The sequence below is a fragment of the Vigna umbellata genome, chromosome 7 (genome assembly GCF_029865625.1).
Source record: "Vigna umbellata cultivar VRB3 chromosome 7, Vumbellata_1.0, whole genome shotgun sequence".
In the NCBI taxonomy this organism is placed as follows: Eukaryota; Viridiplantae; Streptophyta; class Magnoliopsida; order Fabales; family Fabaceae; genus Vigna; species Vigna umbellata.
The window spans coordinates 26,256,657-26,400,835 of record NC_142171.1 but is presented as its reverse complement, the minus strand read 5'-3'; the positions used below and the strand labels follow the sequence as shown (position 1 = coordinate 26,400,835).

Sequence of the window (144,179 nt, the reverse complement as noted above, 5' to 3'; positions counted from 1 at the left end):
CATATTAGCTTCAGTGAAAGGCTTAGGTCATATAGACGTTAAAGTAAAACTAGTGTCATTTTATGCCAGAAATGTACTGGGATTATCTTTGTACTATGTTATATATGAATGATATGTATGAATATAGTAATCTTAAGTGGATTTGCCATATTGTATAATGTTAATGTATGTATTTAACTAGGAATTTTTTATGTGATGTCATCCTAACTTTACCAAACACTCAAACTCATATAGAGAATGATGTTTAGGTGATAAGAGTTAAAGAAAGCTTCTTAGTCTAAGAAAGTAGTATGAAATGTATCGTGTCTTATTGATGATATAAGAATTTATCATGTCATATGAATAGAACTTTGTCCAAATGTAATGACTCTATAAAGCACAAGAGTTTAAGACAGGTGGAGGAGTTCATTATAATCTAACTCAATTACATATGTCGAGTCTAGAGTGTATATATGAATTTGAGGGAGATGTATTGATGAGATATTTTAACTTATGATAAATTTCAATTGTCACAAGGTTACCTTGTTTTTTCTGTTTATCATTATGGTTTGTTCTCTTATTATGATTGTATGTTACACAATAACAAAAGATAGTACAAGTTTGGATGGTGAGTAGTAATAAAGTTATTTGATACTATGTTTGACAAATGCTTTAGGCTAGTGCTAAAAAAATTAGATTTATCGACAAACAAAATTTGTCAACAAAGACTTAGTGATGGTAAAAAATTCGACGATAAAATGCTTGTTGATAAATTTTACCAATAGATCAAACAATTCGTTCGTAATTATTAATGACCAAAAATATGTCAATAATTATCTGTCGATAATTACCAATAGAAGAAAATGTCAATAATTATTCGTCGACAAATATCTATTAATAGTTGCTGATAATTTTTTTTTGTTCGTAAAATATATTGTAAATATTGCGATTTGATTTTCTTCTTCCTCCTCTTCCTTTTCTTTTTCCTTTTTTTTTCTTCTTTCTCTTATTCTTCTTCGTGCTCCTCATCCTTTTTCATTGTCATTGGTAGTTATTGTTGTTATTGCCATCACTACTTCCACCACCTTTGGTCCTTCCTTCCTCTCCACTTTTTCCTCTTTTTCTTCTTACTCCCCCTCTTTCATCTCTCATTTTCCTCCTCTTCAGCTTTATTCTCCATGTTCTTTTCTTCTTCTCTCTCACTTATCTTTATTTAATTTATAACACATTTTTCGTTAAATTTAACTGAAAAATTGACACCCAATTTACTCACAAATTTGTTAAAAAATTATGGATGAATTTTCAAAAATTCAATTAATGATAAATTTATTAAAGATTTTAAAAAAATTACAACAATTTATCAACAAATTTTAAAAGAAAAATCATTAGCGACAAATTTTACCACCTTATTAAAGCTAAAACTAAAACTAAATAACACCCGTTTTACTAATAAAAATATTGTTTGCAGTATAAATACATTAATGACAAATTTTACTAAAAGATCTATTACCAATAAAAACAAATATTCGTCCACAATTAAATTCCTAAAATTTGTCGATTAATTCTATTTTAATAATAATTTGTTTCCATCAATAATACTATTTTATTAATAATTATTTTTCCTCAATAAATTTTTATTAATATATATATATATATATATATATATATATATAAATTATAAAATGACTTAATTAGTATTTGATATTACCAATTGGATTGTTACACAAATAGAAGTCATTAATTCATGGTTCAAATTCAGTTTAATAATTTGGATTAAGAAAATTTTTGAAAATCAACATTTAATAAATTATTATGAGAAGAAGGGGAGTAAAACTTTAAAATAATATTTTCTTAACTCGTTATCTTCTGATAACTTTAGCTTATTTCAATCAAACAATCGAAAAATAATTCCTGCTCGATTATATTTTCTTAAAGAAGTAACTACCATATGTAAAACAACTAAAATAACTTCTTTAAATGACTCATAAATTATTTAAATTTCTTCATTTTGGTTCTTTTATCATTTTTTTTATTATAACAGCATGACATGTTATTCGAAGTATGAACTCAACATTCATATCGAACAACATTTTTAGCAATATTACCTTCATCTACAACCATACTTTTTCTTTTAATTATTTTATGTTAGTGCCAATGCACATAGATTTAGATAGTATTTTTGTTCGTTATATTAATGAAAAACAATATAACATACTAAATATAAACTCAAAACTCTCTAAATGCATTAATCAAACTCTCCACCTCACTTTTTTAACGTAAGCATCGTCACAAGATTTATTTCTTTTTAATTTAAGCAAAAAAAGAAATATTTGGAATCTTCAAATCGAGTAGTTTCAATAATTTTAAATTGATTATACCAACAAATATTAGACAAAAATTTCAGTTAATCCAGTAACATTATGAAGAAATAAAATAATCATTTTGTAGAACTTGAAAATATAACGTATTCACAATTTACAATTCCAAAAAAGAAAAAATTGCTTTAATACAAAATTGTCTTATTTACATCGTACTTTTATGTAATGTTATATAAATATTGATTTTTACATCTAAATAATTTGATAATAAAATATTAAATGCTGTCGTGTTTTTGTGTACGCATATCAAATCTAAAATTTTATAATTAGTATAAATAAATAACATTATGATCAATTTATCATTTTGAATAGAATAATCATTCATTCTTTTCAATTTAATAATAATTAATAAAATAAATAACATTAATTGTTAATTTGTCAATTTAAACAATTTATGAAAATATTGTGCTTTAATTTTCAAGTTATCAATAAGGTACATGTCATCCATTGACATCTTGCCTGATTTTACTTTTCTTGAATCATTAAGATACAAATTACCCATCTTCATAATTTTCAATATTTTTTTCTAAATTACATGATATTGGTAAAATGTTATAAAAATGGCTCGTACCAATAATATTTGATTGACGTGATGAGTAAGTATAACTTATGATTAGATGTATTGTGCAACAATGAACACATAGATAGATAAAATAATAATAAAATAAAGATGCATGATACCCGAGAATTTAATTTTTTATTCAGTTCTATGTGTAAGTTGTCCTTGTCTATCACTGTTTTTTAGGACAGTTCAAACTGTTCAAACTATTAGACATAATTAGAGAAATATATGATTAATAATACCAACTATGAGGATTAATTACGGACATGTATAATTAAGTTCTACATTATTTAATAATAATAATACGGTTAATTTGAGTAAAGTTGAATATAAATAATATCTTTAATGAGGTAATTAGTGTAAGTTTTGTTGTTAAAGTGGTGATAACAAATAAATGTTTCTCATTAAAGTAGGAAATAATTCATAGCAATAATATAGATGCATTTCATGTTATTATTTTCTATTAACAGAGTAAACTGTTTATTTTAAATTGATCATTTATAAGAGTTAAAAAGTTTTATTATTTGTGGTTGAGAACTTGCCACCATTTAGCTGAAGGTACAATTTCAAGTACATCTATTTTTTTTATAGTTTTTGCAATATATTTTTATAATATACTTTAACATTTTGTAATTATTTCAAAATTTTATATATTGTATATTGTCTCTATAAAAAAATTATAACAAAAAACCATTAAAAGTGCTAAAAGCAGAAAAAATTTGGAGTAATAGTTACAATGTGATTGAAGGATAAAAGTTTTATACCATTATCATACAAATTTAAAAAATACTTCCTCCTCCAACTCCATTCACATAATTTAAAAATTCACATAATTTAAAAATTAATAAAGTTAAAAACATTAATTCATTCACTTTCTTTAATCTTAATTATCTAAACTCTATTTTCTTTTTCTCTCTTCAATCAGCAGCTTCACCTATCACTTTCATTATTCATCCTTTCATCTCTGGTTTTTTTCTACCAGAAGTGGAGTGAATAAAACTTGAGCTTCAAAATTACTTTACATATACGAAGGTGTTAAAATTTAGTCCATAACATAACATGTTTCATAAAAAAACAAACACAACTTCTGTCATTTACAGGAAAAACATCATTTTTCTAGCATTTTACTAGAATCAGGTTTTTAACTTTTCCTTAGGGTTTTTTTCTTGGTCCCCTCAAGCATATAAAAACTAAACCATCCTAAATAAGTTCCAAAAACAAACCTTTTTCTTTATTTGTATATGTGGTAGCTTCTTTCTCACCACCTTGTTCTTCACAACCACTTTTTCTCTTTCCTGCAAAATCTTGCAGATTCTTCTGCTGCTTTTCATGGTAGAACTGCAATGATTGTGACGTGACATACAACAGTGACCCGTGCTAGTGTATCAAATAATCTCAGAACACAAATCCCCAGCTCAAGAACAAGAACCTATATAACCTATTTTTTAGACCAAGCAGCCTCAATTTTCACAAATATACTTGTTGTGTTACTCTTTGCAAAACCAAACAAAAAATAAAGTGTGTTGTTGTGTATCAATTTCTTATCCAGTCAGAACTCCAATGATTTCTTAGATCACCACTCAACATCACCATATTTTATCATTGTTCATCTAATTAACACACCATAAACTATTAGTATAAAAAAATGTTTTTAACATGCAAGCCTATATCACTGTAAAAACTGTAAACACAATTCAAATCCAAAATTCAAAACTAAACTAAAACAATTTAAAAGTTTAGTTTATAAAATAACATTTACACTTACTGTAAATTCATCTTATGTTCAATTAATGTAAAATTTTCAACATCTTTAAAATTATATATATATTTATATAAAAAAGAAAATAAAATATTAAAGTGTATATTTATATATATATATATATATATATATATATATATGTTTATTTATTTTATGTACAAAAACCAATATATAATATAGATCTATCCTTTTAAAGACAATGAAAAGTCCTACACATGTACATTAAGGAATGGTTGATATATGTATGATTCATTCAACCGAAACCCTAATATTGTAAAAGTTGTAAAATAATTGTATATGAAAAAAAAAAGCAAATGGGTAAGGTTCAAAGCAAGAAAATAGACAAAAGAGATGAGAGAAATAAAACCATGTTTTTTTTTTCCTTTTGAAAATTGTAGACGAAAACTAGAATCCATGGACTGAATTGTATGATACACTAGCATGGATCACAGTTGCACATCACATGAACTTGGAATGAATAGAGAAATTGAAACCAAAAGCCATAGTAAAAAAGAAATGGTGTGAGAGAAAGAGAAGAAGAAGATGATGAAGAAGAAAGGAAGGTTTTGATGAAGAAGATGATGGTTTGATCAATGTTTTGGGGAGTTTTATATCATAAGAAGGGCTTGGGATTTGGTGAACCGACAAACGTACCAATCAAAATTGATTATCTATCTTTGGGTGAGTTCTTAATTTCTACTCGTTAAACATGCAAATTGTACTTGCACCGTTGGATTTGAGACCTGGACACGTGTCGCGCAATCGGAGGCAAGATGCAGGGTATCAGCAAACGCCATTCCCATCCAAGGCGGGGTGCACGTGCTTCAACAAACCCAAATACTTTATTCTTTATTCATTTGTGTTCTGCACAATTCTGTGCTTCTAATTAGGATAGATAAATTGTTTTTACGTGTTAAAATTTATAGTTTAAAAATATTTTTAGTATTTTATATTTAAAATATTTATGGATGTACCTGTTAAGATAATTTTCTTGAATAAAGACTGGGGAATATTTAATAAGACTCCAACTATTTTCTGGATTTTTTTTGGTCTTATAATATAGTTTTATGATATTTTTTGGATTTTTATCATAGCATAGTATCTAATTCATTTGAATTGGCCATTTTACTATAAACTTACTTTAACACTACTAATAGAAAAATTTTCTAAAAGAAAAGTAAAGAAAATTTAAAATTAATGAGTCATTAGTAAATTATAGAAGAAATTATGATATTATTTCTGACTTAAAAGTGTTTCTAGGTCTTTCTTTCCTGTATGTTATTTAAGTTTTGCTTTTCATCTTTAACCTGAACATTTTATTTGTTCATATTTAAGTTTTTAATGATTTTATTACCTAACATTGTCAAAATAAATACACTGACAATTATATTAAATATTAATTTCAATAAAAGTTAATATAAACAATGTAGTTTTTAAATAAATAAAGAAAAACATACTGTGATTTTGAGTTCTGTATCTTAATATTAAGGGTGATGGTTGAATCTGAACAATTTATAAGTAAAACAGCATTTGAACAATTTACAAGTAAAATTAAATTAAAAGTAATATATATCTAATTAAATTTGAACAATTTGAACAATTAAAATTGACTTCATGTGTCTTTGTAACTGATAAAGATACTTATGTTAACTGGCCACAACACAGTCAATATTTTAAAATTAAGCATTATTTAGAATTTTATAAATAATTAAAAATAGTATAAAATAATAATTATTAAAAAAATAAAATTACTAATTAAAGTGACATGTTTTAATTTAAAATTTAATAACTGGGAAAATAGAATTTTAAACATTCATCATACAATAAAAATAAAATTATGTAATAAAAATATAGTAATGATACAATTTATTAATGTAATATACTAATGTGATAAATTATTAAGAAACTTACTAATGTTTATAATTATAATATTTTATAAATAAAGTAATAATAAGTACAATACAATATTTTTTAAAATTTAAATATTAATATAAATTACTTTATGTATATTATATCAATAAATCACTAAATTTTAATAAATTGATTTTAATGAAATATAATTTAAAAAGTTTTATAAATATAAGAAAACATTTTTACTAAATTGTAACTTTTTACAATATATTTTTAACATTTGAAATCCTCACTCCCTTCTATCTACTTGTCTTTTTCTATAACTCATTTCTTGCAAAATCTGATCATACGTCATCGTAGTTAAAGAATTAAGAGATGTTTCCATCCGTAATAAGTTTCTATAGTTTTTTTTTTCTCTTTCCTTATATAATTTTTTTGCAATGAAAATATTAATCCTTTTAAATTCGTTTATCATATATTAAAATTTTGTTATATTTTTTTCAAATAGTTTTACACTTATATTTGAAAAATCTAAAGAAAGAAATTTTAGGTAAAGAAAATATTTATATTTTTTCATGTTAAATTAAATGTGTCCTTTTATATATAATTATAAAACTTTGATTTCTACTCTCTTTTATAAATATTTTTATTTATGTATATTTAACTTGTATTTTGAAATATTATATATTACACGATATTTTTTATTACTTTTTTTGAGGGTGTTAGACGTTTTAAAGTTCTTAGTGAATGAATAGTGTAGGGTATTCTCATAATTTTGGTATGTTACACAAGTAGATATAAATATCAAAATGATTTTCATTTTTCTTTCAATAAAATAAATTATCGTAGTCAAACTCTACTTAAATTTCTCAAAGATATAGTTATCTACTATAATCTTATTATTGTGAAATAATCTTATGACATTTTTTTTATCATTAACGAGTCAATAACTTTTTTTTAAATAATAGATCTAGTTATTTTTAACCGAAAATACCAAAATATTTTCATAGAACAATATAACGTACTGATTAACTCAAGTTTTATTAAATTACAAAACATATTTCGAGTTTATCAATGTTTGGAAGTTTTATTATTTTTATAAAAAAGTAAGTTTAAAATTTTTTATAGGTTTTGTTAAAAATAATCTTTGGTATTATTTTATAAATTAAATTTAAGTATGTTTAATCTTAAATTTAAATTATTATAAAATTTTAATTTAAATATATTAATTTTTAATTAAAATTATGATAAAATAATTTAAGACTATCTTTTAACTTTTTAATACAACTCTGAAAATAAAAGTTAGAAAAATGGTATATTATATATTTGTATCACAGCACGCACAAATTCTCGAGGTGCATTACGGTGCATTATTTTATGCCCACGGGAGCAAGGAACATATTATTTTTTTCAGATGTTTATACAGTTTATATGTTGAATTCACAGCAATGATATTATTAAATTGGCTTTTTTTGGGTCAATGTTACAGAAAGTGGAAAGAGGTAAAAGTTTGTTTAATACTATGTAAATTACTATAGCTTATGCTTTTTTCTTTCAAAAATTATTTCACAAGGTAAATATTTCCTTTCTATCCTAATTTTAATACATCAGTATATCTCAATTTCAATTTTGATTAGTGAAATATATTTTAAAAATATAAGTTTTTTTTTAAAGTATATGTGTTATTGAGTTTGGACGGTCATTTAACATACCGTTCAATTATACATCAAATCAGATAATCAATCAAATTATTCTGATGACAAATCCTTGAATTTAAACGATCACCTAATATACATTAAATAGAATGATCATCCAAACCACTTAGATGATAAGTTGTTGAACTCAGACAGTTAATTACTTAAAAGACAGTTTGATCGTACATCAGACCACACGATTAAGCAAAACACTCCTATATCAAGTCATTGAGTTCAAATAGTCAACTAACAAGCAAAACACTCGTCATTAAGTTTGAATAATCACTTGACAAACCATCTAATTACACATCAATAATCAAACAAATCACCTTGATGACATTAATTAAAGATTGAACAATTAACCTTAATTCTACATCTAAAATATTTAACATCAATAAGTCAAGAACAAATTCATAAAAAAAATCATCACATTATTGTCAATCAAAAGTTTTAAGACAATAAATGTAATAATTCATCATCTCACTTATTTTTAGCAAATGTAAAACTTTTAATTTAGTTTTTTTTTCTTTCGTATTAGAACACTTCATTCTCAAACAAAATAATTTTTGTTATGTAGTAATATTTTAGTAATACTCTTTGTATTATCGTTTTATGGTCAAATACATTCTCTTAAAATAGAAGAGTTACAAATTCTTAAACGTTAGAATTATTCAACTACTCTATATCATTTTCCAGCTGTCACTAAAATAAGTTAAAATGGCATATCATTATTATTTCAGTACAAGACATCAAAGATAATAGACACCAATAAATCATAAATAAATTCACATAAAATATTAAAATATTAATTTTAATCCAAAATTTTAATACATTGATTTATAGTTTTTCTATTTATATATTATTTATTTTATTAATTTTTAATCCATTTTAACTCGTTGAATTCCTATTACTTGTTTAAGAACTCTTCTATATTATCACATTCGTGATGATTCTAGAAGTCATTACCATTATCATAGCTAATGCATATAATTATTATCTACAGTATGTTTTTCTTCTTCTTGTAAACGTCAATTTATTTTCGGGAAGACGAGAAATAGGTTTTCAAAATTGTAAAAAACCTCATTGAAGAAGCTATGTAACATCAATAAAAGTTGGGTTAAATATGTTTTTAGTCCCTAAACTATTGGCGGTTTCTGGTTTTCGTCCCTCTTCCAAAGTAAGGTACAATTTGGTCCTCATTCTTTAGAAAAACGTTCGTTTTAGTCCTCAAAATTTTGTTTTTAGTTCTCGTTTTAGTCCTCAAAACGTTCGTTTTTTCGACTAAAACGAACGTTTTTTAAAGATTGAGGACTAAATTGTACCTTACTTTGGAAGAGGGACGAAAACCAGAAACGGTCAATAGTTTAGGGACTAAAAACATATTTAACCCATAAAAGTTTATATTTTATTTTTTAATTTTTAAAATTGGCACCATCAATTATATTTTTTTTAAGCATTATCATTTGTATTTTTTTTAAGTATTTGAAAAGTTAGACCTGACAGTGCATGAAGACTTGCAGTAGTGTTCGAAGAATCTGTAAAGTTTTCTTTATTGTCAATTGATTTTTGCAAAGAAGTAGGGTTTAAGAGGTGTGAAAAAGCTTCTTCAACAAACTACGTAACATTATCAATTATATTTTTGTATTTTTATAAGCATTATCAATTATATTTTCAAAATTTTCTATTTTTAAACTAATATTAAATGTGACCTTATAAATTAAAGTAGTAAAATATAATAAATCTTTTCCGTCTTCAATAAATACCAATTCAAAATTGGTTGACTAATAATTAAAATAATAATTTTAAATAATTTATAAAATATAATTATTGATTCAAATAATAAAAATTGTAAGAAATTAAAAAAATCACGTTTTAAAATTGATAATGTATTTTAAGTAATGAGACTTGATTATTTTAATATTAAAATTTAAAATATAAATATTACTTTTATAAACAAGTCTCATTGTCTTAAATTACGTTATGGTTCTAAATACTTTTTTTCTAGAATACTTTCATTTTTCTCTATAATTTTTAGTCCTCTTTTCAATTGTTTAAGATTGAAGATTGTTAAGATGATCCTTAAGGAGAACTATCAACTTTCATCATATCAGTTTAGAGTAAATTAATTTTCTGTCTCTTTCTTTGGTCTATTGAATTTTCTTATGCAAGTGAACCATCTACGATCATATATGGTATTTGAGTATTCTTTAAGAGTTTCTACTGAATGGTGTGTCTTGATTGTGTTTGTGTTATTTATAGGGCAGATAGGGTTTGTTTGGTTATCTTTTAAGTAAGGTAAACTAATTACCTTGTTTTAAGATGTTTAAAAAATGTTAGATTGCATGTCTGGTTGGTTTAAGAATGTTTGAATTGTTGATCTTGGTGTTTGAACCGTTGAAAATCTGATTGTGTTAAATGTTTGTGTGTTATTTGCATTGTTTGAATTAATGTTGAATTGAGGAACTTAAGATCTGATCATTTGAGCAAGCTCGTACGTATCCTGATAATGAAAGTTGTTTTTGACCAAAATACTAAGTAGGAAATACCAATTTTGAATATTTGAACAAGTCCTTTTTTTTTTCAAATCACAGTTTTAAGTCTGTTGAAATCTGATGCAGTGTTGAACAATGACAAGTTGGTGTTAAGCAGCCATTCATTATGCAGGCCTAGGAGCAATTTACCTCTAGATTGTTGAGCGCCAAGCTTGTACTGTTGAACATACAAGAATGTGAATGTTTTGGTGTTGAATGATGGCAAACGCCACTTTTTACTACAGGTTTGGAACAATTTAATTTCAGAATGCTGAGTGATAACATCCATTTTCACCTATTTTTGTATATATATATATATATATATATATATATATATATATATATATATATATATATATATATATATATATATATATATATATCATCATGAATAAATTAACTTTTTTCTAGCTTTAATCTTGTTTTATCCTAAAGTTTAATGTGTTTTCATGTTTTCTTGTAATTAGTTGTTTTATGATTGGTTTAACTTTAATATTTGTTTAAGTGTGTGAAATAAGTTAATAGGAAACAATTTTGGTCAAGGAAAATAAGCCAAAACTCAAGAAAGCATGATTGGATAACAAAAGGTGAATTTTAGGTGAATACCCATACTAGGTGCCACAATAGTCGCATTCAGTGTTGTTTACACAATGGGCAAACAAAATTAATTTGGTGAGACTATTCATACAACATTGTTCACTATTCATTCAACATTGCTCACTATTCATTTAATATTGTTCACTATTCATTCGGTATTGTTCACTAATTAAGCTAGCACTAAGATTCTAATTTAGAGATTATGAAAAGTTTGTTTAGAAGTTGAACTCGTATGTTATTAGTGTTGTGCTACTTTTATAAATTTCACTTTTAAAGTAATATTAATAATTGATAATTTTTTTTGTGATTGACTTAAACGAATATAATATGAATAAAGATTCTTAAATATAAATATTTCTTGCATTAAAAGTATTTTTGATAAAAGTTTTAAATAAGTATGTTCTTATGGTAATAAAATGACATTATATAAACATCACGTTGATATTCTTATAGTTGAAAGTATTTTTATTTAAAAGAAATATATCAATATTAATTTATCACATTGATTTCGTTTTGATATTTATTGTTTTCTTGGGACCTCTTAAAAAAGTAAAGTATATGTGACCAACATTATTTTCTCGTCAAAAAGTAGTAACTTCATCATTATATTCCTAGCTTCTACTAAAAGAAGGATCACTCACAATCTTTATTGGAATACATGTGCAAAATCATCTCTAAATTGCTAGCAACGTGACTACAAAATGTAGTGGACAAATATATAATAAAGATTCCTATGAAAACCCAAAATCTTCCTAGGAATAACTAAAATTTTCTTTGTATCCATAACCTTTATTCTTTGTTGTGCTAAGTCAAGATGTACATTGTGTAACTTACACTTATTTTTGTGAATTATATATTGTAAAGTGTCTATAAAAAGTGTAATTAATAAGGTTGAAGAGACTTTGTGTTTGCTTTTAATCAATCAAAGTAGCTTTAAAATAAGAGATTAGAGATTAATAAGATGGGTTATAGGAGTTATATCTTAAGGTTTATAATTATTTTAGATAATAAGTTTATAATTTTGAATCAAAATTATATTTTTTCTAATTTAAAAACATAGAAATGTTATTTTTAGAATGTGAAGAACCAAAATTATAATCATTTCAAATTTTAAGATTAGAAATATAACAAATTAATATTCAATTTTAAAGTTAGAACTATATATTAATAACAATTAAGAGTAAATCGTGCATATAAATTTTTTAACTTCTAAAGTTCCTATCTAGTACACTAAAGTTGTTGATAATTAAAATGGGAATACAAATCCTAAGTTAAATTTATTATCTTAAGATAATAATAATTAGAGATAATGTAATTATTTTTCTTAAATTTGACTTAAGATTCATTTGTGGTTGAATTTTCTTAATAAATTCTTTATAAACAAAAAGAAAATAGATTATGTGAAAATGAGTAAGTTGGAATTTCTTTTTAAGAAAAATATTTTTTTTACATACCTACAATTTTTACGTTTATTTGATATTATTCTTATTTTTTTTAAAATATAAAAAATTATACTTGTATAATTATTTTATTCTGTATGACATGAATATAAAATGTATCATAATACCATTACTTTTTTTTTTCAATAGTAAAGTAAATTGACAATGATTTTTTAAAAGTAAAATAAAAAACATGACGATGTTTTTGAAGACCTGGATAGGATTACCAACACTGTTTAATGTTTTTAAAATCATTAACATGATTAACACATATGTGATTATGCAATGTACTTCATAATTGATGTCTCCTCTTCCTACTTTTAGAATTTTTTATAAAGAAAATATCTAACTTTGTCTGGAGCTTTTGTCTTCCACCAATAATTAGAGTTTAACACAATATAAAGTCTCAATTTAAATTTTATGAATAAAAATATATAATTGAAATATAATATTTCATCAATTATATTCATTTTTTCTATGGAAATAAACAGTGAAAATTAATAATGAATTATTTTCTACAAATAACATTGTTATTTGGTTATTTAAACTTAAAAAATGACATAATGAAAAAGAAGTGGTATAGAATTAGATCACCTATATAATCCATTTTATAGTGAATTAAAAAGTTAACTTAGTATTCTTTTTGACAAAATTTAAGAACATATTTGCAGACTAATTTCCTATTCCTCCTGTAATTTTTAGAATGGGTTTGTTCTTTAGTGGAAATAAACTAAGAGAAGAGGGAAAAAAAAGATAATGAAAAATTGATCGTTTAAATAGAGAAAACAAAGAAGAAAATTTAATGAAAAAAATATAAATTTAACTTTTTTTTCTGTACTGAAAATTAAAAAAAAACATTAAATAATTAATTATGGACACTCATTAACTGAAGTTTATACTTTTTCAAAATAAAATAATAATAATATTAATAATAAATTAAATAATTTTAATAATTTTATATTTTATTTTTGTTCTTTTTATATAACAAAAAAAAAATTTAATTTTTATTTCTTTTTGTTTATTTCTTTTCTGTCTTACTTTTCTCTACTAAGCTAAGTATTATCTTAGGTGTACAACTTTTCATAAATATTGGTATAGTAATAATAATAATAATAATAATTAGGTTGATCACGTCTTTATAATTCATTTTTCGCTTTAATTTACTTATATTTATTAGTTTGAATCTTTCTAGTTTATATACTTCTAACCAGTTTTATATATAAATTACAGATAAAATGTATTAATTATTGTCATTTCATCACATGGACTTCACATGGGGCATGTTAATCACTCCACTAGCTGAAATAAAATATGTCTAGTTGGTTTACTTTTTATTCGTTTTTTAAAATCAGATTGATTATTGATTTTTTTAAGAGATTTGATTATTGAATTATTGAAGGTGATTGAAAATTTAATAATTACTGATATTATTTTATTTTTAAAAATAATCACGTGCAAGTATGCAGACAGTAAAATATAAAAGAAAGAAAATAGATACAATGGATCTAACCCAAACATTACGGTAAAAATTATTTTAAAAAATATAATAAAAGAAAAGTAAGATTTGAAATATTTAAATATGAAATTTACAATGCAAGAAATTTGTGTATTATTGATTGTAACGTCTCAAATAACAAATAATATATTTCATAACCAATATTTAAGTTTTTCACTGAAGTACGTATGTTTATATAAATTGGAATTTATGTATGATTAAAAAATTTTACTACTATTATGTTGTGTTTATCTTGCCTTGGACTGGATTCGCAATCATTTTCTCAGTATAACATACATATTATATAATCATCGCATAAAAATAAATAAGTAAAAGTGTACTAACATACAAAAAATCGTTCATAAAATAGATATAAGACTATTATTATACATGATTTATTTATAATAACAATTATCTCATCTTATGATAATAGTATACTCGATCATCTGGATGAAACATTGATGCGAAATCTTAGAGGATCGTGCTCTTGTGGTGGCTTCTACTGTTCTTAATTTCAAAATCATTGCTAATGTAATACACCATGTAATCCACAAGGTTAGCTCGTTAACACTTATGTCCAAAACTGACACATAGACTAGGACCTCCTACCACTCTCACCACATAACTCATCATTCTCTACTTAAAATTGGATGATTATTAGAGTATCAGGATAACCTCTAACGTTAGGACTCTCACATGAATGTGTACATTAATTAATTACAAACACATAATCTCTTAGCAAGATCTTGACCAATCTCATATCATGTTCATATTCATCAACCAATTCATCATGACATATAAATTCATATCTTATTTCAAAATCAACATAAACTTTTCATATTTCATCATATATTTTCTTAACACTTTCTTAGATATATTGCACAATAAACATAACAACATATGCATAAATTGTTCTAGACATTTAGAAAGATAATTGCAGTTTCCACAAAAACTAAACAATGTATGTTCTTGCATTTAAATTAAGTATAATTGAATGAGTATTGCAACACAAAAAGAATCAATTCAATTGGATCATTGTGGAAAAAGAAATATACTAAACAAACAACAAAGGTCATATGTTATCAACCGCCTAAACTACTGGAATATTACATATAAAATTTTTCTAATTACAACCCTCTAATTAAGATCCGATCGGTCAAACTAAATAAAAATATAACTAAAATACATGGTAAAATTTTCAATTCAATCCAATGATTAATGAAGTGATAATCTTAATTTTACTGAGATGGTTCAGAGACAAAACTAAGGTGATGATCAAGTCCCTCAAAATACGAGACTAATTTCTCTAAGCTCAGACATCCAATTAATAATTTGAGAGGTCAAAGTAATTTAATATGATTTAAGAACCATATATGAAAGTTTCAACTTGATCTAACAGTTAATTCTGTGAAAATTGAGGTTTTATCGAGACAACTTAGAAAGAGAAATAAAGTAGTTATTGACTCCCTTTAAAATGCGAAATTAATTTCTCTAAGCTCAGTCATCTAGTTCATAATCCAAGCGATCAAACTGATTCAATATATCTTATGAAATATATATCAAAATTTTAGGTTGATTGGTTAACTAGGTGAGAATAGAGGTTTTACCAGAGGACTCGGAAGCAGAAATAAAGTGGTTATCAGTTTACTAAAAAATGAGAGATTAATTCCTCTAAGTACAAATCTCAAATTAATAATCTGAACGGTCAAAATGAAGTAATCAGTTTTACGAATCATATGTCAAAATTTCAGCTTAATCTATGGGTAAACGAAATGGAAATGGAAGTTTTACCGAGATAACTCAGAAAATAGAAAACAAAGAAAACATAGTCAAGAAAACCAAAACTCCCACAAGTGGATAAGATAGTTACCCTTATTAAAACCTAGCATGCTCATATCTCGTATATTCAAATTCAGATCCTAAAATATATAATTATCATGCCCAAAGAATAGAAATAGCTCCTCTACCTCTTTTTTCCAAAAAAAAAATTCTTCTTGATCACAAAGTACCTTCCATGTAGTATTCTTTCTATGTTCTTTTCTCTTATGCTTTCACGACATTAGTTGCCTTCAGATTTTATAGGCCAAACCTTCCTGCTTTTTTGCATTTTTTAGTCATCACCACCAAAAGTTGATTGTTTGTGCATGTAGTGAGTGACCAAAACTTTATTTGTTTGTTTTCCTTGAATTATCATCAACATACACACAGTTCTATCTTTTGTAACACGAAAAGTCTTAATATGGGGGCCTTACATATACAGTCTGTCATTAACAACAAAAATTTATCAATAATTTAAATTTATTGAAAAATTGTTGATGGCCAAAAATTTGTCATAAAATGATTGTCAAATTTTATCGATAGTTAACAAAATTCATTGCTAAGAGAATTAATCTACTCTTAACTAGAAACCTATTATAAAGTATTCAAATAACACATAAATTTAGTATAAAGTAGATTTAGATGAGAGAATCACTTTTCTCAACTGCTCCTACTAAGACTGATGATTAAAACACTATACAATTAAGGTATGAAGGATTATATGGAGTATATATAAACTTACACTATTTTGAAATATAATCAGTACAAAGTGTTCCTTGCCACTTTAGTTACTTAAAATATGATTAATTTCTTAAAAGAATGAAGTTCTTATGTGAATTTGGTAAAAAGAATGATGTGTTGTGAAAGGAAATGTTGAAGAAAAAAGATAAGCTTGACGAGTATATGTGTCAAAGCTTTTTATTTAACCTATTTTACATTTATTATCATTACTACTTTACAATTTGTAGAGCTTTTAGTGTACAAAATTTATGACACCATAATTAAGTCGATAAGAAAATGTTAGATTATTTGAGGAAATTGATTTTACAAAAAGAGATATAGTTAAGAAATTTGTCTTTTGAGGAATAGGTGTTGTTGACATTGTTCAAAATCTTTTTCTTAACTCTGTTCAAGACACAAACTAAGACAATGTAAAATCTCATTGATGAAATAATGTAAAAATGATTTTTTTTTCACCTCAAGAATTGATGCCATTAAGGAAATCCACTGGAGAAAGAACAATAATGGCATTTGGAACATTTTGATCTCGAGTTATATCAAATGGATGAAAAGACAATTTTTGTCAATGACAACATTGATGAGACAAATATATATGGTGCAACTTGATTTCATGCATTTTTTTATGTGAGATAAAGTTGATAGCTAAATATTGTTAACACAAAATCGTCTAGAGACTAGATTGTCTAGCTACTTAGGTTTTGAAATTTAACAAAAACAATAAACGAAATATCGTTCTGTATGAAAAGTTATTTTAAACTGCATCTAACAGAAAAATATTTTAGAACATCTTTCATATACAAAATCCAGCTGATAATAATGTTTTATAGACTATACTATCTGATCAACAAAGTTTCTGAACATCATCTAATAAAAGGAAGAGTCTCTCTCATTGAATCATCTAATAGATGATATGGACAATAAACAACATTTTATAAACAACATATAAATGTCTAACCAAACAACGTCTTACAAGCTAGAGTTTTATGAACAGAAGCGTCTTTATCAATCACATTGACAACACTAAAGTTTAAAATGTATTTTATTCAAAACAATATTAATTCAAGCAAGCATCTTATGAAATGTACCATCTAATGAGTGACCACTCGCTGCATATTTCAAACTGCTTCTAATAAAGCATGCAATGTTTTATACCATCTGATGATCATATATGTTGAATATTTTACCAAATGATGCATTTATTAATGAAATGGCAAATGATAAAATGTTTTAAACATGCAATACAGTTTAACGTTTATCAACGTTCAAAATATTTAATGCATGTACGACAAAGTGCTTTGATGCTTGCATAATTGTTATTGATATTGGTGCAAATCACAAAAGTAGAAAAGCTTGATCAGAATCATTGCACCCAAGAAAAAGACGTTGAAAAATATAAAGAACATTTTGTAAATATTTCCCTTGAAGCATTCTGTTATGTCACATCATACAAGTTGAGTTTTGCTACGACTAAACATTGTACCTCTTCAAAGTAGACTTGAGTTTCAATTCTCACCTACAAAGGCTACCTACTCTACATCAAATCAACCTCTCTATACAATGGTCATCTCTCAAGAAAAGTTATAAATAGATAGAAGTTTGAAGAGAAGATAAGAAGAATAATATAGTGAATTTGTGAACGCTCAAACAAGCTTATTGTGCTCATACATCGTCTGAAGCTAAATTTTCTAAGAGTGAAAAACCTTAGCAAAATATCATATTTCTTTGTATTGTTTCTATTCCCTCTATGAGAGTTATCAATTTGTATTTGGTTAACATTGATTGTGTTGTACATTTTGGAAGAGAATTAAAACCTTTGGTGTTTAGTTTAGTTAAGTTAAACTGTCTAGACGAGTTGTCTAGAGTTGAACCATAAGTGGTTATAATACTTGTATACCAAAAGTGATTAAACCTAGACTAGTCGTGTTCACTAAGAGTGATGAGAATACCTATTGTAAACTTGGAGAGGTAAAACTTGTGTAATCTTCTTGAACATAGAGCCCCTTAAAAGTTTTTAAGGAAAAATTTGACATAGCTTAGGTTGAGTAAACTAATATAAAATTTGTACTTTATTTATTTTCTTTTTTTAATGTTTTTCATATAAATCATTCATAAAAAATCAACATCTTATTTAAATTACATATCTTCTACAATCCATTAGATGTATATCTTGTGAAATAATTTTAAAAATACTATTCAAAGTAGGAGTAATTATATTTACTAATTTTCTATATTAATAATATTTTGTTTGCCAACAATAATATCAATTTATTGAAAAAAAACTCAGACATTTCTAACTAAAAAGTGAGATGGAAAATCTTTTGTAACGCATCTTTTGTATTAAACATACAAATGTAATGAGATCGTTCTTGACGTTCTCTTGAATTGTCTAAAAACGATTATATCGAAAAGGTTAGACTTGATATGAGTGTCTTAGAAATTCCTTTGAGAAAAGATAAGTTATACATTAACATAAAGAAGTTTAATGTGTGCTTAGATTTGTATGCATATGTATATTTAGTATGTTACACGAATGCCACTAGTTAATCTCTTTTAGGAAATATGAAATTGGGTTGTAAATTGGACTAAAGATAACCTAAAGTATTTTTCATGAAAGAATTTCATGACTTTTGTCTTGACAGACGCAAGGTGATATTGAACCAACTTTAAGAGAATGTCGTAGAAAATTAAGTTTAATGAAAATTCTTTAAAATGAAGCTTTACGCATAAACTAAACATACCTACCATTTGTCTAACTAAAAGCTTGTAACTTTGAGATATTTATTCTCTTAATTTACCGAGTTATAGTTAAACTAATAATTATGATAGATTAGAAAGAATATTACATATATAATGTACTATCATATTTAAATTTAACTTAATGTACCTTTATAAACTACTATAATATATAATGTTACAAGTGTTCACCGACTCCACAAAACACATCTTCACACATTTATATTTATTTTAAGTCCAAGTCTTTCCTTGTTCACATTTCAACCGATTGGGGATAGTTACCAAATGTATTTCGATGTTTAAGTCAATAATTAATTCGGACGTGTCAGAACAAAGTCTTAAATTCACAATAAATATACCTACCGACCTTTGACATCTATTTATAGGTTTTTATGTGGGCCTAAGATTAACAAGACCTTAATCATGGCCTAAAATCTATTAAACTATGCTTACCCGTAACCTTGATTAATTGTAGTGTTTAAAAATGGTTGGCGCAATGTCATGACTGCTCGGCGTTCTCTGACCGCCCAATTATTAGGTTACTTATACTTGACTCAGTGTTTGACTCATAGCTAGTGAACTGCTTGACCGATCAATCTTCTTTAATGATTCCATCTGCGGTCGATTGCTACCCAACCATTGATCATACGTTATAGATAATAATATAAATACATAATGATGTAATCATTTGTAAACGTTATTATTATTATTATATATATATATATATATATATATATATATATATATATATATATTAATAAATGTATGCCAATATATTATTTTATCATTCAACTATCTCAATTTTATAAATTTAATCATTCCAAGCTTTCTTTTATGCATTTTATCAAAGTTTCTTGCAAATTTCACTAATCTAAGAAATTTGCAAAAGAGTATTGAAAGGTCATAAATTTTTAATGTAAAAAGGTTATAGGACATAGTTTTCCACTGACAAAATGGCACTATTTTTACAAGAAAAATTAAAGAAACGGTGACATTTACAAACAAATTTAAAACTTTCATAGTAAAAACGTAAAATCAACTATTATAACTTTTTATAAAAATTGTATTCATTATCCATTTTAATTTTTGTTAAAATATTTCAGGTCTTGCATATATTATTATAAAATACATTAAAAAATCTCTTTAATTTATTATATTGTAAAATGCACAAATTGAAAATGATTTGCAATGTATTATTATGTGCTTCAATCATTTTTTGGTTCTCACACCACAAAGAATAATCAAGAAGAAAAGGAAGATAATAAAGATATGAAAATTAATAGAAAAGTAAATGGACGTCAGTGTGTATATAAATCAAATAATTATTATCAAGCCCTCTCATCTTTTACCATAAAACTCTTTCTCACATTGTATGGTATATATTTATAATAGTTTTCACAGCTATGTTTTTAGTAGTTTTAATGTTATGTTCAAAGTGATTTAAAAGTAAAAGTTCACTTTTTTTTATGGTAAGATATTATTATTTTTATCAAGATGAGATATCAAATTTAAACATAATATATTGTTAAATCTAATGAAAGATTGTAATATATCACACGTTGTATCTTATCCCAAAGTAACATAAAGTATTGATTGTAATTAAATAAATATGTGTTACTTATATGGTGATATAAAGACTTGTAAATTCGGAAGAACACTTCACAAAATAAATTATGCGGAACAACTATCAATTTAATGCACTCTATTAAAAGTCGAACTCCTTGACTACAAACTAGAAAGATTGAAATTTTGTTATATTCATTATTGAATAAAGAGAAAGTTGAAGTTAGTATATGAGAATATAAATAATGATAAAATGTAAAATGACTTATACATACGATAACTAGTTAAGTTTAGGTTTAATACATGGTTCTTACTTTGGATTTGGTTCAAGTAATCTTATCTTTTAAAAAAGTTTAGTAAGATTCCATATTTCGTTAAAAAATGTTCAATTCAATATTTTCCGCTCACGCTGTTAAAAATATAATGGTGCAAATGCCACCGTGACATCTCATAAGCACGTGACATACATTAATAGGTGGACTTATATAATTTTTTAATTTAAAAAAAATCTCTGCCACGTCATCATCACCATCTCCAGACAAACCATAATTTCTCTCCAAGAAACCCTAGTCGCCGCACCATCCAGCGCCGTCACCGCCATCCTCGCCTGCAGCCGTCCTCTCCAGCGCATCACACGCCACCACCAAAGCTATGCGACTAGAACGCGAGAAACCCTAGGTCTCCACGGTTTGCTTGCAGGTCTGATTGTGGTTGCAGGTGGAGGCAAGTACCGGCGCAATTAGGGGTGGAGAAGAGTAGCGATTCGCGATCTGCAGCAGCTGGCGATTTGGCTGGTGGTTAGTGGTAGACAATTCTGTGGTGGAGATTGGATGACAGTGCTGCTAGCGCGACGACGATTTGGCTGGTGCGAGGGTGAAAATGGTTAAGATTGGTGGTCGCGGCATAGCAAGGGATCGCGTTGGGTGGTGGCGCGAGAACGAAGGTGAGATGCGAAGGTGATGGAGGTGCAACAGAAGGGAGAAGACGCTTTGGTGGTGGCGCATGATGTGTTGGAGAGGACGGCTGCCGGTGAGGATGGCGGTGACGATGTTGGATCGTGCGGCGGCTAGGGTTTCTTGGAGAGAAATTAGGGTTTGTCTGAAGATGATGATGACGACATGACATTTGCACCGTTATGTTTTTAACGGTGTGGGCGGAAAGGACTGGATTGAACATTTTTTAACGAAATATGGGGTCTTACTGAACTTTTTTAAAAGGTATGATTACTTTGAACCAAACCTCTAGTAGGGACCAAATGATGTATTAAACCTTAAGTTTAATATATAAAACTTAACAATTAAATTAATAAAGCATAAAATATATATTTTAGTTTAAAACTTGAAACTTCATATATAAATTTAAAGAATGGGGACCAAGATCTTCTCTAGCTTCCTTTGAACATAAAAATGTTTGCATCCAAACTTCTGTATGCTATCTTTTAAGTTTAAGAAAAAGAAAAGGAGAAAATTTACACTTTATATATGGAATCATTTTACATTTAAAAAAAGAAGAAGAAAAAACAGAATCTTGTAGTTCAAAATTAACTATATGATCTTTCAAGCTAAAGAGACAACATGAGATTACTATTGCTTGAAGTCAAAGCCTAAGCACGAACTCGAATAATAATTATCATTATTCTTTACACATTAGTTAATCTTTCATGAGAAGCAAACACAAACACAAGAGCAACAACTTCTAATGTATGGTAATGATGTTTCTAATGTAAAACTTAATCTAATATTTTAATTGGGTTAAATATTTTTTTCCTCAAACCATTATAAAAAATGGTTTCATTTTTAAGTTAAATTATAAAATATTTAATCTTTACAATTTATGAAAATCATATATAACCTTCTTTCTAATAAATAACATGTAAAGTGTTTTTTATGTGATAAACAAAATTCCATAATGAACTATAATATAATCTTTAAATCTCAAAACATTATTTGTTGAGAAGAATATTTTATATGACTTTACGTAAACGAAATACTTTATAATTTAGATTAAAGAGAAAGATGACTTTTGTAATAATATTTAATCCATTTTTTAATTCATTATATTTTAAGGTATAAATCTAGATTTCTGAAAACAAAATTATGTAATATTTGAAAGTGGACAAGCATCATTCTTATTGTAATGTTATATAAACTTTAAGATACTAAACCATGTATTTTACAAACTAAACTTTACTCCAATATTCCAAACACTATATATAAAAACCCTAATAATTAACATTACAAAGTAATAAGAATGGACCCTTTTCCTTAAACATCTGAATTGATGAGCATGTTAATAATGGAAAGTGCTATAGCAGAAAGCTGAAAGGTATCTTTGTTTCTTTTTGTGAGTGGAGAAATGGCACCATTGTTCTTCTGCTTGAATCCATCTTCACATGTGGTAGAGGCATCGATGATTGAGCTTAGCTTGACGTTGCAATCGGAATAGCGTTTGGCCTTGTAATCTCTAATGGCTTCTCTGAAAGTGGAAATGGAGTCAGAATAGACTTCAAGACAATCATCTAAACATTCTTTGATGAATGGGTCCAAGCTCTTGTTTTTCTCCAAAAGATCATTGATGTGAGCGTTAGTATCCGTCACGTTGTGCCTTGTTATCTTGATGGAGATTAGACCTAGTTCTTCGAGGTTTTTCGCATGTTGGCTCCTATGGTTGGATTCGAATGATGCTACACAGAATTTGTAGCTTATGTTGGGGTCGGTTTTTGAGCAATTCTTGCATGTCTGTTGGATGAGACGGTTGGCAAACCCTAGAGAATGGAATGAACAGAAGATGATTGTGAGAGTGAAGAATAGGGAAGAAGAAGAAGGAAAAGAAAAAGGAAAAGAAGGGTTCATTTTCTTTAGACTTGGGTATGCTTAATTAGGGTTAAAATGTTGCATGCATGGTGATTTATAGATGGGAAAATGGTGAATTTTGCAGTGGTTGGAAAAATGTTCTTAATTTCTTGATTTGTATGTATGGTGGAGAAAGAATGCTTACATGGGAGTGGGAATAAGTTTAAGGTTGTCTTCTAAACAAGAAGGAATTGCAAGCTAAGTTACTTTGGTATTATTAAAGATTGAGTAATTATGGTCGTAAAAGCAAAAAACTTACAACAAGATTTAGGACTTTTATTTTGTTAGGTGAAGATTTTGGAAGGATTCTAGCACAAAAATATTGAAGTGGGATGGAAATAGCTACGCAAACTTTACTCAATTTTCTTCACTTTTTAATTCTATATATATTGCTGATGTGGTGGTGTTTAAGTTAGATAGTGTTATGATTGTTTGTAAACTTTGTCGACATAAATAAAATTTATAAAACTGGAAATACATTAATAAATGTGTTTTAGTGAAGTAATTTAAGAGAATAATGTGTTTATTTGATGAATTTTTAGCCTTTTTTAATAGGTTATTATTTGGACGAGAAATTTATAGATTTTTAAAAGTAATACAAACTACTAAAATAGAAAATTTTAAAATTTATCTAAAAAAAGAGAAAATTGAAATTTTACAACCGGTTATTTCTTTTTGTACATTTATAATAAAGTTTATTTTAAAAAAAAAAAGTTATCAACCAAACATGAAAGAAAAATAAGAATTTTCTACGGTATTTTTTTTTTTTTGGCTATTTAAAAAGAAAATTATATATGTACTGCCATTTAAACTCTTAAAATTTTTATAGATTATATAATATAAAGTTTAGATAAAAGAAAAAGTCAACAATAGAAAAAACAGAGTTGCTTCCTCATACTGAATTGGACCCAGCAAACGCAATATTGGATTTAATAGTTTCTTTTATGGCTTTGCTTTTAGCACCTCTGTATTTCATTTTACACCTCTTACCATTAACCGAGAAGTTTTATGATAATATATTATTATTGATAGTATTTTAGGAAAAAAATTGTTAAGAATTTCAAAAGAATATTTTTATTATTGCACTGTAATATAAAATGTTAAAATAAGTTAAATATCAATGACGAAAATAACCTATTAATACCATTTTGGTTTAAATTTTATAATTTTTTTATGTTTTAATCAATTAAATTAATAAACTAATTTTTTAAGGCCATGTATGTTTTTCAAATGGATTCTTTTCGTGTTCTTAATTAATTATATTTTGCCTAATTTGATTTTAATAGCATTCTAGTTTAGCTTACAATATATTCTAGACACATATTAGTTAACTAGATTTAATCAACGTTTATAAACTCAAAGTTATGACTTTGACACGTATTAAAAGAATTGCATGAAGTCACAATGGTTTTATTCAATTATAAAAAATAACTTGTTATTAATAACTAATCTTGAAAAACTTTTATACTAGTTAAAAAAAGGTTTAATGTCTCGGTAGGTGTAAGACTCATGAAAAATATATATTTTAATAAATAGAAGTAAGTTTTAGCGTTATTATTAGTAATAATAATGAATAGAAAAATATAAATAAGTTTTATTTTAGTTAATTATCCAAAATATTTAATTACGGGTGTGTAAAACGTGTTAAGAAAATTTTAATCCTCGAAAATGCATAAAACAAGATTACATAGTGTTGTTCGCATTATATTGTCAGCAAAACGATAATGGCCTAGTGGTAGGTGCATGTGGAAAGGGTAACTGAGACCCTGTGTTCGATTCCCACTGTTTTCACATTTTTGGTTGGTGAGTATGTGGGTCCCATATCTTGCATGAAAGAGAGAAAATATTGTGGTGCACGTAAAATCTGCAGAGGAGAAGTTTTCTCTTCTTTGGTTTTAGTTTTCTTAACTCCTTCCTTGCATGGTACATGATTAGGAAATGTGATGGTAAGTTTAAATTTTTTTTATGCCTTGGTTACTTAAGGGAAGTTAGAGTTATTTGTTTTCTTCTTTTTTTTCTAAATTGTATTATATACTCTTGGTTGGTATAAGGTTATTTTTGGGGTTACATAAATTTGTAGAAGAAATATTGGCACCTTTGTTTGGTATTATTACTCCTTATTTTCCTTATTGTTTGGTGCATTTTTGGTTGATATGGAATATTAACTCTTTGGCCAAGACTTTTGGGTATCTTGAGAGGGTTCATTTGTCTCATTAGTCATCCTAAAGTACTCATTCTAGCCTTTAAAAGCACCTTTGCACACATGAAAGTGGGGGGGAGAAAGAACATATTTTTATTATCATAAGTGAAGTGAGAGTGAGAAGTAGAAGACTAGAGGAACAAGAGTGGAGGAGTTTTAACATCAAAGAACCCATTGGAAGATTCTCTACATTTAAGAGGTAAGGGGGGGCTACTTTTCTTTGTTTATATTTGATGGGAATAAGTGTCTGCATGTAAGGGGGAGTGACCATGAAAAATGTTAGTTGTTGTAGGTAAGGGGTATATCTATGGAGTATGATAGCATGAGGTAATGGTGTTAGTTTCATCTTTAAAATGCATGGGTATACATTTTATGAAGAGTTGGGGTATACTGTGCATGTGTATAACTTTGATATTGGGTTGGGGTATACTTTGATATATGTTTTATTTGGGGTATAGCTTAATATATATGTTGCATGGGGTATAACTTTGATATGTTTAATGCATGGGGTATAACTTTATTAAATGTTTTGCATGTGTATAGCTTTATATTGGGTATAAGTTTTATGAAGGGTTGGGGTACACTTTATATATATATGTTTTGTAAGGGAAGCTAATCCTTCTTGTATATGATTTTTATCTATGTTATAATAATGAATATGAGTTATGAGTATGTTAAAATTTTGGTAATAGTAGTTATCTATTCACTTATATAAATTTAGTTTTCATGATTATAATTTTCTTATTTTCAAGTTAGTATGGTAAAAATTTTATTTTAATTATTTTGACCGTTGGATTTAGCTAAAATTTTAATATATGAATCCTAAAACCCATTTCTTCACTTTGACCGTTGGGATTTGTAATTAGAAGTCTGTACTTAGAGAAATAAATCCTGCATGTTTGAGTAAATTAATTACCCCTGTAGATCTGTTACTGAGTCATCTCGGTAAAATATATATTACGACTTATTTGACCGTTAGATCAACTTGAAAATTTTATATATGATTCCTAAGATATATTAATACACTTTGACCGATCGGATTATAAATTGAAAGTCTATGTTTGGAGAAAATAATTTTTAAGTTTTGAAAAATCTGATGAACACTATATTTCTGTTCTTAAGTTATTATGGTAAAAAAATTTCATATATATTTTATTTACCGTTAGATTGAGCCCAAAATTTAGTATGTAATTCATAAGACATATTAAGTCATTTTGACCGTTCAGATTTGTAATTAAATGTCTGTGCTTAGGGAAATTAGTGTCGCAATGTGAGTATAATTGAAAACCACTTAAAATTCTGCACTTGAGTTACCTCGGTAAAACCTCAATATCTATCTAGTTAACCGTTGGATCAACCTGAAATTTTAATATGTAGTTTATAACAAATAGTGAATTATTGTGACCAATCAGATTTGAAATCGGAGTTACAGATTTAGAGATATTAATTTCGTATCTTCTCAGGGATCTTAATATTGCTTAATTTCTATTTTTTTGATATCTATATTAAATTTCGGTGTTAATATTATATGCTGTTGTTTTAAATCTGTAAATAAGAAATTTGTTAAAAACTAGTTGAGGAACGCTTTGGCTAAGGAAAGATTTGGTACTTAAGTTGTCCATTGTGACGCACCTCTCTTTCCTGGAAGTCTACTCGACAAGTTTTTAACTTAAATCCTATTGAACAGATTATGTACTGTTAAATTATTTTGTAATATATCTTGTTGGAATATATTCAGTCTGTATGATTTCTGAAATAATTGGATTTTATTAGATTTGAATTTATGCATCTGAATATGATTATGAATTATAATGATGTGATTTATGTAGAAAGTATGTGAATATATGTGATATAGTTAATTTGTATGACTCTTGGGATGGATGGTGTTTGATGCATATTGGTGTATGCATTCTAATCTGTTAATGATGCATATTGGTGTATGCATTGATGCATATTGGTGTATGCATTCTGATTTGGTGTTTGATGCATATTGGTGTATGCATGATGCATATTGGTGTATGCATTCTGATTTGGTGTTGGATGCATATTGGTGTATGCATGATGCATATTGGTGTATGCATGATGCATATTGGTGTATGCATGATGCATATTGGTGTATGCATGATGCATATTGGTGTATGCATTCTGATTTGGTGTTTGATATATATTGATGCATGCAATGTGGTTTAGTGTGTAACTCATATTTGTTTATGTAATTTGATCTAGTAAAGTGAGTATAGTATGGTTTGGTATCGGGGTATGGTTATTGTATTGAATTGTTAGCTCACCCTTGCTTGTGTGTGCATGTGAATGCGATGATCGTATAATGCGTGATGTTATACGGGAGTAGATGTTATTACAGATGCGATGGCTGACGCTTTTGAACATGCATAAAGGTCGAAAGAGAGATGGGATAGAAGACTTGGGATTGTGATTTTAGTGTTTTAAAAATTTATTTCGATCCTGACTATGTGGACATTTTATTTTCGGAAGAATCGATTGTAATAAATAATGTACTATTTTCTGTCTATGTTGAAGTTTAAAATTTCAAAATTTCTACATTTATTTTTGTACGGAAAATTTTAGTCGATGTAGCGCCAAAAATTCGGGGTGTTACAGTAGGTCCCTATTTTTGGCGTATAGGTTCCTTTTCTTTTCGGCGTCTCAATTGGGTCCTTTTTTGTGTAAAATTAAAGCAATTAGGGGTCTGCCGTCAAATTAAACAAACGGCCGTTAAGTTTGGGTTTGGTGGCATGATGACTGTATTGATTAATCACACGTGACATTAAAAAAACGAGTATGAATTGATTTTTTTATTAAAAAATGGATTGCACAGATGTTAAATCATGTAACTTAAGGACAAACTGGAAAAAAAAATTATGTGCAGCTGCAACTGAGAAATCGAAATCAGATTGGGGAAAAAAATTGGACTCCAAATTAGGGTTCGTGGGAGAGAAAAAGAAACCCCAATAATTCCCCAATTCAAGCCCTTCAAAGAAATTTCCAAATCCAATTTCATAACCTAACCCCAAAATTGCAACAGTTGAATTCCAAATCATTTTACAATCTGCAGAAAGGGAATCAAAAACCACCACCCCCAATTCGCGGGCCACACGCGAAAACAGAGAACTCAAAAACCCCAGATGAAAACCCTTGCCACGAAACGCAGAATAGGGCTGCTTCTTCCCAATTAACCTAACCTGCTCCAAAAGTCCGGACTCAATGTGGACATTTTCCAGCACGTTAGCAATCAAGTTAAAAGTTGTCTCCTGCCTCTCCAAGAACTCCACAGACTCTTCCTCGAAGGAAATAACTTGCTGGGTAGACGAGATTGGTCCAAGATTACCATCATTTAAACCCAAATTCAAGCACTGGACCTATAAACATGGTGGGGGCCGTTCACCACTCCTCTCGAGGACGTCGTACTACCATCTTCCGCAGGCTTAGAAGCCACACTGCTCGAGGAACCAAAGTATTCTCATTCCCGGGACTATCATTGTAATTGGTCAGGGGTTGGTGGTTTACACTGATGGGCGAGCTCTGAGACGATGAATTTTCCGCAATGAGCAGTTCCCTCGGAGTGCATGCAACAGAAATAGTATGCGAGGAGAATTGATCAATTAAACAAGTCACCAATCTGTTGGCATCGGACGACGAAATTGGGATATAGTTCTGCGACACACCGGCCAAGAAAGCCCTAGCAATGCTGGAGCGAGGTTCGCCGATCGCGGAAATGATTACTTCGCCGGCGAAGGTAGTGAGCTCCTCGGCAAAATCCAGCGACGCTTGCGCGGCCTTGGAGACGTAGCCGGTGAAATCGACGAAAAAAGAGGTCACGGAATCGGCGTTAAAAGGGTGCGGCCAGAAGGACTGAGTGAAGGAATTGGGAACGGAGCGTAGAAACTCGACTATGTACATTTAATTTTTTAATTCAAAAATTAAAAAAATATAATTGACACACGTTTTTAATGCCACGTAAATTAAAACTACACCGTCAGCATGCCACGTAATACTCTCCTTAACGGCGTTTGTTCAATTTGACGGCAGACCCCTAATTGCTCCAATTTTACAAAAATAAGGATCCAATTGAGACGCCGAAAAGAAAAGGGACCTATTTGAGATTCACGCCGAAAATAGGGACCTACCGAGACATTAAACCTTAAAAAAAAATTATACCAATTTTCGAACAAATATAAAAAAGTAGAGAATATAAAAAATATTTGACTTTTTATATTGGTTCTAAAATAGGTATAAAAAATCTCACTCTTTACAAAAAGGCTCACTTTTATATTGGTTAGGCTCAGAGAAATATATTTCTAGAGAGCTTAACTAACCCCTTTCATAATTATATATTTATATATGTGAAGGTGAATAGAATAGGAAGACTAAAAGACAAAAAAACTCTCTCCTTTAGGGATAAAGGTTATCTAACACTAAACCTCTTAACTTAAACTTTTTATATGGATTTATAAGCTATTTACACACTTCCTCTCAAATTAGAGCATACAGTTTGTTTGATCCAACAAACTCAATACATATTTATTTTGTCAACAACTTCTCACGAACAAAATGACAATCAATTTCTACATGTTTAGTTCTCTCACTGTATTTGATGCAATGTGGAGAGCAACATCCCTATCGAATGCTCCGTTTGTGTAGAATGACGTTCCTTACTTGCCCCTGTGTTATCCTCCTGCACAGTTTTCAGGGTGTTATCCTTGAGCTTGGTTCCCGCAGGCTGTTCCACCCTTGTTGGAACAAAATGTTGAGCGATATGCTTCAACCAAGTGGTCACGTTCTCGGCCTTAGCTACGTCCTCGACCCTCAAGGCCGTCAGTTCTCCTTCATACTTGTTTCGGTTGGATTGGTCTGAGGGTCGGTCGTCTTTTCTTGCTCTGCTCTCTTTTGATCTTCAATCCTCTCCGAGAACACGATCCACTCCAATGGGTTGTTGACCTGCAGAAGACACTCCGACGCTCAAGTGAGACATGTTTCATAAAGAGGTCTATATTTGTTTGGAATAGAAAAAGATATATGTACCTGGATACCAATTGTATATTTATAGGACTTGTGACAGCCAAGTCTATTGATTAACCATTAGAGCAGTATATTTTTGGGCAATATAACTTGCCAATCACTCATAAATACCGTATATTCGTCCTTAATGTGGCCATTAAACGTATTAATTGGTCTTTTGATGATATTTACCTTTCTTGATTAGTTTGTCTATCAATCGGTCGGTTGCTAGGTATAGCACAATACTGTTGTTGCATCTTCAACATCCATTGTTGCAACGCTTTGATCATCTTGGTCGAGTCTTCTGTATTAATGTGTTTTGTGGTCACCATTGAGTTTTCTTCAAGATCATCAGGCCCCACGGTGGAAGCCAAAATGTTTCGGGTGTGGGGTCTAGGATCACAATCAAGACACTCCACGTCACATTTTTCTCTAGACCTCTTAACGCCATTTTTCACAGTCCTGGTTACAAAATTCTCTTAAGTCCTTAATGCTCATTCCCCAAGCCGTGCGGGGGTACTTGCCAAAGGTACTCTGAGGCTCAAGTGAGTGATATGATTGTTCGATTAACATAATAGTAAAATCTTAAATTCACAGTAAATGTCATCATCTATCTCTTTAATTGAGACTCATATTTATAGATTTGGAGATAAACTTATAATTAGCTTAAGTTTAATTATGGTCTAATAACTACTAAACACACTTTATCTATAAGTTTGATTATTAGAGATCATTAAGCATTTAGATGACTAGTCGACTATTCAACTCATCAATCGGTTACTAAAGTAGTAGAGTTAGAATGTTTTGACGTTCCCCAACCGTAATACTCCATACGACTGTATAGGTAAAAGCTGATCAAACGGACATACGATACATTAGTAAAATCCTAAAACATAAAAGAAAGATGTTTTTAATAAATTAAAATTTACAATAAAAATAATAATTTTGACTAAACTTAAAATCATAATTCAACTTAGTTATTGAAATTTTAGTTTAATTATTAATATTTGAGTTTAATGAACATAATGTTATAATTTTTTTTATTAATAAATAAAAATGACTGTCGCTATAATTTTAAAAAAAAATTATAATAAAATTTATGATTCCATACATTGTATATTGTTTTCTTATTTCACATATATTGTAACACATTTTTTATATATAATAATATTATTGAAAATTTATTCTAATTTTCACATTAAATAAAAAAATATCTAAGAAAGTATAAATTTATTATTTTAAATTTTAGATTGAAAATACTATCAAAATCTATGTGAAAGAGACTAGTTAAAAATTAGTGAACCCTCTAAAATGTTTACTTATTAAAATAGTCGTACTATAGTCATAAATATATCACTACTTTCATTTATTATAAATATAGATATTATTATATATCAAGTGACTTACTAAAAAAATTTAAAATAAAATCAGATTTAGTCTTTAAATATCCAGAAATTATAAAAAAAACTCCTACATTACTTTGACGAATAAAACTTAAAAGTAAAAAAAAGAAAAGAAAATAAAGGACTTTTACAATTTGAACTTCATTTGAAAATGGAAAAGATGAAAAAACAAGTGGATAAGTAGTAGTGAGGTTAAACCTCTGAAACCCAACACAAAACCACGCAACAGAAGAACCTAAGCACTCACTCACAATCGTCAATGGCGAGGCTTAAGACGGGCATTGATTCGGCGTTCTGGGACCTCAACGTGGCCTCGCCGCAGTGCCACGACGGCTGGGCCAAGTCCGTTCCCGGAGAACCTTTTCCGGTAGAAGCCTCCGTCGCCAGCAAAGTGCTCCGCCCCCAGCAATTCTCCTTCCTCCGAGACGAGCTCCCTTTTCCCATTGTCGCTCCCTTGCTCTCTCCCACTTCCCCCAAGGATTTGGGCTCCTTCGGTCTCCAAGCCCTTCTCCTCAAACTCTCCTCTTCTCGCTGGTACCTAACTTTTTCACTCTCAAAATACTTGCTTTCGCTACCCTTTTGTTCTCTTTTGTTATTTTGACAGTTCTTGTGATTTGGTTGATGTTTATGGCAAATGGGGTCTCCAGCTTTTGAGAATTGGGAATTTTGATATTTATTTTGTTTTCAAGTGCAGAGATTTTTTTTTTCAATTATTAGGAAAATGATAGCAACCCACCCTTTTAACTTTCTTTTTTTCTTACTATTGTTTGAAAGGAAATGTTTGGATGATTTTTTCGCGTTAAAAGTTTTAATACAGAAAAATTAGAATTAGCTTATGTATAAATAGGTTTGTAGAATTTGTTTTATTTAACTTCTCCAAATGTTTATTTTTAACTTGTGCTAGATTTAGCGCATGAAACTTTATTTCATATTTTTCTTATTTTTTCTTTACTAGAAGGGTTTATGGAAAATTTTTTATGGATAAATCCTTTTTGGAATACAATTTTTAGCAATTATCACTTTTCGTATAATGCGATTTTGTAGCTTTTAGTAAATTTTAATGGTTGAGTGTGATAGAGAGTATGATACTAATGCTTTTTTCTTTTGTTATTAGGAATAGTTTTTTTTAGACTAGAAGACATTCTTTTTATGATGCCAAAGACAGGTACCCGGTGGTATCCTGCATTAGAGGTAACCCTGGTTGAGTTTGTTAGGACTTTAGTTAGTTACAAAGCTCTGTCTCGGAGTATTTAAGCTGGAATAATCCTGGAGCAACTGAATTTTTTTGAACAGTTTTTGTTTGAAGGAAAAGATTCTTTGTAATATTGGATGTTTTTATTGTGTCCTTCTAAAGGAAGGAGTGTTTTTCTAACATTATTATTAGAAGAAGAAATGTTTGAAAATTCTAGAAATTAATGCATGGTCACCTATGTGCAAGGTTGTGAATTGTGGCTTGATATTTTGGAAAACTATGAATAAAAGCGGCTGGTGTAACCACAATTATCGTCAATGACACTCCACTAACCTTGATGCATGCTTGAAATTTTTTATGTGGACAGTTGTTTAAAACCTTGGCTATGTGGAGATGGGAGGGAAAGTATAGATGTATAGATATGATAGGTATATACAACGAAGAAATGTCCATTGATCATTGCTCAAAATATTAAAATAATTGTTAATTTCTTCTAGAAAAGAAGAAAAAACACATGAAAAATCTTTTTGTTATTTTCTCCATTGTTAGCATGTATTTGATTTGGTTGAATGTGGGGGCGGATGGATTGGGAAATCCCACATCGTATGTCTCATATGGTGGGTTTGGCTTATGTATGAGTTGGTCATTTCACTTAATGTCAATTGATTTTGAATTGAATTTGATATGATATCTGAACTTATATCTTATCTTGGTAAATCGTCTATTCAAAAAAATAGGTTTACTTGTTTTGGCAGACATTTGTGGAGAGGATTGTTGGGAAGTCTCACATCGCCTTCCTTAATTCTTGAGATGCAAGTTGTTAGGAAGTCTCAAATTGCCTACCTTAATTCTTGAGTTGGAACTTATATATAAGTTGGGCCAAGCTTAATGTCAATTGAATTTAAGATGAATTCTGATTAGAGGTGCCTGCATTAAATTTTGGGTCATGTGAACCTCCAATAGTCATTTATGTTCTTGTTTCTTTTTTCCGTATCCAATTTCTCATTTTTTTTCCTTTTCTATTTAGTGATTGTGACTCATGCAATTTGGTTAGCAATTGAAATCTTATGGGACCATTTTTGTTTTTCAAGGGTTTTTTGGCACAGGTGAAAGAAAGCCCATTATATTCTCCTTAAAAACAAGTGTATGTTTGTGTGTGTGTTATGATAAGAAGCCAAGCTCAGCCTTTAGTCAAGTGCATTTTTTGGGCTAATTGTGCTTTGCGTTGAATACTGGGACAAAGGGGGTTTCAAGCATTTTGAAAGGGTAATTTTTCCTTTACTAGGATATACTTTTCAGTTATTTCCAGGAACTGGAGAGAGCTATTTGTTTCTGCTTGTTCGTTTTGAAGTGCAGGTTAGTTTTTGTTGAATAGGACAAAATGAGTAAGAGGCCAAACATCTCTTTTCAGTCAAAAGAAGAAACAGAAAATGCTATTTGTATTATGTATATATCTTGAAGAAAGTGGCTAGGGGGATGTCTTGTTTAATCATCTTTCATTCAAATATTCAATCCCCAATTTGTTGAAGATGTATTGAGAGTGGTTGCTTGTCATTTTCGAGTGGTAAAGGTGTAGCATAGAACCAGCATATGCATAATATAAAACATAAAGGTAATTTCATTGTACTTACTTGGATTGCATGATTTTAGAGCCACTGAGTGTAAACGGTTGATTTTAGTACCTACTTATTTTGTGTTTCTTTTCATTATAATTTTCTGATAAATGTGAGTAACATAAAACAGTAACTAAGCATATATGTTCACTCTTTATTGAGTTTTCAAAATGTTCTAGAGTTTCACCCTATACAGCACCTTAGCTATAGTTCTTTGTTAGTAGAATATTATCAGAGGCAAAAAGGACAGCCAAAACTATCTGCAGACAGTTTGTATACATTATGAACTGATTATATATTTATATGTAACGTTTAAAATTTCAACTTTTCAATATTCTTATATAACTCAATTATGATCAATACAGGTGGCTTACAATGACCGGACAGTTTCGTCCCAGGAAGCTGATTGTTGGTGTTAAAAATGAGATTTCTAAGGCTGAAGATTTTGATCTCTCCACGGTCAAGGATGTTGCAAAGCATTTCGTTGACAAGGCACTTTTTTCGCTTGGGTTAACATTTCAGTATGCTTTTTCTCCTTCAACATCCGTATTGTTTGGTTTAGAGGGCCATGGTGAGAAAGCAAAATTGCGCAGCAAAGTGATGGTTTATCATAAGGCATGGATTTAACCACTTGTTATAATTTTTTATTTTTATTTTCTTCTGTGAAAAGATTTTCCTGTTTGAATCAAGTTTGAGATTACATTCAGTCAAACTGAACATTTTAATGGACCTCATTCATTCACATTTATATAAGCATATTCCTCATTTCAATGTTGCTCTGTTATCGTGCCATGTTTTTCTTTTGTCTATAATGAAATATCTGAAACACAAGATCTCTTGCAGCTTCCTGATCATGATCTTACATTAGAAGCAGCATGGCCTCAATTGTTTCTTGACCACAAAGGAAAATATTGGGATGTCCCTGAGTCTTTATCTGTTGATTTGTCATCCCTTTTGTCTGAATCTGGAATCCGTTGGCGTGTTGGGTTACATAAAAATGGTGGTAATCCCCAGCAAGTGAATGCAACAGATGGTAAGCCGCCATTATCTCTGCTACCAGGGTTATCTCTGAAGAGTGCCGTGAGTTATGAGAAGATTAAATACTTCTGGAGAGATAAAGGCACCGTGGAACAAGGGAATGAAGATGTGGTTCCATATGATGTGCGTCTTAACGAACCTCACTCAGCTGTGTTTGGAGTGATTGGTAATTTTCTAGACTGTTTGAGATGAGAATAAGTATTAAAGTATGTTTTATGTTGTGTTGTGTTTTTACACATTTCTTCATAATTGCTCAAGCATTCAACTTCTTTATCATTTTGATGAAATTAAATAGCTTGTGTAGAAGAGAAGAAAGGAATACTGGCACTACAGTGAATTTATATTACAAGTGTGTTTTGATGTGCTGCAAAATGCAAAGCATTGAAAAATATAATGGAATGCAAAAGTTACTCCTCAGAGATCATTTTAAGATCCTCTAAATGTTGTCAAGATTTCTGAGGTATTTTCTAACAAATTTATTGTACAAACAAAATTCAAATATGTTAATAACGAGAGCTTTGCTTGCTTAAGTTGCAGATTCTGTTTGAATAAACAGTTTTCGTATATGGATATGAATGCAATCAATGAATTCCATGTTGGATGACATAAATTTCTCTCGATCAATTGTTTTCCCTTTGAACATATTTTGCCATTTTGTGGATGAGGATGTTAGCTGTGTAGACAAGTTTTGGCAATTTTATTATGCATGAATTGTTTTGCTATCGGTTCATAAACATTGTAGGTGGCACCTTTACTTTGAATGGAAGGAGCTTTTCTAGCACTAATTCAACAGAAGATTTAGGGGTGTCAACAAGCAAGAGATTTCAATTTTTTGGTGATGTGTTTGGCTCAGTTGGTTACTCCTTTCAGCGTGGAAAATTCACAAAAAAATATGGGGACTTGACCAGAGTAGATGCTCGTCTGGATATTTCTTCAGCTTCAGCATCTGCAAAGAAGATTCTGAATGGTTCCAGGGCTGATGTTGGTGAACAACTACCAGCTTTGCCCAGGCTAAATTTAATCTTTCAACAACAGGTGAATTTTTTTCTCTGCTGATAAAAGCAAACTATCTTCCTGTGTATGTTGTTAGGTTGGATGTCTTTGTATCAAGAACAAGTTTTAACTGCAATGCATGTTTGTTTAATGTCTGAATAAAGTTCTCCTTAAAGAGATAAAAGGAAGAAAAAGTTGAATTCACTTTTTTATAATCTAAAATTAATGTATACATAAACTAATTAAAAAGGCTCTTTTATATAATTTGCTTAAATTTTTACTTTTAACTTGTGCATCACCTAATTTTAGCTCATGATATAGCTTATTTTTGGCTTAAATGCTTACTTTGTCCTCATGTTAAGAGGTGAATTTCTGTTTAGTATCCGGTTTTAAAAATGAAGACGTTGAGTTCCTATGCTTACGTTTGGTCTGAGTATATCAGGATCTGAGTATTTCAGTATTTTGGACTGAGTAGGTTCAGCAACTATTATATTCCAGATCAGCAGCATACTGTACCTGATAACCTTATAACTGTGATAAAGATATATGTAGGAAAATAAAATAAAGTTGTTTATCTGTCCACTTGTAGGTTGCAGGGCCAGTTGTTTTCCGAGCAGATTCCCGAATTGCACTGGAAAATGGTTTGGCGATAGAGGATTTCATTTGCAGCCTGAGTTACTCCTTGAAGTCATTTGAGTCTGGAAAGGTTGTTGCTTGGTATTCTCCAAAAAGGAAAGAGGGAATGGTTGAGTTGCGAATGTATGAGTTTTAGAAGATTGAAGCTTCCATTCATGCATTCTTCAAAGATACACCTTTCAATCCAAGAACCCCAACATGGTTGCTCTAAAAGTTGCATTTCGATTACATTACATGTTGCATGCATCATATGATCTGTTGAAACTCAGCACCATTGATTTTGTAATGCCAAAAGGGTTTAGTTGTGTAACATTTTCTGCATAAGCCTAGTACATTTCACATTCAAATTCTAAAGAGAATCAAAATGCTGGAGTTTAAATGAATTTGTCTTAAAAGCTCTATAAGTTGAGATCTTTTTGAAGCTGGTGAAACTGACAAAATGATTGAAAGAAACAATATAAAACCAGTAAGAACTGGTTTAAACTGATATTTTTCAATCTTAAGAATGAAACATTCTAAAGACAAATAAAACATGTAAGTTTAAATTGGTACAAATGATAAAGTTATTGAATTACACAATGTATGCTTACATAATTGAAGCAGATGAAAAAACGTATGAAATAAAGGTTTAATAAAAATGATAGCTTACATATAAATTAAAGGTTTAATGTCTCGACAGGTCCTTATTTTTGGCGTCTCAATTGGATCTTTATTTTTGTAAAATTGAAGCAATTAGGGGTCTCCCGTCAAATTGAACAAACGCCGTTAAGGAAAGTATTACGTGGCATGCTGACAGTGTAGTTTTAATTTACGTGGCATTAAAAACGTGTGTCAATTATATTTTTTTAATTTTTGAATTAAAAAATTAAATTCCTTCACTTAGTCCTTCTGGCCGCACCCTTTCAACGTCGATTCCGTGACCTCTTTTTTCGTCGATTTCACCGGCTACGTCTCCAAGGCCGCGCAAGTGTCGCTGGATTTTGCCGAGGAGCTCACTGCCTTCGCTGGCGAAGTAATCATTTCCGCGATCGGCGAACCTCGCTCCAGCATTGCTAGGGCTTTCTTGGCCGGTGTGTCGCAGAACTATATCCCAATTTCGTCGTCCGATGCCAACAGATTGGTCCAATGCTGATCTATTGGCTTTGAATTTGGGTTTAAATGATGGTAATCTTGGACCAATCTCGTCTACCCAGCAAGTTATTTCCTTCGAGGAAGAGTCTGTGGAGTTCTTGGAGAGACAGGAGACATCTTTTAACTTGATTGCTCACATGCTGAAAAATGTCCACATTGAGTCCGGACTTTTGGAGCAGGTTAGGTTAATTGGGAAGAAGCAACCCTATTCTGCGTTTCGTGGCAAGGGTTTTCATTTGGGGTTTTTGAGTTCTCTGTTTTCGTGTGTGCCTCGCGAATTGGGGGTGGTAGTTTTTGATTCCCTTTCTGCAGATTGTAAAATGATTTGGAATTCAACTATTGCAATTTTGGGGTTAGGTTATGAAATTGGATTTGGAAATTTCTTTGAAGGGCTTGAATTGGGAAATTATTGGGGTTTCTTTTTCTCTCCCACGAACCCTAATTTGGAGTCCAATTTTTTTCCCCAATCTGATTTTGATTTCTTAGTTGCAGCTGCACATAATTTTTTTTCCCAGTTTGTCCTTAAGTTACATGATTTAACATCTGTGCAATCCATTTTTTAATAAAAAAATCAATTCATACTCGTTTTTTTAATGTCACGTGTGATTAATCAATACAGTCATCATGCCACCAAACCCAAACTTAACGGCCGTTTGTTCAATTTGACGGCAGACCCCTAATTGTTATAATTTTACACAAAAAAGGACCCAATTGAGACGCCGAAAATAAGGACCTACCGAGACATTAAACCTAAATTAAATAAAAAGCACCAATAAACTAGTGAATTACAAAATCTAGTAAAAAAAAATCGGTGCATAATTAAATATAAATTAAATGTATAACAAAATAAAAATTATATTTAAAATAAATACAAAATTAATAAAAACACACATAATTTCATTAAAATTAATATAAAAGAACTTAATCTCACTTTTTCTTATCTTATTAATTAGACTGACACAATAAAATTAGAATTAGAAATATTTTAAAAAATTGAAATTTCGTAAATATCTTTCGTTCCAATTTTTCTTCTCATATCCTACGTCTCTTCATCTTTTCCTAACACACACACACACACATATTTCATATTTTTTTCTAATAATAACACATCTTTAAAACTACTTAATTTATTTTTCTATATTCATATTTTATCTAAATAAGATAGAAATTTAATCATAAGAGTTATTTAAAATAAGAATAAAGTAAAAACTCAAATTATTTAAAAATAAGCATGCTATAGTTTTTTCCCTCACACTCAAGGCACCTTGGAAGACTTCAAGTTGTCTTTAAACATATTGCCACACATCCCATATAATCAAATTTAAATTTACCTTTTGATTTATGATTTTAAATTTTTTTTACTCTAAAATATTAAATAAAATAAAATAATTTATATAATTTGAAATATTAATTTTATATTATAAAATGTATATTCAAAATATAAAATTTATATTTTAGAATGTATAATCCAAATAAAAAAAATCAGAAGGTATAATCCAAAATAATAAATTTGTATTAAAAAATATAAGAATTTAGAATATAAAAGAAATAATTACATTTCAAATTGGTGTGGTACCGTGATAAGTGATAAAAGAAGTTTAAGGTTTTTCCTAACATTGTAGGGGCGCGGTTAATAATTATGAGGGTGCAGGAAGCAATAGCTGACAACCAAATATCACTTTAACCTAGTCTCTTCATGCTTAACATTTCAGTTTTTTTTATCTCTCTCTCTCTCTCTACTCTACATTTGGAAAAGCAACTCTAACAAAGCCAAAAATCCCTTCTCTCTACTTCAAACCATTCTTAATAAATTCCTAAAAACCCTTTAATCTATTTGAAATCATACATACATCAACCTCAAGCTTAACACTGAATTTTTTATTCTGTATTCTAAATTACACATTCCAGAATATAAATTTTGTATTTCATATTCACATTCTGAAATACAAAATATTGATATTTAATGTTTTAGATTATATAATCCCAAATATTTTGAATACAATGATATCAAGAATGATTACAAAAATTAGTTTTACATTTGTTGCATCCAGTGAAAAAATAGGCCAGAATATGATCAACAGATAGATTCACTTACCTATAAACTACAAAACTAATGTAATCCATAAAGACAAAACAAGGTAAAAAGGCATGAATTTTGGTTTTGTTACTTGTGAAACTATCTTCATGTTAATTTCATGATATTCAAGACTTATTCAAACATGAATCATGTTATGTAGTTTCTATGCAAGTGTTTTCAAAGGACAGTGATGATACAAATTTGAGATATAGGACTAAACTGAAACTTTTAAAAAGAAAAAGACCAAGAATGAAATTTAGTAAAAGAAAAAAAAATAGAGAACATGAGCATGTTTTAGCCTACAAATCATAAACAGATAATGTAACTTTAACAAGGGTAGAACAGAAATGTATGATTAGAGTTTTGATTCAGAAACTACATAAGGAAAGCAACAGGTTATTATAACAGAAAAGGAATATAACATTTTAAGACCAATTAAGAGAAAGGGTTTATTCAAATGAAAATACATTTGTCAAAGATATTATCAAAAAATAGTGTTTCATGCAGTGGCCAAACCCTACTCAACCACAGCCAACAAGTCACTTGCTTTGCAGAAGCAGTGCTTTGCATCAGTCCCCAAATCCACCTGATAAATTATGATGACAAAAGCATTTAATTAGTAATAATGGCATTAAAATAACTAATGCTGTCAATTGTAATGAGCTAAGTTGTAATTACAACTTAGAATATCATTAGATAGATAAACACTAAGTATACTTTAAAGCAAAAAATTTGAAGTCCCCCTTACCTCATAAGCACTCATGTCAGTGAATAGTACCTGCAAAAGACAAATCAGAGTTAACATTTATAACAAAAAGTTGGAGTTGATTTTCAATGCTGTATGAGATGATATTTATAATGAGAATTTAAATTACAATGATACCCTAAAGTTAGTACTTTTTTCAACAAGGACTTCTCTTATCAGGGGATGTATGTGTAATGTAAACTGAGATGGCAATGTAATGATTTTAGAACAGAGAAAAGGTTTGTGCAGAATTTTAAAGAAAATGGAGGCTCAATGTAATTTGAGAAAACTGAATACTTTACTCTATTTTTTATTATTGTTTTGTCTTTTGCCAATTTCTATTTCACCTCCTTTGCAGTAATTAAACTTGTACCTTTGTTCCAGCCTTTAGTTCTCCAGCCTCAGCACCAACATTTAGGATCTGAAATAAATATGAAAGAAAATTACCACATATTATATCAAATTACCCATGAAAACATTTGCAGAACCAAAGTACTAAATGTATCTATGTCTGCTTACTTCTCCCACGAGATATCGCTCAAATTTCACGGCTGACTTGGGCAGCAAAACTCCCCCAGCTGTTTTCTACACGAAAAACACATATTCAGAAATCAGCTATGCATCATGGAAAAAAAGTACTGTGTCAGCTGCAGAATAAGTTATTCTAATCTAAGCATATAACAAACTTTTGCAAACCGGTATCCTAAATTACATCAAATTAGTTCATAATGCAACAGATGAAGCCACCAACTAGTTATAATACTACATCAGGTGTTATTTGACCATCACTTTCTCTGTCATTCTACCAATTGGGTAAAAACAATGATAAAACAATGATATGAAGTCAATAGATAACTAGAAATTCAACAGATGGTGGAAGAAACACTGTCAACAAATAGAGACCAACAAAAAATTCAATCAATTGTAACAAACAGATTGCCATGCTAATGCTATGTCTGCGTGCGTGACTAATACAACAGAACCTTAAATACCTCAAAAATTAACACATTCAAGAACACTTAGAAAAAGCTCCTGAACTATAAAGTTCGAGATCAGAACTAATACTTCTCAACAACATGCACTGCATCATACCACTACATTTACATATCTTTAATAGGCTTTAGAACACATTCTATACCTTCTACTTACATAATTCCTTAATATTATGCATTTGGATTAAGACTGCAACTTATAATGGTTCATTTAAATAGCAATTACCTACCCTGGACAGCATCATTGGGTCTCACTATAGGGTGACATGGGCGTTTTTGTTTTTACCAACACAATACAAAACCAAGCTCAGGACATTGCCTGAAGAAACCTCAGAATAATTTTTAATGCATTTGTTTCACTTGTACACAAGTGGCACCAACTTGGAGGTAGTTGTTGTGATTGTAGTTGCTATTGAAATACAGTGACCAAAATTTTTATTTCATAGCAAAATCTAAATAGATTTCTCAAAATCACATCAAACTGCAAGTTACCCAAATAGAGAACCCGCAAACTTGTCCAACATTTCAGATAAGGTATAGTTGGAATATGATACACTAAAAGATTAAGAATAAACAACACCCCATGTAAAAATATTTGGTTTCATGGATAAGAGCATAGCATACCTCTGATAGCTCTTCCAAACGAATAAGAACTCTGTCAGCCTGAGGCACAACCTGCATCCCAAAATCATAACTTAGAAGAAAAAATTTGAACTTTCAGAAATTTAAAATAAGGGAAAAGGGGGGAATTAGTGGGATGGTGTAGGCTACAAAAATAAAACCAATTCCGAAAACCCTCTTAAAGAAAAAGGAAAGAACCTTAGTGGGTTCCCATTTTTTGGCAATTGCATTGATCTTCAGAGTGCTCCTCTGCGAAACTGCATTCGACCCATATAAGAAAAGGTTAAGAATTTCAGTACGAGGTTGAATTTGGAAAACAAAATTGAAAGATGCATACATGAGGGCCTCTTGTTAGAGAAAGAAATGGCACTGGTTTTGTGTAGGAAAGGAGTTGGCAGGGTGAGAAACGTTGATGCCATGGATAAGAGAGAAGAAACGTTGTAGCAAAGAATGGAGTAAGGAAACCAGGTTAAACCCTCTTAGGTTTATCTGTTCGGTGGCTAAAGACCAAGGAAAAGACAAAATGAGTGCCCCAAAAATCTGTAGAAATTTGAGAAAGTACTAGAACTTGTTAGAAGGAAACTTCTATCATAGAATATTTCACATTCTGAATAATTTTTTTAATTTTGAACAAAATAATTAGCGTTTTATTTTGAGATAGGTATAACAGAAAATTAAGAATTAAGACCGAGAAAAGGGATAAAAAAAATTACAAATCGATTGAAATAAGACATATTTATATCTATATATAAAAGAATTATTTTTGTATAACTTTTTTTTATGATATTTTTTAAATAATCGTTTTTTTAAACTAAAATAATTATATTTTTAATTACATTCTTTAAATAATCGTTAATTTAAATTTAGTTATTTTTTAAATTAAAATAATTATTTTATAATCAACTTTTACTTAAAGTTAGTTATTTTTTAAATTAAATAAATTATCTACAATAAAATAACACATATACGCGTATGTATTTCTACTAGGAAATAAAGTTAAAAGAAACTAATTAGTTTTTATTAAAAAAATAAAATTTATTTACCTATATTATTAATAAAGGGAATTTATATTTTTTACTTTTTAATAATGATTTTTTAAATTTAAATGACTGTTTATAATAAAAAAATAATTTTTAATTTTAATTTTAATTTATAAATAATAAATTTTTTAAATTCATATAATTTTTATAATTAAAAAACCATTTACATAATAAAAATAAAATTCAATTATTATATTTACTATTTTTAGAAAACATCTTTTATAGTTTGTTAGTATTTTTTTATGTTAATGATTAAAAATTATTTTATAGCTTAATAAAAATTTTAGTGTAGCAAAAAAATTGGGCATACAAGCGGTACATCCACATATGTGTATTCACTTTTTATATGATAAAAAATAATAAAATTAAAATTAAAAAAGTAAATGTAAATAATTTTATAATAAAAGATAATTTTTGTTTAATTTGTAGGTAATATTTTTATTATAGATAATTATTTTAGTTCAAAAAAAGTCAAATAAAAAAATTAAATTTAAAAAAAATTACTTAAAAAGATAAAATTAGTAAGATAATTATTTTAATTTTTTAAAGATATTTATTAGAGATAAAATTGGAAAACAAATGTTTATTATGAACTTTTTTTATGCAAGGAGGTATCAATTATATATTGAAAATGAAATATAAAATTATAATGTTATCATTGTATTTTATTTTTTTTACATTTTCTAAAAGAATTTTTATAACTATTATTAAAATATGATTGTATCATTAATATATATATATATATATATATATATATATATATTAACTTTTTATGTATATTTTATGATTAGTTTTATAAATTTAAAATAATAAAATATTTTAATATTAATTTAGTTTTTGTTTTTGTTAGGTTTTGTACATAGTGTTCGGTCTTAGGTAGCGTTCGGTCTTGATAGTGCTCGGTCTTAGGTAGCGTTCGGTCTCTCAAGTAGCGTTCGGTCGTAGTAGCATTCGGTCTCTCTTAGTGGGCGGTCCTAAATAGTGTTCGGCCACTTCTTCAGTCTTACCTTTTATGGACCGTTTAGTCCTGTCATTTGAGAAGTGAGATATCATTCGGTCTCCACCATTCACAAGGTGTTCGGTCTTACTCATTATGTGTTGATGTTTTCCATTCGGCCTATATTCCTATTTATTGCAGTATGCTATTTTACTTAATTGTTCTAGTTGCTTTAAGGGCTTATGTGTGCATTATCATGTTGGTGTGTTAAAGTGAAAAGTATCAGTATTGGACGTAATTCCATGATCCTCAAGGGGGGATGCATGGTGGTGCCCTTAGTGTTTAGAATGATTTGCATGGTAACTCAGTCTTGGGGGTTATCCTGAAACTACAATGGTCAATCATTCTCAAGTAGAGGGGATTGAATCATGTCGTGAGTAGTAGCAGGAAGTCCTAGTCTTGGGTGCTTCCAGTATGGCCCAAGGTGAGTGATAACGGACTAACCTCGTGAGTATGGTAGGGTGAAACCCATTGGCAATGACTTTGCAAAGCAGTAGAGGCCACCACGAGTGCATGACCCATCATAGCTCGACAATCATTCTAAGTCCCGGACGAGTCAAGTTTAAGTGCAACAAGTCATGTGGGTGTAGTGTACTATATCTGTCTTTGGTTGCATATTGTTTGTGATTGCTATAACATGATTTTTATATCTAGCTTACCCTTGCTTGTGTGTTTGTGTTTGTTTGGGTATGTTTTTCTTTTGCAATTATCATCCACTTGGATGTGAGCAGAGGCGGATGAGGTGCCTCTGGAGCAGGCTTTGGAGGAAGACGATGTTGCTGCTTAGTCTCCTTAGGATTCTCTTAGTATTTCTTGTATTTTGAATTACTATTTAGTTGTCGAGGATTTCCCTGTGATTCCTATCCTTTTGAAATACTCTATTTGCGTTTAAGTTTTAAATCATGTCTCATTGTGGGATGACTGTAAGCTTAACTACCTTATTTACAGTTTACTCTAACTGTCCTCTTTTATACAAATGTGGACTCACTATATTATATGCTTCTATATAATCTGGGATGTTACATAAATAATAATAATAATAATAATAATGATAATAATAATAATAATAATATAATATAATAATAATATTATTAATAATAAGGTCATATTATTTTAAAAGTAATTGTATTTATTATTTTTGTTCGTGTAAAAATAGTAATATGGTGAAAAAAACAAAAGATCCTCGTTGGACTATACAATTTCATAATAAAACAAACTTGAAATATACATTAATTTTTGTTTTAATGGTTTTGTTTTTTTAGTTAATTAGGAATGAGAATAGTTTTAACTTAATTATTTTATGATTATGAATAATGGTATGATTATGAAAATTGATTAAATCATAAATTTGCATAAAAAAGACTAACACTGGAAAAATAATTATAATTTAAAAAATGAATAGTGTGGTTTCACCTGGAATGGATGACGTGTCTTGCCGAAGACATCCATCTTTTATCATTTCATTAAAAGTATAATCATTAATTGCATACACAAATCATAAAAAAGTGATAGGCACATAGAATATGCATAGAGTTAAAGTTATTTATGCATATTTAACTAATGGGCTTGATTGAGACAAATTTTATCATGTGTAGACATAATTAAAACTTTTTTAAACAGTAGGATCAACTTGACACACTGCAGCGAAACTAGAAACAAAGAAAGTAATTAAACCTTGCTTTTAACAAGACTGTTTAAATAATTAACGTCATTAACGTGGTTGAACAATCGGTTGTGCAGCGGAGTTAAAACGAATTTTATTGTTAAGAGCAGAAAAGCGTGTTCGGTTAATAAAATGATTCCTTTAATTTTCTTATAAAACTTTTATTGAACAGTTGATGTGCTTAAAGTTTAAAGAGTGTAGGGAAGAGAAAAATCACACAAATGATTTTTATCCTAGTTCGAATCAATAGATTCTACGTCCAGTTGTTAATCACTATAAAGAGCAATCAAACAGGAAATTAAAACCAAGAAAAACAACATAAATTCCAAAAACAGGGCGCTCAACGAGCTATACTTCTTGTCCAATGGATTTCTTCTTAAATAATCGGTTATTTCACCTAATAATCGATTATTCTAGAGAGATTTTAGACAAAGATGAATTTCTTACTAAAATAATTGATTATCAAGTAAGATAATTGATTATTCCAGTCAGTTTTCAACTTTGATTTTTCTGATTTGGTTGCATCGTGTGGACCTCCAGGAAATTCACCAATTTCCTTTTCACCAACATTTCGATCCTTCTGCTCTTGAACATGATGCTTCTATTCAATAATGTTATTATCTTACTCATGAATAAAAGTTTCTTCTCATCTTCTTTAAACTTATGCGATAGGTCCTCCCCTCCTTTTCCTTTGAGAAGAATTTTCTCTTCGATAAGATGATACACCTCGTGTTCTAGTCATATTTGCAAAAACACAATAATCTTCAACAACAACAAAATAAATATTAAATACAAATTTAAAATAAATATTTGAAATAAAATGAATACAAATTAATACAACAAAATAATCTTGATGAACATAATCTTAAAAAACAACAACAAAATAAATAAATAAACACCATAAATTAATACAAATTTAAAAATAAAAATTATTTCAAATTTGTTCAATGGATTTTTAAAACCGTGAAGACCTTAAGACCTTCAACGGTTTTCAAAACCCGTTAAAAGTTGAAGGTTTCAACTATTTTCGAAAATCGTCGAAGGCCTCAATGATTTTTAAAGCTCGTTCTCAACTATTTTTCTCCACACCAGTTTTTCCATATCAATGCACAAACCAAACCAACATAATTCAAAGTCTATAACTAAGCAAAAACATAAACAAACACCTTAGCTTTCCTTCTTTGTTTTGAAAGAGAATTTGTTGTGCAAAGGGTGTTGTGATGGTATGTGATCCTATGAAACTTGGGGTGGTGGAGTGGCAAAAGAAGAACAAAAATAAAGAAGAGAAGAGAAAAAGAAAAACAAAAGAAAGGGGCCACTACTAGGTTAGACAAATAACAGCAAGAGAAGAAGTGGAAAGGATTTTAAAATAAAAAGTGAAAACAATTACCTAAACTAAAAATTCATTTTACAAATTTCAAGTTCTGCTCTTATTAAAAACACCAAATGACATTAAAAATTCGAAATACAGGAAACTAAATTTTGAACGTAATAAAAACCGTCTATGAATATAACGCATAGTATGTCATTTCTGAAATTAAAAACGTTTTCTGTGTCATTAATGAAAAAAAAAATCGTAATTCGTCATCCCTATTGATGGAACAAGGTTTATTTCTTAAGACAATGTTGAAGGCGTTGTCGTCTTACAATGGGAGAAATAGCGTACAGAAAAGAGACATATCTTTGACTGTGTTCCAAATTATCCATGTCTAATCACACCTCACTCATTTATTTATTTATTAGTCCAAATAGTATTTTCCACAATAGTTTGAGAATTTTAAAATGATATTTTTGTTAAATATGCTTTTGCACTGTATGAAGAAGATCCTTGTAAAATCATAAAGAATTTGGTGATCAGTTCCATGATGAGTTTGGTAGTGTGGCGGCGAGCAGTTGAGAAGAGTTAATGGCTGTCGTTGTAAAAAAATTATTAATTTATAAAACTAATTTAAATAAGCAACCTAATTAAATTAATAAAATAAACTAACAATATTATCAAACATATATATTTTTTAAAATATTAAAAATCATAAAAAATTGTGTAATACAAATTTTATTCTTCACCCCTCTTGCCCAATAGTCGATTTTCTTTTTCAAAATTTACAAGTTAATGACATTATTCTTTTAACAAAGGCTCATTTATTTAGGTTTTGCATGATTTGCAAACACATGTCCATATATATATGTATATAACAAAGATAAAAAATAAATAAAATATTTGAGAAAGAGAATTTCAAAGTGAATGAGGTAGGTGATCAAAGCACAAAACCTAGTCAATAGATCCAAAATAGGTGTAAAAGGTATGAAGTATGATAACTTTTGAGTTGCTTGTGCACCCCAACCAAAGCTAGGAATATAAACAAAACACGACATAGAAGATAGTATTGGATTCTCGTTTATGTCTAAGTCAACCTTGTATTACGTTTACATGCTACGTATGCACTCACTCTTCATTGTTTTTCCTTCAAAAAATTGCTTAATTTCAATGATTTAACCCTACAAAATCGTGTGAATGGTGTCATCACTTCTATTTTTTATATTTCAATTTAATTTATATTATTAGACATATGAATATCTAATAATTATAGATAGATTTTGATGTTTTTATTTCTTTTATTATCTTTCTCATACAAGTATTTGGATAAAAGGTATCGTTTGATGTAGGAATTTTTTTTTTAACACATTCCCACAACGTGTTATTAGATTATTTAACATAAATAATTATTGTTTTATCATTTGTATGACTAATGGAATTATGTAGGTCTTCTTTTCACTATGCCAAACATTTGCTAAAATTAAATTTATGAAATTTAGATAAAAACAAGTTCTTGTAAACATAAAGTCTTATGAAATTCATTTATAATCTCTGCTTTATTTTGTGATTACCATAAAATATTATACACACACATTGTTTAATAAAACTTTGCTTCGTTAATCTAATACACGTTGGTGTTTGGATCTTATCTTTTTATGGGTATTGATTTATTTTCTACCAAGTTTTGTGAGTGAGAGTAAGAGAAAGCAAATCTTGGTATACAACTTTCATGGATCAGATTCAGAGTTCAACTTTTTCTAAAACTTAACTGTTTTGCATTTGGGATATAAGCTACCTAGGTTTGCCGTTTCTTCAAGCAATCACAGATTCCTAGACAATCCATAAAGAAAGAAAAAGAACACAACTAGGGTTTCACAAACGGGTTTTGGAACATCAAATATAACTAAAACAAATTTTAATCTTAGATCTATATAATTTTTAACTAACGATCAAAATCAGTAAATACTACTTTGTTTTTCTACATAATCCTTATGGAAGATCTTGTTTCACTGTATCTTTAATTTTTGTTTCTTCACATTCACCTTTTATTCACTATAAACTTGATGAATTCAACATATTTGAACCATTTAATAGAAACAATTATAGAAACAATTACAAATTTAAAAAGTAAATACTAATTTATCTGTATAAAAAAAATTCAAGATATAACATCAACAAAATTAAATCCAATCACATTGTGTCTGATATTGTCTGATATTATTCTCAATCTGACATCTTTCGACATCTTAAGACAATAAGTTAATATTAAGTTCAATTACATTGTGATATTATTCTCAATCCGATATCTTAAAACAATAAATTAATAGATTTTTATAATTATACGGTATTTTAATTTTTTATTTTTATCTAATATAAAACTTAAATTCACGATTTTGAACACAATATATACTATTTTTATGAGAAAAAAAAAGAAACAAGTGAAGAATGATGTAGATGGCATGAGAGAAAGGTGTGGATGATGATGAAGATGGTGCATATATGTAATCATTAATAAGTTGTTTCCTTTTATTTATCAACATTAATATACGTAGCTAAAGGCTTTAAAACTGAGGCAGAAGTAGGACCTTTTTCCATTAAAAGGGTTGGTAATCTACAATAAATGACCTATCACTCATTCTCACTCCATATTCTACCTTTTCCTCTTATTTATTTGGCTTTCTCTCTCTCAAACCCTAACATTTTTACTCACATCATCACTATAATTAGGTAATAGTAATAAAGACCAGTGAATCATTCTTCCAACCAAATTCTCACAAATATGACATCAATAAGGCACATTCCTACAAAATCCAAACAAGCACTTCATCTGAACAAATTAACCTTCTATATCAGACTTTTCATTCCCTTTTTCACACTGCAGACACTCTTCCTATCACTCCACAGATATATGTTTTTTTTTTATTAACAACATCCACCTATTTACTCATGATCAAAATATGAATAGCTATTTTTAGTTGGACTTTTTTCTTTATATAATGTTATTTTTTTTCTATTATATAAAGAGATCAAATTCAGTATCATCTGAATCAACTGATTGCTAAAAAAAATCAGGAGGATGATCTAGCTAACTAGTTTCTCTAGAACATTAGTTATAACGTTAAAAAAAAAGAAAAATCTAGTAAAATCTATACAAGAATACATTAAAATAATATAGGTGAATTAATTTTTATGCATTCTAATAAAAAGTATATAGTAAAATTGAAAGAAGCCCAATACATTCATATACTTTTGTATAAGAAAAATAATTTATCTATAATTCTACGTTACATTTTTCTTTTTCACCTGCTACTGAAAATGAAGTTGCCAAAATGCCTCCTAAACTATTAACTGGCTTTTAATTGAATTAAACTTCTTCATGGTTCTAAATGTTTTTAAAACAATTAGAATAAGACATTAAACTGTTATTTAAAGAAGAAAACCCCTAACAGTTTATTACACTTAACTGTAGTATTAATCTCTACAGAGAAGAAAACCGTGTTCTGAATGGAAACTACACAAATCAACCACTTTGATGAGTAATTGTTGCACCTTATATATAAAATATCATATGCATGCAAACATGATATGATCACATCATACATAATACATAGCTCCATCCAAAATATACAAATTAGCTACATTGATGCATGGTGAAAATCATTTGCAACTTTTCATTTCTCATGGTTGATATGATCATGATGGTGAATATATGTTTCTAAAAGGACTCGATGATGAAAATTTTATGTTCAAATCATGCTATCTACAGGGATTCATGTATATATATAGTTACATTAACTTTATTGCAATGCCCAAAACAAATCAAAGAAGGGGAATATTGAAATGGAAGGGAAATGAGGAAGGAATATTTGGAATGATTTTAAGAAAAAATTAATCAAAATTAAAAATATAGTATCTCCTAACTGTTCATCTTATTTACCAAATCATACCCCTGAAAGCCATCGGAACATTTCGCTTATCTCTTCACCAATTCGGTTTCCTTCCAAGTCGTATTCCGCCGCCACCACTGGAACGACGTCGCTTCGCCGACTACTCCCGCCACCGCTGAAGAACCTTCCGGAGCTTCGAAAAGACGCTGTTCTTGACGAGATAGAAGCAGAAAACCTATCCATGTAGTCCTTAAGCCAGCTCCTGACGCCGGCGACCTCGCTGGCCAGACTCGCCTCGTTGTGAGTGGACGGGGTCTGAGTCTCGTTGGCCACAAACTCCTTCGCATCGTCCTCGCTCCTCCGGCGGGCGTGGCTGAAAGCAACCTCAGACTCATCATCTACCAAATAATCAAACGAACCAATGGAATAGGACCGGGACCGTGAATCTCCGCGAGCGGCGGTGGCCGCGGCGCCTTCGGCGCCACGGCGGCTGATATTGCCTAACTCGAGGCGGAAGCTGTCGCTGCTGCCGGCGGTGGAGGACGGCGGGCGGAGGATTTTGGCCATGTCGGATTCCGCGGCGGCTATGGGAGAGCGGCAGAGCGGACACGAAAGGTTGGACTGGAGCCAGGTGTCGATGCACTCGGCGTGGAAGGCGTGGCAGCAGAGAGGGAGGAGGCGGAGGAGGTCGTGGTGGTGGAACTTGGAGAGGCAGACCGCGCAGTCGGCGGCGGCGGAGGAAGAGCGGCGCGTGACGGAGGAGAACGTGAATAGCGGCAGCGTGTCGATGACTGAGGCGGCGACAGCGGCGGAGGACGAGGAGAGCACAATCTCCGGCGAGATGCGGCGGCTGGAGGAGAATATCGGCGCGGCGGAGGCGGATGCGGAGGGCGCGGCGGAGGAGGAGGAGAAGCGGCGGAGGCAGCGGCGATTGAGGTGGCGGAGGAGGAAGCAGAGCGCGAGAGAAACAATAACGGTGACGGCGAGGACCGTGACGATGATGAGAATGCTGGGACTGAGGCTCTGTAAAGGAGACGAACGGTGCGGGGACGGCGGCGTTAGGGAACTCGAAGCGACGGTCGGGAACGCGTTGTCTGTGTCTGATCCGACGACGTTTAGCGTTAACGGTGGCGGCGAAGCCATTTGGTGTGTTTGGTTGAGTGTTAAGAGCGATTGAAAGAGAGTGTTTGTTTGCGCTGTGCATGAAAAAATGGAAGTGTTAATGGTCGCTGATGTGTATTGGTGAGAGTGTTTGATGAATGGTCACGTGAGATACACGTGAGGAATTGAATGTTGAAGAGTGAATGTGAATGAAATTGGATGAGAGGAGTAAATGCTTTGGGAAGAGTTTATATATATATTCCTTTTCTAAAAAGAACTTTTAGAGAAATTAGACAACCTTAATTAATGAATTAAATGCTGTCTTTGGTGTAAGTTGAAATTAATTTTAATGCCCATTATTATTAAGAGTGTTACAATAAACACAAACTTAATTTCCTTTAGAAAAAATTAACCTTTGTAAGGTTTTTTTAGTAGCCTTAATTAATGAAGAAGGGAGGAATTTTCTTTGTGGAATGGAAAGTCAAAGAGGAATGGAAAAAAGGTTAAGTTAAGATAATCCCAATCATTATATGTGTTTCCTATAAAAGATAAGTAATTTACAAAAAACTTGTTGCATGAAGAATACTCTTTGAAGCCACATAAATTAATGTTGAACCCTACTTATATAAAGTTTTGTATGATTAAAGAGAATGAGCCAGGTGTTAAGAAACGTGCAAACCCAAGAAACAAGGCAACAGATACATTCCATTATGCTTATATAATGCAACCATAACTTCTCACTACCTTCATATTTTAATTTCAGAATATAATATATCTACAACTTTTCTTCTTCAATCTTGTAGTTTTCACGTCAATTATAAATTAGATTAATTTATAATATATAATTCAAAATTTTATTTTACAAATTCATTCTGAGATTTATAAATAGTAACAATTATTTAAATCTTATTTTAATAAAATTTATGATTTATTAAGTTTCTCTAGTTTTTATATTTAAACATGAAAAAAGTTATGTAGATGAACTTATATATAAAAATATATATAAACTTTATCTTCAAGACAATTTTAAGAATTGAAAGTCTACTTCTTACTACTTTTCCTTCTTAATAAATCTACAACTTTATAAACTTGTTGAAACGTTGAATTTTTTTAATCTTCAGTATTATTTATAAGCTTGAATATATATATATATATATATATATATATATATATATATATATATATATATATATATATATATATATATATATATATATATATATCAACATCAATTTTAATATACTAGAGGGATAAGACTCAAAACTCGATAGAGAATTTAACTCATTAATAATAATAAATGTGTTGTGAGACTTGTAGAATATAAATATTAAATCATTCTTGTTTTTTTTATCCTTAACTAAAGTATTTGTTTTAATTTAAATATTTTTTAATGAAATATAAAATATAAACTATGAATGGGATCATGTTAACTATATATAGCAACAATTTTAAATGTGAAATGTTGAAACCAAGCGAATTAGGGTTTTTTTGCTTGATATGATTACTATAGAAAGTTTAATTAGATAAGTGTTGGATGGAATATACTATTGAGGTTGTCTTGTGCTCTACATCATGAGCGCGTGCATGATTATTTGATTAATATGCGGAAATCTCGCATGCTGTGTATAAACTATAATAGATTAATTCTCTTTGAAACAACAGGTTTTGTTCCCACTAACATGCTTCCAAGATTTTAATTTTTGCAGAGACACAGACATCATTATTTTAATGCAATGCTTCTTCTTGCATTGTGATGGTTCAATCAAGATGTGGAGCAAGTTGGGGCATTGATTCATCATTATACTACAAAGTACCAATTTTATTACATGTTGTTACTAAGGTTTTGTCGTTTCAATTTGTTTATTATTCTTTTTATTAGCAGTTGTTACTGCATAACTTCCTCTTAGTTTGTGGGGGCAGTTCTCAAACGGATTAATCTGTTTTTTCAGTGTATTTAGCTGTGTTACCATTGCCCTTTACCTGTTATTTATTTATATATATATATATATATATATATATATATATATATATATATATATATATATATATTTCTAAGAAGGTACATGATGAGCTTCGCAAGTGCCTGATTCAAAAATCGAGAGTGAGTGAATCATAAAAGAAATCCTAAAAATTCTCACTACTAATTTTGTGAGATGTCTACTCCCGAATTTGTACAATATTTCCAAATTTGATGATCATTATGATTTTTGGTGAATAACTATGCAAAATTTCCATAAAAGCAAAGAATTGTGAAGTCTAATGGAGGAAGGTGTTCTTACACATGTGATTGGGACAGGACTTGGTGGAGAGGCTCAAAAGAAAGTTGTGGAAGAATCGAAACTCGAATATTTGCTGAGTAAAATTTCTATTTCAATCTAACAAGAGAAATATTAGAGACTATCCTCTGTCAAGAGCACATCATGGCCAATTTGGAATTCAATGCGGCATAAGTATTAGGATTCTACAAGAGTGAAATGTGCACAACTTTAAGCAATGTAGAAAGAATTTGAATTACTCACTATGAAAAACGAGGAAAATGGGGACAATTTTAGGGTTCATACTATGATTGTGGTAAGAAAAATGAAGTCTAATGGATAAGTGATGGAACAAAGCACGATGGTTAGAAAAATATTGAGATCTCTAACTCCTGAATTCAACTTGTTTATGCTATAGAGGAATCAAATGATATTAGTGTTCTCACCATTGACGAGTTGCACGGGAGTTTATTGGTGCATGAGCAACAAATGCTCGAGGTACAGGCAAAAGAACAAGTGTTGAAGGCTACTCACGAGGAAACCAATAATAGATAGGAGTGACCTAACAAAGGCAGAAACCATGGTGAATTTAGAAGTTGCGAAAGAGGAAGAGAAAGACAACCCTTCAACAAAGTCATCATCAAGTGTTTCAATTGTCATAAGCTCGGACATTTCTAGTATGAATGCCTTGATTGGGAGAAGAAGGCCAATTATGCTAAGATTGATGATGAAGAAAAAATTCTTCTTTTGGCACATGAGGAGCAATCAGTGCACGTACGAGGGTGAAAGATTGTATTTTGATTCTAGTTGTAGCAACCATATGATAGGAAACAAGACATGGTTCTTGAAAGAAGAATGTTCTAGGACAGTAAAGCTTGAAAATGATACAAATTAGTGAATTAAGAGCTTTAAAGTTTATGAGATATTCTGTGTTTCTGCTCGTCTTTCCATCTACTTCTAGCCAAGGGCTCCTTCTCTTCATCAAGGGGTATATAGTAACCATTCTTAACCACATCCCACATATTGATGTGATAGGATCAAAAGAATGTTATCATCTTTTGTTAACAATAATCAAACTTTTCCCCCTTGAATAGATGATGGTGATTTATAACATAATCCTCGTTTTTCATAGCTTCTAGGATCCTTTTCTCGAGTCTATAAATAGGGGGGGTTTGAATAGTGTTTCAAATATTTTTCAAATAACAACGTTTAATAACTATTGCGAGTGTTAGACAAACTGCAGTAATTATTAAATGTTTGTGTTTTTAAGCAAGTGTTTAGGAAACCATTTTGAACAAGAAAACAATAACATAAGTGTTTTTATACTAATTCACTCAAACTAAGTTACATTTTGTCTCTCTTAAGACCTTTTAAAGGGTTCCACTAATCTTTATCAAAGGCTACAAAATGAGTATAAACCACTCATAGTATATAAGTATTATCAACCACTTCTGGTTCCTCTAGTCAACCTGACTTGTTTGAATTTAATCACTCTTGGTATCAATCCTAGACAACTGTCTAGAATGTTTAACTCAACTGAGTTAAATAATGTAAATATTTTAATTCATTTCTGAATATACAAACACAATCAGTGTTTGATTACAAGTAGAGAATCAAATAACTCTTAAAGAGAGGATGAATTAAATACAATGAAATTTGATAACTTGAAAGACTTTTTCTTGTTCTAAGAATCGACTTAAACGATGTAAGCTTTTAGAGAGAATAACATCGTAACGATTTCAATGATTGAAAAAGTTCTTCTATTCTCTTCACTTAGTCCTTCTTATATAATTTTCTTTTGAAAGATTATCGTTACTCAGAGAGCATTGACCACTTGAGAATAGAGGACTTCTTGTACAAAGATTTGTACTTTTCTGCATCTTGGGAAGAGCAACATTATTTTAGTAGTGAGAGCTTGTATGACTACAGGATATAAAGATTTAAGGAAACACTCCAAGATTGTCTTCCTATTTCTTAATGTCTTTCTAATCCATGTGCAAAGCTTTTTTTGTAAATCTTTGTGGTTGTCATTATCTGCATAAATAAAGATAGAAAAAGTAAAGCAAACAAAGGTATATGTTCAGACATTTAATGTTTTTTTTTACGTTAAGAGAGCGTTTAAGCATGATTCATAATATAAACATTTAGCGTGAGTATGTGTTTTTTAAAGTAGTGCCATAATTGATGAATTACACTACACTCATTACTTCTTTTTTTTAGACGTGCTTTTGTCAAATGTTGTTTATCATTTTTATATTGACACTTCATTGTTTATCTTACTAGGTTTAATAAGATGTTCTAATAAGCACTTTTCTTAGACACTATACTTCATTAAACGATTTCATTAAGTGTTATATGTTAAACTTCAAAACTCAACTTATTTTAACCTTACTAATTTAAATTAATATAATTATACTTTTATTTTTACCTTTTAAATGACTATTAATCTAAATTTAATTATTTTATAAATTAAAATTATTAATTTATTATTTTATCTTTTTTAATAACCACATTTCTAAAATTTTAAAAAATATTTATGATAAATAACTATTCAATAATAAAAATTTATATATAAATTACTTTTTTATAATTATTTTTAATAAAAAATTATTTTATAATTTAATAAAAAATTTCTGGAATAGAAAAACCTGAACATTCTTCTTCCACTAGTTATTTAGAAAGATTATTGTTTCAAATTAATTTAACTAATTTTCGTTCAATTTAAAATATTTATTTCGGCCTAACATAATACCAAATAAAATATGTCAAATATTCAATTATTTAATTTGTGATTTTTTCTAGAATAATTAAAGATAAACAAGTCAAAGATTTATATATTCATTTAATATGTGCGTATTCTATTGATGTAAAATAAATTTTATAACAATAATAATAAAAATAAAAGAATTTATATTAATAAAAAAATATTTGAATATTGAATTTTTAAAAATTTTTAATTTAATCTTAATCTTAACATTTTTTTAATCGTTACTTTCACACGTTCTAAAATCTTAGATAAATTAACAAGTGTACTCAAAATTCAATCCATTATAACAACTTTTTTATTAATAATTTCGTTTTTTTTATGAGAAGTGTATTTTAGGTAAATCAACATTACTCTTCGTGTATGGCTTAGCATATATACAAAGAAAAGACCTCTTAATTCATTTTAATCAAACAATTAATATTAGTTTAGACACTTGCTTGATTAAATTTAAAAGAAAACGGTAAAAAATAACAGCTTAATCAATTAAAATTAAACATTAATGAATTTAGGTTAATGTAAATTGAAACAATGTTTCATTTTTGTATTAATTGATTAAGTATGGAATTAAGAAACATAACAATGAGGCCAAATTCACATTATCATTCCCGGTGAATTGTGTTATCTTGTTTGATTTTGTTAGGTAGGCTGCTGAAATCTCATTAGTAGGACCTTTCAAAAACTAAATCATGCTCTCCAAGACGTACCCATAACAAACATTAAACATAAACCAAATCAATGGAAAATATAAACATCTATAAGTACAATGAATAAAATAAGGCACAAGGAAAGAAAACATACAACAGTTTTTTTTCTTCTTTTTCTAGTTTTTTCTGCAGATTTGCTTGCTTTTGTGGTTGATTCAGTTCTCTACATTGTTGGAGATTTTTCCAAGCATAGTTTTAGCTACAAAATAATGGGATTAGTGATGAATTTACATCAATGCAACCTAAAATGCATTTATTTATAAAACAAGACAAAAGAAGATGATTAAGCAAAGTTAAGAGCTAGAAAAGAGTTGATTTTGCTATTAAAATTATGTTTAGATAATGGTAAGAATTAACATTATCAGTTAGCAAAATCCCCGTTCGGTGCAATATCAACACCACTCAGTGCCATATGAATTAAAATGCGAAAGTGGCTCTATGTCAAACCATCACTCAACCCCATTTCACACCACTAAATGTCAGTGCTACAGGACTAAGTGGAACGCCACTTTTGAGTTCTAGCTTGTTATCCTCCACCAAAAAAGCTTCATGTTCACTTATTTTACACTTATAAATAAGGATATTAGAGGTAAAACAAGCATAAAACAACTAAAATATAAAACAATACAAAATACACTAAACTTGAGAATACAACAAGATTAAAGTTAGGAAAAAGTTAATTTATTAATGACAATAAACACACAAAAATAGGTAAAAATGGACGTTAGCAATCAATTACTTTAGAATCGATAAAAGGACAAATTAAGCATTAAATCGATTAATTTTTTAAATAATCGATTAATACAGACTGGTTTGAATTTTTGGGTTTTAGAAAAAATATTTTAATCGATTAGGTCACTAATATAATTGATTAATATTGATAGTACTTAGTTTTTCTTTAAATCTTGTGTCTTCTTTCATTTTTTTTTAATATTTTGACATTCTAAAATCAATAGAACGATAGTGAGAGAGATTTGAGTGTCTTAACATTGCAGAAAACATTTTTATTCAAGAAGATTAAAAATTAAAGGTTTTTTCTCTTTGTTATAGGTTTTTATATCTTCATATATATGCTATATTTCTTGTATATTTCCTTTGTAATTCCATTTTTTTTATTTTAATTCACCTTTGTGGTGATTGTGTGAAGTATCACCTATTCTTGTATTTCTTGAAAGAGTTTTTTAGGATTTTGATTGTGTTTAGAGTATATGATCATATAGATGTTTTTGTAATTTGACTCTATTGATGTCTAGTGATATTTCTAGCTTAAGTTGCTAGAAAAAATGGATGTAGATTTGTTATAATTGAACTAGTATTAAAACCCTTGTGTTTTGCCTTTTTTTCTTGATTCAAAACTCCTTATTTTCTTTCTTTGTGATTGATTTAGACCTTAATAATGCCTCTCACACTTATCACCTTCATCATCTTTTTTAAGTTTTAAAATACCCAAGGATTCATATTCTTCTCTCTCACGCGATAAACCCCGAAGCGTACAGGTGTCCCCACTGTAAGCCTTCATCCAACCATTGCTCCTACTCTAGTGTGTAAAGGTTTCCTTCTCCTTCCCTAGCCTCGCAAACCTCGTCGATCTCGCCAACCTTGCCGACCCCACCAACTTCGCTAACCTTATTAACCTCACTGACTTCGCCAATTTTACCAGCATCGCCAATTTCGTTAACCTTGCCAATCTCACCGACCTCATCGACCTTGCCAACCACGCCGATCTTGCCTGTTTTTCCAATCTTGCCAACCTCGTCAACCTTGTATGCCTTGCCCGCCATGTCGGTCCTATCGACCTCACCAACCTTATCGGTCTCGCTTACCTTATATGCCTTGTTGTCCTTAATGAATTTTATATATTTATTACTTTCAAAAACTTAGCATATTATCAATCTTGATCTTTATAAAATATTTCTAAAAAATACATCAGTAAATATGTATATATTCATCCCATCCTTATACCTAATTAAAAAAATAAAATATTACTAATATCCCCAGTACAAGAATTTCATATATAAATAGAATCGAGTATAGTATTCACGAAACAAGTTCATTTATCTAACTATTTTCTTATAATTATGTAAGATTTTTTATTTTATGATCACATTGTTATGGTTTTATTATAGTTTTATCCAATATTTTTATAGTTATGATATACCTTGAAAAAAAAGTGTTAGAAACTACCAAATTATCATAATTTGTGTTCTTCACCACATATATAATTAATAAAACTTCGGTTTTGTAAACAAGTTGAAACAACCCTAAAGTGTTTTTGTATATAATATTGTTTTTCTTGCAGACAAAAAAAATAATGAAGATGACCGTTTATGAATAGTATTAGTAGTAGATTCTATAATTGAATGCCTTCATTAAAAGCAAACGGTGTTCTAAGTTTGATATCGATGAGACCATATAAAATAATAATAGTAATAATAAATTAATGCTGGCCAAGTAATAACTGCTTATGCGGTTTACGACAGTATGCATAAATTGTGCTTGCTACAAATTATTCAAGTCAGAGGAGAATATTTTAGACTTAATATTTAATATTTTAGACTTACTTTTAACTATAATTAAGGAATAACATGAAATAATATCAAAGACATGATATATAGGTTAAGGATGCTTTTAATTTCTAATTTTTTTTATATAAATCAAATTTTATTTTTTTCATAAACTTTGATATATTTTAATTTCCAAAACGAAAAGATGTAGTCTTCTTAATTTAACTAGGTCAATTATTTTACATATCAAACTGCGTTTTATGCTCGTGTTTATATATTCTAATAAAAATGTTAACTTGTAATGTTGTTTAATAAATAAAAAATATAATATTAGTGGATAAAAAAGTTTAAAGACTAAAACATTAAAATTTAAGACACAAACAAATTTTAATTTTTCATCCAAAATTTAGAAATTATATATATATATATATGAGATTAAAAGTTAGTATTTCCTTAAGAATATTATTAGGATAATTAATTGAAAATATTATTATAGACAAATTATGTCTAAGTTGACATTTAATTTATTATTCTTATATATATAACAATTTTCTAATTTAATAAGATTTATAACATATTATGCTGGTAATTATATTTATTATAATGTAATATGATGTAATATTTTTTATAATATATTATAATAGTATTTAATTCAAGAATAAAAATAATATGTACATATACTATGATAATACAATATTTATTTAATATTATTCTCCCACCACACTAAATACAACATTTAAAAGTAACGTGGTTTAGTTTTCCAATGAAAGATATACATAAATATAATATTAAAATGTAGAATTTCCAAATCTATAATATAACTTGTGCAACACTTATTATTTATTCTCAAAACTGATTTTATACTTTTATTAAAATAGCTTTGTAATCCATAAATGTTTTTCACCTTGAAATTAACAAAAGCACTAATTGCGTCATATTTGATTTTCTTTTTCTATTGTAATTTGTTATATTAAATTAGAGTACGATATTATGATTATAATCCAATAAAGTTTTACCATTGTAAATATTAAACACAAATTTTCATCTAAACGCAAAAATGTCATAATGTGGGAAACTTTATTTTCTCAAACGACCTTTTCATTTTTCTAATTGATCCAAACAGGGCATATGCGCATTGGATACTCATCACATTTTTTGACTAAGATATGTACTGACTTATCATTCATTTATTATACACAAGTGGTTGGGTACACTACATTGAAAAATTATATTCATTTTTATAAAAATATTGTTATAATATTTGACTTTTTTTTTTAATATTTGGATAAATATTTTATTAAGATTTGTTGTATTAATAATGATAAAAGTTATTTTTAGAGCAATCTAATTTTCAATGTCTTTGGTAATTTTTTTAAACTTTATCAGAATTTCTACATTCACTATACTACAAATTTACATAGAAATGTTTAGATAAATTATCAGCAAAATCAATTAAGAAATTTTTAGTTTTGATAATTCTTGTTTTTATTTTCGTTCCAGTTTGTAACTTCTCATCCTCGTATAGGAATATTTTTTATAACTTTTCACTTTGTTTTAATTATACATCTCTTCATTTTTTTTTCAAATATTTTTCTCGTAATATGCAGAGTCTACAAGGATCTTATAAACTCAGTAAGACATTATTTTTACTTAGTAAGCTATTTGATCCATTAAAATTCAACTCCTTCACCGAAGAAAGATATCTCTCATTTTTTTCACATTTATTTTATAATAAAATCTTTCAGTAAAGGTATATCAACTTATATCTGAAAAATTAGAGCTGTCAAAACGGGTCACCCGGCCTGACCTGACCCACCACGGGTTGGTCACTTAGTGAGCCAACCCAACTCATTTATTAGCCAACCAGAAAAATTCGAACCCGGTTCGACCCATCATCACAGGTTAGTGAGTAAACGGGTTGACTCACTAGCTCACTTAATTACAATTTTTTTAAATAAAAAAAAATTACAAACTTTCTATAATACAAATCTAAGCAAATTTCACTCTCAAATTTTACTCCCAACATAAGTGTTTAATTAATTTTGAAAATAAGAAACTTAAATAACTTTTTCAAGCAAAAACAAAATAATAAATATTTTTTTATAAAATTAAAATTAAATTTTAATAAAATAAAATTATGTAGATGGGTTGGTGGGTCAACCCGGTCCACCACGGGTTAAACCCGCATGAGCCGGGTTTAAACGAACCGGGTTGAAATCTAACCCGCATAAAAAAAATACAATTTTTTATAACCCAACCAGGCAATAAACATAAATTTTTTAATAAATACAAGACTTATAATGATATTGGAGATACTGAAAATACTGAAAAAAAAAACGAATTGGCTTTAAAACGTTATTCCCAACAATCGGATTTTCGAAGAGACATAATAAAAGGATCTATCCGTGCTCAAAGACGGAAAACAGTTACTTGGAAATTTTTTCAAAAAAGGGTTTATAACCCAACCAGGCTCAAACCCGTGGTGGGCCGGGTTGGCTCGCGGATTGTGACCCATTTTGACAGCTCTAGAAAAAATAATGAATTGCATAATGTAAAATATTCTTAGATTATACAATTTAAAAAACATTTTTAGATATTATACCATTCAAAGTATAGGAAACTGAAGAAAAGCAATTCAAGAGGTCAAGTGAAGATCTAGCATTACTGTAAACTGATCACAAAAGTGTAAACAGCAAAAAAGACACAAGAGAGATGAAAAAGATGTTAAAAAGTGCAACAGTCCTTGTGTGTCCTCCACTGCATGGAGTACTGCTTCCACTATAACAGCCCTTCTTTTGCTGGATTCCTGCACCACGATTTTCAAGCACAAACGTGGAGTTTGTCTGTCCATTGCTGAACAAAACACACCAAAAGAAAGGCCCTTTATGGAGTCCAACAAGGCCAACTCCAACTTCAGTGTGTGTTTTGTTCTTCAGAACAGACACAGAGTTCTTATCTTTTATGAGAACTTGGGAGAATGCTTGTGATGGCTCAAGATACTCTCTTTGGCAACCAACAATGTGACCAGTTATGGTGCCAAATGTAGGGAGCTCTACGCCACAGTTGGGAGCAAACACTTCAGTGAAATCGTCTTCAGGAGGCTTGCAGTTTACAGCATTGTTATCACTGCAGTTTCCTTTGCATAATTCAACGTATTGTAAGGCCATGCACCCTAAACCAGGGCTGTCATTCAAGTGAGGAAGCTTCTGATCTGTTCGGTTCTTGTTTATGATGTCAACTATGTCACTGGCAGGGTTTCCTGTGAGAGAAAACATCAAGCTCATTTTTAGATGGATGTGCATGTGCATGAAAGGTCATGTTCATCTTGGCTAGAGTGATTTTTCATAAACAATACCAATGCCACACGAGTCAAACCTAGACAAGAAAATGACACCACTCTGATCCAAAAGCTTAATACAATGAGTTTATGAGTATTCTTCCTTATAAGATATTCAACTTTTTCATCTCTATCCAATAGGACTTAGACTGATGTAGAGATTATATGTTTACTTGGGAGATACAACACTAATGAAACCAACATGAGTCAAACCTACACAAGAGAATGACACTAACTCTAATCCAAAACCTTGATTTTCTTATCAGGTGTTAAACTTTTTCATCTCTACTTAATATAAAACTTAGATTCACTTGAATTTCCAACAAGATTTGCACCAAACAAAGAATATGTTACAAAACCTAGGTTTTATTAGTGTTGGGTATGAACAACAATAACAAAAAACACAAGGAAAAGAACAAGAAGAAAACAACTATATTGCAGTGGAAGGTTCTATACATAGAGTTCGTTCACAGAATTCAACATATAAAACTAAGAAATGGAATAACAAAAAACTGCAAAGAGTGTTAAATCCAAACACCATTCAATGTATATGGTAGATTATTTACCTAAACTTCATAGTACTAGATGTTTTCTAGTAGACGGTCTTCTATTCTCTTCATTAGACTATTATGATTTGAGAGCCAATCATTATAGTTAGCACTGAAGCATTGAGAAAATGATGCATAGATCCTTCATGTCCTTGTTCAAGTAAACCTTACCTGTACTGTGCTCAACCTACAGACCTATTCACTTTTTCAGGGTAGATTTTCTTTTTGTCAGTAGGAACTGAACACAGACAGTTTTCACCCTACTCAACCAACTATATTAGACTCCTTGACTTCTTCGAAAAGATATAAACACCATAGTTCTACTAAAAACCATAGATTGATACATATGCTTCTCTGTGGAATTGAATTCTCTACTGCAAAATACTTCTGATAAGCCTAACAGGCAAAAAGATATATATGATTATGGCCTATTGAGTACTTCCTAACAAAAATGGAATGTTATCAATCATCAGTATCAAGACCAAGTACACAATGTGAACTAGGAGTTGACTTTTAAAATAATTGTTAAAAGATCTTCATTGTTTCCTAATGATGATCATAACTTTACAGGTTACAAACAAGTAGATACATTCACATTATAACTCAAGTACTTCAATTTTTTACAATGTCTTCTTATTCATGTTTGGTATACAATTTATTTATAAGAATACTTAAATTACTATAAAAACTTTGAAACCCTTACAAGATGTTCTGTAAGTTTCACTTCCATATTGATCACATTTAATATTTTGTAGTATTTTTTAATCCTCAACTTGATTGCAGTGTGATCTTTTGAGAAAACTAGCTCTTCTATGAAAAAAGTTCACAAACACCAACATACTAGAACAAAAGTTAACAGGTTCATATTATATTCTGGCTGCATTAGAAGTCTAATTTTAACATTATTGAAAGAGGCCTATAGATCAACAAAAGTAATGCAGAATGTTTCATTTGGCCTTTAATCTTTGCTATTATCCATAAGACATAAAATTGACAGAAGTTTGTCCTCTTACAAGATTTATTAACCTCAAAACCTGAACCATATTCACATTTTCCACTAAATATATTTCACAAAATAAGCTCTTATAAAAACCAATATATTTGACTAAATTTCAATTTGTGATGCTCAGACTGATGCAGATTTTTCCAACCAATGTATAAAAGCTCTGATTATTAAGTTGATAATATCCAAACAGAACTCCAAAATATTTTAATGTTTTACAGTGATTTCTGTGAAGACAAGCTATAAATACCATGAAACAAACTTTTTCTAAAATTAATGAAGAATTCTCAGAACATGTGAAACAAAGGTGTAAGGTACAGGAATAAGCTGCACTCCATGCCAAATCATCTACCATATTTCTATAGTCATAACATCACCGATCATAATTAATATAGCATATCAAAGAAACCAATGTCACCTTTAACCAATCTATAAGTTCAGCAATGTACTGTTGAATGATTCAGTAATTAGGAGTGCACTAAACAGATTAACGGGACTACTATAAAACTAAACTGATCTTTCAAAATGATTCAACAAAACTGAACAGTAAAATTGTTTAAAGAAATTGAACTATCAGCTCTCACTCTAAATTCCCTTTTTTTCCCACTAATTTCAAATTTGTAGTGCAAATCCTTAAGAAAATTTCAGACAGTTATTATATAGGAAACCTTCAATGAAACCTTATAAAAAGAATGTGCAGGAATCAGAGATCCAGAACAAGATGGAAACTTTCAAAGCCAAAGACAAAAGCACGTTTGAACTTATATTAAGGAGAGCTTCTGGAATACTCATTACACCACACCAACCATTTCAACAGTACAAGTATCTAACACCCCAACACACAATAACAGAACAACCTTGCAGAATGACAAAAAATAGAGAAAAAAGAAACATTCATAGATGAAAGGCAACATTTGTTACTTACTAGTCATGCCCACAATGTCCTTGTAACCAAATAACAGACACAATGCTCATAAACACACCAAATGCCAAAACAAACACACAAAAAGAGAGAAAAAGAATACAGCTTTACTTACCATGGATGTGATGGGAGAGAACAAGAGCTGGAAAAAGAAGACAACAAGAGAAACAACAAAAGAAATGCAACACCCAACAACTGGGGTTGTTCGTCATATGCAATGCCGATGTGAACCAAAAAAAAAATGGATTTTGCTACGGCAGTAGTGTGAAACAAAGTGAGTAGAGAAAAGGGTAACTCGAGTTGAGGGAAAAGTTGATGAATTGGCCTAAATGGAGGAGATAGGGAAGAAAGGGCTGGTGATGGGTTTACACTTTGCACTGCCAAAAGGACACAGAGTGGTCCCATGTAGCCGTTATCTCCTCTGTCATTGAATGTTTTTTCCTCAAAATGCTACCCATTTTCAACATGGGACCCATGATTCATAGAGAACTGTGATTTTGGAGACAAAGATGATTTAGTGATTTTTAATTTTGTTTAATCTTATTTACAGATCACAGCAGCACTATCTTTCCAAAACATTAATAACCTTGTTAATGGTTTCTTTTGATATATCCTGTGAGCTGAATTTGTTGAAAATTATGGTAACAAATTTCTTGGTATTTCTTCTTCAAGACATTATCTTAATATAACATAATGTCTTAGAAAACTAGCTGTCTAAAAATGTTAGAAATTTCATTATATTTCTTCTTTAATAGATCTTTTAAGTTTTACATTTTCATATAACCTTAAATATCATTCAATATATCTATCGATTTGAAATTTTACTCCTTCCAATCATAATTAATAGGTATCTTTATCTGATAAAAGCTTTTTTTTTTTTTTATTTAAGTTCATATTTCAAGACTTATAAGATATACTTTTCACATATTATCAAAATATTTATTTCTCTCCAACTTTCACAAATAATTAGAATGAATTATTGTCTGACATATAATAGGTGAACCATTCATCATAATAAAAGCCATTATTAATACCATTTTAAATAATATATTAATTTATTAAACATCAAAATTAGCATTTCTTTTAACAATAATGATAATATATTATAAAATATGGCACAAGAGGTATCAAAACGTTTTTACCACTAAAATAATGCATAAACTTCAAACGATTGTTATATTTAAATTTCACTAATTCAAATACTAGATAGCATGATAGAAAAACAAAAGAAAATGGCTTATCGTACTAAAAAATATATCATAATATGTATTGATTTTACTTATGCTGTTATTGATGTCGTTACTATTTGTAAACATAGAACTTTTACTTGTATTTTTATAGATGAATTAATAATGAATTTTAAATTAAAATGAAGTTTTAGATACTTTGAATACTTGGTTTGTATTATTACGAGAAAACAAAATCAGTGCAATGATTTTCAGAACAAATTATAATTCTAAAAGAATTATTTAAAAATTATTTAAATAATTCAGAACAAATTATTTAAAAATTCTAAAAGAAGATTTCTGAAATAAAGTTAGGAATAAAATTTTCACTCTCTACAGTAATACTCTGGTTTTTTTTTCATAATATAAATAAATATATTTTTTCTACTCCAACCTCTTTTTGATTTTGACCGTGAAAGTACTGCAGAGATAAAGGGAAATCCTATTTGTGAAGTATGGGGTGAGTTTGATTGTATTTAATGCTCTTAAAATATTTTTTAATAAATTAAAAAAAATAATTTTTTTAAATAAGTAATTCCATGTATTTCTTGTAAAATCCCGTTTACTTCTTAAATAACATTATTTTTCTAATTCTTATCTAAGAAATACTTATTTTAAATTTAACCAAGCTTACTTATAATTAATACATCACACCAGAAAAGGAAAGTAAGAGTTGTGTAAAAGAAATGTAGAATATTTTAAATTCCATTTTTACACACAAATTAGAGAAATTGATTTCCATATTTTGTGAAAGTTAGACTACTTTTGTTTTTTATAGATTTGGAGAAGTGAATTTAAGTGAAAAAAAAAGTAAAAAAAAAGAGTTGTTTGGATTAAAATATTCGCCACAATATACTATTTGAGTAAATTTAAAATCCAAATTTACTATTTGAATGAAAAAATGGCACACATACACAACTTATTTTTTATATGACTTAGATTCATACTTAGAATTCTAACCATTTTTTCTTTCAAGTCTAGGAAAACATTCCCAACCACTCACGAATATAATGCTAATGAAATCTGAGTCTAACCAGATAAAAAATTGACAACATACTATACCAAAAATCTTAAGAAAATTGATTAATGGATCTTCACCTTTATATAATATTTTTCTTTTTCATTTCTATCCATGTGAAATTTAGACTCAAACTTAAAATTCTAACACTGCGGTCATAAAGTCATATCAGATTCAGCAATCATGTTTATTTATGCTAACTTATTCTGTTTGTGATACATTTCATAGTTCAAATCTTATAAGGTGTAGTTTCTGATTCATTTTCCTAGTTCAAACTTGTAAGGTGCAAGAGCACTGGTACCATCAAGTCCTTTTGCAACATAGAAGGCGTCATACTCAGCAAATGTAGTTTCCCTATATTTGGGAGGATTGTCTTCGTTTAACAGTTCCTTTATAGGTCCAAAAGGCTTTGAGGATGCTTCAACACTTGGGCTGAAAAAGCATGCAACAGATATCCTTGGACCAACATGATTTGAAAGCACTCTGTGTTCAGCACTCTTCAATCTATCATTTGTTATAAGCTACAATTCAAACACAAACAATGAACAACATGTTTACATCCAATAACAAGGCTCATACACATAACAGATAGAAACACTCAAGTCTTTGTATCAACTAGGAGGGAACAAGAACATGGATCATATGAATAGTTCAGACTCTATCATTCAATTGTAACCAGAAAATGACAAAAACTCAAACTGTATCATACCTGGTATTCCTCCCACAAAACGTTGGAATATTGCTATTGTTGTTTAGAGGTTAGATCATTGAGAAGTGTAAGTTATGCAGAAGTAGCCAATTTACTCATACAATAAGGAACACTACAGTAGACACTGGACTCACAAAAGTTCTGACTTATTAACCACCTATCACAAGCAACCTCATGTACATATTGGTAAAAGTATGAGTTGTTGGGAATCCAAATGAGTCTAAGTTTTATATTGGATAAAATAGAGACGACAGTTTATAGGGAAAAAAACTCATAAACTCGTTGTTTTAAATTTTTGGTTATAGTGGTGTCCATCCCTTATATGAATTAAGTTCAAGTCTTATTGTTATTGAATTTCTCATAAGTTCAAGTCTTATTGTTATTGAATTTCTCTAGTGAACCTCTCTCGAAGGCCCTTTAGTAGCATGATCCATGATAGGTAAAAGTTGCAGGAAATAAAGAAGAAACAGGAGGATAACAGAAAACTTGCCTGCAAAAGGTCTCCAATATTAACCACCAAAGCACCAGGTACAGGGTTTATATCAATCCACTTGTCATTGCATCTTATTTGGAGACCACCAATATGATCCTGGAGAAGGATTGTGAAGAAATCATTGTCAGAATGCATGTTGGTTCCCATGGTCAAATCTGGTTCAGGACATGCAGGATAATAATGGCAAAGACCAAACACTCTCCCAGCACATCCAATATCTTTGAGATAGTTTGGACTCAGATCCAAAGCTTCTGAAAACAACTCAAGCAGTAAAATACCAAGCTTCATTATGTATTTACTGTAATCCAGCAGTATGTCTCTGCAAGAACATGCAATCAATCAGAAGGGTGGAATTTCAGTTTTGGAACTTTTCAAATTGTCTCAGTTTCTACAGTAGTTTAAGTTTTAAAACTTCATCCTTTAACTTCCATGCCATATTATGCAGAAATGAACACATATCACAAATTAACTAAAAAATATGCTTTGTCAAAGTCTAACTCAACCTCAGAAAACCAATTTATAAGATAAAGTTTGCATTTCCTAATATACTTTAAATTGGTCTTATTACTAGTCATTGTCATTGTTAGACTTCCAACATGGATGGGAAAGATAATAGATAACATTCAACAAGGAATAGTGACTACAAGAACTATGGCTAGAGCTAAAGAGAAGGATAGGATCAACTAGTCATGAAGAATTTCACTGTTCTTTCCTTTCGTTCATCAATGACATGTTTTCTTTCTTGCTTTTCATGTGGGATGAAACCCTTTTTGGAAATCTTTGAAGATTAAAACCCCTTTTATGAGATTCATCAACAGGGGATACCCTGCCCTCTATATCAAGATTAGCACATTACAGGATATTAAGACAGCATGTTATTTCAAGTTTTGGCATTATCCACAATCAGCATCTAACTTTGATCAATTCCACCACCTCTGTTTGATTCACTTGATAAGCACTGGTAGAAATTTGATTCCTGTGTATCCATATAGATTACAATATGCAAAGCCAGATACGTTTCTAGATTTGACAATAAATACTTCTCTGCATAGCATGCCAGAACTATACTTTTCCCACCCAACCAAAATTGACAACATTGCCAAATTCGATAAGAGACATAATAGCTAAAAAAAGGTATTTTATCAAGATTTACAATCCAATTTATGATCAACAAACATATAAACATAAGTCTCCAAATCTGTGTACTTTAACTACAATGAAACTCATTTTTCTTTCTGAACTCAGTACTTCAGACAACTAAGAATCATGTCATATCATGTTAGTTTAACTGAAATTTTTTGAAGGAACACATGATTGATACACATACATACCTGCATACTGCAGGAATTTCTTCTGGTTTGGGGACATCAGGGTACAACAAACACTTAAAAGTGTCCCTCCAATTGAGTGCTGGCTGTGAGCCATATAGATCAAAATTGCTGTTATAGAAAAAGGGTTTTGTTCTATCTCGTGAATAGAATTCCCTTTTGTGTTCAGCATCAAGTTCATGAAACCTTTTGACCCCATTTTGCATCTCCTCAAGAACACTCACAGGGATGTCATGATTGATCACCTGAAAGAAACCCCATGTTTGAGATGCTTCCTTTACTATGCCAACAAGCCCTTGGCGTTTGCTTGCATCCTTGTGAATATCTGCAAGGTCTATGACTGGAATAACATGGCTTGTGTCGGTTAAATTTGAGACCTTCTTCTCAGATTTCTGAGGAGGATGACGGAATATGCTAGGAACCTTCTTGTAACCTGCATCAACAAGCCCTTTGACACCAGCTTTTGTTTCATCAAATGCTTTTCTTTCACTCAGAACATAACCAAAGTCTGATTCACTTGCTGTTCCCATTTTTCTGTTGTAGTGTGAAATTGGAACTAGCAGAGTGAGTGAATGAACCAGGAAAGAACTAAGCAACAGTATGAAACAGCTAAGGCTTGAAGATGAGCTTGAAAGGAAGTCAATAATGGAGGAAACTATGACAAGATAATGGTTCCAAACTTCACAATCTTCTCACGCTTTGACATTAAAAAAATGAAACTTCTGGGATGTATTTATTGTTCTTATGTCAATAGCCTTTAGTTTATAGTTTTTCTTTATCTTTTACTTTACAAGTTGTTTGATATAGAAGAGAAAAGAGACTTTTACATAAAACCATAACCATGAACAAAAATTTTCACACTATCAAACACATTGAAATAGTTCATATCTTATCTAATTAAATCAATTTTCACCTAACAATTACATTTCTCATGTTGGTGTGCATATGTTTATTTTATTTTTTAATTACATTAGTATTATGTTGGACTCTTTTACCCTTACAATGACTTTCTTTATATAGGGTTTAAGTGTAATATTTAAAAATAAAATAAAAGATGCATGTGTAATATAGAAAAAGGTGTTAACATAATTTTTTAAAACATAAGAGAGATTAGTGTGTAAGATTTAAAAGAAAAATAAAAAAATTGGAATGTAAGTGTAACTCCAAATTTTTTTGGAAAATGACACTTGAACAACCATTTTTGACAACATTTAGACACGCGCACACGTGTCAAAATCTGAGTGGTCCATTTTCATTTAATTTTTCCAACTGGACCACTCAGATTTTGACACGTGTGCGCGTGTCTAAATGTTGTCAAAAATAGTTGTTCAAGTATCATTTTCCAATTTTTTTTAAAGAGGTGAGGGAAGGATAATGTATATAGATGGGAGAAATCAGGCTTATGATTGTGATCCAAAATAGGACAATGGTGGACCTTTCTGGTCACATCAGAACTCTTATTTTATATTTTCTATTCTTTTGTTTTATATATTTCTCACATTTGGATGTGTCAATTAAAATTATATTTTTATATTTGTTTCTCAAATTTTCCTAATTAATGTTTTATATTTGTTTTCTAGGGCTACTTAATAGTTTATCATTAACTTATCACATTTTTTAATATGTTAATCTTTTAACTTGTTAATGTTGCTCAATTTAGAATATTAGGAAGGTAAAATATTGTCACCTGATCGCTTAATTTGATGTGTTAGTTATCGATATTAAAAGTTGAAGAAAAAAATGGTGTATTTGTAATATCTCAAAATTTTTATATTGTAATTTAATTAGATTTTAAATCACATAATTATTAAATAATTTAAATATGTTCTTAGATGACAAATGGTGAAGCGAGGTTGAGTTTTTGAAAAACTGATTTAATTATTTCTTATTTGTAACTACTTAAATGGAAATGACTTTATATTTGTAACTCGCTTTTAGGTGATTAATGATATAATTGTGTCATTTTATGATTTATTTTAACATCCCAAAAATTTAAAACTTAAACAAAATTATTTATATGAAGCAGAGAAATTTGATATCAAACTTCTTATTTCACGTCTTAGCTATGTGGTTTCGTAGCACCTGTTAACCACTAATATTCTCTTAAGTTCGTACCATTAAAATTATTATAGTAAAAGAAAAAACAAACAAACAAACAGACAACACAAAAGTAAGGGTAAGGTGATATCAAAATAAACAAACACTGGATATCAGAATTCATTATACACAAAGTTCATACCAAATTAAACAAACATCCTAGGCATACCATGAACCTAGACCTGACCATCCGGATAAGGTATGAATGTCGAGTTATGACGGGTCATGCACTTGTGGTGGCCTCTACCTTGTAGAGTCATTGTCAATGAGTTTCATCCTACACACTCACAAGGTTAATTTGTATCGCGTCTTACTAGAAGCACCTAGACTAAGACCTTATACTACTCTTACTACATGTATCAGTCTTCTTTAATTGAGAATAAATGATCATTAGAGTGTCAGGACAACCCTTAAAATTGAGCTCCCTACATTCATACCAACAACTCTTTGATACAACCATTAAGAATTCTCCTTATAACTTTTATAACCTCAATTTCATATCATTGTACATTCCAAACCATACCACTAAGCAATAATTAAACCATCATACCATTTAAGACCATGTACATAAGAGAAATTAAATTAAAACATCCAAAATTACCTAAAACCACTCGCCTAGTGCAGAAATAAGGTGACCAACAAGCCAACCCACTTGCCCAATGAGAGAAGAGACAATGACCTCGACAAGCCCAACAAGCTGGCTCGCCTAGCCTTTGAAACTCACTACTAAAGCACTCAATTACTCGCCCAGCCACTCTGCATAATTTTGTAGAACACTAATTTTACAGAATTTGCACCCTCTCAACCTAACTTGACCTATCTTAAACACTCATACCAACTTCTACCACTTCCATCTGGTGTTCTAAGCCACAATTGACCTATCCAAGAATATGTACCCCAACTTCAACCATGTTTAAACTCCTTTTTACAATGAAAATCTAACTCGGGACAACTAAACCTCCATTTCATAGACCTTAAATCATTTCTACGTTTCTAATGCATACCTTAGCAACTTAGGGGTATGAACAAGTCTCAAATGACTCAAAGACAATCCCCAAACACTCTACTTTGTCTCAAACCTTCCAAATCAAAATCTCACTCTCAAACTCCTAAATTGAGCTTAAAACTCAGTTTCGGCATTTCATATATCAGAACTCATTTTCAAATTTGTATGAACTAATCAAAACTATAAACTGAAGCTATCACAAGTAAAATCATGACAAATAGAAAAACCACAAGAACGTGGCTAGCACGGATTTGTATACACTATCACCCATAAAATAAAGAAAAAGTTGTCATTCTGTCAATCCTTACTATGTATATTAGTAGTGGTGTTACAATACTAGTAGTAGTGAATGGTGTTATAATGAGTAGTGTATAATGATTATTTATTTGTGATTTTTTATTTTGATAGCTAATTATTATTTTTGGTTGAATTTTTTTTACGACTCCTTGAAACCCCTATTTTAGGGACAAAAAACCCCAAGAGTCCTTATTTTTGGTTTGTATGAAGTTTAAAAATCATTTCGAAAGTCAGTTGTTACAGACCTTTAAACGATCATAACTTTTACTCCACTTGACAGATTTTGTATTATTATATATCGATTTGGGGTAGAAAAAGATTTTCAAAGTCGTGAAAATCGCGTAGCAAACTTTTCCTTATATATATATTTTTTTAAAAGGTCATTTTCTATTTTTTGTCAATTTATTTTGTGTGTTTTCTGTTTTTTTTAACTTTGCAAGAATATTTCAGATAAACTTTGAATTTTGATCTAAACTTTTTTGTGGGGGGTTTTTCATGATTTTTTGGTGCTTTGAACAAATTTTTAGGTCATTTGGAGTTCTTTTCAATATACTCTTAGTTTTACCCTATGTTTGGATATATATGGTGTATAACCAATATAACATACAACAAACAATTTCAACAATACCAATATAAAAAAATGTAAGTTCATAAAAAAATCTAAAACTAACCTTGAATGTTGGCTCGCTTTCGAAATAAAGCACTACTACTAGTGAGGGGGAAAGGAGAACATGCCTCTGGTGGTCGTTGTGGTGGAACTTCAATGGACAATATGGCAACCAAGGTAAGGTAAATGACACAAAAATTGACCTTTGTTCTTCCTTACACTCGTGAACAAAGCAGTTCGTTTCCTTGAAAGTGGTGGAGTTTGGATTCATGTTCAGGATGTCAATGCTAAACGAAAAGGCGATATCAATTGATAAAAACCAAAGAAATATCCAAACAAAGGCTACAATAACACTTTCGTTAAGGGAAATTACACAAAAACTTACTTTTGTTCTTCCTCGCACTTGTGAACGAAGTTCCTAATTCAAGTAAAAGAGAAATCGCAATAGTGTGATGACGCTACTTTTAAAAAATAATTACAATGTATATGATGTTGAAAAACTCGAAACTCGACGTCTTATATTTCTTTAACGTTTGAAACTATGACATTTGACGTTATACATGAATACATTTTCACTTCCGCTTCGAATATTTTCATAAAATTTACTCAACATGTTTCGATGTCTAATTACTTTATGACATCATAAAAGTATAAACTCTGACCTTGAAATTAAATATTTATATTTAAAATAATCGAATTTTATTATTTATAAACATTATTACTTCTAAAATAAATTTTTTTAAGTTTTTATATTAAACATAATTCAACTATACGCATTTTTAATATACAGATTTTTTAATCTAATTATTTTGTATAACAAGAAATTATTTTAAATAAATATACCTTTAGTATATAAATGATGTTATAATTAAAAGGAGCAATAAATAAATACTTTTGAATATATGAAAAAGAAATTTACATTTAATATAACCAGTTTATTGTGATATAATACTACTAAGTTGTAGAATATTCAAAAAATTTAAAGGAGACTAAAAAGCTTAAAGAAATTCTAAATTTCTTTCTAAAAGAATAAAAGAACAGCAAATAAACTGTCAATTATATTTCGAAGTTCTAAAAGTCTGTCACATTTATCTTAAAATTAATAAAGTTCAGAAAATAGTTTATGAAATTAAATATTATCAATATAACAAAAATTTAAATTAACATAAATTAACAAACATAATTATTAAAATATAAATTACTAATTAATTTAATCTCAAAATTGAAATTATAAAAACAAACCGATCCCTAATTCTATTCGCAAACCAAATATAATCACACATTTAAAATAAAAAATGTAAATAAAGAAACATTTTAAAGTTAGAGTCTAACTATATTCCTTTATCATGCATTAATTAATTACAATAACTATTTTTTCATTTTATTAATTTCAGTTATCAGTTTGCCATACTGTTATAATTTAAATTCTTAAGAGCACATTTAGAAGAATTTTCGAAAAGCACGAAGCAAAAATACAAATATAAATTAATTCATATAATTTTTTTCACATCGATAAATTAAATTTGAGTAATGTATAAATAAAATAAAAAAATTTTGGACTACACGATGCAGCGTTGCAACGTGCTAATGGGTCGGAAAGATTAGTAAGAAAGGAAAAAGGCAGAAACGCGAATTTGGCTAAGAATCTGAAAACGCGAGGCTTTGATTCGCGAGATGTATCAGTGGCGGAAGTTCGAGTTTTTCGAGGAAAAGTACGGCGCCAAGTGCACGGTTCCCGAGGGCGACGGCGGAGACGACGTCATCCGGGAGAAGAAGATCGAGTGCTGCTCCAGCGGTAGGGGCAAAGTCGTCACCGGCTTCGACGACGGCGTCGTTTGCTTTTTCGATCGAGGCTTAAAGTTCAACTACGCTTTCCAACCTCACTCCTCTAACGTTCTCTTTCTTCAGCAACTCAAGGTTAGAGAGGAATTATTGTTGCGGTTTTCTGCAATTGCTCTCTTTTTTTTTTAATTGCGTCTGATGATATTATTGCAAGTTTTTAGAATTTTAATTGTGAAGATCGGTGAGAGAATTCGAGAGTTTAGTGAAGTGTTTTTTTTTTTTTTTGTTTTTGAAGGATTAAGGAAGGTATTTTGCGATTTGAATGTTTTGTTCGGAGAAGTAGGAGCTTAATTACGCTTTGATTCTTGAATTGAAGTTCAGTTATTTTTCTAATTGTTGGAATTAAGTAGCAGTAGTGCAACCTCACTTTTCTTCCATTGTATTTGCTCAAAAGAACATTGTTCGGTGAGATTGTTGATGGAATTTTCTAGGACTGTGCTTTCAATTGTGTCTGAGTGCTGGTTGTTTCGGTGGAGGAATTTTCTAGAATCCTATTTTTAGTTGTGGGGATTGGTGATAAGAGTTACCTGGCCTAGCAGCAAGGTTTTAAATTGAAGTTGTGATCGTGGGGGATCCCGCTTGATTTGGGAAGTTGTGGAGAAATTTGGCCGCATGCAATTGCAGTTGCCGATGACTCCAAAAACCTTAACACAGCAGCTGAAAACTGCAGTTGTGCGGTGACTCCAAAAATTCTGATGCTGTGGTTGTTACCATTTTTTAAAACATTGCTTAGTAGTATAGTGTGTTTATTTATTTATTTAATTTTTTGTGTGTATGAAGGATTGGACATTGGTGAAGGGCTTTTTTTTAAGAGCATGTTTTGATGTTTGTTTGTAATAACGCGAACTGACATTCACACATTCCAAAGCATGAAATGTAGAAGAAAAAATTTCTGTCATTTGTGTTGAACTTAGTTTTGGTTAGTTTAATTTCAACTGATAAGATAACCAAACGCATGTTTTGTTGGGTTGTCTAGGGTTGTGCTTTGATTCTTGATTGAAGTTAAAAGAGGTGTGTTTTGTGTGTTGATTAACCAGCAACGCAATCTTCTGGTAACAATTGGGGAGGATGAACAGCTTACTCCCCAGAAAACAGCTTTATGCCTCAAGGTTTTTGACCTTGACAAGATGCAACCTGAGAGTTCGAGCATGACAAGTCCTGAATGTGTTGGGATATTGCGGATATTCACTAATCAGTTTCCAGAGGCAAAGGTAACGAATGAATGGCGTGCTTGTTACTATTCTTTTTTGTGATTAATGATAATAAAACTGGTTAGTATAGTAATTTAGTTTTGTTGTCTTTGTCCCACATTTTGATGGTTTGAAACTATGGTGTACTGCAGATTACATCTTTTTTGGTTTTAGAAGAAGTGCCACCCATACTGCTCATAGCTATTGGTTTGGACAATGGTTCTATTTACTGCATCAAAGGAGACATTGCACGGGAGCGTATCACGCGTTTTAAGCTTCAGGTTGAAAACAACCAATCGGACAAAACTCTTTCTGCTGTAACTGGACTTGGGTTTAAGGTGGATGGTCAATCACTACAGTTATTTGCTGTGACTCCAAGTTCAGTGAGTTTGTTTTCGTTGCATAATCAACCACCGAGAAGGCAAACCCTTGATCAGATTGGATGTGGTGTAAACAGTGTTGCTATGAGTGAACGCTCTGTATGATGTCTTTGTTCATTGTTCTCATAATTTTTATAAATTGGCATAATTATATTCTTTGTAAATGCTGAATGTCTCTATTTGTTAATATGAATAGGAGTTGATAATTGGTCGACCAGAGGCAGTATATTTTTATGAAGTTGATGGGCGTGGTCCTTGTTGGGCTTTTGAGGGAGAGAAGAAATTGCTCGGATGGTTCCGTGGATACCTTTTGTGTGTTATTGCAGATCAAAGAACAGGAAAGCATACTTTCAACATCTATGATCTGAAGAATCGATTAATAGCCCACAGCGCATTGGTTAAAGAAGTTTCTCATTTGCTTTATGAATGGGGTAACATCATACTCATAATGAATGACAAATCAGCTTTATGTATTGGAGAAAAGGATATGGAAAGCAAGTTAGACATGTTATTCAAGAAAAACCTATATACTGTAGCAATAAATCTTGTACAGACTCAACAAGCAGATGCTGCGGCTACTGCTGAAGTGCTAAGGAAATATGGGGATCATCTATATAGCAAGCAAGACTATGATGAATCAATGGCCCAGTACATACTTACTATTGGTCACCTTGAACCTTCTTATGTTATACAGAAGTTTTTGGATGCTCAAAGAATCTACAACCTCACAAATTACTTAGAAAAGCTACATGAGAAGGGTCTTGCTTCTAAAGATCACACCACACTTCTATTAAACTGTTACACCAAATTGAAAGACGTTGAAAAGTTAAATCTATTTATTAAAAGTGATGACAGCATTGGGGAACTTAAATTTGACGTAGAAACAGCAATCAGGGTTTGCCGTGCTGCCAATTACCATGAGCATGCAATGTATGTTGCAAAGAAGGCAGGGAGGCATGAGTGGTACTTGAAGATCTTGCTTGAAGATCTGGGTAGCTATGAAGAAGCCTTGGAATACATTTCAAGCCTTGAATCAAGTCAGGCAGGGATGACAATAAAAGAGTATGGGAAGATTCTGATTGAGCACAAGCCAGTGGAGACTATTCAGATCCTCATAAGGCTTTGCACTGAAGATGGTGACCGAGGACGCTCAAATGGAATGTATATGTCTATGTTGCCATCTCCTGTTGATTTTCTTAGCATTTTCATTCATCATCCTCAGTCCCTTATGGATTTTCTAGAGAAATATACAAATAAGGTTAACGACTCACCTGCTCAAGTTGAGATTCATAATACCCTTTTAGAGTTGTATATATCCAATGAATTGAACTTTCCTTCAATGTCGCAAGTTAATGATGGTGGAAATTATCTTAATGGAGTATCAGCAAAAACTATGAGTGCTCAGTCTAACGGAAACACTGCTAATCACAAAAGTTCTGCACAGGGAAAGGACCTTCTTGAAAGGCATAAAAAGGGTTTACACTTGCTTAAGAGTGCATGGCCTCCGGAGACAGAGCACCCACTATATGATGTTGATTTAGCAATTATACTATGTGAAATGAATGCATTCAAAGATGGACTTTTGTATTTATATGAAAAGATGAAACTCTATAAAGAAGTGATTGCATGCTATATGCAAGCACATGATCATGAGGGGTTAATTGCATGCTGCAAAAGGCTGGGGGATTCAGTTAAAGGAGGGGACTCATCTCTTTGGGCCGATGTACTTAAATATTTTGGTGAGCTTGGAGAAGATTGTTCTAAAGAAGTAAAAGAAGTTCTGACTTATATTGAGAGGGATGATATTTTGCCCCCAATAATTGTGCTTCAAACTCTCTCCCGAAATCCATGCCTCACACTTTCTGTGATTAAAGATTACATTGCTCGAAAGCTTGAGCGGGAATCAAAGATGATAGAGGAGGACCGACAAGCTATTGAGAAATATCAGGTTGGCTGTTAGTTTTTTTTATTTGTTTTAATTATTTGATGGTTTATAAGTTGTGTCCATCCTTTGTGTACACGACACAAACTCCTGTAAATTTACATTCCTTTTGTTTTCTAATGGTATAAACAATTTAAACAAAAGTAAGATGCATTCTGGAAAATAGATACTTAGCAGATAATGGTTTTTAAATGTAAGAAGTTTAAAATTTAACAAAATAGAAAACACAGAAAGCTCAGGTTTTTTTTTGTTTTTTTTTTCTCTTTTTCACTAAAAATTACTCACATATACATGTAACATATCTATGAAGAAGTGGTTAATTTTTTAGAGATTTTATCCAAAGAACAAGCTACTTTTTTGTTTGGTACCAATCACCAAGGATGACTTTTTGTTCTAAAAGATGATTAAAATCACAAAGTAGCTTTTCAAAATTATAAAATATCTGAACTCCTTTAGATTCTAGTTATTTTTCAAAGGCTTTAACAAACTCAATTTACATTTTTCAAAATAGAATTGATTTTTATACAAAAGAAGAATACAGATGAGTTCTTTTTTTATTGATGAGAAATCATTTTGTAATGTAATATAATTTAATTCATGGTGAAATATTTCTCAAATAGTCATGTATGAAGATAAAATTCTGTACTCTAGAGGTTAGTCTCACCTATCTGATGGGAAAAGAGAGAAAAAAAATAGTGAGATGAAATCCTTCTTTGCCTCAAGAGAATGTAATAATATTCTTTTTTAATTATTATTCTTTCTGTAAACTATATGGAAGTATTCTATGAAGAGTCTGTTCAGGAAATTGAACAGTATGTGTTTTGGTTTCTATTGTTCTTGAAATCATTCCTTCATAATTAAATATGAACTAGCACCTGAAAACTTTAGCAGAAATTGAAGACATCGAAATCTGTCACGGATGAAGATCCAAGTAACTATTGAACTGTTATGAATGAAAAACTCTTCTTGAAGTTTAAAGCATTAACAGTTGGGTGATTATGATTATTCAATGTGAAGCAGACACCCATTTTCTGTTATATATTTTAGTTAGCATCTTCATGTCATAACAGAATATGCCACTTGTTTTTAAGTCATTTGACTTGAATTTTCATCACCTAGAATGCTTTTCCGTATAAAGATTTAGTGTATTGTGATGATAAATGGTGAACACAAATGATGATTTTGTTAAAAAAATATTTGAATATAACGAAATTTATTTTATTTAGGAATTTTTCTCAGATGCTCCTATTTACATAGATAAAATTTCCATTGCCTCATGAGTCTGGTGATGTTCTTTGTTGATTGTCATTCTGTATTTAGTAAGGAAGGATTAACATCGAAGTATTTCTGTGCAGGAAGATACACTCTCAATGAGGAAAGAGATTCAAGATCTTAGAACAAATGCTAGAATTTTTCAGCTTAGCAAGTGCACTGCATGCACCTTCACCCTTGATCTGCCTGCTGTGCACTTCATGTGCATGCACTCATTCCACCTGCGCTGCCTTGGCGATAATGAAAAAGAATGCCCTGAGTGTGCTCCTGAGTATAGGTCTGTCTTGGAAATTAAAAGAAATTTAGAGCAAAATTCTAAGGATCAGGACAGATTTTTCCACCAGGTGAAGAGCTCTAAAGATGGGTTTTCCGTCATTGCCGAATATTTTGGGAAAGGGATCATCAGCAAAATAAGTAATGGATCCACTTCTGGACCCAGATCCGGAACTGCATCATCCTCTAGTGGTTTCTAAGGCTTGAGATTTCTGCCACTTGCTTTTCAGCAGTCCTTCATTTAACATAAAAATAGCTGGGCTCTGGATTTGGGATGAAATTTGGTTATTTTTTGGGTTTCAGATTTCTTAATTGCTGCGTGTTGTCTGGTGTCCAAGGTTGATATTTTCCATAATGCGCTGAATGCTGTAAATTTTAACCAGGAGTGGTTCATCCCTGAATGGTCTTGCTCTTTTGCGGTAGTACTGAACTTTTTGGGAGGATTTGAAGCACATTTTCATTTCAGCTTCTACTTGATGGAGATACAGCCCACTTATTTAAGGTAATGTGAGATTTACTAGGTATGAATTCAGGTGATACTTTTCTTTTTCTTATTTTTCAGTGTAAAATTATGCCGGAATATAATCATGGAAATGAGATTTTTATTTTGATTGTTTTAATTTTTTTGAATGCCATAGTAACAATATGAATTGTCTGCTTTAGCCTCCTGCCATTGATTTCTTAGATTTGATTTTCTATTTGTTGTTCTCTGCTGTATTAAGAATTCCACTTATTTTGTATTTCTTTATACTATCACTGGTCTTTACACTCCTGTTACACATGACCAAATACATGTTACTTCTAAATTCTGATTTGGTTCACCCCAGAGTATATAATTGGGTTACACATCTAGAAAATGATGAAGTTCTAGCTCTATCTGATCTTGGATGTTTAAAGTTAAATCCATTATTAATTTTTCTTTTTTCCCTCTTGCTTTGAGTGCTCTTATTGATGCCGTGTCTCGGGTTCAGAAACTCAGTTCAGACCATTAAATTTTAACTTTTACAGTAAATTTTCAATTTTCCTTTAAATCTGGCTTTGGGCACAGGAGAAATCTCATCTAATCTTTGACAATTATAAATCTTAGTATTTCGATTTGAACACATTAGAATTATTCATCTATTCACTTATTATCGATACATTAAAATAATATAGTTATTTTTTTTTCTCTTTTTTTTTCTAACCAAATAATAATAATAAAAAAAAGAGTCTTTCACTGATATACCTTCATCCAAAATTAGAGAAAATATTGTCATCAGATACTCTAATGGAGATAGAGGTGTTACTGCATTAGTATCCACATTTCTTATGATTATAAAAAACGGTTAATGCAATTAAAATAAATAAATTATTATAACATTTATCATAATAATAAAAAACAATTATCATGTAAATATTGTGAAATTTATAGAATACATATTATATAATATTAATGTAATGTTATATTATACAAAGACAAGATAAAGTTTTTTTTTCTTTTTTTCTTATAGATATTTCACTTCCCAACATATGTAAATGTTATCCTATTTTTTTTTCTTTTCAGAGATGATAAATAAATAAAAATTCTGATTTTGTTTTCATTTCCATCTCGTAATAAATTATTAAGATATTCTTAATTTATTTGTTGTTTTGTTTTTAAATATATAATTATAATTTTTTACTATTTTGTATTAAAAAAACAAAATATACGTTCTTTCAGCATTAAATTTATATTTTTGGGGATTTATAGTTTTTAAGTTATTTAATAAATTTGTTAATGAGTTTTTAGCTTTTATTTGGAGAACAAATAGTAAAACCTGCATACGGTGACCATCTCGAGTTATCCTCTCCCAGCAAAAATCCATTTTCTCTTAAATTTTAAATTATATATTTTTAAATTAAATATTTTCTAAGTTGTTAAACTATAACATCAAATTGGATTTTATCTTTATCTTATAACTTAAATATAGTATAGTCTCAAATTTTAAAAATAAATAAATTTGGTCTCATCCTCGAATGATATTAAAAGTTGATTGACATGACAAATTGTGTTGTTAAATGTCTTCACGTGTGTATCTATATAGTGACATATGAACATCACATCGACACGTTTTTATAGTATTGTTTGCTTTTGGAACTTGAAATTAGATTCTGAGATTGAAAAAGAAATATATATTTAAATTAATCTTAACATAATTTTGTGTGACTATTTAGTATATACAAAGAAATATATTAATAAATGTAAATATGTATACAAAAGTTTTGCCTTTTTCTTTATCATAAAAAACAACGAATAGTACCACAGCAACAAATAGAAAAGAATGACCTTTAACTTTTTGTGCGTTGAGCCGTAACTAATAATTGTGACTGGGAAGGACTCAACAGACGTTTTAAACTCCAGCCATTGGGTTTTAATATTGGATAATGAATGAAAATATATTAAATTTGTTGAAAATTATTTTGAAACTTAAGTTTATAGATATAATATTAGTATATTTGAAAATTGTCTTTTAAAATTTGAAAATTTTCTTAAGAGTTTTTTCATGAAAAATATCTTAAAGAATAAAAGAAGAGAATCACTTACTTCAACTCATAAAAAATATAAAACAATTAAAATATCAGAATAAGGATAATAAAAAAACATAACTTTATGTATTTTGATTATAAATTAATTTTTTTTAACAGATGCTTTTAATAAATAGTAACAGAAAAATACAGGAAAAACTGTCCAAATTGATGTGCCAAACTTCAAAATAAATTTTCCTTTCTATCAAACCTTTTTAGCCGTCCTTCTATCCCTACTCAACCAAACAAGGCATAGTTTCACTAAAAAAACAAGACAAAATGGTTAGCTATAAATATATTGTCAAAGCAACCTTTGTCTCTAAGGTTGGCGTGTTATATAAATATTTTAAATACTTTTTTTTATCAATTATTTTTATTCAATCGCCTCTTTATATTTAATAAGAATACTATACTTTTATTTTGTTTCTTTAAAAGTTAAAAATAAAATAAAATTCATAAATGACAAAATTAAAAACTATGTATTATTTTTATACCAAAACTTATCATATTAGTAAAATCTTAAAATGTTATTAGTTTGGTTTCTATCACATTCTTAATTTGATCTTTTGTTCCGTCGAACACATTCTTAATTAGTTTTCTTTATGTATAACGTATTTTTAATTCGATGATTACCTCAATTTTACACGCATAAAAACTAATTTAATAATGTTTTTATGTGGGAAGACTAATTAAAAAAATGAGTCACGTTTATCTAAAAAATTAAAAGTATATTAAAAGTTACGTTATAACTCCTAATAAAAGTAGCATTATCCATCATTTTGAAACTTCTAAGCACGTGCTCTGTCTAGTAGCATTTTCTTATCATTCCTATTAGTGGATCAAATTTCTTCAACTAAAACACGTGTTCTTTTAATTTTAAATTTTATTCTAGTAATATAATTATCTAGCTATAAATTTTATCATAATAATATAATAATTTAAATATATCAAATATCTACATCTATTATTTAAATATGTACAATCTTAAAAATCACTTTCTAATATATTTAAAAATTTATTTCAATAAAATTGGTTGGTTTTATAAGATTGCATACTCTCTTTTCAATAGTCTTCAAATAAAGTGAAAGTGCCATTCTTTAATAAAGTTCACCATTTTCAATTAGTTACACTACACCATCCTTGGTTTTCAAACTATGAGCATGTGCTTGATAACTTGTTGACACTTTTATTATTAGTTGACATTTATTGTATATCTATTTATTTATTTATGTGATTTAAAATTAAATAAATAATAAATAAATAAATATCTTTTTTCAAAACTATTAACATTTTCTTTATAAATAATTAAAATATTAAGTCATTATTCCATCCAATTAATTTATAATTTATATGAATGACAACGATTTCATTATCTTATCTCATCTTTAGGTAAAATTCATTCTTTTTTTATTATAGAAAAAAAATATTGTGAAGTATTAAGATATTAGAAAGATATAACTTTTTCTTCAATATCAAATATAAAATATAATTATGTAAATCAAATAAGATTATCAATTAATAATTAAACATGCATATTAAACTTAAATTACAAAATTAATTAAATTTTCTTTATATTATACTAGTGAAAAAACACGAGTTTATCCTCTTTTATTTTATGATTATAAATTATTCCAATTGTTATTAAAATAAAATATTAATAAATTTATAAAAATAACTATTAAAAAATAAAAATTAATAATATAATTAATGAAATGATTTATATCAATAAAGATAAAATTAATAGTAAAATATGTATTATGAAGTGGTTACTAAAAACAAACTTCTATATATAAGTATAAATAATAAATAAAATATTTTAGAAATATACAAGATATCAGAAATGGAGACCGATTTAGAAATTTAAACCAGAATAGACATAGTGAAATTATATTCATTGATAAAGTGTTAGTCAATATTAAACAACATTTCTCTTACCTAGTTACTTCGTCAAGAATAAGAAAAACTTGTTTTTTCTTTCTAGTCTACATAGCATACACCATTTTCTTTGAATATTGTTCTTGTAGCAATAATTTCAGTGATTTATTCGAATCTTTCTTCTGCAAACGATCGAATATAAAACCAAAAGCAAGGGTTCAATTCCTCCAAGTTGTATCTGTTAAAAGTTGTGAAGTTGGTGACAGATATCATCCGATGGATAAAAGGGTTAACATAGCAGTAGTTCCTGGTCCTGGCTTCAGCCACTTGGTCCCAATTCTTCAATTTTCAAAGAGGCTTCTTCAGCTTCATCCAAACTTTCATGTCACATGTCTAATTCCCTCATTTGGGTCTCCCTCAAGTGCCTCAAAATTCGTTCTTGAAACTCTCCCACCAAACATCGAATCCATTTTTCTTGAACCAGTCAAACCAGAGGACCTACCACAAGGGGTTGCCATAGAAACTCAAATTCAGTTCACAGTGACTCTCTCACTTCCTTCCATACACCAGGCCTTGAAGAGCATAACTTCAAAGACCCCTTTTGTGGCCTTGGTGGCTGATTCTTTTGCCTTTGAAGCATTAGATTTTGCTGAGGAGTTCAACCTGTTGTCCTATATTTACTTCCCTTCAGCTGCAACAACACTGTCTTGGTACTTGTATGTGCTCAAATTAGACAAGGAGACTTCTTGTGAGTACAGAGACTTGCCTGAGCCTGTTAAGATACCTGGCTGTGTACCTATTCATGGCAGGGATCTCAATAACCAAGCTCAAGACAGGTCTAGTCAGGTTTACAAACTCTTCCTTCAGCGCGCTCAGCGGTTCTGTTCTGTTGATGGGATTTTCATCAATAGCTTCTTTGAAATTGAAACAGGTCCTATAAGAGCATTGAAAGAGGAGGGAAGAGGGTACCCTCAGGTGTTTCCTGTTGGACCAATTGTTCAAACTGGTGATGATGCTAAAGGGTTGGAGTGTCTCACATGGTTGGACAAACAAGAAGATGGTTCGGTTTTGTATGTTTCTTTTGGGAGTGGTGGAACACTCACACAAGAACAAGTGAATGAGCTGGCTTATGGTTTGGAATTGAGTAATCACAAGTTCTTGTGGGTTGTGAGAGAACCGAGTAGTTTAGCCTTTGATGCATATCTCAGAGCACAAAGAAGTGTTGATCCTTTGCATTTTTTGCCAGATGGGTTTTTGGAGAGAACCAAAGAGCAAGGTATGGTTGTTCCTTCATGGGCACCCCAGATTCAAGTCCTTGCTCACAGTTCAATTGGAGGGTTTTTGACTCACTGTGGTTGGAATTCAATCCTTGAGAGTGTGATGAATGGTGTGCCACTCATCACATGGCCACTGTTTGCAGAGCAGAGAATGAATGCAGTTGTGTTGAGTGAGGGTCTGAAAGTTGGAGTGAGGCCAAGAGTGAGTGAAAATGGGTTGGTGGAAAGGGAGGAAATTGTGAAGGTGATAAAGTGTTTGATGGAAGAAGAAGAAGGTGGGAAAATGCACAAAAGAATGGAGGAATTAAAAGAAGCTGCTAATAATGCACTAAAAGCAGATGGGTCCTCTACAAAGACACTTTCTGAGTTGGTAAAAAAATGGGAAAGTTTGGTTTAGGAAAACAAGTTTTATCCATTGCTTTTGCAGGGATCTTAGCTTTTGCTTTTCCTGATTCTGCTTTCTAATAAGTGCTAATCATTCTGTGCTATGGCAGCAATGAATATTACATGTAAAATTCTGATGTTGAATGCCATCATCCTCATGGTTATTTGCTCTAATAATAATCTGCTATAGTAGCATGCTCCTGTGGAGTTTCATTATACTGTTGATTTGAGTCTTCAATATATGAACATTTTACTGGATTTGCTTACTAATGTGTTTGATGGTACAATAGGGGACCAGTGATGGTCACAATATAATTGAATTTGGTTGCAAGTGATTCTGCAGATTGCAGTTTATGTAGGGACAAATTTTACAGTTTTGCAGTGTCGTGATTTATACTGTTTCTGGCTGGCTAAGACATTCCAAAATTATGAAATAAAATTAAAATAATTTACATTGATTATTCCTAATCATAAAAGTTAACCATGTTATTCAAGATAAACCTATATGCATTTGCAATTACTCTTGTATAGACTCAACAAGCAGATGCCGCTGTTAGTGCTGAAGTGCTAAGGAAACATCGGGATCATCCATTTAGCAAGCAAGACTACGATGAAGCAATGGCAAACTTGAATCTTATTATGTTATACAGAACTTTTTTGATGCTACAGAAAGCCTACAACCTCACAAATTACTTAAAAAAGCTACATGAGAAGCGTCTTGATTCTTTAGAGTTGTATATATCCAATGAATTGAACTTTTCTTATGATGGTGCAAATTACTTTAGTGGAAAATACAGTTCCAAAGGCACAAAAAGAGTTTACACTTGTTTAAGAGTGCATGGCTCTAGAGACAGAACATCCACTGTATGATGCTGATTTAGCGATTATACTATGTGAAATGAATGCATTCAGAGTTGTGTTTTTGTATTTATATGAAAAGATGAAACTGTATAAAGAAGTGAGTGTGCGCTATGTGCAGGCACATGATCATGACAGGTTCATTGCATGCTGCAAAAGACTGTTTTCCTTTTTCTTTGTGCAAAATTATAGAAAATATTTATCATAATGAAGAATGGGATGTTAAACGAGTAAATATAAAAGATTTATGCCCTCGTTATGTTAGAATTTCCAGTAAAAATGAGAAAGTGAAACAATATATTGGTAGAAGTCTCACGTTGACTAGAAATAAGATCAATTTATAATATATATGTGGATGCAAATTTTATATTACGAGTTAATTTTTTGAAATTGAGTTAAGTTTAAAGTGTAACATAAAGTAAAAACTTATTATTCCATTGTATTATTGTTGTATCTTTCAGAGTAAACTTTCTCTTCTTTTATAAACCTTACCTATAAAAGGTCTTTTTGGAAATAGAAAATATTATGCATTTAGATTCCTAAAACAATTCATAGCTTTACATCTGAGTCTTTCTGTTAATGGAATTATCAACACATGCATGCTCATGTTGTTAGAAAAATAAACAAAAACAGAACAACATACGTCTTTAAACCAAAATTATAACATTAACTATATTGACTATTAAAATTAACTTATTAATTAGATGTTAGAACCTAAAGTATCTCATTATATATTTAATACATAACACTTTGTTGTGTTGAAAAAAATATTAAAACATATACGTGGAGACTTGAATATTAAGATTGTAATAAGACGTGACTAGAGTCACGATATAATAATGAAAGTCTTAAAAGAAAATACAATATTTATCATTATAATTTATTAAGGAAAATAACTTTGAAATAAAATTTGGATTTGAGAGGCATGGAAAAGTATATTATAATCTTTATGTCAAGACATTTTACTTTCATTAAATATAAAAAAGTAATGTAACTTTAAAATATTCGTTTTACCTCTTAAATCAGACAAAATTAAACTATTCATTAATTATTTGATTTTCAAAAATAGAAAATATGTATTCAAGTCTGATAAATACTGATCTCGTATGTATTTTTATTTGTACAATTCTTTTGTTTAAAAATAATTTTGTGAAAGTTAACATAGCATATATATATATATATATATATATATATATATATATATATATATATATATATATAATTAAAAACAGATGTGTTACGCATCTATGTGTTGTTTTTTTATAATAACAAAAAATAATAAAATTATGATAATAAAAAAATATAAAAATAATTTTTACGATTATAGATAATTTTATTTATTTAATTTTGAAATAGTTAAATTTTAAAAATCATTAAATTTGAATTAAGGTCAAATAAAAGTGAAAAAAAATATGAAGATCAAAAAGAAAAATCATCTTTATATAATAGTATAGAAATATAAATAACTAATGAAAACGAATTATTGCGCATGTGTGTTGATTTTTTTTATGATAATACAAAATAATAAAGTTATTATTATAATTATAAAATTAAGTATAAATAATTTTTATAATTTTATCATAAGTTTTTTTTCTTTAAGTAATTTTTCAATTAAAAAAACACTTAAGTTTAAAAAATAGTAAAAAGAAACAATTAAATTTAAATAAAGCACTTAAAAATAATATTGATAAAATATTTATTTTAATTAAAAAAATATTTAAAAGATAAAATTATTTTTTTCTCTAGTTTTATATTATGCAAAGTTACATTGAGTAGAGTTCATTTAGATTACAAGTTCAAGTTCTTTGTGATTAACACGATTTCCTAAAATATTTAGCAACATGTTTACTAGCTACATTTAGTAAAGGTAATATAACCAGTTTTAGTCAATATCCAATTTAACTGATTTTAGAAAATAAATGAAAAATCTAAAATATTGAAAAGAAAAGACAATGCTTATTTGTTTTCTTATTATAGACTATTTAGACACTAATTTCTTGATAGTTAAAATCTAGATAGGTAATGTTAGAAACCAAATTAAGTTTTAATTTATAAATTATAACAGAAACTATTTTAAATATTAATATTTTTTTAATATATAAATTAATATCTAAATCTATTACCATACTAATTACTTATCTTTTGTCCTAAAATTAGTTTTTGTTTAATGATTTCTTGTAGTTACAAAATTCAAATAGACTAAATTCTCAAACAATACTATAAAGTAAGAATGAATTAGCCAAGTAATATTGTGTTGAAAATTTTTTGTGAGCAATGAGGGCAATGATAGGAGCATAGGATATCATATAGAAATGGATCTATCAAATGAGATAGACTCGATATGTCGGGTTATTTGGGACATGCATGATGTAGAAAACAAAAGGAGACGACAATGATTATACAAAGTTCTTGGGAGAAACCATTGTCGTATACGAGCTTTTCTATATTCTCCATGTGACACCAAAACCAAAAGGAAACAAACTAATATAATCAGTACCATGAGAAACGTCTCAATTCTATAGCTGTAAATTAGCTATTAGTTTTTGTTGTAGAAAACAAAAGGTGAGATTAATGCTTAGCATAGTCTCATATATCTTGAATTCGTTGTATAAGCTCACTCTAGGGCACTCACAATCTGCATGCATGGCGAAAGCAACACACATAGCAGTGATTCCCAGTGTAGGGTTCAGCCATTTCGCCCCCATTATCAACTTCTCAAAGCTTCTCGTGGACCTTCACCCTCACATTCACCTAACATGCATCATTCCGATACTGGGCTCTCTCCCAGATGCTGCAAAACCCATTCTCCAAACCCTTCCACCGAGAATCTCCACCGTTTTTCTTCCACCGGTGAGCCACCGTGACCTTCCTCAGGGGGTTCCCGTGGTGCTGCAGATCCAGCTCGCCATGAATCTCTCCATGCCCTCCATCCACCACACGCTGAGCTCCATCACTTCCAACAACCCTCACGTGGCCATGGTGGTCGACACCTTCGCATATGGGGCACTGGATTTTGCTCAAGAGTTCAACATGTTGTCCTACGTTTACTTCCCCTCTGCTGCAACCACTCTCTGCACGCACTTCTACTTGCCCACGCTCCACAAGGAAACGTTCTGCGAGTACAGAGACCTGCCCCACCCCATCACAGTACCGGGGTGTGTGCCCTTTCATGGCAGGGATCTCTATGCTCAAGCACAGGATCGAAAGAGCCAGTTCTACAAAATGTCTCTTAAACGCTACGAATCCTACCGTTTTCTTGATGGAATCTTCATCAACAGCTTTTTGGAATTGGAGACAGGTATATAACTCCAATCTTTCACTGTATTCTCTTCTCATTACTCTATACCAAAACGGTCAATTGCAAACTATTTCTGATTTTTTTTACTGGAAAAAACAGGTCCGATCAGAGCATTCAAAGATGAGGAAAGGGGTTACCCTCCTCTGTACCCTGTTGGACCAATTGTTCAAACAGGGACAGCTACAGCTGGTTGTACAACAACGTTGGAGTGCCTGACATGGTTGGACAAGCAACAAGACGGTTCGGTTTTGTATGTTTGTTTTGGGAGTGGTGGAACACTCTCACAAGAGCAAACGAACGAGCTGGCACATGGTTTGGAATTGAGCAAGCACAAATTCTTGTGGGTTGTGAGAGCACCAAGCGATGAGGCCAATGCAGGTTATCTCGGTGGAGAAAAAGATGCAGACCCATCAGAGTTCTTGCCAAGTGGGTTCTTGGAGAGGACCAAAGAGCAAGGTATGGTTGTTCCTTCATGGGCACCCCAGATTGAAATCCTGGGCCATGGTTCAGTTGGAGGGTTTTTGACTCACTGTGGGTGGAATTCAACGCTGGAGAGTGTGGTGCATGGTGTGCCACTCATCACCTGGCCACTGTTTGCGGAGCAGAGAATGAATGCTGTTGTGATGAGTGAGGGTGCGAAAGTGGGAGTGAGGCCACGAGAGAGTGAAAATGGGTTGGTGGAAAGAGTAGAAATTGTGAAGGTGATAAAGTGTTTGATGGAAGAAGAAGAAGGAAGGGAAATGAGGAAGAGAATGAAGGAGTTGAAAGAAGCTGCTGCTAATGCTCTCAAAGAAGATGGAGCTTCTACCACTAACCTTTCTCAGGTGGCACACAGGTGGAAAATGTTGCCACATGAAAGAACTTGAGTTTCATTTCAATGGTTTGCTCACAATTTCTGCATTATTGAATAAATTAAATATTGTAATCTTACTTTTATTCTAAATATCTTAGTTTTCATATTTAAAAATAATCATAATTAAATACCTAAATTGGTCTATGAAGATAATAAATCTTAGTTTTTAGGCTTAAATGCTTACTTCGTCCTCATGGTGAATTTCTATTTAGTACCCAGTTTTAAAAATGAAGACATTGGGTTCCTATGTTATGAAAAATGTATGAATAAGGTAATGTCCGTTAAATTGATAGCAACAGCGTTAAGTCCATGCTGTGGCCGTACTTTTTCTCTTCTCTCTTCTGTTGTCCAGTTTTTTCTATCTCTTGTTAAGCTTTTTCTTTGATGATTTGTTGAACTTGTTTTTTCTTTGTGGACCTTATTCATATATTTTTCATAACATCGGGATCCAATGTCTTTATTTTTAAAACCAGGTACTAAACAAAAATTCACTTCTTAACATCGGAACGAAATAAACATTTAAGCCTAGTTTTTATGATTCTTGATTAAAGGTTTTATATAAATTAGAATCATAGAAATTTTTGAAGGGCTTATTTAAATGAAATTTTCAAGAACTTATTTTAATCAAAGACCTATCAGTAATCCACTTTTGAAGATTAATATGGATATTTATTCTTTAGAAATGTTATTACAAAAGTCGAGTGTGTATCCTTTATATATTATTTTAAGGGTTTTTTAAACACTTTCAACTTTGAGGTAATCATACTTTGCTGAGTACTTATTCTCTTTAAGTTGGATAGAGATTATGTCTACGTAACACACTTGGATATCAAAATGACTCTAGTATCTCAACAAATAATAAATGTTAATTAATAAATATAATTAATATACTTCATAATTATTTATAATTTTACTTAAATACACCTAGATCCATTGGCCTAACCTGTACTTTCCGAATTTAAACGCTTATAAATTATCACAATCAACCATGAACCATTGTGATTAAATATCTTGTATAATGTTGTTTTGATCGAATAAAGATAAACTAAATACGTCTTTAGTAATCTGACAGGTATTCGGATAGAAAAATAAAATTTTATAATTACAAATAAAAATAAGTAAAATAATATATAAAGTTATTAGGCTGTAATGTCGTTTCTAAAAGAAATAAGATAAGAAAAAGGGGAATCCTAAAAGAAATAAGACAAGAAAAAATAAATGAGTGAAAAACTACAATATAGTTATGAAATCTATAGATAATATTATAATTTTAAAAATAAAGTAAAATAAAATTCAAAGAAAGCACAATTTTTAACTTTATTTTCTTGTTTATTAATAACTTGAGTGATGGAAGTTAGTAAAAGTATTAAAATAAGAGTTTTTATATGGCGAAAACTATAATTAAGTGATATATTGATTGGGATTTTTCCTGTCATTTAAATTTACATATTAAAACATAAAAAATTGCTTGGACTGATTATTGTCACTTGTTTTAGAATGTGTATTTTTTTTTTCAGTTTTAGATTTGTACATTTTTTTATTTTACTTTTACACTCCATCTATTTAGGATGATAAGTGTGAAAAAAAAGTAAAAAATAAAGTGATAAAGAAAAAACATATGACAAAAGTTGAAATAATTTTATATATATATAATTTTTTATAAATATAAAAAAATATTATTTATAAAGATATTAAATTATAAGATTATATGGTTTATTAATGTTTATGTTTTTATTTAACATAAAAAATTTGTAAAATAAAATATGGCTCAAAAATCAATCAAAAGAAGAGTGAATTGGTTGAATAAAAAACTTCTTGAAATTAAATGTTTTTTCTTAAGAACTGATGTTGAAGAGGATAAAAATTGGTTATACTTTAAAGAAGAAAAACCAATATAATATAGTTAAGATAAAAAGAAAAGGAAACATATATATTTTTTATATGATTTCAATTCAATATAAATATGTGTCTAGTTTAGTTCAAATAATCTAGACTGTTTCATTATATTATTGATTTATTTGTTATAGGATACAATTAACAAACGAAAACTTATAACCTTCTTAAAAATTCCTATAATAATACAACACAGGTGTATACAATCAAAATAAAATTTATAAAGATAGGAAGATGTTATTTGAAGTGACACATATCACAAGAATAACAATATAAAATTTATAGAATTTTTTATCAGACTTAGGATGACGAATGAATTTATCTCCAGTATAGTTTGAATTTGTACCATTCCAATATATAGTATAAACCATTAAGTCCAAGACAGATAATTCAAAAACTAGAATATACAATTACAAGTGTTTTAAAATTTCTTAAACAAATATAAGATTTGTCCATAACTTTTTAAGAAAAATAAATATAAGATTTATCCATAACTTTTTTATGCACAATAGATTTAAGCTTAGTCCTTCAAAAAGAAATTTAAACAACAGAACTAATAGTATGAGACTACTCAACTACATTATTGTCGTCCTTCAAAGGAAACTCAATTTTTGGAGGCAACTCAATTTTTGCTTTTTCATCTGATCACATCTATAAAGGTAATAAATGTAAAAAAAAGCAAACTCAAAAAAGCACAAACAAAAGAAAGGATATGAAAATGTACAAAAAGCATTTTTCATAAAGCTATTAAACAAACCACATTTACAAGTCAAGTAAAATCATACCGTTTTAAAACACAAGTCACGTTAAAAGAGATTCTTCTAAACTCAATTATCTAGATAAATATTAATTTTGAACTATAAAGAAGTTTTAACACTTATTATAGATAATCTTCAGCCACAAGGTTAATCTAATACTAGTCATTAGAACTTCAAAAAGATCTTTTAACCAAGACCTCCTGCCACTTTCAACACCTAATTCATCCTCCTTTATATGAGTGTGAATGACCAATAGAGTATCACAATAACTTCCTAATTGATTCCCTACTTTAATGCACACTCTAAGAAACATATTTCACAATGATTTTCTCTTGAAAACCCTATCATCCTCATAGTCTATATCTCCTCATATTCTAAACATTCATATTATCATTCATCTTTGACACAACTTAATTTGCTCTAAGAACTCAAAAACCTCAAAACAACCTCAGATGTATAAGTTCTATCTACCTCTAAGAACAACACAAACATGATCAAAATATGTCATTAGAATTACTGATCAACAAAGAATCATATAAGTGACTCCAAAGACACATGCAAACAAGGTAGGTCCACATACAAAAATAAAACAAATTGAACCTAAAAGAGATTCATAAAATAAACTTACTCAAATTGAGAAATTCACCGATTGATTTTGAAGAGCTTGGTAGCATGAGTAGTCCTATTATCTTAGTTCTTTAAGGAGACAAACCAGGAATGAGACAACTCAAAGAGAAGTGAGAGAACTTAAAAAAAATGATTTCTAGAAAGATAATGAATTTTAAAGTAATGAAATGCATTTATGAAATTTCTATTTATACTTAAACATTTTTATTATTAAAATAATCGAGTCTCATTATTTTAAACACATTATATATTCTAAAATGTTATTTTATAGATTCTTACAGAATTTGTTTCTGACGAAAAATCCCTATATTGACTGGATATGGGATATTGGTAGTATCTGATATTTTTCAATTAGCTATGAGATGATGATGGGTATATACATATTCTTCTCGTCTTTGTTTCCATACCTCTTCCTCATCCTTGTCCCTATTTAAATTACTAAAACTAATAGTTAGTAAATAACCTAAAGAACTTTATATATATATATATATATATATATATATATATATATGGTTTGTTAACGTGCGTATGCCTTTTTTTCAATTGGTACATTTTAGCAATGTGTACCGGGTTTTAATAGACAAAAATACCCTTATATATCATGAATTCTAAGTTTTAAGGTTAAGAGTATTTTAATAATTTTCATTATCAAAATTAAAAAAAAAACCCCAAACCCTTACTCACCTCTCTCATTCCTCTCAACCATTTCTCTTTTATCTCTCTCACTCCAACATTTTCTTTATCATCCCTACCGTGACTTAATTTAAAAATAAAATTAAATAATAATAAGAATGGAAAATATATAACACAGTCCTCCAATCAAAAATCAACTTCAACCTCATCAATTATTTTGTTATTAAAGTGGAAAACAAAAAAAATTGCGATGTCGCGGGTTGTTGTGTGGGTGAGAGAGAGTATGGAGATGAGAGAGAAACAAATTGGATAAATGAGGAAGGTGGATTAGGGTTAAGCAAGTGTTTTTGATTTTTTCAATTGGGACTATAGTAGGAATGACAGAGAAAAGATTGGAGTGAGAGAGAGGAAAGAGAAATGGTTAAGAGGAATGAGAAAGGTGAGTAAGGGTTTGGAGGGTTTCTTTTTTTTTTTTTAGTTTTGATAATGAAAATTATTAAAATACCCTTAACCTTAAAATTTAGAGTCCATGATATATAAAGATATTTTTGTCTACTAAAACTCGATACACATTGCTAAAATGTACCAACTGAAAAACAGGCGTACGCGCGTTAACAAACCTCATATATATATATATATATATATATATATATATATATATATATATATATATATATATATATATATAATATATGCTAAAATTTTATCGTGCAATATTGATTACCTTCTTATCTCTTTGTGCCAAGAGGTCAAGCTTTTTATGACCGACCTATGTAGGTGAGATGATCACAAAAAAAAAAGATAAGATAATATCTTATCTCTTGGCACAAAGAGATAAGAAGGTAATCAATATTGCACGATAAAATTTTAGCATATATATATATATATATATATATATATATAAAATGGTATTTTGATCTCTAAATCTTTTTTACTCTCATTTGACGATACCATTTACTACTTTTTCCCTTTTTTTATAAATATAAACATTTATTTTTTTATGAACATTTTACTCTTACCTAAGTGAAAAATGGTGTCAAACGACCATTTTCTAAATTGGAGAAAGAAAAGAAAAAAGAGAACAGAAGAGGAAAAAAAAGAAGAAAAAAAAACAGAGAAAGAGAAGGGTTAAAAGGATAAACAAATCATATTTTTAAAACTACTTAAGGTAAAGAAAGCATATATTTATCCTCTTATCTTTTATTTTCATTTATGTATTATATTCATATTTTATTTATATATTTGTTTTAAATGAGCTATCCTTATCCTTATTTTTATTTATCTATATTTACTAAATTATGCATTGATATTGTTTATTTATTTATATTTCATATTCTTTATTTACTTATATTTACCTCTAGGTGTTTTTTTATTTAGTTACATTTATTTCTAGCATTGGTATTGATTATGTAGCTATGTTTAGGTTTAATATATATTTTGGTCCTTTTAGGTGTGTTCAAATTGGTCCTTTTCTCAAAAATCCACAAATGTTCCATATTTTGTAAAAAATGGTTCAAAAATTGAGGTGTCAATTTTAAAAATAAAACTTAATGACGTGGATTATCATAGGTGAAGTGTTGGAGAGCAACTCTGCAACTACGACCCTCTCTTTCCCAACCCCAACCCTCTCATCATCGTCATCAGTGGTCCCAGCTGCGTCGGCAAAGACACCCTTATCGAGCACTACGACCTCCACTTTGTTGTCACTGCCACATCGCGCCCTCGCTGCCCCACCGAAGTCGACGACAAGGACTACATCTTCGTCTCGAAGGAGGAGTTTCTCGGGATGGTGGAGCGGGAGGAGTTGCTCGAGTACGCCCTCGTTCTTAGGGTCGAAATTCAGGGCGCCATCACGCGAGAGAGGAGAAGAAGCATTTAAAGAATTTTGATTATGTTATGGTGAATGCGAAGTGGAAGCTGGGCAGTGAAGTTGATGAGTCTATTATTGATGCCGAGAAAGCTAGGGTTTCACACTTAGATAAAGGGCTAAGGGTAAATGAACTAGGAAGAATCTCTCTGAAATGTTTTCTTTGACTGATTTCATAAATTGTTCACTATGGAAGATTGGTCATTGGTGTTTTTGAGGGAACTACTGTTCGCTTTCTGCAACCTCAATCTTGGAATGTTCATTCTTTCATAAACTTGTTTGTTCATTGATGCAGTTTGTGTTCAGAATTGAATAATAATATGGTATAATCCCAAGTGCAAAACTTCACTGTCCCCAATTTTTCTCATCAAAACCCCACTGCCTTCTTTGCCATAATTCAATTTGCATCTTCAACGAGCCACAAACTCAATTTCAACATCAATTTCAGCAAATTCTTCAATCCCAAATCGCGAATTGATTTTAACCTAAAGTTAATGAAGGAGAAGTTGTGACTGAGGCTGCAATGTGGCTCGAGGGTTATAGTGATTGTAGAAGAAGGATAAGTGCGATGAAGCTTCTAGTTTTGAGTGAGAAGGGGACTGCTGTAACATCCCAATATCTCACACTGGATAATTCATAATTTATATATTGTAACATTACATTTACGGTAATATCCCGTAATCTCACACTTATAAATTCATAGTTAATATATGTCTACACATGTTTTAAACTCAAATTTCAATTATAAACTCATAAATATAATTCGAATTCTTCTAACTTATTCTTCTGTCTCTCTCTTCATTGGCACTGGATCAGACGACATTCCTTCATCTGCTCCCGTATAACGAATTATACGATCATCGCACATACCCAAACAAAACAAACACAAACAAGTAGGGTGAGCTAACATGCAACAAATCATTTATAAAACATGTATAATTACCTTGATATAAACATCATATAATAATTATGTTCGACACCCTCATACCACAATTCCTATTAGACACTCGTCTCACAATACCCAATAGACACCACAATACCCAATAAACACTCATCCGGATGATACGTTGATGAGCGGTCACGGGAGGTTATGCACTTGTAATGACTTCTACTTCTTTTTACAAATACACTTTCAAAATACTTCATACCATTCACAAGGTTAATCCCCTCACTATGTCCAAAACCGGCACATAGACCAGGACCTCCTGCTCCTCTCACCACATAATTCATCCCTCTCTACTTGAGACTAGATGATTATTAGAGTATCAGGATAACCTCCAACTACGGGACCCTCAACATCAACATATACACAAATACCATAATATTACTGAATCTCTCCACGAGACTCATGCCATACTCATTTTCCTCAACTCACATTATACCCCTACAACATCTCCCCATAATACTCATAACATGTTCAGATGCATAAATTCAAATGCAATATAATAAAATACAATCATCGCATAAATCACACAAACTCAATATATTGCATAATAATTTAACAGTACTCAATCTGTTCAATAGGATTTAAGTTAAAAACTTGTCGAGTAGACTTCCAGGAAAGAGAGGTGCGTCACAATGGACAACTTAATTACCAAGTCTTTCCTTAGTCAAAGTGTTCCTCAACTAGTTTTTAACAAATTTCTTATTTACAGATTCAAAACAACAGCATATAATATTAACACTGAATTTCAATATAGATTAACATACAGTAAGCATTAACCATATTCACACAGAATTTCAATATATGAATAGTAATAAAATAATACTAAATCATAATATAAAAGCATAGAACTATTAAATCATAAAAAAAAACATAGAAAGGTTAGCTCCCCTACCTCTATTCCAGACGTCTCTTGCTCTGAATTTATTTCTCCGAAACCTTTCAGAACCTCTACCCTTCTTTCAACTAAAAATTTCTCTCTAACTTTCTCTCACTTGATTTCTCTTCTCTTGGTGTAGAATACCCTTCCCTCCCATGGCTATTTATAGTAAAAAAAAAATTTACTATTCATTAATATTTTAATATTATTTATTATTTTAATATTATTTAAAAAATAATATTTTAATCATTTACTCACCAATTCTGATCCTAGTTTCTTCCATATTAAGAAATCCTAATTTCTTCCATGCTAAGGAATCCTAATGCTGAAAATTTATTTTTACTATTCACTTTTTACTATTTACTATTTACTTTTTACTATTCAATTTAAAAAATTTTACTAAATAAGTTACCAAAAATTTGAACCTCTCCTTCTAAAATTACTAAAATTTTATATCCAAAATTTACATTTTTTCTATCCATTAAAATTATTATTACTAATAAAATACTAAAATTTACTACTATAAATATTTTCTTTTTCATGGGTCTTACAACTGCCACGTGGTAGTCCCTCATTGGTTGAGTTTGCCATGCAATGACTAACTGGATAGGTCATTCAGTTTTGGCCATGGGAGCAACTCTGTCGTTAGCGTTTTTAACGCCGTAAGAAAAAGGAACCAACTTGAACCGTTTTTTACAAAATATGGGACGTTTGTGAATTTTTGAGAAAAGAAGGACCAATTTGAACACACCTAACAAACCGAAGGACCAACATAGGTATTAAACCTTATATTTACATAAGTTACATATTGGTCATGTTTATTTACTTATATTTTTCTCTAGGCGTTACTATTGTTTATTTATTCATATTTATTCATATTTACTTCTACTTACATATTCATCCTATTTATTTATTTTATTGTATTGTCTGATTTCAAATAATTATTATTTTATTTATTTATGGAAAATACATATAATGATTATAATTATGGTGAAACATTGAAATTTATGATAAATAAATATTTGATTATTTTAGTTCGACGTAAAATGTTAGAAGTCTCACGTCGACTAGAGATAAGACTAGTTTATAATATATAAATGGGTGCAAACGTTTGATGGATGTTAGATCAGTTGGATGATTTGGATGTTAGAACATCATTATGTTACATTGTTATATGTTATTAATATAAATACATGTTCTATGCATTGATGGATGTTCTATGGATTAATGGATGTTGTATGGATATTGATCATATGATTGCATCTTTGAGATGCACATTATGCAGGTCTGTATGTGCTTGAAAACTGTTATGCAGGTCTGTTTATATTGTTGGTTTCATAAGAAATACAATTGTCTTTTACATTTTCCTCCAACTTACCGAAGGCTTTTGCCCTTCGGTAAATACCCACTTTTGGTAATTACCGAAGGCCTTTGCCCTTCAGAAATTACCGAAGGCTTCTGACCTTCGGTATTTACCGAAGGCTTCCGCCCTTCGAAAATTACCGAGGGCTCCTGGCCTTCGGTATTTACCGAAGGGCAAAAGCCCTCGGTAATTGTTAGCGACAAGGGATTTACCGAGGGCTTTGTGGCCGTCGATAAGCCGTCTGTAATAATCTCTTACCGACGGTTTTGGGCTGTTTTCGAGGACTTCTGGCCTTCGGTAATGCCCTTCTTTTTTGTAGTGAACTTTACTTTACAAGCCGGTTTTGTGGAGTTGAATTAAACTTAAAGCCCATTTTCTAACATGGTATCAGAGTCATGGTTGGAACCTATCCTATAACAATTAGTTGGGTGTTGCTCCCTCCACCACCACCCATTGCTCCCTCCACCACCTCATTCCTATTTTACCCCTCATTTCACCTCTTTATTCCTATTTTATCCTTAGTAAAATTTTATTTTTAGGATTCATATTTTATAACTTTTACTCACTGTAATCCTTTACATGAATGCATGACGGCAAACACATTCTTCTTCCTCTCTTTCAATTTATCCTCTCATTATTTCATTGTGATATTCTTTGTCTTGAACGTTTCATTTCTTCAGGAATTGATCCATCAATGTCAAAGGTCGGTGGGGCTGGTGAAGGTGGAGTGCAGAGCAACTTCATCGTCCAGATACGTAATAAACCCTAAAATAAACCTTAAAATAAACATGAAAATCTTAAATGAATGCGGATGTCAACATCTTTTAAGCTAAAACGGATATCAACATCCGTTTTGCCTTAAACGGATGTTAACATCCGCTAACGGATGTGAGCATCCGTTTAACGTTTTCATGATTATTTTAAGTTTTTCTTTATTAGTTTATTATTTTGTTATATTAATCCAACCCAATTACGCAGTTTCGTCCTACCGCGTCTCCTTAAATACGACCACCCTGCGTTTCTTCCCTTTCTCCCTCCTTCCTTTCTCCCTCCCAAGTTTCAGACCAAGCTTTCTGATCTTACCTCTTCCGATTCTCTGTTAGGAAATGCATTCCCCGCGTTTGACTATGATTTCACGCCGTGGGATGGGCTAGATTTTTTGCTTTCAACCCTACTAGCCTCAACCTCGTCACCTCCAGTTCCGCTTCGGACGACCCCCAAACAACGCCTGTCGACCAAAATCCGCCCTCGAACCAGTCTGACTGGGTTGTGTCCCTCATGGAGGAGCAAAAACGCATGAGAATGATATCGAACATGGATTGGGCACGAAGGTCACACATGCGTAAACAGACACACCTAGAGAACTTACAAAACCAAATGAACCTGTTTTGGGTTGAAAACCGGGAACTGAAAAACGGGTTTCAGTTTCTCCTTCACCATTGTAACCGTCTACGAACCGAAAACAAGTGGCTTCGGTCCAAACAAACCATGCTCCGCCAAAAACTGGCCGACATAAATCAAATTTTCCTCTTCCGACAATTGCAACCATTTTCCACTGCAAGACTGTGCAATATTGCCATGGCAGAATAAACCTCTGATCAACATTAACCACATAAACTACTTATCACAATTTGGCGTTTTTTAAGTAACTAAAAACAGTAACTTGTCTTAATTTATTTTCTGTGTAAAATATTTAGAGTAGCTAAAGGTGAAGTAGGGTAGGTGAGAGTGTGGTGAGAATGTGGAATGAAAGAAACTGAGACTGGGAGAGTTAGGGGTGCGCTGCGGAAAGAGAGAAGGAGAGTTGGAAATGGTAGAAATTTAGGATTTACAGTAATTAAAATAAGTTTAAAAGGTAAAAAAAGGGTTTTTTTGTAATTAAAAAATATTTGCAGAAGGTTGAGGAGGTGGTGGAGAAGGTTGGGGAGGTGGAGGGAGCAACACCCCAATCAGTTTTGTGAGATTGAGTCAGGCTTAAAGCCCACTTTCTAACCTAAAAGCTTGGGATTTAAATGAATGAATTATTATTTAAGATGACATGTTTTTAAGGTTATTCAAGTGAAACTCATTTATGCGGATGACTAATCCCTTACAAAATTTATTTAAATCTTTTATAAAATATGATGAACTTTTTACTTTTAGCAATAAGTTAATTTTTAATTAGAAGATATTTATTATTCATATCATTCGTTATCTTTAATTTAACAAAAGATATTATATTAACTTATTTTAAAAAGTAGACTAAATTAACAACGTTTTAAATGAAATTTAAAATATTATTACAATAATAAGAAGAAAAAACTATCAAACTTATAATAAAATAAGTAATAAAAATAATAAATTAAAATATCAATAATAACATAAATATTTAATTTTTTTATACTTTTACTTATATAATTCGGTTCAAAATAATTTCACTTCTCACTTTTTTTTCCACACTTTTAGTGTTTATTTTCTAATCCAAATAAAACATTATTTTTGTTTCGATCTTGTCAATGTAGTATTGTTGCCTGTGTATAAAATTTATGATTTCATCGACATCATTTTTAATATTTGTATTTTCATCTTGAAAATCAGATTAGACTACTTGCTAAACACAAAGTTAGTAATTCAGTCTTCATTTATTTAAACAATACAATTATTTAACAAAAAAATTAATAAGATGTTATTTTAATTTTTTCTTTAAAATGTAAAGTTTTTTTTTTCAATTCTTAAAAAATTGTGAGTTGTATTGAAGGAAAAGTTTTGGTAGAAAGGCAACACACATATCTGACATTGAAAGCAACAAAAGACCCCAAAAGCTAACATATGCCTAATAAATCCTAAACCATTCAAAATAGAAATACAGCCAAGCACGTTATGTCTTCTATTTATCTTATGATTAAGCTAAAAATGTGTTAGTTCAACTTGACTAACTTATTACGGGTTGATAGATTTTAAAAATGTTTTATTTTTTCAATTTATTTTATATATTTATTGTAGTACCATCAAAGTTGATTCACTTGACTTATTATTTATAACAGTACCATCAAAGTTTTAACTTGTTTTTATCAAATATTATTATAAAAATAATAATTGAAAATTAAAGTGTCAATCATACATTTAAACTATCCAAGCATTATTGAACAACATAATATTTAGAAAGAGTAATTTATCAACCTACATAATTAAAAGTAATAAATAATTTTAATTTAATTCAAACCAATTTAACTTTCATGAATGGAGTTCAATTTGATCCTCACATATGATGTTGTTGAGCGTGAAAGGTATATTAAAAATTTCTCAACATCTATATTTAGAATCAAACATATCTGATAGAAATAGAAATAAGAAAAGGATCACTAAATCTGTTGTGTAATTACTTATATAGAAGTTACCACTTTACCAAATTTAAATTTTTGTTCAAACAGAAAAGATATGAAATTTGTGTTCAATTATTTGGTTGGTACAGTACTAACCTCACTGGGTAAATGATACGTAGCTTTCAGTGGTAGTGCTAGCTTTTCCACATGAAAATAAATTCAATTAGGCATAACAAAGTAGTTCATAGATAATTTTTAGTATAACATTCAATTTCAGATTTCATCCTAGGAAAAATAAATATATGTGAAAAAAATATCTGTTAAATAAGTAACTTAGATAATCTAAAAAAACTTCACACATGAGTGTTTCTTCTTTAACATATTATATTTTATATGATTAAAATTTGTATTGTAATACATGTAGTAAACAATATTTAATTATATCTTAATTTTGTATAATATATAAAATTATACAAAATAAAAAATAATGGAGCATGCATTTATATATTTCTGTTAACAAAAGAATATAAGACGATTTAATAAAATAATATGAACACACTTAGATAGTTAATAGGTTAATAAATCTTCAATTTGGTTTCGTAAAAATATGAAACACTTTCAATTTAATCATTAAAAAAACACAAAAATATGATTTCGTATACATATATATAATATAAACTAACTTATAAATTAAATATTTTTATGTTTGTCTACCTAACACATGTTTTCTTAACATTTTATAATTTCATTGTTTTTCAAATTCTTTGTTTTCTATTTTTGGTTTATTTTTATTTTCTTAATAATAAATTGGATACTTACTATTTCGGTTATAACTCTTTTTTAGATATTATTTTGGATTGATGTTACGTTGGACTTTATGTAAAGTCCCGGCAACTCACAGGGACCGCTGACTGCCCCCACAGACCACCACCAGACTTTCCAGTGTGCTTTGTCCTCAGAAAACTTCCCAGAAGGTCACCCATCCCAGAATTACTCCAGGCTAAGCACGCTTAACCATGGAGTTCTTATGAGTCAGGCTACCGAAAAGTAAATGCATTTTGGTGATATGAGTAGTCAAATCAATTCCTTTAAGCTATCCTTCAACTGTATAGTCCCATACCTATACAGTCTCCAAATCCCTCTCATTCCGGTGTATGTTCGATTCATCCATGTACCCCTTCCACCCGAAGCTGCCAGGAGCCGCTCCTTGTCTGTGCCCCCTGCACCATGCCTCTTGCACCGGCGTCACTCCCCGCCCTCGTCAGTGCCCGGATGTCACACTTTACACTTCTATGTTCGCATTTTGAATATATAATTTGCTAGATTTAAACTCTTGTGTTATTTTTTATAATTTTTAGAAATTGAGACAACTTCGTTAAGAAATTGTAAAGAAGAATATGTGGCTTGTTCTCCCACATATGATAGAATGTATCTCATAGCAGTATAGATATGTCTCTGGTCGAATATATGTCAGACTATTAAGTTAATATGTACTTGATGCATCGATCTATTCTATTATTACAATATTACATAAGACATTTAATTACAATGATCTATGATTAACTACGATAAGTGAGAAACTAACATGTATTTGAACCAATAATCTCATCACATAGGTTAAAGCTTATAAACATGAAATATAAATAACACATCTTATCAAATATGTTAATGACATTCATTAATCACTATATTTATTGCTTACACACTAAGCGATAGTGTTTTCTACATACACGACCTTTATCTAATTCAAGAAAAACAATGTTCAAGAGAAAGACAGGTATCCTATAGACTGAAAGTTAAAAATATTTAAATAATCTTTGGAAGTTTTATTATAAGATACATATTTGACTCTGTAAAAATATTTTATTAACTTTTTTAGAACCCAAATTACACTCAAATTGGCTTCAATATTCATACGTTATAGAAGATTTTTGTGCAACAAAAGTAGAACGTTTTTGCATTATCAAAAGATTATTTCACAAATTCAAGATCAACTCAAAGTTAGAAGATTTTCATTTTGATTTTATTTTTGAATCTGTGATCGGTTTACAATTTCTGAAATTTCTTTACAACACTTTACTGTTACTAAAAAAATATATATGTGATTTAAAATTTTGCAATTTTACAGCAAATTTATATTCTTTGTACTTTAATTTTTTTTTCTTTTTTGATCTTTTTTTCACTAATCGATCAACTTATTTATTCACTTTTCAATAAAAAGTTAACAATGAATCGGATGAGATTGGAGAAAGAAGACAAATTAATCAATAAGTTGAAAACAAAAGAACAAAAGTAATATCCACATTATATCTATCTTGATAACATTAAACGATACTATATATAAACCAAAATGAACGTTATTCTAAACACTAAAAAAAACAAATTATTTTTAGTAAATATCTAGTTTATAACATTTAAATTTACTTAATTAAACCTTTTTAAGTAATAAAATAGTTTTTGATCTTCTATCATTTTAAAGTGTTTGAGAAAAAAAGAATCTAATTGGTGGATCCTCATAAAGCAGATCTTACTAGTGTTCACTGCTTATGATTGCCATCATGCAGAATGCAGTGAGCCCAATGTCTAAATAATTGACATCCTTAATTTGAAAGAAGACAATGTTGATTTTTGCAACAAGGGTTTGCATCCCCATGACAACATTTTCCACAGATCATCACACTTCATCCAACGGTGGAAATTGTCGTCGCATGAATAACGTGGTCGTCTCTTTTTTCTTGTCTCCATTGATGAAGGTTTTTCTGTATACCTTAAAAGACTGAAACCTTGGACTCGGTTGGCCAAAAGATCAGTTCTTCCACTTTCCTTTCAATGGAAGACTCGTGGGAAAATTGGATTTCTTCTTTGGTAATCACCCACCAATAAAAAACACTTTTTTTCTTCTATCAATGTGATTATCGTCACATCTTAATCTCAACTTTTTCTATGTTATCTTTATCTTCTTTTGACTCTTTCTGTTTGGTTTTTTCACACTGTTTTGTTTTCTGTCATAGGAAATGGCCGAAGACAACTCCACTGATCATTCTCACATCAATGAAGATAACTTCCTCACTGGGATTGTTCTTGAACCACTAGATTTCTCATTTCTTAACTCTTCTACCACCACCACCATGCTCTCATATGATGATAATCATGATAATAGTAACAGTAACAATGTTTTTTCCATGGAAAGTAGCTATGAAAATGCAAACTTTGATGAGAGGCATGGGAAAATGCTCAAGAGTAATAGCTCAAGCTCCATCATTTCTCATGATGTGGCTAACAACAATGCTTCTTCTTCTTCTTCAGCACCATCCTCATCCACCTTCATCTTGTCCTTTGAAAACTCAACCATGGAACCTTCTCATCATAGACCTAATAATGATCATGGTAGTTGCCCTAGGATTGCCCTATGTTCTTCACTTTTGAGCTCAGAGAATGATCATCTCAGCACACCAAAGGCCAAACAAGGTGCCAAGAAGTATAGAAGCTCATCTGAGATTCAAGATCACATCATGGCTGAGAGAAAAAGGAGACAGGAACTCACTGAAAGGTTCATAGCACTTTCTGCCACCATACCTGGATTGAAGAAGGTTACTTTTCTACTCAATTCAATGATCTTCTTCATAGATTTTGTTCTTTGTTTCTTTACAAGTTTTCTCACTTTTCAACACTTCAATGTGTTTGGAAATCCAAACATAAATCTAGTCTCACTCAGAAATAATAAGAAAGCTAAATAACATAACGATCATAACACATAAAATCATTGTTTTCTCTTCTAATTAATAAGCCCATAACAATGTGCTCAATTCACATTCAATTTAGTATCCTTAAAATTTGCTTTCAACAATAAAATTTCTACATGATTTGAACATGTTGTATTAGGATGAAGACAATGATCAGACAGCTGAAGAAAAAGCAGATTCTTTGTCTGATTATTACTGAAATTTATTCCCTTTAAGAAGTACTGCTACATCTTACAGGAGTAGCATTTAATGTGTCTATATACACAAAGAATATTTTCATTTCGTGTGCCAGAAAATAAGATTATAATAAATTTTATATAATAACGTAATATATGTTAAAAAAAGTATTGATGACATTTTTCTAAAGAAGGTTTGTAGTGTTGATAAAAGACAATGAACTATGAATGATAAAAGTGCATGCGTGAAGAGGACCCATTCCATGGTTCCATGGCATAGTTTTGAACTTCAAAAAATAGAAAGTGCATTGCATAGTATGGTAGAAAGAGAAGTTGTAATGAAACAGCTTTCTTTGCAGAGAAAGCAGGCCACTGTAGCAGAAAGACAAAGCTGTTTTCCTTAGTTTTACAGCACTTTTTGGACTACTTTTTCACCTTTTTCAGCAAAGCTTTCTGCACTGTTATTTCACTTTTCTTTTTCTTCCTTTATTCTAAGAATTAATCTCTCATATTTCATCATTAATTGTGGATTAAGTTTCTCAAATATGTATTTTATTACTATTTCATGTTTCCGTTGTATTAATTAAATCTGATTATCATTGTTATATGCTGTCAAAAGTTTCATTATTATTTGAATTTAGCACTTTGACATATTCAGAGATTAAAACTATATAACTAAAATATTTAAAAAATTAATTAAGGTATATAAAATTTAATCAATAATATAGTCCAAACCTACTAAGCTTGCGACATTACAATACCTGCAGAACAATACAATTAATTACATGCTATAATTTTCTTTAGCTATCAGATTCTTCTGCCTATTGTCTAAAGTAAAAATATTATTTTAAGTACATCATATTATCAAGGATAAAAAGAGTTATGCTATGTCTTGTTTAGGATTTAGTAGAGGGTGAGCCTGGAAAGAAAGAGCATGAATTTAATTGAAATTCTTTGATAAAAAAGAAAAAAAAATGATTGAGTATAATTAGTATATTTTATTTGTAGGTTAAATACGTTTTTCAATTTTCAATTATTATAAAAAAAAATTATAAATCATTTTGATCAACTTATGTAAAATACATTCTAACAAATGATACGTAAAGTATTCTTTATGTAATAAATGAAGTTTCACTTATAATATAATCTCCAGACACTCTTTATTAAAATTAATATTTTATATAACTTTCATAAAATTCAAGATGAAATAATTTATAATTTAGTTTACAAAGAAAAGAAATATATTATAAAGTAATGTCTAAGTGAGACCTTAATTTGTAATTTTGATTTGATGAATGTTTTGATGTGTCTATCTTTGATATACATAATTTGTTGCATCTTATAATACAGAAAAGAGAAAATATATGTTTAAATTATACATAACTTGACTTGTAAAGATGAATTTATAGACAGACAAGGCCTATATACTAAGGGAAGCAATGATATACATGAAAGAACTTCAAGAGAGAGTGATAGAGCTAGAAAAGCAGAACAAGAGGAAGAGAAGTACAGAATCAAGAATATTGATAAAGAAATATTCGCAAAGAGAAGAAGAAAGATCAACTCATGCACTTCCTCATGTTGAAGCAAGAGTGTTGGAAAAGGAGGTTCTCATTGGAATCCATTGCCACAAACAAAAGGACATTGTGCTCAAAATCATGGCTTTGCTCCAAAATCATCATCTTTCTCTTGCTAGCAGCAGTGTCTTGCCCTTTGGAACTTCCACTCTTAAAGTCACAATCATTGCCCAGGTGATTACAAATTTCATTTTTTAAAAAGTTTGAATAAATTTAATAAAGTTCATAAGAAAAACAACATTCACAAACCTTAAACTTAAGGTTTTGTGTTAAAATTGATGTGTGTTTTATATGAATAACTCTAAACTTTAGAGTAAAATTAAAATTTTTTTTTATATGAAACTTTAATATATTTTAATCTTGGAGTGAATTGATATAATATTTTAATCTAATTATGTTAAACTTTTTATGTTTCAAACATATTTTTGAGTTCATATTTAACGAGATGTATCATATTGTAAACAACTTAAATACTAATAAAAAAATTTAAAATAATTGACTTAAAAGAACTATATTCATTTATTATTAAAATTTGAAGACTAAAATATATCAAAGTTTTAGATTTAAACGAATTCTAATTTTACTTAAAAATTTAGAGATTAAAATCATATTTTCATCCATTTTTATTCATAATTTCTTAAGGTGAAACCTTGAATAAGTTTAACTAGAATGTGCATCATACGTTGTTAAATTCCCTTAGATAACATGATAGTTTGTCACTGTGATGCTGTTATGTTATTGATTAACATTGTTACTTCACTGTCTATTTAGAGAAAATTGAGAATGAATTACTATGAAGAAAAGTTAAAGAAAAATATTGGTATGAGAATATGTATTGTCCATGCAGAGATAATAGTTTTACTTTCTGAGTTAATTTTCTTTGGTTTTGTTGCAGATGGACGAACAATACTGCATGACAGTGAATAATCTTGTAAAAAGCCTGAGACAAGCTCTCTTGAAAATCACATGACATTAATGCTCCTAAGAGTGTAAGATATAATCTGCAAGTGTTTATGGGTGTGAGGTTTGCAGAATTTTAGTTTTGGCTTCTTAAATTTCAATAAGAGAAAATTATGAGAATTTATCCGTGATGTATGCAGAGGTATTATTAAGTAAAATGAACATTAATTGTTTCAAATTTAATTATGTGAAGATAATATTTTCAAGATTAATTAATGATATTGTTCATTGTAAAATTTGGAGATTGATTATTTTCTTTAAAGACATTTCAAAAGAATCATAAGAAAGAAAAACGTGTTTAAATTATTTTTTAGTTTGACTTGTATATTTAGTTAGATTTAATGAATGTATTTAAAAAAAATATTTTTTTTATATGAATTTATATTGAAAGATAAAAAAAATACAAGAAAACAGTATAATATAATAAAAATACGTTTAATATCTTTATTTGGAATGGAAAATGATTACGAGGGTGATGAATGGATTGGTGGTGAATTATAATACAAAAGTTGTAAAGAAAGCACACTCAGACAAAGGATGATGTTTTAGTAGTTTTTGTATACACTTAGTTTTCTTACCATATTGAGGTGGTCACTTCAGAAAAAAATGAACAAAATTTAGATGTTGATAAAAAAAAGAATCAAATTAAACAAAATTTACAAAAAAATTGAAAATATATTTAACACTAAAAAATTGAGTTTCGCATTGAATAAAATGGACAAAAGTAAAAACAAAAAATATGATATTAAGTCAAAAAAATAAGAGCAATAGAAAAAATCTAAATTAATAGTGTGTTTATCTTGTAATACTAATATTTTATCTTTTATATTTTTAGGTTTTACAAATAAGACAGGGTTATTTTTATAATGATTGTTAATGAATTCGTAATGGTCGTCAGAGACCTTATTTTTACATTATGTTATGTGATTTATCTTAATGAATTGAAATTATATATATATATATATATATATATATATATATATATATATATATATATATATATTTAACTTTTGTAAAATATATATGTATTATAGGTTTAATTTAAAATTAAATGTAGCTAATGTTGGAGAAATAATAGAGTAAACAAAATGAGTTAACAGTGTGAATCGTTCTCTTTTTAATGAATGAGTATTTTGTTATTATTATGCTATTTTATTGGTCCATATGTATTTAAATAGTTACAAGGCTTACCATATTTAAAAATATAATTAAAAAAATAAAAAATATGAAAGATGGAAAAAATTCGTTATCTATATATGGTTGATACATAGTTTTTATAATTATGGAATAATTTTCATAATATATACACTATTATCAATTAAAATCATAAACAAGTTTTCAAACTGGTTAATTCCCATAAATATATCATCATGAATTACTTGTAATTTTATTTAAATTAAATAAAACGATTCTAAGTTGTAATATTTTGTATTAAATAACACATGAATATCTAGAATTTAGATTTCACACAAGGGGCGATTATTAATACATTATGGTGAAAACATGCTCGAATTTTATTTTCTAAGTTAAAAGATTCTCATTATTTTTACAATAAATATTTGAGACTCTCTAGAATAAATTTTACATATATAAAATAAGTTAAAATTATATATATATATATATATATATATATAATTTTTTTTTTCATTTTCCGACCACCATGATCTTCCAAAACTCTTGTGTAACATGAAACCCGTGTGAGTTGGGAACATGGACTTACCATGCTACTATTATTGTACACAACAAAAATGAAAATTCCACTACAAAATAAATGCATGAATAAAAAAGGAAAATTGAAAACAAAGACAGTTTTCTGTTCACTCAAACAAAGGAAAAATATAACCATATTCTCTTATTCCTTCTTGTTTTTCTCATGATCAACCCAAATTGCAGAGAAAGACTGTGCTCTTACTTAACATTTCTACCATTTCCTGTGCTCTAAAAGCTGTAAGTTCACACACACACACAACACACACACACACACACACACACACACATATATATATATATATATATATATATATATATATATATATATGTGTGTGTGTGTATATATATATATATATATATATATATATATATTTCTTTTTCAAACTGTGGTTTGTATGAACTCCAAAAGTATGAATGAAAGGAATAGTGGGTAGGGAAATACTGTGAGATTTTTCTTTGTGTGCGAAAGAATAGAAGCTGTTTGTGCAAATCCATGTGCGATGCTTGAGGACAAGAATGTGGAATGTAAAAGGTGGTATTTGGGTGGTTGGTTTTATTTTGATTTTACTTTGATGATTTTGTGGATTGTGAGTATTTTTGTTTTAGTCTTTTGGTTTGTGGGAATACCTTGATTTAAAAAAAAGGGGTGGGGGATTGTTTGGCTAAGTTGTGATTACTTCACCTCTTCTTATATTATATATGGAAAAAAAGAAGGAATGTAACAGTCTCTGGTTTCATTTTGTACTCCTTTGTGCATTGTTTTCTTACCTTAATATTTTGATGTTGGTTTAGGTCCACATATTGACTTCATAACTAAAGTGGTACTGCACATGGATGATTTTCAGTTGGAGTGTTTGACATGTTTAGTTGTTGGTAATAATAATGAGTATATGATTGAAAGTAAGGCTGTGTGCAATCTGTATTGTCTTAAGACATTAAAACCTTGATTGCTGATGAAAGAAAAAGGAAAACATGAACATGGGTGAAAAGTAGCATGAGGTGGAGATAATGGGACACTGAAAAGGTTTTACCTGGGACATGTCACAATGATGCAGGACAATATACTAGTGGAGTTATAAGTTTAGTTTTTCTTTTTGTCTGATTCTCTTCTATCCTGCATTCCAGCTTTTTAAAATCATGCCAAGTGCAATCGTACAATTTTATAATGACTTGTTCACACAGATGAATTGTGTTTACACATTTAAAAGCTATAAATTGAATATTTTATTCTGAATGATGTGTTATTTTATATGTTCTTAGTTTACTGTCTCTGTGTCATATTTTAAGTATGTCAATCTAGGTTATGCCCTTATAAAGTGATGGACTGCTAAAACTTATATGTTTTCTGTTACACACTTTTTCTAACATAGCTTTGGACATCTAATGGCATCATCGGATGAAGAGGGTGAAATTATCCCAGTTGTTACTAGTTATTGGTTTGAAAATGAAAAGGAGGATTTTGTGTCACTTTGTAGTTTGACATTGTTGTTTAGCATTAGTGAGACCGAATGTGACTTGGGAGAAAAAGTATTTTTGCGTGGCACAACCGATGATAGCCTGCAGAAAATTTACAAACAGATCACAGGATGGAGATTTGAACTTACCTATGAGCAGCCCGAGATTTCAGTGCTTTCAAAGGACAGAAATTGGATAACACTCCAAAGACCAAGGGAGTGTTTTGAAAGTACAATTAGGACAATCTTGGTCACTGTATATTTTTTACATTTTCTAAGAAGGAATCCAGAGGAATCTCAACTATCTATTTGGGACAAACTGAAGAAGGCCTTTAGGTGTGGATTTTCTTTTGTCCTTTGTACATTTGTGATCTGACACATTCCATTCAATTAATTAATGCTATGAATGTTTTGAAGCGCATTTGATATCATACCATCTGTGAATGATATTCTAAATCATGTGAGTTTGATGAGAGAAGCTGTTAAAAGGGACAAAGATTTAGCAAAATCAAAGGTACGAAGTCCTGCATTGTTTTGATAAAATTAGAATACATTATAAGAAATACATCTATTCCATATGCATGCACTAGATGTCTGTATAAACTATGCAGTTGATAGAAGCAACTGATATGCGTCCCTCTGTATTTCTAAAGTTTTTAGTCATTGTATTTGTCCCACGTAATTGAGATTTTATGTTTTTAGTCATTGTATTTATCCCACGTAATTGAGATTTTATGTTTTATTGTCTGAAAATGTAACTGGTACGATATTTTTCATTGCTGGTAGCAATGTCTGCACCAGATAGCTGCAGTTTTAAAAACATCTAATAGATTCACAACAATTTTGATGATACCTACAAAAATCTAAAATTCTTCCCATAGAATGACAGACTTATAGTTTAGTAGCACTGTATTGTTTTGGGTTTTCATTAGCCTTTGTGTGAAGTGATTACCATTTATTTGAAAGGCATAATAGAAGGTTGTTTTGGTTCTAGTGCTGCCAAGTTAACTCCTTTGATTTTGTGCAATCCCAGGTTTGTTTATAAGCTTGGATTCACATGAATATGAATGATTTACCATCTAATTCATTTATCTTCTAAAGTACTGTGTTGAATTACATCTTATACTACTTTTTGAGCTATGTGTCCACGTTCAATACGAATACATTATTCGATGTTTAGCTTGCACAATGTATCTTTGAATTCCTTTGTAAATGATATTTATCACAAATCTTTATTTATTTTAATGGACAGTACCTGCGTGATTTAATGGAAAAGGGATGTTCAAATGAAGACTTCCATGAGTACAATGTAAAATTTGACCTTTTTTTACTTTTTATCTGTATTTGATCTTTGCAGTTCTTTCCTTTTCCATGTTAAGTTGTTTAATTAGCAGGATGTTCATCCTACAATGCAACCAAAATTTATTGTGGACTCAGGATGAGGAGAATGTACAATCTGATGAACTGAATCTCGTTGGAGAGCAAAATATTGGATATGATACTGTTTGTTCAATATGTGATAATGGTGGTGAAATACTTCCGTATGTCTTTGTCATATAACCATAAATAACTTATTAATTAAGCCTTTTTGAACTTTTACTTACATATTATATTTTTTCTGTTTTAATGATCAGTTGTGAAGGAAGTTGTTTGAGATCCTTCCATGCAACTAAGGAGGCTGGTATAGATGCATTTTGTGAATCTCTTGGCTACACCACTGCTCAAGTTAAGGTAAGTATATAGTGTTTTCCATCCGCTGTTACTATGTTTGAACAGTAAGGGAAATAAAAGAGCAATGATGCACCGATAGGATACATATTTCGGATACGACATGTGTTTGATACGCCAATACATGTATTTTGAAAATAATAGAATACGATATATATGTATATTGAAAAATGTACAAAAATTCTTAAAAACATAATAAATATATATGATTACAATTGTGTAAACCCAAATCAAATGTATTAGACGTTTCAACATAAAAATTTATAAATTATTATCATCATAAAAGTATTATTGGTTTATGTTTTAGATACTTTATTGATAAGTATTGGTAAGGTAAAGTATCCTAAAGTATCGAATACATATATTTGTCGGATATGGATATGTGATACAAATTGAAGTATTGGTGTATCTTAGCAAAAGAGTAATGAAAAAAATAGGAGGGAAGGAGAATAAAGAGGAGACAATTCTCCTCACTCTTCTATAAGAGAGAAAATTCTGTTACTCTCCAATTTTGGACAGAACTGAGTATAAATAAATTATTCTCTGAAAATAATTACCAAACTAATGAGAATGAGTATTTTTTATTAGCATATTCAATCCACACAATGTGATGATGAATATCTTTCTTTTTCATACCTTTTCCTCACATTTCATTTCCCACCTGTCTCCTTCCCATTTCATAATAAACTCCTTAACTCATGGCAGCATTATTTTTCAATAAAACTTCAACTGTTGCTTGATAGAACCAAATCATAACTTTGCAGGCCTTTCCAAACTTTTACTGTCAAAATTGTAAATATAAGCAGCATCAGTGCTTTGCATGTGGCAAATTGGGTTCATCTGATGTATCATCTAAAGCTGAGGTATAATTCAGATGCATTTTAGCTTTTGTATACATTGGATCCTGTCTTTCTCTACCTCAGGTAACATTTCATTCGAATAACATCCAGTGATGCATGTCGTCAGTTTTTCTTTCTGTAGGTTTTCTTTTTCTGATTAGTTAGTGTCCGGAAGCTATTCATCTTTATTTTGGGCAGTAGTAATAAAGTATGATATTGAAAGTTTTAGAACATTTGTTTGGTTTTCAAGCCTATCCTTATTGGAACATTGGGATGTATATTCTCTTCATATTCCTCTGTGGTTGAATGATTAGTTTCCCACTTGCTCATATGGAGTGGTGAGCTCCTTGAATTAATAATCACTATTAAAATGCTTAATCTGATTAAGGATTGTGTGGTGTTCAGGCTCAGAGATTATCTGATGGCTTGGTCAAATCGCAACCTTGTCTAATGAGGACCATCTGATAGCTAAATCTAGAGGAAACATTTTATCTTATATTAGTTTGATGTGGATCATATCTTTTGAGAGTTCTTAATCTGTAAATTCTAAAGAGAACTGTATGTAGAGGAGAGTGCAGGGTTGAAATACTTGTATTCAGAGAGAAGAAAGGTGTGTGAACACTCTGTTTGTAGAAGAGAGTGAGAGAAGAGAAAGAAAGAGAATCAATAGTGAAATAGAGTGTGTGTGAAGCTTGGTGTTTGCTGGGTTTCTCTTTGATGTAGAAGGGGTAAGAACCAAGGGGTTACCTGTTATATGTTAGTGTGTATTGTTGTTTCATAGTGAAGCTACGTTCTCTCCTAGACGTAGACTACAATGGTTGAACAATGTAAACCTTGTTCTTCCTTTGTTACTATGTTACATTGTTTTTCTGTGTTTTTGTGCTGTGTGTTTTGTACATTCTTGCTTTGTTTTGGTTCAAGTGTTGTCTTAGTGTATCACCTTCGGTCTTTTTACAACCAACAATTTGTTCATGTTCCTTAAGGATATTTTTTTCTTTTGTAGTTTGGAGTGCAATTTTGTTTTAAATGCTGAAATTAATTTACCTGCTTTTTGGCTTATAAAATTTGTAAAGTGCACAAAAACTATCATGTTTGTTTCTTCTTAGGTATTTCCTTGTGTTACTGCAAATTGCGGTCACTACTACCATCCTGACTGTGTAGCAAGGCTTCTCTCCCATGGCATTGACACCGAACAAGAGGAAATGGGAAAGAAAGTTGCCTTTGGCAAAGCATTTGTCTGTCCTCTTCATACATGCTCTTTATGCAAAAAGGGTGAAGTTAAAAATGTTCATCATTTGCAGTTAGCAATATGTAGACGCTGTCCTAAAGCTTACCACAGAAAATGTTTACCCAAGTGGGTTTTTTTGTTTTTTCACTTTTCCTTTTCATTAATTATTTATGGTTACAGGTATTCATGTCAACAGTATTACTATGTTTATGTTTTATTTGTTGAAATGAAAACGTGCTATATGCTATTATTCCTTCTTGGTGCATGCTCATGCCTACATCTATATGTCTCATTGTTTCTATTTCTTTCTTCAGGGAAATTTCCTTCACACTTGATTATGATAAGGGCATTGAGCAGAGGGCTTGGGATGGTTTACTTGATCATCGAATTTTGATATATTGCATGTAAGTTGTAACTGTTTAAATGATTGGATATTAAAAACAGCGTTTTGATTATAGATGTATCCTTATTCTTTATGATAGGAACTTGGAATTAGAAGTAGAAATTAGGATAAACCAACCTCCTTTCTGGCCTAGCACAAGTAGCTCTCTGTTGAGATTGATTTCAGAAAGAAAAAGCAGGAAGATAAAAAAATAACCAGGGAAATTTAGATAAGGTTGCACAGACCTTTACATTTCATATTTCTCACCTGTCAGTTAGTCATATTATTCCCAATGTAGTAATCATATGAGGCCTAAAACTTGTTCTCAACCAATTCTTGCTTAGGAACCATGAGATGGATAGCAAACTTGGGACTCCTGCAAGAGACCATTTGGTATTTCCTGATATAAAAGTCAAAAGGAAGGTATTAAATTACAAATTATTTGACAAAGGAAAGGATACTATAAATTTGGGTAAAAGTTTTGAAGATCTTCCTCCAAACTGGGTGGCAAAGCAGAGTGTTAGCTTTCGAGAAGGGGATGTTGCCAAAGATGTGGAAAAAATATGTTGCAAGAAAGATACACTTTTCTCTAGTGCATCAATCAAGTTTGATTGGTATAGAAAATATTTGAAGGTAAAAAATATGCCTGTGTCAAATCATTCCTCTCCAAGTCTTTCAAAAAAGATACCTTTAAAGGGTGCTAACTTGTCATGTAATTCAAGATTATGTGAAGCTAAATCTCTGCAGAAAAATTTGGTCTGTGGAAGAATTGAAAAAACTGGCTTTGAGAAGCCTCTGGTAAACAAAATCCGAACATCTCTTGACTTTGATAATGCTGAAATGGAAAACAGGTACTTTATGTGCATTGTTATATGTTAGTGTTTTTTCTTGGATTAATTGAAGAAAAAAGGTTGATATTTAAGTTCAGGTGTTTACATTTATTCATCACTGTCTATGCAGTGTATTGTCTTTAGTGAAAGAATCCATGTCTACATGTAATGAGCAAGAATTCATTAAGAACCATCAAGCCTTCTCTTCAACATCAGGTTTAACCGAAACTGATTTTCATAAGAACCTTACTCAAGGGAAAGTAGAAGGGTCAATTAAGGTTTATCTTATTTTTCCCTCTTGAATGTAGCATTCAGTATTGATGTTAAATAGAATCTGAGCATATTAAGATAAAGTGGCATATTAATTAATTATTAGTGTTCTAGTTAAAGGATCTCTGGATTTCTTGCAGGCTGTTCAAACAGCTTTGCAGAGTTTAGAAGAAGGATGTAGTATTGAAGAAGCAAAAGCTATTTGTGACCCAGGGGTGCTCCATCAGCTTTTCATTTGGCAGGTTGAAATACCTTTTCAACATTGTTGTTCAAGATGTTATATCAAAACATTCATGTGTCTTAACCCTTTCCCTAAAATTTAATCAATATTCGTGTCATTTGCTCTGCACTTGCAACTGATGCAAACACTGTTTAGTGGCAATGCAATACTGAGTTTGCTTATACTTGTATTGGTTTGTGTTGTGTTTTATAAAAACTTCTGCTATCGTGGAAAAACATATCTATATCTGAATGACTGTTATTTGAAGGAAACATGAAATATATTGAGTCAATTTTTCTGAGTATTAATTCACTTGCAGAAGCAGCTCAAGGTCTACCTTGCACCTTTTCTTCACGGCATGCGATATACTTCCTTTGGTCGCCATTTCACTAAAATAGACAAACTGAAGGAGGTAAATACATTATTAGATTCTTTTGAAGTATAAGTTGCCAAAAAGGAGAACATTTATGGCATCTGTTTGGTTCTTTTCCTTTAGTTATGAAGGAAATTCCTCATTAACTGTTATATTAGTTTGTGTGTGCTTGTGCTTGTGCACATTTCATCCCATTTCTTGTCTTGTGTCTGGACTTGTTTTGTTGTTTTCCACATTTAAACTAACCTATAAGGGTTACAGATTAGCCAATACTACCATATAGTTATTGTATAATGTTGGAGTATAGTATATAAGATCTTGTTGGAATAAACTTAAATTTAGGAGTTATTGTGAGTGGTAGTGTTTAATGTAGTAGGAGAGCAAGCGTCAGGAAGTTAGCATGTTGTGTTTTTACATTTATGGTCATTATATTGCTGTGTTTTGTAATAATTGGAGACATTATGGCATGGAGATGAAAGGCCAAATGTTTGTCCTTTAAATTGTAAGGTCTACGTGGAATGAAAACACACACTGGTATATTCAGAAAAGTAGAATTGAGTGTCATTTTCCTAACAAATCTCACCTTACAAATCAGTTTTGTGAAATTAAGTTTGACTTAAATTTCACTTTCTAAAGTATAAGAATGTTATTGCTCATCTTTTTGAAAACAACTATGAGAACTTCACTTGTATCTAAATAACAAATCACTAAATTATATGCCTAAATTCTGAACTAGGCTGTTTTAGTGTCAGGGATAACTAATTGTAAGTAATGATTTTGTGAATTAAAATGCTACAAACAACTTAAATGTTGAACTTTCCTTTGTTTTACTTTTCAATGGTCTAATTAGTAAAGCTGATGTAAGAACACTCCCTAGTGCAGGTTGTTAATAGGCTTCATTGGTACGTTCAGAATGGAGACACGGTATGTGGTTAAGTAATTGTCCTTCATGCTTTTTTATATTTTGGTTATACATACCTTGACAGGAACCTTGAATAGAAAATAAGAGAAAAAATAAAGATTTTATTTTTTAATGGTAGAATGAAGAAAGGGAACTCTCCCTAGGATCTACCTTCACAATTAATTTTTCCTTTTTCCCTTCCCTGTTGGTACAAGACAGATTGTCCTCTATGCTACACTGTACAATGTAAAAGCCATGTTTATTTTCCTCATTTTACAGAAAAATTAATTTTAACTGAAGAGGATATGATCACATAAAATTTTATTCTTGTGCTCTGTATTGATCTAAAATGCAACCAAAAAAATAAATAAAAATCAAAAACTAAAGTCTAAATGATAAGAATAAGTTCTGTATCTAAACAAGCATTCTAAATGTTTAAGACAGTTAATAAATTCCTAAAAACTAAATTATCCATTTTCAAACAACAGATATTTAAGGTTATTTTCAACAAGTTAATTTTCCACGTCTACTACTTTAACCGACCAAATATTCCAACTAACAAGCTAATGATTGGTGTGTTTTGAGATGTAGTACATAGTGATCCCTAACATCAGTTTTTAAAAAACAAAAAGAAAAACTAACTTTAAACACAATGGCCCTAACATACCTTATATTCATTTTTTTTTTGTTAGTGTGTTATCGATATTAATTAATTAAAGTATATGTCACAATCTTGGAATATGTGTTGATATCGGAGTCCACAACCTGTTATTTTCTGTCAATTCAAATGGGGGCTTTGGATTTTTAGTTATTCGAGTGTGTTTACTTGCAAATCCTTTATTTTCTAGCGTGTTCATTTTATTTGGAATGTGGCAATAAGATTAGTACAGGTGATTTATTGCACATTTATGTATCTTCTTCTGCTCTTTCTCCTGAGATGAATGCTCTATTTAGTGGAAATTCAGAAATACTAGGTTCTTCCTTTTTGTATTGTGAGCGTTTGATGTGTCCTACTGCAAGTATGAGGATTTGCAAACATTTGAAGAAAAACAGGGAGGTGACAGTTTTCTGGCAATGAGTGTTTTACAATACATGAATAGATGATAGACAATATTTCATGAAATTAGCCATTTGACAGGAATAAATAGTCTTGACAAGCACATTCAATAGTCAGGCTTTAGTCCATCAAGAGAAACTTTTGCTGAGATTTGCATATACGTTGTTGCATACTATTACTGATGCTATGTTGCTGATCATGATGCTGTCTGAAGCATATATAAATTAATTGGATCCTTTCTGGTGGGTAATGTGAATATATCAGGCCATGTAACTTCCTATGTTTTTGGAACAAATTATGGGAATCAAAATTTTCTAGCATTCAATTTTTATGGAACTTCTCAAGCAGATAAAATTTCAGAGATGATAAATTCATGAGTGAATGATAACTGCTGACAGTTTCTACTGGATTTAGCCGTTGTGTTGACTAACTTTCTCAATCCATGGTTATGTGTAATCCTTGCCAGGTTTTGGACTTCTGTTGTGGTTCTAATGACTTCAGTTGTCTAATGAAATCAAAGCTTGAACAGATGGGGAAGTCATGTTCATTCAAGAACTATGATTTATTCCAACCCAAGGTAAGTCTTTATGTGGCTCAAATGAAGGCATGCATGGCATAGCTTTTTCTTCAGTTTTTATTTTCCTCCTGCTTCAAATTTAAAACTGCAATGTAATAAAGATTTGTTTCTTCCTTTTCCCTGTTGCAAATGCCTTTTATTGCTAATGAAATCCTGCTGCTTGTAGAATGATTTCAACTTTGAAAAGAGAGATTGGATGAGTGTCAATGCAGAAGAATTACCCAACGGTTCTAAACTTGTAAGAATCTAAAAAACTTCTACTTCATAATTCATGAATACTTCCATGTTTAATATCTTCATTACTATTTTTTCCTTTCACCTGTTGATATTTTACCAGATCATAGGGCTGAATCCTCCTTTTGGGGTGAAGGGTTGTCTTGCTAACAAATTTATTAACAAAGCATTGACTTTCAATCCAAAACTTCTTATTCTAATTGTACCAAAAGTAACTAAAAGGTCAGTGTTTGTTTCATTTCATACCCTTTTTCTTTCATGCAATAAGAACAATACTCAGTTATCTACTATGTTTCCAGACTTGACAAAAGGAAAGGTGGATATGATTTAATTTGGGAGAGTGATGAGATGTTTACAGGAAAGGTGAGTTAGCAAAAGTTCAGATATTTCAACCCCAACACTGTGTAATCAGGGACAACTCAAGAAATGAAGCATTTTTATCATAATTTTATTTAAAATTTACATTTCGAGTTTTTTTTTTTAGGCCTAAAGCAATTAGTATTAAAAACAAATTGAGGCTTTTTTTCTTACTAGCTTGGAGCCTTGAGCCGATCCTTTATGGTATACTGTATATAACCAAAACAAGGGACATGTAAATTAGCTTATCTTCTGCATTATGTTCATTCTTACAGTCATTTTATCTTCCTGGTTCTGTTGATGTACGAGACAAGCAATTGGAAGACTGGAACTTGAAGCCACCACCTCTCTACCTTTGGAGTCACCCTGATTGGACCAGTTTTCACAGGAAAATTGCTCAAGAACATGGCCACATGAAGGAGGAATATGATGTGCATGTGAAGAATTATCTTATGGAGGAGAATCATGACTGTTACCAGGACTATTCTGGATTACATAAACATGGGGATGTTTTGAGCATATTTGATGATATTCCATGTGATGATGATGATGGTGCAGATGAGGAAGTTGCAACATGCAATGCTCAGGGTCAGGTGAAGGGATCACTGTTTTCTGATTGTGGAGGAGAAATGGAATTGGAGAATAGGTTACCCTTTGATGAAGCTGAGGAAATGTGCATTGATATGGAGTTATCAACTCCCTAGAAATATGAAATGGCTACACAGATACAAAATGAAGAAATTAGGTCTTCTTTAAAGTAGTAAGTTTGAGATGAATGAAACTGTTAAATGGAATTTAGTAGTAGGATTGGTTATGATGTGTTCTTATTACATTGTGGACCCTATAAACATAACTTTACTTCAAATTCACAATCTTCAAATTAAATGATTATAGTGTTCTTTCTTCTCATTAAAATATGGAAATATTAAATATATTTTTTAATTAAAAAATAATATTAAATATTTATTTAGGGTTCTTATTTTCTGCACTCCTACAATTTCTTCGTATTTTTTAAAATATTTCTTATCAATGTAAGTATCTTGTATATATAAACTTTTATGTGTATTTCTTGTTTTTATGGTGACTTAACGAAGTCGGGAACCATATTTTATTCTTGTTTTAGTATTATGGGAGTGGAGTTAGTAATAATGGGGTGCTTAGTATATCAAAGAGTGCAGGAAGCAAAATTCATTGGGCTGTGTTTAAGCCCGATGTCACAGGAAACCCGAAACTCCTAAGCGCAATACTTGCTCCAAAGTCCAAACAAAGGTTAACCCATTTTTCTCTTCAAATTTCACCCTTCTCACTCTCTTTCTCTCTCTACACTCTCCTTCACTCTCTCTCTCTCTCTCCGACCTAGCGAGACCGAGCGATCCGACTCTAATATCGCGATGCTCCGCCGCGCAACCTCCGCCCTCCTCTCCGGAGCCTCCCGCCGGCGCTTCTCCACCGACGTACCGGCAACGCCCTCGGCGGAATCGAGCTTCGTGGAGGCGTGGAAGAAAGTGAGCCCGAATCTGGATCCTCCGAAGACGCCGCTCTCGTTCTTGAAGGAGCGGCCGCCGATTCCCTCGACCCTCCCTTCCAAACTCACAGTCAACTTCGTCCTCCCCTACGCTTCCCAATTGTCCGCAAAAGAGGTCACGTTTTTTTATCTCTATTGGTTCTTGTAGCACATTAATTAAGACCGTATTCTTTGAATCTCTGGAATCTTCTGTTTTGGTTTGTGTGTTCCTGTGTTTCGCACGTGCTGATCTGGGGATTTAGGTCTAGGGTTAACGAGGTTTGTCGTTGCGTTGTTTGATGGAAATGGAAAAATGACAAGCTATTTTGTTTATTTAGGATATGTTTGGGACAAATGTGAAAATTAGATATTGTATTTCTATAATAGATCCTTATGTAATCGATTGTGAAAATTAAATGTATTTCATAAATGTATTCCGCTTTATCAGACTTGGGATTCTCCCCTATCTTTCCCAGATTCGCCTTCATTTGTTTTTCAGGGTCCAGTGGTTCTACAAGTATACCTTTCAGTATATTTTAAACAATCGTGTAACAAATTTTTAGAACACTTTTTACTGTATCATAACTGAGAGGTCTCAAGTAACTGTAAACATATATTTGGATAGAACATACACCATTTATATCTGAAACTAGAAGCCTAGCCTTTTAACCTAGTTCGTGATGTTAAAATTACTTACAGTGGTAAAGAATTCGCTTCCACCATGACAGATTGGTAGCACTTCTGAAAGCCAAGGGTCTGGATGCAAGGAATTTGAGAGGAGTGAAACCCTCTATTATCACAGCCAAGGAAATCATAGTAATGCACTATTATCACAGCCAAATCTGCACCATATCCATATATATATATATATATATATATATATATATATATATATATATATATATATATATATATATATATATATATATATATATACACACACACACTAATCATTATATATAGAGTTTTGTTATGTCAAAATAAAAATACAAAATATTACATAAAGTTTCTTATAGTAAAGAAGTGAATCTAGTTGTTAATCTGCCCCTTTTCCATAACAGACATATATATTAATCAGTAGTCTACACCAAAAACAATATATATAGTGATGAGAAGGAAGAGAAGATAGGTATGAGAAAGATTCCGAAATACTCTCTCATGATAGAACAATGAAGAATAGTGTCACCATTGTCTCGCACAAGATAGGTATGAGAAAACCAAACATAATTGATTTCATGGAACATAATGAGACGTCCAGTTGAATGAGATACTGATGTCTAATAATTTTATTATATTATAAATTACTTCCTCCGGTCTTTATTGCAAGGTATAAATTCTAAGCAGCCTACATTCCAAAGCACCCCAGTAGTCTCAAAAGTAAATTTTAAGTTGTCTGATTAAACTGGGTGTGACTCTTCTAATTAAATTGATGTAAGTTGTTAAATGCAGTGGAATATAGCTGGATGAGACAGTGTTATTAGTTTGTTCTATATGAGATTGCATTTAGTTGACATGAAAACTGTGCCTACAATGGCCGGAAAGAAAAAGGATCAAATAAACGGAGAAATCAGAATTTTTGGTGTTAGCTGTAATTTTCCAATCTCGTCCACCAAGGGCATGATTGCTGGTTTCGGATCAGACTATAGGTTAATTCATATGCCATTCTCAATATCTTATCCTTGTTGTAATTCTCATCATGAAGATGCAGCAGATCAATTTTGTGGACACTTTCTCCTAAACCTGAGGTGATAAGTTGATTTTAACCCAGGGGAGAAGCTGAATTTCTTTTAACTTATCATCTATTATTACAAGTTGAATTTCTTTTAACCCATGGTTATCTGTTTTTTTTTCTTCTTGTTCTGCCATGTGTTACATTCACTGGTTTGATCCAATCCAAGTTTTGGATATTAGTACAGAAAATTCCTTAACTGATGATGTTCCTTGAAAAGTGACATAATTTGTGTGCAACAGGTTGACATGGTGATTGTACCAGCAACAACTGGGCAGATGGGTGTTCTGCCAGGACATGTAGCAACAATTGCTGAGTTGAAACCTGGTGTCCTCTCTGTTCATGAAGGGAACGATGTGACAAAGTATTTTGTCAGCAGTGGCTTTGCATTCATCCACGCGAACTCTGTTGCTGACATAGTAGCTGTTGAGGCCGTGCCGATAGATCGGATTGATGCAAATCTTGTTCAGAAGGGCCTTCAAGATTTCACCCAGAAGCTCAACTCAGCCTCAACTGACTTGGAGAAAGCTGAGGCTCAGATTGGGGTGGACGTCCACAGCGCTCTCAACTCTGCTCTTACAGGCTGATAAGTACTGTAGTGTTGAGTCCTTTCCTTTATTTGTTTTTCACCCCCTCCACTGCGTGGCGTTGATTTGTCACGGTGTAATCAAAGTTGCCAAAGAACATTGTCACCATGAATTTCTGTGTTCAAAGTGATTTCATAAAATAATATTTCAACAGCTTCCTTCTAGCTCAAGGATGTTGGGCAAGACCTTCATATTAGAAACTAAAGCTTCATTTTTTGTTTTGGATTATATTATTATAGGCAGTATATCATAATATTAGTCATCTAATGCAACTCAATAATTACTTGACTCGTGTCTGTCTGGATCATTCTTGCTTCATTGTGCTGAGACACATGCATGAAACTTGCTCCAGGATAATGATTGCTATGCATGCTTCATTGGGCCCCACGAGAGAAGCTGAAGCATTTTGAGTTAGATTGAGATTTTGGGTCTGATAAGTGTATATTGATCCAGGTCTAGCAGATGAAGATCCCATGTTCTAGGCAGTTTCTTCCTGCATCTCCATAACTTTTTTTCTGCACCCTCATAAGAAAATCCCCATTTTGCCCTTTCGGGATTTTGTACAAAAGTAATTTTTGTTTTCTTAGAAAAAGACTTCCTGATCTTTTAATCTGCATAATCTGAAAGTCAGACATGATTTTCAGATTATGTAATTTGGAAGTTAAATGACATTTAAATTGTGATTTTCAGAATTTAAAGGCTATTTTTAGGATTATATAATTTGAAAAAGGTAAAATGGGTAAAATATTTATGGAAATAGAAGAAGTAAATTTGAAAAATGCATGAAGAAACTGACCTGTTCTAACTATAAGAGGTTAGCACACTCCAGCTTGTTTTTTAAGGTTCAGAGAAGCAAGTTAACTGAAACGGGTTTGTGGTCTAAATTTTATCCATGAACATGTTGAACTTGTGTACTTTATTATTAAAAATTAAAAATTCTTAATTAAGATATAGGGAATATCATTTTAAAATTTTATTTTATTATGGATATTAAACTTTACTAAGGAAATGAACATTACTTAATTTTAAATATTGAGTAATTAAAAATATTTTTTAATAATAAAAAAGATTAATAGTTTTAAATAATTAGTAATTCTAAAATACAAATTTTGATAATTTTTTACAATAAAATTATTATATCATTTATGAAATACTTTATTAAGCTTTCAAGTACCTTTAAGGTCTTAATTGTTAAATACTTTATTATATCCTTCCACGTCTTAATTGTTAAATTAGTGAATTTAATTTACATCAATCCTTTAAGGCCTTAGTATCCTTTATATTTTTAAATAGTGATTATTAATTTGAATTATTAAATGATATTATGTATTGTATTTTTTTCTTGGTTTATTTTAGTTTAACATTGTATTAATTGAAGTATAGAAAACTTTCGAAGAAGATAAAATGAATGGAATATTTCATTTTATTTTCATCTTTAAAAGATTTCGGTGTCTATTTAGTATTATAAGATTGAAAATCTTGGTTTATTTTTATATAATAAGAGCAAGCTCTATTGTTGTCCTTATTAATTTAGCTCTTACATTATAGAAAATATGTAAGGAGGTTTCTTCCTATCCTTCTAATTTCCCTCTATACCTCCAATTTTTTCAAAACTTCTATAATTAACCTTCATAATTTTTTTTTTAACTTTTTCTTTTTCTTAATAAATTCACTATGCACCCTCTTTAACAGGGTTCAAAATCGGTTGATATATATAACATATTTCGAAATCCGTTAATATATTAATCTTTTTTTATTTTTTTATTTTTATTTATTTAAAATGTTTTTATTTACTTTAATTCAATAAAATATATTTTAAAATATTAAAATATTAATATATATTAAATTATATTAAATTGTTAAGTTAAATTAAATACTTATTAATTTTTAAATTAGAAAACAAAATTTAAAAGAATATGTTAAATGTGTTAAGATGACTTCACAGTCCTTTCCTTGGGATTGCTACCTTTAAGACAACATTCTCTAGAGAGGTCTTGATAGAGTTTGTGCTAATGTTTTGATTCTGCAACTGAAATTTGATTTCTTCGTTCACAAAAAGTTTACTTGTAGCAAGCATAACGTAAACGCTTATAGCCATGTCAACTAAGTATTTAAAGAAAGAGAGAAAGATGGAACTTCCCGTAGGAAAGAAGCACATGAATGACTTTGATTGCTCCTTAGAAGAAGGAACGAAGTATCTCTTCTGATAATATGTATTTTTTTTCTAGTCTTGGGGAAGAAAATGAAATCCTATAGCTTAGTTTGAGTAAAGCCCATTAGTAGTAATGCCTAGGACAACCTTAAGAATTATATTCCCTTCTTCCTATCATCTCTCTTCTTTCAGTCGAGCTCAAATCCCTCACTTCATTCGAGTGATTTCATATCGGTCGAGTAATTTTAATATTCATAGCAAGAGTTCCTTCGTACCTTGGTTTAAAGTGATATTTTGTCTTTCAGTGCAAGGAATGAAGAAATTTGAGTTCATCTTTGTCGTAACTTACCTCTCAATATTCTCGGTGAAAGCATTTACATGTGGTGGGTTGCTTATGGTGAAAAGATTTTTGAAGTAATCCACTAAAATTGACTTTTCCTAGATCTGTATGTCACTCTCCCAAATCATCCCAAATGCCATGATACTATTATTAAGCCAAAAAAATAGGACCATTTGGAACAAATAGGACCATTTGGAACAAATCAGACAAAAATAGGGACCATCAGTGTTATTAAGCCAACTTTTAGCCTTATTTTTCTTAGTTTTCTGATGTTGTATATATATGTTTATAGATGTATATGTCTCCTTGTGTTAAACTTCTAGCTGCACTTTAACTTTTAAGTGTAAGGCGCTTTGTTGGTAGAAATGTTATCTTCCTTTCTAGTATATGTGATATTATTATGGTTATGTTTGGATAACTGAAAAAGTTTATATATGCTATTCTTATGATTGTTCTAGTTTATTGATGTGTTATTAAAAATTTGGAATGTTACATTATTATTTTTATAATAACAATGATAATAACTTTTAAAATATTATTATATATTAAAATATTAAATTAAAATAAATATCTATTAAATTTTAATTTTATAAACAAAGATTATAATAATAAAAATATTTATAATAATTATTCTAACATTAATATATATTAAATTTTTTTAAAATATTAAATTAATATAACATATTTTACTAAATTTTGTATTTTATTTAAAATTTAATAAATTTTTAATTTAATATAATATAATTTAATACATATTTAAGATTTTGTATTATTGTTATTATTATTATTGTTATTATATTTATCTTTTTTATTTTAATTATTATTATATTTATATTTATTATTGTCATTATTATTTTACTATACCTATTTATCATAATAGAAATAATATTTTAATGATTATTAAAATATTAATATATATTAAATAAATTTAAAATATTAAATTAAACTAAGGATATATATTAAGTTTTAAATAAAAAATAAAATATTAAAAATTTAAGACGGGTTTTTAAATCTGTTTAATAAATTTTTTAAAATTTTGTTTTTTATTTAAAACATAATAAATATTTCATTTAATTTAATATGTTAATATAAATTAATATATTTAAATATATTAAATTATATTTTATATTATTACTATTATTATTATTATTACTTTTATTTTTGTTTTTATAATTTTTTATAATTTTTATTTATTTTTATTATTACTGTTTTTATTTTAATTATTTTTATTTTTATTTTTATATTTTTAATATGACTATTATTGTAATAGAAATAATATTTTAATAATTATTAAATTATATATTAAATAAAAATTTTAAATTAAACTATATTATTATTAGATTTTATTTTTTAGTTAAAATTTAATATATATTTTAATTTAATTTAATGTTCTAATATAATTTAATATATTTAAATATATTAAATTAAATTTTATATTATTATTACTATTAATATTATTAAAAGTTTAAAAAATATTTAAATAGATTTTAAATTCAAAATATTTTATGAATTATATTAGCAAAGCATTCACTTGTACATAAAGAAATATTTTACTAAATATTTATAAACTATATTAGCAATAAGCTTGATACATACTAATAGTTTAAAATAAAATATTAGACATATTATTTTTATTTTATATTTATTTTTTATTTATATTTTAGATTTAACACATATTTTTTTTATTATAAATAAAAAACTTTATCGGTATATTCAATAAAAAAAATTTATTCTCGTTCAGAATTTTTACTGTATTCAACAAAAATAAAAATCAAGACTATTAATTAAGTTTTTTCTATTATTATTTTCTTTCATCTCTTTTCCTTAATTTACAATATTCAATTAAGTCTTATGCAAACAACACATTTATAAACCTTAATCCACCACTTCGTAAATCAAAGGTCTCAATCTTCTCGTTTTCTCAAACCTTTCACTCTCTTCTTCTCCTTTCATCATGAGATCTTCATCCAAGACAATGGAGGTTATCCAAAAAACGCTCTTGGTGGCAGCCATGATCCTAATGTATGCTTTCCTTTTCCTTATTGCTTTCTATATAAATAATGAAGACAGCGAAGTCAATGAAAGAAACAACTTCTCTGTGAGCAACGCCACTATGCTCAGCTTCTCCTACAACAACACCACCATCACCTTCACTTACAACCTCACCCTTTTCGTCACCATCCCCGAAAGGCTTGAATACCTTAAATATGTCAAGGCCACAGCCTCGTACCTAAATCACAGGTTCGCTTCGAAACCAAATGAAACCTTGGTCCAAGGTTTCGCCGGACTGAGGATGCGCTTCAACGGTGAGTATATCGTACCTTTCACTAAGGAACAACTTTTGACCTTAAACAAGAACCACATGACAGGACTTTACAAGATCACTATCAGAATATGGCCATCGAAGTGCTACAGCAACCGAGGAGAAGTACCAAAACTTGGTCTATGTGACATACAAATTCCTCTTCAAGCTAGGGTTTTCTGTAATTGGACTGATGATGATTAAGAAGAATTGCACAAAAGCGATCATTATTACACTTCATTTTTATTTGGTTCATGGAATAAAGATTCGTATTTATTTACAAGTTTTGGGGTTTTTTTAATCTAAATTAATTACCATTGGCATGCAATGTAAACGAATTATCTTTCTTGTTTGTTTGGTACAAGAGTATGGAAATAACAGTGCGTTACTGTATTTATTTAATTGTTCGTAAATGATACCCAGTTTTAAGTTAGGATTTGAGATTTTGAGAAGATAAGCTATTATTGGTATGAAATGTAAGGTTTAAAGTTTGATTAGATTTTTTCAATGTTGATTGAGATTGAGTTATTCAATCATGACTTGTTAGGATTAGGTTTGTATGATATATCAAATTCAGTGAGTATATTCTGCAAATATAAAAAAAAAATATTAAGGATTTGTTTTCAATAATAATTTGTTACATCCGGTAACAAATGGGGAGAGAAATGGGGAAAAGAACCCTAACAAATTGAGAGAAAGAGAAAAACGCGAATAAACAAAAAAGAAAAAAAAATATACCTTGAACCATTGTTTTTGCAAAAATATCTTACAATTATCTTTTATATTGTTATAAGATGATTGTAGAAGAAAGAAAAAGTCAATATATATATATATATATATATATATATATATATATATATATATTCTTATATTAACTTTTTAATTTTGAGTATAATATTTTTTGTAAAATAATTTATCGTTTTACACATAAAATCATAACTTTGAACCATTATGCTTTTAAATAGAAAAAAATTACATCATAATTATTAATCTTTCTTTTAGAGTTTTTTTTTTTTCATAATTTTTCTCATATGTAACTTTCTTATTTTCTTTTCATTTAATTTTTCCGGTTCCATAATTGTATCATTTCATTAATAATATATAATTATTAAATATAATATTAAAATTTGATAATGCACAACATATAGTAAAAAAATATATAATATTGATATAGTTATTCGTGTTACACTAGTACAAAATGGGCTTTTAAACTCGCAGAATAGGCCTCGGTTTACACCAAACCGCTGTCTATTCAGACACGGTGGCAGTTTTGTAATTAACGAGACCTTATAGGCCTCGGTTCAGACTTGACCGGTGCCAAAAAGGGTTACTACTTCGGTTGTGAAGGCAACCGGTGCCTAATTAGTGGTTTCTGACACGGTTAAAAAAAACCGGTGCCAAAAAGAGGTATACTGCATCGGTTGGTAGGAGGGACCGAGGCGTATCAGCCTCTACTGCCTCGGGCCAGAAGGACCGAGGCATATAACCCTCTTATTTCCCCAAATATTTTCCCCTGAACGAAAACCTACCCTCACTCTCACTTCCCACGCTCTCGCGCCTCCCCCTCACCTCGCCTCCCTCTCGCTCTCCCGCCTCCCTCCCCTCACCTCGCCTCCCTCTCGCTCTCGCGCCTCCCTCCCCTCACCTCGCCTCCCTCTCGCTCTCGCGCCTCCCTCCCCTCACCTCGCCTCCCTCTCGCTCTCGCGCCTCCCTCCCCTCACCTCGCCTCCCTGCTCTCGCGCCTCCCTCCCCTCACCTCGCCTCCCTGCTCTCGCGCCTCCCTCCCCTCACCTCGCGTCCCTCGCTCTCGCGCCTCCCTCCCCTCGCCTCGCCTCCCTCGCTCTCGCGCCTCCCTCCCCTCACCTCGCCTCCCTCGCTCTCGCGCCTCTCCCCCCTCGGTCTCGCTCCGTCACTCTCTCGCTGGCTCGCTCCGTCGCTCTCTCGGTCTCCAAAATCTCCTGCGAGTGTGTCGCCTCTGGAGGGAAGAGCAGCGGTGGTGGTGCGTCAATGGTGGCGGCGGTGATAGTGGTGGAGGTGGTGGTTAGATTAGGGTTTTTCTGATGTTGATGGTGGTGGTGTGAATCTGAGATTAGGGTCAGATTGGGTAAAATTAGGGTCAGATTAGGGTTTTTCGAATCTGAGATTTTGTTTTACTTGCTTCTTTGAATCTGAGATTGGGGTAAAATTAGGGTCAGAGATGTTGCCTGTATTAACTTTTCTGTGTTAATGTGCAAGCAAATGTGTTCAGATCTACAAAAAGGGGTGAGGGTTTTGCTTAATCTGAGTTCTCTCCTTGAGTTCTCTCCTTGTTCAAAAACCCTACTGGTAATGCATAACCAAAAAAAAAAAATAAAAAAAAAGACCCTACTGCCTCGGTTTAGCCTCCAACCGAGGCAGTTGAAGGACAAGAACAATCTCGGTTATCTGATAACCGAGGCCGAATCGTAGCGTTTTTTGTCTCGTTCCAGAACCGAGGCATAAAGTTGATCACTTTTTACCTCGTCTGAATATGCTTCGGTTCAAAAACCGGTGCCTATTAGCGAATTTAACCGGTGCCGTTTCCTTTAAATGTACTGGTGTTAATAGCTATGAAAACATAATATATATAGGTTCACACTAAAAGAAAATTGTAAGAGATTTTCAAAAGAAAAGAAATTTCTATAGAAAACCAACTTATTTTATTGAAGACATTGATTGGATGATATGATCTTAATAAACTCATTGTAAGAAGAAATATCAGTGTCTCTTATCTTCAAAATATTAACGTTTTTATATTGATTCAGGAAAAACAAATTATATCTTATTCAACTCACCAAATTTAACAATACAGATTAATGTTGTTAATCACTTCTAACTAAAACAATCTCAATTAAAAAGTCAAATATTATGGACACAATTACTCCTAGTTAAACCATTTAGTCTTTTTCTACCAATAATCACTTCCGTATAAGATTCAAGTATAGTTTAGAATCAAATCATCTCATAAATATTTAAAAAGATATATGAAAATATATTTTGTTACTGTATTTTATATAAGTATATATTTAATTTATAATTAGTTTTTCAAATATATGCCTTATATTATTTGTTAGCTAATTAGTTTTCTAATATTATTGTATTTATTCTAAGTTAGTGAATGAGATCAATTAAGAAAAACATTCTTTTATGCTTCTTTTTTTCAATCCCCTCCATTTAAATTTTTTTTCTTTTTCTCACTGTCATGATGGACAACAAGAGTTCTTTCCTTCCAGCTCTTGCAGTTTTCAATATATGTAACCAGTTTCCAATAAATGTAACCATATCCCCATCACTCTTGATATGGAGAATGTCCAATACTGTACATGGGTAGAACTTTTTAAAATCATCGCATGTTCTTATAAGGTCCTTCATCACATTATTCCTCGTGCCAATGGAAAAGAGAAAAGGTACCTAGGATGAAAAGAAATTATGGTCGACTCTTGATGCAATGGTTCATTCCTGGCTTTATGCAACCATCTCCAATGACTTGTTGCCTACAATTATTGAACCCGATGTTACGACCATGGATCACTAGTAAAATATTGGCTTTTTAACTCGCCTAATAGGCCTCGGTCAAAGCAAAACTGAAACATATCCGAAAGCGGTGGCAATATCGTAGTTTAGACGAACTTATATGTCCCGATTTTTGTAGAACCGAAGCATGTAATGCATATTACCTCGGACCAAAGTATAACTGATGCCTAATACTATGTCAAAAAAGTCATCTGACCCTTTGCAAAACTGAGTTTTGGTCTGACAGTGATATAGTGCTTCGGTTCTACACAGAACCGAGGCCTAAGAGTATGTCCCAAGTCTGTCAAATCCCATTGGTACCTGCGAGAAGGGTGTTTATGCCTTGGTCAGAGGTCTACCCAAGGTAATAGTATACAAACCCTAATTCTAATTTCTGATTCCATTACTCATTTCTTCTCTCCCTCCATTCCATTGCTGCTTCTTCCTTACCCCCACGAATGTCACCCAGGTTCCTCCCACAACTAAACCACACCACTGCCAGCCCCAAATTTGCCACCGTTTCCGTAAAGAGCACGCGATGAAGAGGAAGGAGCGATTGAGGTGGCGGAGGCGGATGCGGCAATGATGAGAATTCTTGGACTGAGGCTCTATAACGGTGAAGAAAGCGGTAATTTACCCTAACAAGAGACGAAATCGAGAAGGCTTTTTCTCCAGATTTCATTTCTTTTTTCTCTTTCGAAATCCAGAAGCTTCTGCGGCGAACACTGTGAGGCACGACAACAGCGGCGAGGAACGATGCTCATGAGCGCCGCTTCGGGTAGCTACTTCGGATTTCAGGCAGCTGTGACCGTCGCTAGAGAGCTTTGCGCCAGGTCCACCTGCACGACTGAAGCTGGAGAAGATTCAGTAGAGTTTTGCATTTGGTTTGTGAGATTTTGTTTTGATTTGTTGAATTGAATCTGAGTTCACACCGAAGCTTTGGAATCAAAAGAAAAACAGATTGGTTTGTTTGGTTCCTTTGTTAAATTAAATTTGACTTTACTTGTTAAATTGATTTGTTGAATTGAATCTGAGAAGGATCCTTTGTACTAAAAAATTTGTTTGGTCTGGTTAGCCATTGAAGCGTGATTCAAGCGTGTTTGGTCTGGTTTGTTTGTTAAATTTGTTTGTCAAGAAGCTTGAGCAGAGACATAAAAGAAGCTTGAGGAGAGGCATAAGACCTACTGAGGCACCAAAATTATATGACTGGCTAAAGAAGAAGAAGAAAAAATAAAAAAGGACCCTACTGCCTCGGTTCAGGCTCCAACCGAGGTAGTAGAGGGAGTGAAACAATTTCGGTTCTAATAACCGAGGCCTAATCGTACCATTTTATGCCTCGTTTCAAAACCGAGGCATAAAGTCTACCACTTTTTACCTCGCCTAAATATGCCTCGGTTCAGGAACCGGTGCCTATCAGCGAAAATAACCGCTGTCATTTCCCCTAACTGTACTAGTGGATGCTTGGAATATGTTGAGAGATATTTTCCAAGACAACAAACATTCCTGTGTGGTAACTCTTGAGACCGAATTCTCCAATACTAAGATGTAGAATTTTTCGAATGCTTTGGCATATTGCCATCGTCTTAAGTCCCTTGCTGATTAGTTCAAAAATGTTAGAGCACCAGTGTCGGAGAGCTGCCTTGTCATTCAACTTGTTTCAGGTCTCACAAGCGCATATCGTGGTGTAGGGATGTTAATTCGACAGAATGATCCCCTACCCCCATTTTATTAGGCTCGGCTGATGCTCATACTTGATGAAGTCGGATTGACAAAGGAGGCTGCCACAGGCTCGGAGTCAACAATGGTGACTGCCTCTCAATCTGTTTATGACACAAATTCCTCAATGTCAAACCAGCTACACCACCAGCAGCACCGTGGGAAGTCGTCTGAATACCGCAAGTATTTTGGAAAAAAATCCGGTGGCGATGGTTGTGGGTCCGATGATGAATAATCTGGTCATGCAGGAGGCGACAGTGGTGGTCCACAACAATTTGGTGGGAGTCTACAACAACAACAGTAGTGGGGGTCTTCACCTTGGCCAAATTACCCACCTTGGGGTTGGATGCCTCAATGGGTTCCTCCATATCCAAACCAAGGGTGGGCATGGGGTCTGGCACCATAGAGACAAGAACAACAGTTTGACGTTCTTGGGTCACGACCACAATAGGCTTGCATGACCTCTCAGAATTAGCAATCCACTTCTTATGTTCCTACTAATATTGAAGTGATGATGCATACTATGTCTCTAAGTCCCCTGATCCTTCATGGTACATGGACATCGGAGCTACCTCTCATATGACATTTTCCAATGGTAATCTCTCATCTTATTTTAATTTGAGCAATCATCATGACATTATTATTGGTAGTGATCATACTATCCCAATTCATAGATATAGTCATACTTACTTTCTTTTCCCTAATCCTCCGTATCTCTCACAAATGTTCTACATGCTCCCAAAATTATCGAAAATCTTATTGCGGTTATAAAATCCACTATTGATAACTCTGTGATCGTGAAAAATTTGATCCTTTTGGTTTTTCTGTGAAGGATTTTCAGACGGGGATGCCAATAATGAGATGTGATAGCTAGAGTAATCTTTACCCTCTTACTACTCGTATCAATAATCAAACTCCTCCATCAACCTTTGTCGCCATTTCTCCTAAGCTTTGGCATGATCGGTTGAATCATCCGAGTGCTCATATTTTAGATGTTCTTAGGAAAATTAAAAGCATTGCTTGTAATCCTCTTTCTAGTTCTAGTTGTTGTCAATCTTGTGTTTTTGCAAAATATTTTAAGTTGTTTTTTATTTCCTCTTCTATGAGTATGTCTACGCCTTTCAATATTATTCATAGTGATATTTGGACATCTCCTATTCTGAGTTCAATGGGACTTCGATATTATGTTTTATTTTTCGATGATTATTCTAATAATTTGTGTACTTTTCCATTGACTATAAGGTATTTGATAAATTCTTAGCTTTTCGAGCACACATTCTCATTCAATTTGAACGTTATATGAAAAGTTTCCAATGTGATAATGGGAGGGAGTTTGACAAATGGTCTTTTTTAGGACTTGTGTAAAATTAATGGTATGTTTTTTCGTCTTTCTTACCCCCACACCTCACCTCAAAATGGGAAAGCCGAACGAAAAATTCAGACTATCAATAATATGTCTCGTACTTTTCTTGCTCATGTCTCTCTTCCTTTTTCTTTTTGGCATCATGCATTATAAATGGCAACATATCTTCTTAATATTCTTCCAAGTAAAGTTTTGGGAAACACTTCTCTTCTTCAAATTCTATACCAATAGAACCCCTCATATTCGCACATTAGGGTGTTTGGGTGTCTATGTTATCCTCTCTTTCCATCCACCACAATCAATAAATTACAACCTCGATCTACCCCATGTGTGTTTTTGGGTTACCCTTCACATCATCGTGGCTACAGGTGTTATGATTTATCTTCTAGTAAGATTATAATTTGTCGTCACGTCTTATTTGATGAGCATCTTTCCCCATTTCAGAAACTGCATTCCTCTTCTTCTACTTCTTATGATTTCTTTTGTGATGATATGAGTGCCTATACCATTTATCACCTTCACGATCAATCTCCAAATGTTTCTACTCCTCCCACGGACCAACCTGAAACACAAAGCCACCCCCTGGCCCAGATCTCGTGAGCCCAGACACTGCCAACCCACACTTCCCTTCAAGCCCACCCGCTTCTCCTTCCCTTAGCCCATCCTCTTCTCCTATCTCTACAACAGCAAACCAAAGAGTACCTTCCCCTCATATTCCCATCCAACTGCCCCGTATGGTCACAAGAAGCCAAATGAGAAATTTTAAGCCAAACAAGAAATATGATGATTAATATGTCTTAGCCACTTCAGTTACTCGATCTCCATTACCTCGTAACCCAGTTGCAACTCTTAATGATCCCAATTGAAAAATGGCCATGGATGATGAATATGATGTTCCTATTAAAAATAAGACGTGGGAGTTGGTATCCCGTCCACTTAATGTTAATGTTATTCGATCTCTGTGGATTTTTACTCATAAAGAGAAATCTAAAGGTGTGTTTGAGAGGCATAAAGCTCGTTCCTTAGGTAATGGAAAAATCAGTAGGTTGACATTGATTGTTGAGAAACTTTTAGCCAGTAGTGAAACCAGCTACGATTCGCACCATTCTTTCTATTTCTCTTTCCCAAACATGACTCATTCATCAGTTGGATGCAAAAATGCTTTTCTTCATGGTAAGCTACAAGAAACAATTGATATGCCTCAACCATTGGGGTATCGCGACTGTACTCATCTGAATTATGTGTGCCATTTGCATAAGTTATTATATGGGCTTAAGCAAGCACCTCGTACTTGGTATAAGCGGTTTGCTAATTATGTTTTGTCTCTTGGTTTCTCAAATAGCAAATGTGATCACTCATTATTTATTTATCGAAAGGGTTCACACATGGCTTACATTTTGCTCTATGTTGATGACATTATACTTATTGCCTCTTCTCATGATCTCCGATTAAATATTATGAACCTTCTAAGCTCAAAATTTGTTATGAAGGACCTTGGTCCTTTGAACAATTTTCTTGGCATTGCAGTGACCTGACATAAGGGTGGTATGTTCCTTTCATAGTGCAAATATGCCGAAGAAATTATTGATCAGACCGGTATATCTTCTTGCAAGTCGTCTCCAACACCAGTTGACACCAACGCTAAGGTGGGTACTACTTTTAGCGCACCTTATGAGGATCCCATTCTTTATAGGAGTCTTGATGGGGCTCTACAATATCTCACTTTCACCAGGCCACATATCTCTTATGTGGTGCAACAGGGTGTGCTTATATATGTACGATCCGAGGATGGATCATATGCAAGCTCTCAAACGTGTTATTCAGTATTTACAAGGTACACTTGATCTTGGTCTTCATCTCAATTCATCTTCGATCTAATCTCTTTTTTCTTATACTGATATTGATTGGGGTGGGTGCCCTGATATAAGACGTTCTACCTCAGGTTATTGTGTGTTTTTGGGTGACAACTTAGTCTCGTGGTTCTTCAAGCGTCAATCTACATTCTCCCAGTATAATGTAGAGGTTGAGTATATGGGTGTTGCTAATGTGGTCTCTAAGTTGTGTTGGCTTTGAAATTTGTTATTGGAATTGCATTGTCTGGTTACCAAGGCTACTATTGTGTATTGTGATAATATTAGTGCTATCTATTTGTCAGGCAACCCAATGCAACATCAATGTAACAAACATATTGAGATGGACATACATTTTGTATGGGAAAAGATTGCATGTGGTCAGGTTCGAGTTCTTCATATGCCTTCATGATATCAGATCGTAGACATCTTTACTAAGGGACTTCCGCGTGTGTTGTTTGATGATTTTAGGGACAATCTCAGTGTTCGTCGTCCTCCTACTTTGACTGCGGGGTGTGTTAAGATATATGTAAATATATTTTATTATTGTATTTTAGTTAAGCATATATTTAATTTATAATTAGTTTTCTAAATAAATGCCATATTATTTGTTACCTAATTAGTTTATAAGATTATTGTATTTATTCCAAGTTAATGAAGGAGATCAATTGAGAAAAATATTCTTTTAAATATAATTTAAAATATAACATAATTGCTTACTAAAAAAGGTTTCATACTATATGGAAAAGTGAATCTTAGCCAGTAAGTCAAATTGATGTTTTTAACCCACTAGCACATTTTTAGAATTAAAATTAAGAAAAAAATATTTAAAAAATTAACTTTTATATATTATATTATTTGAAAAGTGTAAGTATAAGATATTATTATTACTTAAATAATATGTAGACACTTAAGTTTTAATTATTAATTATAATAAAATAAATTAACATATAAATAATAATAATTTATCATAGGTTTAATTGTTTTCTTTGTCCCTAGTTTCTCTCTAGTGTGTTAAGTTCGTCTAACCTTTTAAAATAGTTACAATTTCGTCCACAGTTAGTAAAATTTGCCTCAATCAAGTCCATTCTGTTAAATATGAACAAACGAAATTATCAATTTTGATGATATGGCAAAATAGTATGGTAACGTGGCATTGTCTTAGGATATTGCTTGTGACATGTAAGCAAATTAGAGGGTGGCGTGGAATTATGGTTTACAATTGGGGAAAAGAGTTAATGTTAATGGAATTTGGGATTTTGAGGAAGGAAAACGAATTTGGGCATTTGTGATAGAGGATTGTTGAGTTTGTCATCGAAGAGAGTTGGTCATCTACATTACGAACAGAGAAGAATCGCAATTAAGGGTTTAAAAAACAAAAGCGCATTTGGGGATTTCGAAGCATATTTGGATGAGGAAGTGTCTCCTCCTTCGGAGTTGCACACAACGCCTTCAACACCTTCTTCAGCGAAATCGGATCCCACAAGCATGTCCGGTGCACTGTCTTTGTCGATTTTGAGCCCACTGTCATCGACGAAGTCCGATACGGTGCCTATCGCCAACTCTTCCACCCTAAACAACTCATCTCCGACAAGGAAGACACCACCAACAACTTCGCCAGAGGCCACTACACCGGTATCCATCTCTCACTCTCTATCACACTTCCACTCACTTAATTCAACCTAATTTTTTATTTTGCCCCTTTCAATTGGCAAAGAGATCGTAGATCTGTGCCTCGACCGTGTCCGCAAGCTCGCTGACA

At 30.5% G+C, this 144,179-nt stretch overlaps 10 protein-coding genes, 1 long non-coding RNA gene and 4 pseudogenes across 12 annotated transcripts; 10 read left to right on the top strand and 5 right to left on the bottom strand.

Moving 5' to 3' along the window:
* Nucleotides 1–23,244: 23,244 nt before the first annotated feature.
* On the bottom strand, nt 23,245–24,000 carry LOC124820181 (putative invertase inhibitor pseudogene; annotated as a pseudogene).
* A 1,518-nt stretch (nt 24,001–25,518) lies between these two features.
* Nucleotides 25,519–28,757, top strand: LOC148195590 (uncharacterized). Its single transcript, XR_015780958.1, has 2 exons — nt 25,519–26,391; nt 28,543–28,757. It is a non-coding gene; the product is annotated as an uncharacterized LOC148195590 (long non-coding RNA).
* A 3,862-nt stretch (nt 28,758–32,619) lies between these two features.
* LOC124821932 (TRIGALACTOSYLDIACYLGLYCEROL-like protein) lies at nt 32,620–38,487 on the top strand. The gene is made up of 5 exons (XM_088094861.1): nt 32,620–33,145; nt 35,782–36,031; nt 36,260–36,620; nt 37,197–37,489; nt 38,037–38,487. The coding sequence occupies exons 1-5, from the start codon at nt 32,871–32,873 to the stop codon at nt 38,217–38,219; spliced, it is 1,362 nt and encodes a 453-aa protein (XP_087950987.1). The 5' UTR covers nt 32,620–32,870; the 3' UTR covers nt 38,220–38,487.
* A 3,141-nt stretch (nt 38,488–41,628) lies between these two features.
* On the bottom strand, nt 41,629–44,185 carry LOC148195589 (10 kDa chaperonin 1, chloroplastic-like). The gene is made up of 7 exons (XM_088094078.1): nt 43,987–44,185; nt 43,848–43,906; nt 43,653–43,703; nt 42,556–42,621; nt 42,410–42,457; nt 42,040–42,069; nt 41,629–41,877 (listed from the first exon to the last, which is right to left on the bottom strand). The coding sequence occupies exons 1-7, from the start codon at nt 44,066–44,068 to the stop codon at nt 41,809–41,811; spliced, it is 405 nt and encodes a 134-aa protein (XP_087950204.1). The 5' UTR covers nt 44,069–44,185; the 3' UTR covers nt 41,629–41,808.
* An 8,096-nt stretch (nt 44,186–52,281) lies between these two features.
* On the bottom strand, nt 52,282–53,857 carry ATL4 (TOXICOS EN LEVADURA 4). Its single transcript, XM_047315883.2, has one exon. It carries the CDS (start codon nt 53,692–53,694, stop codon nt 52,606–52,608), a length of 1,089 nt encoding a protein of 362 aa, XP_047171839.2. The 5' UTR covers nt 53,695–53,857; the 3' UTR covers nt 52,282–52,605.
* A 10,659-nt stretch (nt 53,858–64,516) lies between these two features.
* LOC124839943 (ferredoxin-like protein) lies at nt 64,517–68,099 on the bottom strand. Its single transcript, XM_047315884.2, has 2 exons — nt 67,808–68,099; nt 64,517–65,141 (listed from the first exon to the last, which is right to left on the bottom strand). The coding sequence occupies exons 1-2, from the start codon at nt 67,902–67,904 to the stop codon at nt 64,558–64,560; spliced, it is 681 nt and encodes a 226-aa protein (XP_047171840.2). The 5' UTR covers nt 67,905–68,099; the 3' UTR covers nt 64,517–64,557.
* A 1,878-nt stretch (nt 68,100–69,977) lies between these two features.
* On the bottom strand, nt 69,978–73,198 carry LOC124839947 (1-aminocyclopropane-1-carboxylate oxidase homolog 12-like). Its single transcript, XM_047315890.2, has 3 exons — nt 72,470–73,198; nt 71,136–71,457; nt 69,978–70,457 (listed from the first exon to the last, which is right to left on the bottom strand). The coding sequence occupies exons 1-3, from the start codon at nt 72,994–72,996 to the stop codon at nt 70,194–70,196; spliced, it is 1,113 nt and encodes a 370-aa protein (XP_047171846.1). The 5' UTR covers nt 72,997–73,198; the 3' UTR covers nt 69,978–70,193.
* Nucleotides 73,199–78,041: 4,843 nt separating this feature from the next.
* VPS11 (vacuolar protein sorting 11) lies at nt 78,042–84,034 on the top strand. 2 transcript variants are annotated; one of them, XM_047315885.2, is made up of 5 exons: nt 78,042–78,390; nt 79,353–79,526; nt 79,658–79,984; nt 80,082–81,833; nt 83,183–84,034. In XM_047315885.2, the coding sequence occupies exons 1-5, from the start codon at nt 78,148–78,150 to the stop codon at nt 83,570–83,572; spliced, it is 2,886 nt and encodes a 961-aa protein (XP_047171841.1). In that variant the 5' UTR covers nt 78,042–78,147; the 3' UTR covers nt 83,573–84,034. The 2 variants fall into 2 exon arrangements, with proteins under 2 accessions (XP_047171841.1, XP_047171842.1); XM_047315886.2 differs by having other exon boundaries at nt 78,255–78,390; nt 79,292–79,526.
* Nucleotides 84,035–87,933: 3,899 nt separating this feature from the next.
* Nucleotides 87,934–89,668, top strand: LOC124839946 (hydroquinone glucosyltransferase pseudogene; annotated as a pseudogene).
* Nucleotides 89,669–92,780: 3,112 nt separating this feature from the next.
* On the top strand, nt 92,781–94,794 carry LOC124839945 (hydroquinone glucosyltransferase-like). Its single transcript, XM_088094517.1, has 2 exons — nt 92,781–93,608; nt 93,708–94,794. Exons 1-2 carry the CDS (start codon nt 92,882–92,884, stop codon nt 94,472–94,474), a joined length of 1,494 nt encoding a protein of 497 aa, XP_087950643.1. The 5' UTR covers nt 92,781–92,881; the 3' UTR covers nt 94,475–94,794.
* Nucleotides 94,795–99,880: 5,086 nt separating this feature from the next.
* LOC148195588 (uncharacterized) lies at nt 99,881–105,015 on the top strand (annotated as a pseudogene).
* A 4,726-nt stretch (nt 105,016–109,741) lies between these two features.
* Nucleotides 109,742–113,389, top strand: LOC124841510 (transcription factor bHLH25-like). Its single transcript, XM_047317792.2, has 3 exons — nt 109,742–110,317; nt 112,056–112,397; nt 113,119–113,389. Exons 1-3 carry the CDS (start codon nt 109,742–109,744, stop codon nt 113,191–113,193), a joined length of 993 nt encoding a protein of 330 aa, XP_047173748.2. The 3' UTR covers nt 113,194–113,389.
* A 2,004-nt stretch (nt 113,390–115,393) lies between these two features.
* Nucleotides 115,394–126,179, top strand: LOC124841511 (protein ENHANCED DOWNY MILDEW 2-like). Its single transcript, XM_088094864.1, is given in 20 exon segments — nt 115,394–115,425; nt 116,264–116,683; nt 116,765–116,861; nt 117,600–117,656; nt 117,742–117,782; nt 117,784–117,888; nt 117,982–118,078; nt 118,840–118,938; nt 120,021–120,268; nt 120,457–120,546; nt 120,869–121,375; nt 121,485–121,632; nt 121,765–121,866; nt 122,164–122,256; nt 123,100–123,141; nt 124,642–124,752; nt 124,919–124,990; nt 125,090–125,208; nt 125,286–125,349; nt 125,619–126,179. Coding segments are annotated over 20 exon segments (2,973 nt in total). The 3' UTR covers nt 126,048–126,179.
* Nucleotides 126,180–126,639: 460 nt separating this feature from the next.
* Nucleotides 126,640–129,451, top strand: LOC124841509 (ATPase, F1 complex, delta/epsilon subunit). The gene is made up of 2 exons (XM_047317791.2): nt 126,640–126,983; nt 128,819–129,451. The coding sequence occupies exons 1-2, from the start codon at nt 126,735–126,737 to the stop codon at nt 129,161–129,163; spliced, it is 594 nt and encodes a 197-aa protein (XP_047173747.1). The 5' UTR covers nt 126,640–126,734; the 3' UTR covers nt 129,164–129,451.
* Nucleotides 129,452–137,177: 7,726 nt separating this feature from the next.
* LOC148195587 (uncharacterized) lies at nt 137,178–139,439 on the top strand (annotated as a pseudogene).
* The last annotated feature ends 4,740 nt before the right edge of the window (nt 139,440–144,179 follow it).

Excerpts from the sequence above, each read along its gene's own strand:
- LOC124821932 (XM_088094861.1), top strand. The coding sequence starts at position 32,871 with ATGGCGAGGCTTAAGACGGGCATTGATTCGGCGTTCTGGGACCTCAAC. Across the intron at positions 33,146-35,781 it reads AAACTCTCCTCTTCTCGCTG|GTGGCTTACAATGACCGGAC; the intron begins GTACCTAACTTT and ends TGATCAATACAG. Across the intron at positions 36,621-37,196 it reads AGCTGTGTTTGGAGTGATTG|GTGGCACCTTTACTTTGAAT; the intron begins GTAATTTTCTAG and ends TAAACATTGTAG.
- LOC148195589 (XM_088094078.1), bottom strand. The coding sequence starts at position 44,068 with ATGGCATCAACGTTTCTCACCCTGCCAACTCCTTTCCTACACAAAACC. Across the intron at positions 42,458-42,555 it reads AGCGATATCTCGTGGGAGAA|ATCCTAAATGTTGGTGCTGA; the intron begins GTAAGCAGACAT and ends TATTTATTTCAG. Across the intron at positions 42,070-42,409 it reads AACTAAAGGCTGGAACAAAG|GTACTATTCACTGACATGAG; the intron begins GTACAAGTTTAA and ends TGTCTTTTGCAG.
- ATL4 (XM_047315883.2), bottom strand. The coding sequence starts at position 53,694 with ATGGCTTCGCCGCCACCGTTAACGCTAAACGTCGTCGGATCAGACACA.
- LOC124839943 (XM_047315884.2), bottom strand. The coding sequence starts at position 67,904 with ATGACGAACAACCCCAGTTGTTGGGTGTTGCATTTCTTTTGTTGTTTC. Across the intron at positions 65,142-67,807 it reads TCTCTCCCATCACATCCATG|GAAACCCTGCCAGTGACATA; the intron begins GTAAGTAAAGCT and ends TTTCTCTCACAG.
- LOC124839947 (XM_047315890.2), bottom strand. The coding sequence starts at position 72,996 with ATGGGAACAGCAAGTGAATCAGACTTTGGTTATGTTCTGAGTGAAAGA. Across the intron at positions 71,458-72,469 it reads GAAATTCCTGCAGTATGCAG|AGACATACTGCTGGATTACA; the intron begins GTATGTATGTGT and ends ATGTTCTTGCAG. Across the intron at positions 70,458-71,135 it reads ATATTGGAGACCTTTTGCAG|CTTATAACAAATGATAGATT; the intron begins GCAAGTTTTCTG and ends TTTGAATTGTAG.
- VPS11 (XM_047315885.2), top strand. The coding sequence starts at position 78,148 with ATGTATCAGTGGCGGAAGTTCGAGTTTTTCGAGGAAAAGTACGGCGCC. Across the intron at positions 79,527-79,657 it reads ATCAGTTTCCAGAGGCAAAG|ATTACATCTTTTTTGGTTTT; the intron begins GTAACGAATGAA and ends GGTGTACTGCAG. Across the intron at positions 79,985-80,081 it reads TTGCTATGAGTGAACGCTCT|GAGTTGATAATTGGTCGACC; the intron begins GTATGATGTCTT and ends TAATATGAATAG.
- LOC124839945 (XM_088094517.1), top strand. The coding sequence starts at position 92,882 with ATGCTTAGCATAGTCTCATATATCTTGAATTCGTTGTATAAGCTCACT. Across the intron at positions 93,609-93,707 it reads CTTTTTGGAATTGGAGACAG|GTCCGATCAGAGCATTCAAA; the intron begins GTATATAACTCC and ends TGGAAAAAACAG.
- LOC124841510 (XM_047317792.2), top strand. The coding sequence starts at position 109,742 with ATGGCCGAAGACAACTCCACTGATCATTCTCACATCAATGAAGATAAC. Across the intron at positions 110,318-112,055 it reads CCATACCTGGATTGAAGAAG|ACAGACAAGGCCTATATACT; the intron begins GTTACTTTTCTA and ends ATGAATTTATAG. Across the intron at positions 112,398-113,118 it reads AAGTCACAATCATTGCCCAG|ATGGACGAACAATACTGCAT; the intron begins GTGATTACAAAT and ends GTTTTGTTGCAG.
- LOC124841509 (XM_047317791.2), top strand. The coding sequence starts at position 126,735 with ATGCTCCGCCGCGCAACCTCCGCCCTCCTCTCCGGAGCCTCCCGCCGG. Across the intron at positions 126,984-128,818 it reads CCCAATTGTCCGCAAAAGAG|GTTGACATGGTGATTGTACC; the intron begins GTCACGTTTTTT and ends TGTGTGCAACAG.